At 45.8% G+C, this 142151-nt stretch overlaps 1 protein-coding gene and 1 pseudogene across 3 annotated transcripts; one reads left to right on the forward strand and one right to left on the reverse strand.

Moving 5' to 3' along the window:
• The first annotated feature begins 22041 nt into the window (after positions 1-22041).
• Positions 22042-111268, forward strand: ADIPOR1 (adiponectin receptor 1). 3 transcript variants are annotated; one of them, XM_073616067.1, is made up of 9 exons: positions 22135-22176; positions 31409-31466; positions 49374-49588; positions 76707-76832; positions 87055-87226; positions 87818-88004; positions 94534-94721; positions 110066-110259; positions 110523-111268. In XM_073616067.1, exons 3-9 carry the CDS (start codon positions 49451-49453, stop codon positions 110649-110651), a joined length of 1134 nt encoding a protein of 377 aa, XP_073472168.1. In that variant the 5' UTR covers positions 22135-22176; positions 31409-31466; positions 49374-49450; the 3' UTR covers positions 110652-111268. The 3 variants fall into 3 exon arrangements, with proteins under 3 accessions (XP_073472167.1, XP_073472166.1, XP_073472168.1); XM_073616066.1 differs by lacking the exon at positions 31409-31466 and having other exon boundaries at positions 22042-22168; XM_073616065.1 differs by lacking the exon at positions 31409-31466 and having other exon boundaries at positions 22048-22176.
• LOC141130856 (U2 spliceosomal RNA) lies at positions 93776-93885 on the reverse strand (annotated as a pseudogene).
• Positions 111269-142151: the final 30883 nt, after the last annotated feature.

Genomic DNA, 142151 nt, shown 5'->3' on the forward strand with positions numbered 1-142151 from the left:
CCACATGCCCTCAATATTGGGAGGGTGCTTTGAGGTAGCCCCCCAAAGCACCTTGTCCCCTTGTTGATGGGGAGAAGGGCCTCATCCCCACAACTCTTGGCCGGTGGTTGTGGGGGTCTGTGGGTAGGGGGCTTATCGGAGTCTGGAAGCCCCCTTTAACAAGGTGTACAAATGTACCCCTACCATTTCACAAAAAAAGTGTCAAAAAGTTTAAAAAACACAAGAAACGGTTTTTGACAAGTCCTTTATTAATTTCTTCTTCTTTCGGCTTCTTCTTCCATCTTCTTTCTTCTGGTGTTCTTTCGGTGTTCATCTTCTTCTTCTCCATCTTCTTCTTCCTCCGCTCTTCTCGTCCTGCATCTTCCTCCAGGCTTCTTCTCCGCTCCGTCTGCACGATCCACCTCAGCGGGAGTCTTCAGCCGTGTGACGCTTTGCTTCTTCTGACATTTCTTATATACCACCCGGTGACCCCGCCCTCCTCTGACAACACGGGGAAAGCCACAGGGAAGTCCTGTGAATTCCCCGTGCGTCAGAGGAGGGCGGGGTCACCAGGTGGCATATTTTAACAAAAATTCTTCAGACGGAATTACGGAGTTCAGGCTAGGTATATTAGAGCAATGAGAGGTGGACAAGTCATAAATTAAATGCAGTTTATAAGAAAACTTCCCTTTTACCAAACCAAGAGGTTTGACCCTCCAACTCTGGAAAGGTGGTGAAGGAAAAGGACCAATAACAAAACCCTTATCTAGTTCAGACTGGAGCAGCGTGTCCACTGCCTCCATGTCTGCAGCTGATGACCTCGGATTTGGACTTTCGAACGTGCCTAAAGGCAAAGCAATAAACCCTGTATGGAACCCCCTCATGAAACCCTCCACCAAAAACTGACACAAACTGGGTGATGGATGAGAGGTCAAACATGCCTGTGAATATGCCATGAGCTATGAGTAAGCACTTAGCATAAGTGCGAAACGCGTTAGTGATTGCCTGTACTTTTTTGCCACGGTATCCTGTATACTGTATGATCCTGATTTTATAATAAAGACTTTTAGATAATATCTTCCCGGTGTGCGGCTGTCCGGATTTTCTCATCTACCTTCAGCATGATTTAGCATTAGCCAGCACCTGGGGCTCTTTACTTTCAGAGACAACCATTTGGTTTACACCTGGTTTGGATCTACACCTGTGCGGTGAAAGCTCTCTCGTTACCTGTGAATAGGCCATGTTGATATGGCTTAGTCAACTGTTCTTGCCCCGCCTAAGAGAACAGGCCGACTTAGGGTGAGCCCTGAAACAGCTGGCGCATACGTGCAAAAGACGGCACTGACTATAGTTGCATACGCCATGATTAAAGTTATTACAAATTTGAGATTTCCCCAAAAACTGAATAGGTCAACCTAATTTATCGAATGCAGCAGCATGAGCCGAGGCCAGGAGAACAGGAAGTTACTGAAGTTACCGGTAGAACAGGAAGTTCAGTATTCGGGCACCAGTATGTGGTAGGCGAGAATGACGGCATGTCACACAAACTGGTGACCTCAGCCCAGCAAAATGCCGGCAAAACAGCTCAGTATCAACCCTACTCCAGACTGGGACCACCTGATGTTGAAAAAACATGGCAGCGGCTTTGGCGGAAAACGAACGATGATAATCGTAAAACACTACCCCCCAAACTTCTGTCCCAACTCTACCGCCGCATAAAGGTAATGATCCAGTTCCTCCCTCCTATGGGGCTCACTGAGCAAACAATATCCCTGAACATACTGAAAGCCTAGACAAACTCCAGGATAGAGAGCTCACTGTTGAGCCTGTGATCCCTAGTCTTAACAATCACAGAAATATCACCACAGGCATAAGACTTATTATCAGCCACATCGTGGGTGGCAATCAAGAAAGACGCCAAATTAACGTCCTTGCCTTCTAAAATGTCTTTCCTAATATTCCCGGGAAAAAAATGTGCCGGGGTAACAGAGGGAGCACCAGCGCTTGTACCTGAAGCTAATGGCATAGGGTTTGGTACCATGGGGGTCCCAAAACCTGCTGAAATTCCTGAAATCGCAAGATCCACCGGGGACGGACTTGGGGTGGCTCTCCAAAATCTCAACCCTGGCCCGCAACTCCTAAAATTAATTTGCCAGAGAGCTCAGGGTGGAATGAATCTGCATAATAGACATAGCGACAGTTTGCAGGGTGACCTGCCCAGCACTGGAGCCTGAAGCGCTGGGAAACAACAATCTGAAAAGTTCCACCTTGCGAGCTGAAGCCAGGAATAAAATACCCCTAAGTCGTAACTCCGCCATCAGTCTCGGGACGGTCCAGGACCTCAGAGAGAGCATGCTGTCGTGTTCCGAACCCCTAGCCGGAGAAGGTCGGATGGAGGCAAAGTCTTCAATGTCCACTGCCTGTGGCATGACCTAAATAACCAAACAAACCATCATAAGCAAACATCACACACCAACTGAACCTATACTGTCCCGTAACAACCCTCTTTAACCCCTCCCACTACCTTATTTTCTTCAAAAGAAACATGCCTTCATGAGTCCAAGAAAGTGTACACCATACCAAATATGGAGGCTGAGTAACCTGCGGTGCAACAGGCCAATTAAAAATGTCCACTCAGGCCTGCAGAACCTGAAAGCCGAGTAGTGTAACGAAACATAATGAATGAACAGGTCTAACGTAAGCTGAATGAGAAACGGGTGAGGAGATTTGCCACCGCACAAGTCAATTAGAAACGATCATCTCAACCCGCTGTCACCTATAAACGTGATAGGTAAATACTGCAGTGGCGAAACGTGCCCCAAAGCGTGAGGGCAGAACACGATGAAGTAAGAACAATACATACAGTAAAGCAATCATGACTTACCTTCGACCTTGAATTCCCCTCACTAAACGTACAAGGCCTGCGCCTGGCGACCGATGCCAACCCTGAAATACAACGTATGAGCAGGACTGAAAATGTGTCAGACCCCTGAACAGGGACCGAGCAACCTGAAGCATAGCAGGCAAATTTACGTAACCCAAACCCACCAAAACCCTGAAGACGCATCAGGCAACTGTAACGAGTGGTGAAATGTCATGATGCATGAACGTAACATGAATGTATGAGAAACGGATGAGGAGACTTGCCACTGCACCCCGCAGTGGTATGAACCCTAAGGCCCAGTACATGAAAAAAATTACCACAACCCATGTATGAGCTCTGGCAGACCGATGCCAACCCTGCCAATATAAGATGAACCAACAATCAACTACCTGAGCTGGACTGAAACTGGAAGAATGATACCTCCTGACCCTTGTTGCTAAGCAGGAACAAAAACTACAGGAAAAAAGGAACAAACATACCAAAGCTAACACTTGGAATGACGCATGGCTGTATGAAATTCAGGTAGGAAATGAAACATCATGGCGACAACAATCGTATGACTAACATATAAACATAGTGAGTGACCTCTGAATGGACGAGGGCCAGACAGGATGTAATAAATGACCTGGCCACCGACCTGTGATATGCCTAGGTACTCCTGGCAGGTACCCTCCATTGGGCAACCCCACGTGACGTGGTGGGATACTGCCGTGCCGATGGTGGGAAGGTGGAAGCCGTGCTGCCCCAACATCCCAACTAAAGAAAATGACTGCTCCACCACTGTGGCAGCAAGCCCGGCGCTGATGACCTGGCCAGTGTAACTCATGCTGCCGCAGCAACCCCCCCTCACGTGGCCGTGAACAATGTGAGACTTGACGGCTCTAACGGACATGAGCCCCAACCAATCCTACCATGTCATACCACCCCACCTCAAATCTAACCCCAGCCTCACCCTATGCAACCATCACCAAGGGAAACCTGTGTAAAACAATATAAGCGGAACTTGCGAACCCAGACCGTATATAACTAGACACATAAGACTTACTGAGCACTCTGAACTGAACACAGATTGGTGGAACACATACACACTCCTACCAGTGTTCTAAAGAAAAATATATGACAGACATGTGAGCAATTAACATGAAGAGCTAACCCAAGATAACTGCTGAACATGGCATTACTTGTAAATATAAATACATCAACGAATGAGTGAAAACAAGGAGATGCAGACCGGGTGACCAAAGCCTGACCCCCCTCTTGCCGCCCACCGTCAGTGCTGACAACCCACTCCCCCCTGCCCCAGACCACCCTTCCCCCCCAAGAAAGCATTCCCAACCTGCCTGGTTCAGACAGAGAGTAAAACCTCCAGAACTGAAGTGGCTGAAACCAGACGCTGGGCTGGGCGGAAGGGGTAACCGATGCAACAAAAAGTTTCCATGACGTAACATAAGGCAGACACCAGACCTCCCCCCTGCCCCCCCACCTGTAGCTGTATGCCGACAGCCCCCCCCCCCCAGCCCCTAGAAAGCCCCACCATGAAAAGGAACCCCCAAGATGACACGAGGAGCAGGCCCCCCTATTTGACCCCGCATGTCCGGGCCGAGCAAGCTAAATGGGCAGCCTCTAGTCCGTCCATGTACCCACCTCCCAACCCTACCTGTCACTACGATAGACGAGCAGAGACCCGACTCCTGCTGCAGCCGAGCGCCTTCCTCACGGTGCTGAAAACCGGAAATGACATCAGACGGTCGCCCGGAAATGAAGCGTAAAGTCCAGAAGAGTCATACGAGAGGGAAAGCCGACAGGAGAAAGGAGGAGGAGGGCGTATTTAAGTACCGCCTGACTCCTCCTACAAATTCAGGCTGACCTGCGGCCAGCCTTCCCGTATATATACAGTATCTCACAAAAGTGAGTACACCCCTCACATTTTTGTAAATATTTTATTATATCTTTTCATGTGACAACACTGAAGAAATGACACTTTGCTACAATTAAAGTAGTGAGTGTACAGCTTGTATAACAGTGTAAATTTGCTGTCCCCTCAAAATAACTCAACACACAGCCATTAATTTCTAAACCGCTGGCAACAAAAGTGAGTACACCGCATGACCGCATATAGGACCCTCCCTAAAGGACTTTGCAGTGATAATAAGTTACGAGAACGGGAGGAGACTTACTTGTATAGTATAACTGATCCTGGAATAGGGCAGGGGGCAGAACCTAACCATATGTATATGCTGTCAAGCTTTGCATCAGGAAAGGAAGATTATCGTCAAGTAAGTATAAGATTTTCCTCGGCTCAGCGGGAGATCTCTCTGTTGATCTCCACTGAGCCGGCGGATGACAGGTCCCTCCCTGCTCACTGAGCGGGGAGGGGCTTGTCAAGCGCGGCTGCTGCCTATGGAGGGATCGGATTAATGGAGGGATCGGATTAAAATGGACAGCATGTCCGTTTTCATCAGATCTCACCCGATCCGATCCGCCAGCGACGGATCCGGATGTAGGGCCATCTGTCTGCTTTTAGCGGATCGGACGGGGTCGGATGTCAGCGAACATGTCTCCGCTGACATCCGTCGCTCATTAGGCTAACATGAACCGACAGGCGGACCTAAACGGTCGGATCGTGTGAAAGGGGCCTTATACTTAATTGTACCTCTTTTTTGGACAACTATGGCAAAAAGTTTTGCCAACTTATGTTAACTGTTTTCACATGCTAAAATCACACTGAAGGCATTCCCCTTACTATGATGGTTATTGTGACATACCTTTATCTTAGCTCATACTTTTTTTAAGCTTCGCAACCTGATATTGTTCAAATCTGCCTGGTCTATAATGCCAATTGCACTTTTACCTGACAGTTAGTACGCTGAGTAGTCTATGGCAATGGTTCTCAACCTCAGTTCTCAAGTACCCCCAACAAGCCATGGTTTGGGAATTTCTCTTAGATAAAACAGCTGTCTAATATACCAAGCCATTAACTCTGAATTAAAGCACCTGTGCAAGATAAAGGAAAACCTGCATACATGGCCTGTTGGGGGTACTTGAAAACTGAGGTTGAGAACCACTGGTCTATGGAACTTAACCACATGCCCGCCAGCGCACGATGATATACATCGGCACAATGGCACGGCTGGGCAAATGGGTGTACAGGTACGTCCCCTTTAGATAGCGGCATTGTGGGTGCGCGCACGGCCGCCGCGTACTCCGTGACTGTGCGCACGTGTCCCGTGGACTTGATGTTCGCCACGATTGTGTCACGGAGTGGCAGAATGGGGAGATGCCTATGTAAACAAGGCATTTCCCTGTTCTGCCTAGCAACATAACAGAGATCTACTGCTCGCTGTCATCAGGAGCAGTGATTTCTGTCATGTTCTAGTGAGGCAATCCCCCCCACAGTTAGAATCACTCCCTAGGACACACTTAACCCCTTGATCGCCCCCTAGTCTTTAACCCCTTCCCTGCCAGTATGTCAGGGCTGGGCTCAGCCCTTCCTTCTCAGCTGTCGGCTAATTGCCAGCTCCCATCTCTCTCCACAGTTACCCAGCTGTTGTTGATTCTGCTCGTAAGTCCTGCCTACTTAAAGCTGTCCAGCTCACTTGATCTCTGCCTTTGCCTTGGTCACATCACAAGAAACCATCCTCCTGCGTTCCTGTTTAAAGACTGGCTTTGCTGACATCCCTTCTGGCTCCTTATCCTGCTTGTTGTTCCTCTACTTGGATCCCTGACTTCTGGCCTGGCTGATTACCCGATCTGGTTACTGAACTCTGGCTTGGCTGATTACCCGATCCGGTTACTGGACTCTGGCTATGCTTTGACTATGCTTACTCTATTTACCTTTTTATTTTTATTAATAAACAATTGTGATTTTACTGTACTTCTGTCTCGGTCTGGTTCATGGTTTCTGACAGTAGGCGAAGGCCATGAATTCAGAAGATACAGTCAATCCACTTTTTGGTAATATTTTTTCCAGATTGGATGAGCAAGATCACCGCATGGATCAGTTTGCCATGGCATTACAAACGCTCCTGAGTCTCACGGCTCACCTGGAATCCCCCACTGTGCTTGCTCTGGGACAACCTGAGTTGCAGGCCGTCTCTGCTGCTGCGCCAGTCTCTGTGCAGGCACCTGCCTTGAGTATTACCTCTATAAGTGGTATGTCTGGTTCCGCCCTGCTTCCCCAGCGATTTGGGGGCAATCCAGTTTAATGCAGAGGGTTTCTCAACCAAGTTGAGATATACTTTGAGATGCTGCCCCAAACGTTTCCCACGGACAGAAGCGAAGAAGGGTTCATGATATCTTTGCTTTCTGAGAGAGCCTTGGCCTGGGCTAACCCTCTATGGGAGACACAAAAACCTGTTGTCTTGAGTTATCCTGAGTTTGCGGCCTCCTTTAAAAGGGTATTTGACATTCCCGCACCATCCGCTTCTGCTGCCAAGTGCCTCTGTCCATCAAACAGAGTACGAGAACTGTTGCCAACTACGCCATTGAGTTCGTACTCTGGCAGCAGAGGTTGCTTGAACAATGAGGCCCTCGTGGCTGCTTTTTCTCATGGTCTCTTTCATCAAGGATGAGATAGCAGCTCAAGATATACCCACTGAGCTGGAGAGCTTGATCTTGTTAGCCATTCTCATTGACTCCAGACTCAGAGAAAGACTTTCTTTTAAGGAGCCCTTGCGGAAGCCTCCTGTACGTTTACCTCTGAGCTTTGCAGTCCCACCCTCCCTCACCTCCCATGCCTCCTGGTACCGAGTCGGTCAGTGAAGATGAACCCATGCACTTGGGCTTCACGCGTCTCTCTGCGGATGAGAGAGCCTTTAGGAGGAGGGAGAGATTGTGCCTTTATTGTGGCCAGGCAGGTCAGTTTTTGAAGTCTTGTCCTACCCCTCCTGGGAACATCCGAACCTTGAGGTCCTGTCATGGACAGACCTTAGGTGGCGTTGTGTCATCCCCAGTTATCCAGAAGGATAAGCCCCTGGTTTCGGTCACCCTTTCTTGGGCTAAGTTGTCTATCGAGATACAGGCTCTAATTGACTCTGGGGCTGCAGGCCTGTTCATTGATGCTGCCTTTGTATCAAAGCACTCGATTCCACTGCAGCTGCGTGACACTCCACTTGCCATTGAGGCTCTTGACGGGAGACCTCTACAACCTGCCCATGTGACTCATGAGACGGTTCCGTTGTCCATGGCCGTAGGGGCTCTTCACCATGAGATAGTCCAATTCGAAGTGATTTCCTCTCCTAAGTTTCCGCTGGTTTTTGGTTATCCTTGGTTACAGAGGCACAACTCCTCTTTTGATTGGCTCCGTGCGGAGGTTCTCTCCTGGTCACCACATTGCAGTGAAACATGCTTCCGGAAGGTAGCCAAGGTCCTGTGTACCTCTTCACTCTCCTCCCTGCCAGAGGAGTACTGTGATTTTAGCGATGTCTTTGACAAAGGTCAAGCCGGTAGTTTGCCTCCACACCGGCCGTATGATTGCGCAATTGACCTTCAACCTGGTGCCATACCAACTCGTGGCCGGGTTTTATCGGTCTTGGAGGATAAAGCCATGGAGGAGTATGTTGCAGACACACTTTCTCGGGGTTTCATCCGCAAATCCTCGTCTCCTGCTGGTGCTGGTTTCTTCTTTGTGAAGAAGAAGAGCGGTGAACTGAGACCTTGTATTGATTATAGGGATCTCAGTCGTTTCACGATTAAGAATGCCTACCCGATTCCGTTGATTACAGAGTAATTTGACCGCCTCAAAGGAGCAACGGTTTTCACTAAGCTTGATCTGAGGGGGGCTTACAATCTCATGGGGATTAAGGAGGGCGACGAGTAGAAAACTGCGTTTAATACCAGAACAGGCCATTATGAGTATCTTGTAATGCCTTTTGGCCTTTGTAATGCCCAGGCAGTTTTCCAGGAATTTATTAAGGATGTCCTCCGAGATTTGTTGCAGTTATGTGTGGTGGTTTATCTCGATGATATCCTCATATTTTCCAAGTCCCTGGAGAACCACCACACAGATGTCTGTCGTGTGCTTCAGAAATTAAGAGAGAACAATCTCTTTTGTAAATTGGAGAAGTGAGAGTTCCATCGGGAAAAGGTTAAATTCCTGGCCTATGTCAATATCCACTGCTGGTTTTTCAATGGACCCAGTGAAACTTTCAGCAGTCCTACAGTGGCCTCAACCTGTGGGGTTACGTCCTCTGCAGCGTTTCCTGAGTTTTGCCAACTATTATTGGAAGTTTATTCATAACTTCTCGTCTCTGGTCAAGCCCCTGACCGATATGACCAGAGAGAACGGTAACCCACAGAGTTGGTCTCCGGAGTCCATTAAGGTCTTTGAAAGTCTTAAGGCTGCCTTTGTTTCTGCTCCTGTGTTAGCACATCCTGATCCTACGTTACCTTTTATCCTTGAGGTTGATGCTTCTGAGACTGGTGTTGGCGCCCTTCTGTCTCAACGTCCTACCTCTGAGAGTGTTATGCATCCTTGCGGCTACTTTTCCAAGAAATTGTCACCTGCTGAGTGCAATTATGAGATTGGTGACAGAGAGCTGTTGGCAATCATTTTAGCCCTGAAAGAATCTCCTCGAAGGTACCACTGTGCCGGTTCTCATTCTTACTGACCATAAGAATCTCACATTCTTGTCTGAGGCTAAACGCCTCTCTCCCAGAAAGGCGCGATGGGCTCTTTTCTTGTCAAGTTTCAATTACATTGTCTCATTCTTACCCGGTACTAAGAATGTAAGGGCTGACGCCTTGTCATGACAATTTTCCTCCACTTCCAAGTTGGAGTCGGTTCCGGTTCCTGTGATTCCTCCTGATCGTATTCTGGCTACGGTTCGCACCAGTCTTATTTCTCCTTTGGGTGACAAAATTCTTGCTGCTCAGGTCCATGCTCCTCCTGAGAAACCTTGTGACCGCTGCTTTGTCCCAGAGTGTCTCCGTACTGCTGGACTCCAGACTTACCATTCCCCCAAGGCAGCTGGCCACCCTGGTAAGAATCAACTCGTTTGGGCCATTTCCCAACAATTCTGGTGGCCTAGTCTATGTGCTGATGTAACTGCCTTCGTAGCTGCCTGTTCCATGTGTGCTCAGAGTAAGACTCCACGACACCTTCCAGTGGGCCTCCTACAACCCATACCCAATGGAGAGAGGTCCTGGACCCACCTGTCTATGGATTTCATTGTAGAGTTGCACAACTCCCAAGGCAACACAGTTATCCTTATGGTGGTTGACCGGTTCTCAAAGATGTGTCATTGTATTCCACTTAAGAAGATGCCCACTTCTAAGGAACTGGCTTTCATTTTTGCTCGAGAGATCTTTCGCTTACATGGGCTAACCAAGGTGATTGTCTCAGACAGGGGTAGTCAGTTTGTGTCCCGGTACTGGCGAGCCTTTTGTGCACAGCTGGGAATTCAGCTTGCTTTCTCCTCTGCGTATCACCCGCAGTCTAATGGGGCCGCAGAACGAGCCAATCAGCCCTTGGAGCAATTCCTACGTTGCTATATTTCTGACCATCACAACAACTGGTCAGACCTATTACCATGGGCAGAGTTTGCTCACAACAGTGCCTTGAATTCTGCTTCCTGATTGTCTTTGTTTATGGAGAATTATGGTTTCCAGCCTTCCATGTTGCCTGACTCGTTTGTTCCACAGAATATTCCTGCACTAGAGGAGCATCTCCATGGTCTTCGTTCCACTTGGGCACAAGTCCAGGAGGCTTTGTGTCATGCAAATGATAGGCACAGACTCCATGCTGACCGCAGACGTCTGCCTGCGCCTTCCTACCAGGTTGGGGACAGGGTCTGGCTGCCATCTCGCAACCTCCAACTTCGTGTTCCCTCACTGAAGTTCGCACCTTGGTTTATCGGGCCTTTCCGTGTCCTTCGCAGGATTAACCCAGTGGCTTACGCCTTGGACCTCCCCCCTAGAACGCTCTTGGGTCTCATCCTCGGACGTACATGCCCCTGTCCTCCTCCGTGATTTCCATAGACGTTTTCCCCTCAAGCCCGGTGGTCCTCCAAGGGGGAGGGGTCGTTGAGGAGGGGGTACTATCAGGGCTGGGCTCAGCCCTTCCTTCTCTGAGCTGGCCGCTCAGCTGTTGGCTAATTGCCAGCTCCCATCTCTCTCCACAGTTACCCAGCTGTTGTTGATTCTGCTCGTCAGTCCTGCCTACTTAAAGCCGTCCAGCTCACTTGATCTCTGCCTTCGCCTTGGTCACATCACAAGAAACCATCTCCTGCGTTCCTGTTTAAAGACTGGCTTTGCTGACATTCCTTCTGGCTCCTTATCCTGCTTGCTGTTCCTCTACTTGGATCCCTGACTTCTGGCCTGGCTGATTACCCGATCTGGTTACTGAACTCTGGCTTGGCTGATTACACGATCTGGTTCATTGTTTCTGACATCGCCTTGGTCAACATCACAGAAACTATCTCCTGTGATCCTGTTCAAGACTTGCTTTGATGACATCCCTTCTGGCTCCAGATCCTGCTTGCTGTTCCACTACATTGATCCCTGACTTCTGGCTTGGCTGACTATCTGTTCCAGTTACTGAACTTTGGCTATGTTTTGACTACGTTTGTTCTTTTTACTTTTAATATTAAACAAGAGTGATTTAACTGTACTTCTGTCTGGGCCTGATTTCATGGTTTCTGACAGTAGGCGAAGGCCATGAATTCAGAAGATGCAGTCAATCCACTTGTTGGTAATATTTTTTCCAGATTGGATGAACTGGAACACCACATGGATCAAGTTTGCCATGGCGTTACAAATGCTCCTGAGTCGCACGGCTCACCGGGAATCTCCCACTGTGGCCGCCCCGGTACAACCTATGTTACAGGCTGACCCTGCTGCTGCTCCAGTCACTGTGCAGGCACCCGCCTCGAGTATTACCTCTATAAGAGGTATGTCTGGTTCCGCTCCGCTTCTCCACGTGAAGGGGCCATTCGTTGTTGTCTAGTTGCACGCGAGACAGGAAGTCCGCCTGGACATTCTGGGCTCCGGGAACGAAAACTGCTGAGATATTAGCCAGGTTCTTCTGGGCCCATGACATGATAGGCTCGACTTCTTGGAGCAAGGTGGAGCTCTGAGTCCCCCCTTGTCTCTACAAATAGGAGACCGCTGTGGTGTTGTCCATTCTCAATAGGACTGATTCCCCTTTCAGAAGATGACTGAAAGCCTGAAGGGCACACCAGGCTGCCCGCAGTTCCAGGACATTTAAGTCCGGGTTGTGGAGATGGACATCCCACCTGCCTTGTGCCAGTTCTGACTCGCAAAGAGCTCCCTATCTGGCACCGCTGGCATCTGTCATGTCTGTGACCCATGAGGCGGGGGCGATGGAGTGGCACGTGAGCAGGTTCCTGCGTTGTAGCCACCAGAAGAGGCTATTCCTCCTGTCATTATGCAAATAAGTTGGTTGCTGTCTCCGGAGTCCCATTGATGGAGAAAACTTGTCTGGAAGGGGCGTAGCCTCCAAAGAGACCATTTGACCATAGGGGTCGTAGAGACCATTGTGCCGATGATTTTGAGGCACTGTGAGGCCCTCAGATGTGAGGAGGTTAGAGTTTGTTACACCCTTTCTCGTATGATTGGGATCTTCTCCACTGGCAGAGAAATGGTACTTTCCACAGTGTCGAACTGGGCCCCTAGGTATACCAGGTGCTGTACTGATTCCAGATTGCTTTTTTCTAGGTTTAGCAGCCAACCAAACTTGAGCAGTGTGGTGATGACCTGAGCTCTGTGGATCATCAGCTGCTCCTTGTCTTGAGATAGTAACAGGAGGTCTTCGAGATAGCGGTACAGCCGTATCCCTTTTGTTCGGATGAGGGCCACCACAGCCAGAAGAATTTTCGAGAAGACCCGAGGTGAGGTTGTGAGCCCGAAATGGAGGCAGGTGAACTGTAGATGTCCTTGCCCAACCGTAAACCGGAGGTATTTGCGAAATTCTTGCCCTACAGACACGTGAAAATAGGCATTTTTTAATTCGATTGAGACTAGCCAGTTGCCTGGCTGCACGGCTTGCTGGATGGTAGACAGAGTTTCCATTTTGAATCTTTCATGCTTTATAAACTTGTTTAAGTAGGATAAATCTACAGTGCCTTGCAAAAGTATTCACCCCTTTGGCATTTTTCGTGTTTTGTTGCCTCACAACCTGGAATTAACGTGGATCGTTTGAGGATTTGCATCTTTGCATTTAACTTACAAAATATGCCCACAACTTTGAAGTTGTTTTTTTTTTTATTGTGAAGCAAACAACAAATAGGACAAAATAACAGAAAAGGTCAATGTGCACAACTATTCGCCCCCCTAAAGTTAATACTTTGTAGAGCCTCCTTTTGCGGCTATCACAGCTCCAAGTTGCTTTGGATAAAACTCTATGAGCTTGCCACATCTTACCACTGGGATTTTTGCCCATTCCTCCTTGCAAAACTGCTCCTTCAAGTTGGATGGTTTGTGCTTATGAACAGCAATCTTTAAGTCTGACCACAGATTTTCTATTGGGTTGAGGTCTGGGCTTTGACTAGGCCATTCCAACACATTTACATGTTTCCCCTTAAACCACTCAAGTGTTGCTTTAGCAGTGTGTTTGGGGTCATTGTCCTGCTGGAAGGTGAACCTCCGTCCTAGCCTCAAATCACACACAGAGTGGTACAGGTTTTGCTCAAGAATATTCCTCTATTTAGCACCATCCATCTTTCCTTCAACTCTGACCAGTTTCCCAGTCCCGACTGCTGAAAAAACATCCCCACAGTGTGATGCTGCCACCACCATGTTTCACTGTGGGGATTGTGTTCTTTGGGTGATGTGATGTGTTGGGTTTGCACCAGACATAGCGTTTTCTTTGATGGCCAAAAAGTTCAATTTTAGTCTCATCAGACCAGAGCACCTTCCTCCATTCATTTTGGGAGTCTCCCACATGCCTTTTCGCAAACTCAAAATGTGCCATTTTGTTTTTTGCTGATAGTATTTCTAGCTGATAGCTTTCTTCTGGCCACTTTGCCATAAAGCCCAACTCTATGGAGCGTACGGCTTATTGTCGTCCTATGTACAGATACTCCAGTCTCTGCTGTGGAACTCTGCAGCTCCTCCAGGGTTACCTTAGGTCTTTGTGCTGCCTCTCTGATTAATGCCCTCCTTGCCCGGTCCATGAGTTTTGGTGTGCGGCCGTCTCTTGGCAGGTTTGCTGTTGTGCCATGCTCTTTCCATTTGGTTATGATAGATTTGATGGTGCTCTTGTTGATCATCAAAGATTTGGATATTTTTTTATAATCTAACCCTGACTTGTACTTCTCAACAACATTGTCCCTTACTTGTTTGGAGATTTCCTTGGTCTTCATGGCAGTGTCTGGTTAGTGATGTCTCCTTCTTAGGTGTTGCAGCCTCTTGGGCCTTTCAAAAAGGTGTGTATATGTAATGACAGATCTTGTGATTAGATTGCACACAGGTGGACATCATTTCACTAATTATAACAAAGGGGGTGAATACATACGCACATGCCAATTATCATTTTTTATTTCTGAAAAATAGTTTTATGTATATATTTTTCTAATTTTACTTCACCAACCTAGACTATTGTGTTCTGATCCATCACATATAATTCAGATTAAAAAAACATTGAACTAAAGGCTGTAATGTAACAAAATAGGTAAAAAGTCAAGGAGGTGAATACTTTTGCAATTTTTCCTTAACACTAGGAAGAGAGGGGAGTACACCCCTTTTAATTCTTTGCCTTTCGGGAAAGCCACCACAGCCCCCTGCGTCAACAGCGAATCCACATAGGACAGTAGCACCTGCTTTTGTTCTTCTTACCACGGTAGCAGGGTAGGAATAAACCTGAGGGGAGGGGTAGGACCATATGTAGCCTAAGGAGACCATCCTGATGGTCCAGTAGTCCGAGATTTAGCCGGTTCACATCCACTGGATGCCTGGCTTTTGGCAGACTTTTGGAATGAAGTCTGGCCCCTCCTCCAATTCCTTCTGAAATCCCAGCCAGGCCTGTAGGAGCTGCGTCTTTTCCGCTGAGGCCTCTTCTGGCCAAACAGGCGTTGATCCTTGGGCAAGAAACCTGACTTTCCACCTGTGGCTGGGGCTATGGTGCTATCCAGCCTGTTGCCAAACAATGAAGGCCCTTAAAAAGGGATCCTACACCAGGCTTGCTTGGATGCTGGATCGGCGAACAAAGGGCGCAACCATAAGGCCCGCTTAGCAGTGACTGAGGATAGCATAGTCTGGGCCAAAAGGCGGATCAGATCGATGGAAGCCTCCCCCAGGAAGACCGTTGCTAGCTTCAGTTCTTGGACATCCTTGAAGGACGCAGTGTCCTCTAGAGGAACAGTAACGTGCCTAGCCAGTCGCATCAGAGCCACTTCTACCAGGGGAGCATTTTCCAAGTGCTTCACGTCATCTGCCTTGAAGGGGAAGAGTCTTGACATTTTTTTTGACAAAGAGGTCTTCTTGTCCACTTTACCCCATTCCTCTGTGACATGTCTTTCAGCTCTGACAGGAGTAGAAAATTAGAGCGCTCCTTCCCCAAATGCTTAAAAAGATGTTCTCTGCTTAGCTGGGGGTGTGGAAGGATCCTCCCATTTGAGGGCCTCTTTGATTAATTTAATGAGTGGCGAGACCAGGGCAAAGTCGAAGCCTCCAAGAAACTCATCTCCCTCCACTTCACTGTCTGAAGACCCGGGAGATACCTCATGTAACAGACCTAGCCGGGACAGAGGCTTTTGGAGGGGACTGAATGCCAACCTCTTGCCTACTGATTATGGGCCCTGGTATTTGGGGGAACGGTGCTTGTTGTGAGCTGTATGCCTGGGGACCCCGGAAGTAATGTTACTTTGGATTCAAGTCCATGTCCCCCCCAAAACACAAAACTCTGGGAACCCTGTATATGCCATATTATAAATAGTGACTTCTTCACAATGTTGTGTGTATATATTGTGTGATGTCTCATGCTGTTGTGTACTATTTGCTGTGCTAATTTGGGGTGGGGCTGTATTCCAATGTTCTATTGTGTCTGTCTGCCTTGGATATCACATCATGTGTATCTCTATGGAGGGAGGGGGGATTCCTCCAACAGCTCTCCCTGCTGATAAGACTGTGTACTGATGAGACGTTAAACACACCTGACCTGTGTGTCCATTGTCATTGGACAGTTTAACCCGCCCTGTCCAAGGATGGGGGGGAAGTGTTTTAAAGTAGGATCTGTATAGGATGTTTTTGAATAAAGATTTTTTCCTGCTTGAACCTCAAGACAGAACCTTGTCTCGTATTATTTGTATGGGTTCCTTGTTTGGCTGATTGAAGTGCTCGGTGGCTACCTTTGTGTTTGTGTATGGAATGTCCTAAACGACTTTATCCCCTTTCATACTCGGGGTGTCGTTACAACTCATAAGGCTGGGATAGGCCTGGATCCTCTTGGCCTCATCAGCCAGGGTGCATGATATAGTGGTGGACTGGCTCCAAGTGCAGGTTGTACCCCACTCCTTCACGGACTGCTGCACCACACGCTTCACTAGAGACTCCATTTGTTGATTTTCAGTCTCTTTATCCCCAACCGCCCGGACATAGCATGGGTCACACAAAGATTTGCCTTCCGGGACTCGTGTGTCACATCCCCAGCAGACTCTGCGGTCAGATTGGCTGCCATGGCGGTGGGTACGGTGCCTGGAGGAGGAATGGGAACATCTCCTCTGTTGATGGGTCCTAGACGGGGAGTCACATCTGTACCTGAATGAAGTACGCTGACGTTGCGGCCCGGCAAGGTCTCTGTCGTCCCATACCACGAACTGGCGATCAGACCTAGAAGGGGCGAATAAAAGAAAATGGTAGGGAAACGGGGGCATGTCATTAGGACGCATGTCCATCCATCAGCAGACCTGGCCCTCTCACCCACATGTACCTAGAGGTGGTGACCTGTCCATGGCACCCTGGAGAACGATCAGGCGAAGATCCTGAAGCCTGTAGGAACACTACACCGTCCTGGAAAAAGAAGCAGGAATGTGGCAGCACAAAAGGGATACACTTCTCCTTTAAGAGCCACTGCTCCCCCCCTGCACCACAGTCCTGAGCTGGTGCTTACCTGATGCTGGGTACCCAGGGCCTGGGGAAACTGCCGCACACTGCCCACAGGTAATCCCACAAAGAAAGGGGCTGACAGGGTTTTTAAATTCCTTGCCCTAATGATGTCACTGCCGTGCCCCGTTTGCGCCTGTGCCATGGCAACCCGCCGCCAGGCACCTGCGCAGCCGATGGGGCCTCTGCCGAGCTGCGCATGTGTGAACCAAGCCCCGTGTTTGCCCGTGGTTTTGCGCACGCTTGGAAGCTGGCCGCGGCCACAACCTGGAAGAGAGATGGCGTCCTGGAACGCAGGAGCGCTCCAAGTGCCATAGGAGGCCAGACGAGAGCCAGGAAAGGAGATAGGAAGGGGGGGGGGACGTCACAAGGAACAGACACACAAAAACGCTGCCATGGAGAAATGTTGAAGATCCCAGACCTTGCCAGTCGTCTGCACTGTGCTAGATGTCCTCTCCTGGTAGAGTTGTCACCTCATCCCTTTAAACCCAAACACATATGAATTACACAGGTTCTGAGGCTAAATTAATGCAGATAAAGCAACAAGTGAGTTTAATTACCACCTTAATCAGCCACAGAACTTGTGTAATTAATATGTGTTTGGTTTTAAAGGGATGAGGTGCCAACCCTATCTCCTGGGCATACACAGGCTGCCCCCCACCACTGGGCCTGAAGCGGCTCACTCGCCAATGGCTGGGCCCTGGGCTTTCTCCACCGCATTAATGGTATGCCCGACGCTGGACCGCTTGGGGCTTATTCATCCGGATTGGACGTCAAGGGACAAACGTAAGTGCATGTGTTGTAGGTCCAATGAGGAGGACAAAAAAGGAAAGCAGTCTCTAGCTGTGAGCTCAAACTTATGGGAATGTGGTCCTATAGCATTGGAGAGAAGGCGGGGTTAACCCACACGTAGGCCGCCATGGAGTCTGTCAGGAAAGCTCTAAAGCCCTTTCTAATTACCTAGGTCAAAATATCCCCACCACATCTCCTTTCCCCCTTCCCCCTTCTCCCCTTATTATTTCCCCCCCTCTCCCCCCCCCCCTTTTTTCCCCCTCCCCCCTCTACTCCCCCCTCTCCCTCCTCCTCCTCTCTCACAACCCTCTCCCCTTTCCCCCCCCCCTCCCCCCTTTCCCCTGTCTTCCTCCTGTTAAATTGATCAGTATTCCGAGCAGGTTATCGTGGGATACTGATGGGGGACTATGTTTGTACCTGTGATATGGAATAGTGTGGATACTGGCAAACGCAGATCCATACAGCTACATAAGAATAATATGCGGTTTGTGTTATGTGTTTCCTTCTTCTTCCCCTTCATTTCCATTCATCTTTATCCTTTATTCCTATCCCTCTCCCCATTCTTATATCGTAGGTTTATTATTTGTAAATTAGGTGCTCAATATCACTTTGTTTACAAACTAATGTATGGGAACTTTTTTGCACCATGGTTTGAACACAATGACACCACAAAGCTTCTAATCCACTCCCTGGTCATCTCCCGCCTTGACTACTGCAACTCCCTCCTCATTGGTTTACCTCTAAATAGGCTACCCCCACTTCAGTCCATCATGAACGCTGCGGCCAGGCTCATCCACCACACAAACCGCTCAGCGTCTGCTACACCCCTCTGCCAATCCCTCCATTGGCTGCCACTCAGTCACCGAATTAAATTCAAGATACTAACTATAACTTACAAAGCCATCCACAACCTGGCCCCTAGCTACATCTCTAACCTAGTCACAAAATACCAACCTAATCGTTCTCTTCGCTCCTCCCAAGACCTCCTGCTCTCAAACTCCCTTGTCACCTCATCCCATGCTCGCCTTCAGGACTTCTCCAGAGTCTCCCCCATCCTCTGGAATGCTCTTCCCCAATCCGTCCGATTTTCTCCTACTTTATCCACTTTCAGACGATCCCTGAAAACTCATCTCTTCAGAGAAGCCTATCTGGCCCCCGCCTAACAACTGTACATTTATCTTCTCAATCAGCACATCACCCACAGTTATTACCTCTTGTATCTCTTGACCTTCCCTCTTAGATTGTAAGCTCTAAGGAGCAGGGCCCTCTGATTCCTACTGTATCAAATTGTATTGTATTTGTACTGTCTACCCTCAAGTTGTAAAGCGCTACGTAAACTGTTGGCGCTATATAAATACTGTATAATAATAATAATAATAACACTGGTTGATTCGGTGCTCTTTCAATATCGGAACCCTGGTACTACATTACCTCGGAACATTTTACTCAATTCTTTTCTTCCATTTATTATCCGATATGCCCTCTGACAGAGTAGTTACTCGGAAGCAAAAGTGATAAATGGCCTTTTGGACAAGCAGCACTTAAAGGTTAAATGATAACTCGATCATCACATAGGCTGGGTGTAGCTCCTTTAAACTCTCCTGCTTGGTGGGCGTGTACAAGGGACTGACATCAATAAGAAGGAGCCCTCGCACTCCACCATTATGTCCAGATGAAGCTACACACCTTGTTAATGTGAAACGCGTCAACGTCACTTCCGTTCGGACGTCACGACGCGGCGTCATTCTCCATGGAGGCTGGCGGGCCCATACACTAAGGGATGGAATACGACCAGTAGGTCAAGGCAACTATAAGGGAAGACGTCTGGGTGCATACCTATGGATCTATACCCGTCTGCCAACATAATGCACTTTTTAGTGACAGCACGCTAATGTCACGAATATCAAGTGGGAGCAGAACATAGTGGATGATTTTACGTCCTCCGAAGTGTCTGAGGGTATTTACTGGCGACCCGGAAGTGGTAAAGTATTATAATGTCCCCACTCTCTGTTTATGACTAACATCATAACCGATGCTGCTAGCTGCTGATGCCGATCGTTGATTGGAATATTTTCTTACAAGTGTACACGCCCGCACTACACACGCATCTACAGACTCTGTCACCGCCAACACCTGATTGGTATCCTACTTACTCTGCACTATTAACAGACCATATACGGGAATAATTCCCAGTACAGTCCACATAGGATTATAGTACCCATTTTCTCTTCCCCTCTTACCTCCTCCTTTTCCTACTTGGCTCGAGCCTCCCCAGGGGGTTTATGTCAGCCTAAACAGCTATACTCAGTAATAGCTGGATTATTCATTTTGGCTGGGCAGACATCCATTTCCTTGCGTCCGGACGCTGTTTGTCTATTTTTGCTGCATGTTGTTTTGTCCCCCAGTCTGTGGTTGTACCGATTGACCCCTACAGGCCATTCGGCAATCTGCATTTAGGGTAGTTTAGCAAAAGGTTTATACTCTTTTATCCGTGTGTTATATTTTTTGTACCACTTTAATAAAATTTTGAATAATTACATTTTACGTGTATTGCTTTTCAGTAAGCCCCATCTTTCTCTTGGTCTCCTCTCTGTTGGGACATACAGTTTTTTTGATGTAAGGGGGGCTCCACTGGGGACATCTGATGTAAGGGGGGCACCACTAGGGACACCTGATGTAAGGGGGGGCTCCGCTGGGGACATCTGATGTAAGGGGGGGCACCGCTGGGGACACCTGATGTAAGGGGGGGCTCCACTGGGGACATCTGATGTAGGGGGGGGCACCGCTGGGGACACCTGATGTAAGGGGGGCTCCGCTGGGGACACCTGATGTAAGGGGGGGCTCCACTCGGCACACCTGATGTAAGGGGGGGCTCTGCTGGGGACATCTGATGTAAGGGGGGCACAGCTGGGGACACCTGATGTAAGGGGGGCTCCGCTGGGGACACCTGATGTAAGGGGGGCTCCGCTGGGGACACCTGAAGTAAGGGGGGGCTCCGCTGGGGACACCTAATGTAAGGGGGGCTCCGCTGGCGACACCTGATGTAAGGGGGGCTCTGCTGGGGACATCTAATGTAAGGGGGGATCCGCTGGGGACACCTAATGTAAGGGGGGCTCCGCTGGGGACATCTGATGTAAGGGGGGCTCCACTGGGGACATCCGATGTAAGGGGGGCTCCGCTGGGGGCACCTGATGCAAGGACAGACTCTGCTGGGGGCACCTGATGCAAGGACGGACTCTGCTGGGAAACCTGATGCAAGGACGGACTCTGCTGGGAAACCTGATGCAAGGACGGACTCTGCTGGGGCAACTGATGCAAGGACGGACGGCTGGTGGCAGGCGACGTGGCAGGTGACACGCTCAGGGATCCTCACTATGGTGAGTTGAATAATTTAATTTTATATTACAATGTAATAATAGAAATAATGCACTTCAATCATCCTGACACCATATCAACCATGGTGCCGGGATGATTGAAGTGCTAACACCAGGTGTTTGGAGTATCTTTATCTGCTGATTGTTAAACTTTCTAAAATACACATATTTCCAGTGTTGTGTAGGATCTGGGCGCGCGCCGCATTTTTAGTTCCCCCTGTGCCACGCCCACAAACGAATGCCCCACCCCTAATTATAACAAGACTCCACCTACAGCCAAAAAAGTGTCCCTAAAAATTTTTTTGCAATGTTGGCAACTATGCAACTTTTTGAGATGAAAATGAGGGACACCTATCAGCAAAAGTATGCATGCATAGGACACACCCCTTGCCACACCCCCTTAAAGGAGAATTGTACAAAAAAACAAGATTGGTTAAACTCACAAGTGCTTTTTTTTACCACTAGTATTCCTTTATTTTGGCTTTTGGAATTTACAAATGCAGCAATTTAGAAATCAGATGAAAGGTTTAGTGCTGGAAAACACTTTCTGATAGATAAAAAAAGCATTTTATATACAGCTATATAGATCAGACCAAAATAAAGGAAAAATGAGAAGGAATGAGGGACAGAGGGACATTGCTTCAAATCAGGGACAGTTGGGAGCTATGGAATTGACCATTAACGCACAAACATGCATTAACCTGTGTGCGTTTACACAGCTCGTCAGTAGTAAATGGGAGAGGGGGTGTAAAGCTGTAAGCCTGCCTGGGGCCCTGTTTGGACTTGAGGAAGGCTTTTCTTATAACTATGTAGAGCTACACAGAGCTAATCTTGAATAGGACAATGGCGCTTTATGAATCCATTGCCGTGCTCCATTCACAGTATCAGTCCCCTGTCAGGGCTGAGTAGAGCGATCGGGGCGGGGTTAGAGAGACTCGGCTCCGCCTCCTGTCACAGCTGCCATGTCAGAGCAGCGAGCGAAGCACAGTGGGGTGGGCGGACTCTCCAGTGCTGCACCGGAAGTAGCTGTAACATGTTGTCATTTCCTAGGCAGTGGTTGTTCCGGAGACATTTGCGTTAGGTAAACAGGTCTGTTCTACAGCTATTATTGATTATAAACGGTAACGGTTTTGCGTGTGCGGGGTGAATGACTGTTGGAAGGAGTGATAGTACGGGTGTGAAGGCTGTGCTGAGAAGCAATGTTGTCATTGAGGCAGTGTAGTATGCTGCTGTCTGCAGGTTACCAGAGAGCTGATTATGCACTACACTCCTCTAGATTCTTTGTGTTTGGCTGACTTGTTTTGCATTGATTGGACCTCATTTTATTAATAGCTGCATGTTGTAGCCTGCTGTCAGCATTTGTTATTGTATCAGGGTGTCTGATGACGTATCACCACCATTTTATTATAGCCATGTTTATTTTAGACTTCTTATTTATAAATCGCTTTACAATGTGTCATTGAGAGTGAATTTAGAAATGCATCTAAATCTGCCTCTCCTCCGAAGTGCGATCCGCGTTTTAGAACGTTTTTCAGAAGCAATTGACAGGTAAGGATGAGCTCAGACGTGTTCGCAAACAGCAAGTCCAGAGCCCGCCAGAAAGTCGGCGCTGCACAGCGCTAATCACAAGCTGTGAGACATTTCCTGATCTCTGCAGCCGCGCATCGGGGCAATGTCTCACTGCTTGTGATTAGCGCTGGGCAGTGCCGGCAGCAGTTCACACTGCACTATGCGAATTGCTGGAAGTGTCAGTTTAAAGTTAATGACACCCCCCAAATCAATTTGCATATCGCAAACACCTAATGCTATCCGATTCTGCTGCGGACCAGAAAAAGGGTCCTGTGCAAGTTTGGTTCGAATGTGATATTTGTATGGCTGAAATCACATCGCACAGACATTGCATGTGATTTGCGCTGCAGTGCGATGCAAACCACTTCCGATGTCGGACAGCACAGCAGTGGGCACTGGCCCATAGCCGATATCAGGTGCCGATATTCTGTAAATTTAAAGAGGTTGTAAACCTCCACAAAAAAAAAGAAAAACAAACCCTGCAAGACAAAGACATAATGAGCTAGTATGCATCACGTACTAGCTCATTTTGAAATACTTACTTCAGAACAATGCTATGTTGGCACTCTGAGTGCACGCCGGACATCTTCCACTGGAGTTACTTCTGGGTTTGGGGCTCCAGCGCTGTGATTGGCCAGAGCCACGGTAACATCACTCCCGCGCATGTGTTGCGGGGTGATGGCACGAGTACTGAAGAAATGGCACCAGTGGCCCCTTTCTTCAGTGCACATGCACCGATGACGTCGGCAACATCGCATATACTGAATATCTCCTAAACTGTGCAAGTATAGGAGATATTCAAGGTACCTACAGGTAAGCCTTGCTATAGGCTTGCCTATAGCTAAAAGTGGTGTAACAGGGTTTACAACAAGTTTTTATACGGTCCTTTTTACTTTATTTTTTTATCACTTTTATTGATGTCATAAGAAATGTAAACATCCCTTGTGACAGTAATAGGCAGCACAGGTACTCTTTATGGAGGGATCTGGGGTCTGAAAACGCAGTTCAACCCTGCGTTTTTAACCACTTAAAGACCAAGCCTTTTCTGGAACTTTTTGTTTACAAATCTAAATCCAGTATTTTTTGCGAAAATTACTTATAACCCCCAAACATAATATTTTTTTATTTTTAGCAGAGACCCTAGGTAATAGTGATCGTTGCGAAAACATGTCACAAGGTATTTGCACACCGGTTTTTCTAAATGCAATTTTTTGGGGGAAAAAATACATTTTAATAAAAAAACACAATATATACCCCAATTTGTTTGTATAATGTGAAAGATGATGTTATGCCAAGTAAATAGATACATAACAACATGTCACACTTTAAAATTGCACATGCTCGTGGAATTGTGACAAACTACGGTACTTAAAAAAATCTCATAAAAGGTCAACGCCTTTTATAGGTTACCTGTTTAGATTTACAGAGGAGGACTAGTCCTAGAATTATTGCTCTTGCTCTAAAGTTTGCAACGATACCTCACCTGTGTGAACACCATATACATATGCGACTTTTGTATGTGTTTTTTTATTTTTTGATCACTTTTATTCCTATTGCCAATGAATGTGAACTTTCCTTATAATAGAAATAAGAATGACAAGTCCTCTTTATAGAGAGATCCGGGGTCAAAAAGACCCCAAATCTCTTTACCTTTTACAAGCAAAAGATCAAAAAAAAAAAAAAAGAGACAATCTAGTCTCTCACTGCCTCAGTGACCAGCCGACCACACCATTGGATCATTTCCCGGGTGAGCCAGTGGAAATAGTAAGCCTGGAAAACACCGGAGGGAGGACTTTTGCTGTGTCAATGTCAGAAAGTTTTGGGGCTCGTTTACACCACAATTTTCACATGTAAGTTTACATGCATTTGTTACATTTGTTATTGTTTTTAATGTGTTTGGGCTGTGTATTTTTTTTGTTTGTTTATGGCTTTTACTGAGTTACGTTTACATGAATTTGCAGTGCGTTTATGTGCTTTCCACTATGTTTCCATGCTGTGCTTTTTTTTTTTTTAAACACGAAACGCCAGCCCTATCTAACAGACACCAGCCCACACATGTTTTAGCATGTGGACTGGTGGGAATGAGCCATAAGTAAAACTATTCATCCTGTTAATTCATTTGAGATGTTTTATAGTCATATGCTTGTAAAAACACTTGATTACTACAACAATATTAACAATCTGTTTGTAAGTGATATAAATGAGGATTTGGTTGGTTGAGGTAGGCAATTTTATTCTGATGACACAAAGGTCTGTAATAGGTTGTAACATGGAACATGATTTTGAGTTTCTGGAATATTGGTCAAAGCAGTGACTATTGCAGTTCAGTGTTTTTAATTGTAAAATTATGCACTTTTATAGAATACAATATTGAGTGTACAGTGTTTTGCCAGAAATACAGAAGACAACGATTTTGTTTCTGAATGAACACAGTGAGCGGTCACTCCTGTGTTCATTCACCCGTGAAGCATAGTCAAGTGTTTACTATGCTTCAGTTTGTGAATGAACAGGAAGCTGCTCAGCACAGGGCACTCCCCATTCATTCATTGTCCAGTGCAGCTGAGAATGCAAAGAAACAGACTAAGGACTCTATGTCCTTTGTCCCTTTCTCTGTCTCAAAAAAGAGACATCAGGGTATGTTTAGACCCCCGATATCTCACCAAAGCCCCCCAACAGGGCTGTAAAATATAAATAAATACATTGTCAAAAAATATAAATAAAATTGGAAAAAAATTAAAAAGCATAGTAAGGCCTCATTCACACGGGTCGAGCAACAGTGTATGCCATGCAGGGCCATGTTGCATGGGGATACACAGGTATATCTTGCATCCATTGATGTCAATTGGGATGCAGCAGGTGTTTGGACACAGCCACTGTTCACAGCTTGACGTCCATGTGGATGCAGAAGAGTGCCCTCAAACTTGCACGGCTTGCATTCGGGGCTGTGCACCCACACCTACACAGATGTCAGATTGGGAGCCGCAGCTGTGTCCATGATTCCCAGTTGCCAACAATGGGGACTGCCTGCATGGGGATGCATGGAACACCTGTGCATCCCCATGAGGCTAAACACTGCTTTAGTACCAAAAGCGAACAAGGCTTTAGTAGGAATTTAGCATAATTTTTGTGAGCATTGCTGTGTTTGTATCTGCTAATTATGATTTTAGTGTATTTTTTAGCAAAAACATTGTTTTGATAAACATTTGTGCAAATTATCATGGGGCCTAAAAAATCTTTATCTTCATTTTATTCTACTGGTCCTATGCTTTCAGAAAACGTATGGTTTGGCGGGTCTTTACCAAACTGTGAAATCCTGTAGGTGAAAAAAAAAAGAAAAAACTATTGAAAATTTGAAAAAATGGTCTGGTCACCTTAGTTTAAATGTGGAGTGCAGGGCCTGGCAGCAAAAGGGTTAAACACACTAAGGGCATAAATTAGGTTCAGGAGGGCAGAATTTTGTATATGAAGCTAAGATCATAAACTCCAGTGTTTTCACAGGCAAATTCTGAACTTTGCCCTACTGTATGCAAATCTAACAAAACAATTCTGGAGTAAGAGAGCATTCACACCAATACACAAGATTTTTGTTTATTTTTTGTGCCCTGTTTTAAACGTTTTGTAATGAGATGTTACGTGGCGTCCCCCAAGGAGGAAACCTAGGCTAGACAACAATCCAGTGGTTGAGTTAGAGCACCTGTGCCCTTTGCCATCCAGTAAGGGTGTTAAGAAAGAAGTCTGGCTATCCTGTGGTTCACTGGGGAATCCGACAAATCCAGCTGAGACCAGCCTTGAGAAGGTATCCGGATGGTGGCTCCACTTTTGACCTAGGAAAAATCTGGAGAGACTGTCCACCTCGATATTCTGAGAACCTGGGAGTCATACTTTATGTAGATCCTGAAAATTAGCTTCTGCCAAAACCACAAGTTCCACTTCTCTGAGGAGGGTCCAGCTGTGGGTTTCTTATGATTTTGAATGCGGGAAACCACTGCCCTGTTGTCTATGTGAAGCATGATCGGTCAAAGTCATATATATGGCAATAGGATTGTGAGCACCATCAATGTTGGATGAATTCCAGCACATTGGAAACCTTCCCCTTTGCTGGCAAGCTCCATCTGCCCTTAACTCTAAGATGGTTGTAAATGGCTTCTGTGCTGGCTGCAGTAACAGTGGTCTATGGCAGAGGGCCTAAGGAACGAGATTGAGTGAGGGTTTCTTGGCTTGTCCACCACCAGAAGCTCCTGTGCATCTGGGGGGAAGGTCTTTATGATTTGATTGAGATGTCTTCTCCATTGAGCGAGAAGCTCACTCCTAAACTTCCTGAGGTGCCAGTGGGCCCAGGGCACCCTTGAGATAGCTTTCTGAAGTATCAGTCTGATATTTTCTAAAGAGGGGGAGAGCTGGTATTGAGTATAGAATGGGGCCCCCAAAATAGATGATAGATGGGTAGGTTCTAGCTGGGGATGCACCGAATGTTTTTTTTGGTGCCGAAACCGACACCGAAAATAAATCTTCCTTGATCCCGAAAACCGATACCGAAAGTGACTGTTTTTAAAAATATTTTTTAACAGGAAATGGTCAGCGACTGGGGACATGGTACAGGAGATGGTCAGAGACTGCAGAGATGGTACAGGAGATGGTCAGAGACTGCAGAGATGGTACAGGAGATGGTCAGAGACTGCAGAGATGGTACAGGAGATGGTCAGAGACTGCAGAGATGGTACAGGAGATGGTCAGAGACTGCAGAGATGGTACAGGAGATGGTCAGAGACTGCAGAGATGGTACAGGAGATGGTCAGAGACTGCAGAGATGGTACAGGAGATGGTCAGAGACTGAGGACATGGTACAGGAGATGGTCAGAGACTGAGGACATGGTACAGGACATGGTACAGGAGATGGTCAGAGACTGGGGACATGGTACAGGAGATGGTCAGAGACTGGGGACATGGTACAGGAGATGGTCAGAGACTGGGGACATGGTACAGGAGATGGTCAGAGACTGGGGACATGGTACAGGAGATGGTCAGAGACTGGGGACATGGTACAGGAGATGGTCAGAGACTGGGGACATGGTACAGGAGATGGTCAGAGACTGGGGACATGGTACAGGAGATGGTCAGAGACTGGGGACATGATCCAAGAGATCAATGCAGCCTCACCAGTGCCTGTCAGATGCAGCCAGCGTCCCCAGTAGTGCAGCCAGTGAAGGGAGAGGAGAGCCGCCGCCTGTATGATTACAGCGCCGGGAACATCACAGCTTTCATTTCAATAGCTGTGTGTTCCCTGCTGCGCGCCGTCACATACAGCCCCTCCCCTTGTCTGGGCACTTTGATAGACAGATCACCCGTCCCATCTCTAAGGTTAACAGAGAATGGTCAGAAAAAGAGAAAATATCCAGTGAGCAGGAGCTGTGGGGCCAAAAATGCCTTGTTGATGTCAGAGGTCAAATGAGAATGGGCAGACTGGTTTGAGATGATAGAAAGGCAACAGTAACTCAAATAACCACTCGTTACAACCAAGGTGTTCAGAATACCATCTCTGAATGCACAACACATCGAACCTTTAAGCAGATGGGCTACAGCAGCAGAAGACCACACCAGGTGCAACTCCTGTCATCTAAGAAAAGAAAACTGAAGCTACAATTCGCACAGGCTCACCAAAAGTGGACAGTGGAAGATTTTAAAAACGTTGCCTGGTCTGATGAGTCTCGATTTCAGCTGCGACATTCAGCTGGTAGGTTCAAAACAGCATGGCTCCATCCTGCCCTGTATCAATGGTTCTGGCTGGTGGTGTAATGGTGTGAGGGAAATTTTCTTGGCACATTTTGGGTCCCTTAGTACCAGTTGAGCATCATTTTAAACGCCACAGCTTACCTGAGTGTTATTGCTGACCATGTCAGTTATGACTACAGTGTACCCCTCTTCTGATGTCTACTTCCAGCAGGATAATGCACCATGTCACAAAGCTCAAATCGTCTCAAACTGGTTTCTTTAGCATGACAAGGAGTTCACTGTACTCCGATGGCCTCCACAGTCACCAGATCTCAATTCAATAGAGCACCTTTGGGATGTGGTGGAACGGGAGATTCACATCATGGATGTGAAGCTGATAAATCTGCAGCAACTGCGTGATGCTATTATGTCAATATAGGCCAAAATCTCTGAGGAATGTTTCCAACACCTTGTTGAATCTATGCCATGAAAAATGAAGACTGTTTTGAAGGCAAAAGGGGGTCCAACCCGGTACTAGCAAGGTGTACCTAATAAAGTGGCCGGTGAGTGTATACTGGTCATGTGGGTGGAGATAAGGGTGGAGTGCTATCATTAGTATGCTGCCATGGATAGACACCAGGAATAGCAAGTATTAACGCTTTCTGGTGCATACTGCCAAGCTGTTGTTTTTCCTAGTCCAAGCAAAGTACACTTTAAGTTCACTTTTAGGAACATGTGATACCTGTATTTAGGATGTAGCATGTTCCTAAGCACTAACCCCCCTCCCACTCCCATGGCCGCTGTCACATTTAAAATCAGCAAAGATTTGTGAACTAATAAACTACAAGTCCCGTACCACTGGAAGACAGATTTGTAGTTAAAGGGGTTGTAAAGGTTTTGTGTTTTTTAACCTTTTATGCATCCTATGCATTAAGGTGAAAAAACACCTGGCAGTGACCGGTCCCCCGTTTTACTTACCTGAGCCCTAGAACTTGACCCACGGGGATGCTCTGTCTTTCTGCCCAGGGTTCTCGGCTCTTGATTGGATAGATTAATAGCAGCGCAGCCATTGGCTCCCACTGCTGTCAATCAAATCCAATGACGCGGGGGGGGGGGGGGGGGGGGGGGCGCGGCCGAGTCCTGGATTCGGCCTCTTTTTACATCAAATGCTGGACTCAGGAGCGCACCCACAAGGTAACCCCCTCGGGAGAGCGCTTCTCTTAGGGGGTTATCTCATGAGGGGAGGAGCCGCGAGAGCCACCGAGGGACCCCAGAATAGCAGGTTTGGGGCCACTCTGTGCAAAACAAGCTACACAGTGGAGGTACCGTAAGTATGATATGTTTGTTTTAAAAAAAATAAAATAAAAAATTAACAAACCCTTACAATCACTTTAATGGACTACGAGCCCTTTGATCAGCACGCTCGTAGTCCATTCATTCTTCCCCCAGCTTTCTAACTGAAATACATACAGAGATACTGGCAAAGAGCTGGAGGGAGAGCCTGCAGGACTATTTTTCTAAAATGATTTTTATTATACTGGATTTATATAGCACCAACAGTTTGCGCCGCGCTTTACAACATGAGGACAGACAGTACAGTTACAATTCAATTCCATACAGGAGGGATCAGAGGGCCCTTCTCGTTAGAGCTTACAATTTAAAAGGGAGGGTCAAGTGATACAAAAGATAATAACTGTGGGGGATGAGCTGATGAAGAAAATAAAAGTACATTTGTTAGGTTCAGGTAGGATAGCCTTCTCTGAAATATTTAAAAAAAGTTTTTTATACTTGCCTGCTCTGTGCAAGGGTATAGCACAGAGCGGCCTCTTACCTCCTCTTCTGGAATACCCCGCCAGGGTGCTCTGTCTCTTCTCTGTATACCACCATAGAAAGCCACTTCCTATGGTAATCAATTTTATCTGGTGCCCAATAGCGCCTGCTGCTCTAAACCAAGCCTGTGAGAGAGGGGAGAGAAAATCTGCAAACGTGCACATCGCTGGATTGATGTGAGAAGTGTAAGTATTTAGGGAGAAGGGAGGAAGAACAGCCACTTAGGCCCCTTTCACACTGGGGCGGTTTGCAGGCGTTATTGCGCTAAAAATACCGCCTGCAAACCGCCCCAAAACAGCCTCCGCTGTTTGTTCAGTGTGAAAGCCCGAGGGCTTTCACACTGAAGAGGTGCGCTGGCAGGAGAAGAAAAAATAGCGCTGTTTTACTGCCGACGCCCCCTACCGCCCCAGTGTGAAAGGGGCCTTAAAGTTTTTTTTACCTTAACATAGAATGCATTAAGATTAAGGTAAAAAAAACTTTTAACTTTATATCCATTTTAAATCGCTTCACGGTCCACTAGACTTACTGCAGCTCTTTATCTTACTTGTAGACAAAACACTAGTATTTAAAATGATTGTAATGTCTAGTTTTTTTTCTATAAAAATAACAAACCTGTCATACTTATCTGCTCTGTTGTAGTGGATTTGCACAGAGCAGCCTGGATCCTTCTCTTCTTGGGTGCCTCTTCTATGCTGCTGGCCCCTCCCTCCTGTCGAGTGCCCCCACAGCAAGAAGCTTGCTATTGGGTCACCCGAGCTGAGTCACAGCTACGTGTATCCATTCAGGCACAGGGCCATGGCCCAGCCTTGCCTCCTCTCCTGATTGGCTGACTGACTTTGATTGACAGCAGCGGGAGACAATGGTGCTGCTGCTGTGTCTGATCCAATCAGCAGGGAGAGTCTCGGACAGCTGAAACACACGTGGACATCGCTGGACAGAGCTGGAGCTCTGGTAAGTATTGAGGGGCTGAGGGGGGCTGCTACACACAAAAGGCTTTTTATCTTCATGCATAGAATGCACGAAGATAAAAAAAACTTCTGACTTTACAACCCCTTTAATAACTGCAATAGTCTTCATTTTAATTTTTTGTATATTACGGTCATTTGCTTTATGATCGCTTTAAAAATTATTTAAAATTAATGAAAATTTATAATGAATTGTGTTATTTAAACATATATTGATTGTTCTTACACTTTTTTTTTTTTTTTTTCAGTTCACAAATGTTTTTTCCAACAATTTTTTACAAGAAAACAGGTGGAGCTTAAGGCAAGGTTAGAAAAATGTTGACATACCAGTTACACATAAACCAATATAATAGTTTTCACCGTCTGACCTGAATAAATTGTGAAAATAATATTGAACACATTTTATTTGAGCTGCCTGTTTTATAGGTATAAGTTATGGCTGATGTCCTGTATATGACCTTGAAAAAGTTACATACCTGAACTATTTAAAGCTGAACTCCAGGCAAATGACTAAATGTAGGTATATGAACTGTTTTATTGGCCAGAGGATTTGTAATTTTCCAGCCACTTTTGGGATTCATACACTTCTGTCAGGCAGCACAGCCAGGTTGGTGACACAACTTTATTAGAGTTGAAGAGCCATATGTTATACAATCTTCTTCAGTTTTCCTTTAGATGTAACAAAACCACATAGTGTGAGGTCATACCTAAACACTTTCAATTTGTATGCAATCAGGCAGACCCAATTTTCTAATGTATAGACAGCTTAAAGCGGGGGTCCACCCACACCGCCAAAAAAAAAATTAAAAGCCAGCAGCTACAAATACTGCAGCTGCTGACTTTTAATACATGCCCACTTACCTGTCCCAGGGTCCAGCGATGTCGGCAGCGGACGCCGAGAACCCGCTCGGTTCCCGGCAGCTGCCGCCGCAATCCTAGGTGAGGGAATCAGGAAGTGAAGCGTTGCGGCTTCACTTCCCGGTTCCCTACTGCGTATGCGCGAGTCCCTAGTGGTCCCCGCTCTCTCCTGGGAGCTGTGTGTTCCCAGCAGACAGCGCGGTCGGGACGGGAAGAGGCATAGACTCCCATGGGAGTCTATGCCGGAAGTGGGTGCAAATACCTGTCTTAGACAGGTATCTGCACCCCCCTCCCCCCTGAAAGGTGCCAAATGTGACACCGGAAGGGGGGAGGGTTCCGAAAAGCGGAAGTTCCATTTTTGTGTGGAACTCCGCTTTAACTTCATCCTCCCATTTACCTTTGGTGCTCATTTTCTGGCTCAGCGGATCCAGTGTTGTCTTCTTCTGTCACCCCGCTGTCTTCACACAGGTCCTGTCCCACGCCAGCATCTTCCTTATTATGTCATGGGGAGCTGGCTATCCCTTCCTGCTTCATCAGATGACCTAATGATAACACAGTGCCAGATCTCACGCATGTGCACATAGATCTGGTGTTGTGTCCATTTCCAAGCTGTTCCATGAATGGTTGATTGGGCTGAGCACCAAAAGCTACCTCATTCTTTGCACTGGTGGGTGCTGTTGAATCTCCCACTACCTAAGATTTCACCGTAGAAGGGGTTCACTCTAAGGCACTGAGCACTGGTGTCATCTGCTGGGTGGAGTGTTGTGTGTGTGTGTGTGTGTGTGTGTGTGTGTGTGTGTGCGCGCGCGCGCTCAATGCTCTTTCCTGCCATTCAGCATAGAGGAGGCATCATCCTGCTTTGCAAGATAGACACATAACCTCCAATCTCTGATCTGGCCCGTCTACAGTGCCCTTGATCACTTCATAGGCCATGAGCTGTGTGGATTTTTGAGTATCTGAGACCTTGGTTTGAACCTTGGGCTTAGTTGCATTACCATCATACAGTTGCAAATTGTCTGCATCTAGTTACAGAGGGGAGGATTCTACTGCCTGAATGTGACTGGCTCCCTATGGAGCCGGTTCACATATCTCCGGGGCGGCTGCGGAGCGCGCTGTGCGTCTTTGACTCCGTTTCAGGGCCGAATTCAGGCATAGAATCGGCCCTGATTCATCCCGGGAACAGGGACGCACAGCGCCCTGACGCATGTTGTAGTGTGAACCCAGCCTTAAGGTTCATTTCCCAAGTTTGTGGCTTTTTAAATCACAATTAGTGTCTGTGTATAAATAGTCAATGAGTTTGTTAGCTCTCACATGGATGCACTAAGCAGGCTTGACACTGAGCCATAAGGAGGTAAAAAAGAACAGTCAAAAGACCTGCGTAACAAAGTAATGGAACTGTACAAAGTTAGAAAAGGATATAAAAAGATATCCAAATCCTTGAATATGCCAGTCAGTACTGTTCAACCACTTAAGAAGTGGAATAATTGGGGATCTCTTGATACCAAGCCAAGGTCAGGTAGATCAAGAAAGATTTCAGCCACAACTGCCACAGGAACTGTTCGGGATACAAAGAAAAACCCACAGGTAACCTCAGAAGAAATACAGACTGCCCTGAAAAAAGATGATGTGGTTGTTTTAAAGGAGCACAATACGATGATATTTGAACAAAAAAGAGCTGCATGGTCAAGTTGCCAAAAAGAAGCCTTTACTGTACAAGTTCCACAAAAAAGCCTAGTTACAATATGCCCAACACCACCTTGGCATGCCGCATTGGCTTTTTTGTGGCATTGGTGCAGTAAAGGCTTCGTTCTGGCAGCTCGACCATGCAGCTCTTTTTTGTTCACGTATCGTTGAATTGTGCTCCTTAAAAACAACCACGCCGTCTTTTTTGGAGAGCAGCCTGTATTTCTCCTGAGGTTACCTCTGGGTTTTTCTTTGTATCCTGAGCAATTCTTCCGCCAGTTGTGGCTACAATCTTTCTTGGTCTACCTGACCTTGGCTTAGTATCAAAAGATCCCCTAATTTTCCACTTCTTAATAAGGGATTAAACAGTACTGACTGGCATATTCAAGGATTTGGATATCTCTTTATATCCTTTTCCATCTTTGTAAAGTTTCATTACCTTGTTACATAGGTCTTTTGAATGTTCTTTTCTGCCTGCTTAGTGCATCCATGGGAGAGCTAACAAACAACTATTTATACACAGACACTAATTTATGATTTAAAAAGCCTCAAATGTGGGAAATTAACCTTTTAATTGCCATTTTAACTTGTGTGTGTGCCACCTTCTGTGTTTGTACCAAGGCCAAACCTTCTAGGATATGTAAACTTTTTATCAGGGCCATTTGGGTGATTTCTGTTTATTATGCTTTAAAAAGGATCCAAAAAACTATGTCGTAATAAATGGCTTCATGTGATTGCTATCCTTAAATAAAAGACAGGTTTTTTTTTTGGTATGATCAAGTCATATTTTCAACAATAATACCACATTTTCTGCCAGGGTATGCAAACTTTTGGGCACGACTGTATGTGTATGTATGTGTGTGTGTGTGTGTGTGTATATATATATATATATATTTTCTCATCATTTGAGGTTGGTTACCTCTGCAGTTAACCCTTTGAGCACAAAGAGCTATCACCATTGTGTTTTAATGGAAATGCACCATTCACACTTTCTAACAATTCTGACCTTAAGAAATATCAGTAATGCCGCGTACACATGATCGGAATTTCGGCCCGCAAAAGACCGATGAGAGTTTCTCATCAGAAAATGCGACCGTGTGTATGCTTCATCGGTCTTTTGCTGGCCGAATTCCAGCCAGCAAAAGATTGAGAGCATGCTTAATTTTTCGGTCGGGAAAAGTTCCTATCCGAAAATGCGATCGTCTGTTGCAATTCCGATGTGCAAAATCCCTACACATGCTCGGAAACAATTCGACGCATGCTCGGAAGCATTGAACTTCATTTTCTCGGCTTGTCGTAGTGTTGTATGTCACCGAGTTCTTGACGGTTGTAATTTCAGCGATCTTTTGCATGACCATGTGTATGCAAGGCAAACTTGAGCGGAATCCCGTCGGAAAAGCCATCATATCTTTTTCTGATGAGAAAACCGATTGTGTGTACGCAGCATTACACTTACAGCTCAGTGTCACTCTGTGTGTGGCCGCAGCAGCTTGTGCAGGGGGATTCCTCTTAAGGTAAGAAATCTGCCGAATGCTTTTCTCCCCCCTGAAGGGACCAAAAGTGTTAGGAGGACAGCTGTGGTTGTACCCCCTTGTAACTCCCCCCCCCCCCCCCCCCCTCTGCGGGGGATGCGGAGGTCCCATTTTTTCTGCATCAAAAAGTTGTTTCCCCTGCCTGCTGTGTAAAGGGCTCTGCTCTGCCCCCCCCGTGCTGGGTCTGCGGACCTGAAAAGCTGCCCACGCTTCAGTGCGGGAATATTTTTTCAAATGAAAAGGAGGGGGGTGGGTTTATGAAGGGGGCGGGGCCAAGGTGCGGCGCCGTGCAACGTCCACGAGTACGCACGGAGGCCTAAAGGATCAGCTGGAGCAGTCTCTCCACGGCAGCGAGGAGGAAGCAAGCAGCCTACACTGGGACACAGGAGCGGTGGGGCACGAAGGGTGGCAAGTGGCATTCCTGATACAGGAAGGACTTTTTTCCCAGCACTAGGCTGAACTTAATAGCGGCTTTACTGTCATGACCATGTTCAGCGATTAAGTGCAATTTAATAGTGCCTCTGCTTTTGTGCTTAGGACTATGCGTACCAAAAAAGACAAAGACCAAAAAGGTACCAAAGGTTTCACCCCCGGGCGCTAGGATTTCCAGTCGCATCTCCACACTGTCACCCTCTCCTGAAATACCAATTATGGTGAGCCATTGGAACAAATTGATGGTGCAACTGCTTCTCACATCTCAGCCCCTGTATATGTGACTGAAGATGTCTTTTGCTCCACCCTGCAGGGTCTGGAAGGAAGATTAGCGGCTTTAATCACATCCTCCATTCAAATTGATAGGAAGCGTGCTAGATGCCCCTCCCCCACTTTAGACCCTTTGCAAGGGGAACAGTGGGCACAGGATGAGGTGTTACCCTTAGGCGATAAGGAGGAAAGACAAACCGATGATTCCTCTGTGGTGGAAACAACGGTAGATGAATCTTTTTAAGCCTCACAGTCTGAGAAATTGCTGACACAATGTCTTAGGGAGATGGTTCGTTCTACTTTCATGCTACCCCTAACGGAGTCTGCTGAAAGCTCAGTTTCTTCTTTGGGTTCCTTAAAACCTTCACAGCCTTTGAATGTTTCCTGTTCATGCATTACTAGAACAGCTTATTTATGCTGAATGGGATCACCTGGATTAGCATTTTCTCCCTCCAAAGAGATTTTCAATTCTCTATCCCATGGAGGAGAAATTCACCAAAAAATGGAAGGTACCAGCAGTTGACGCTGCGATTTTCAGTGTGAATAAAAGTCTAACTTGTCCAGTAGACAATGCACAAATGCTTAAGGATCCAACAGATAAAAGGTTGGAATTCCTGTTAAAATCCGCTTTTTCCTTGGCAGGTGCCATTACTCAGCCTGCAAGCGCTGCAATAGGCATCTGTCAATTCCTAAAGGTCCAATTTAGACAGGCCCTTAAAGAGGTTCCTGCACAACAAGCCCGGGAATTGGCCGAACTACCAAAAGCATCATGCTTTGCCATAGATGCCATTAAAGATTCTATTCACCTGGCATCCCGCCTTACGCTTATGCTAGTACATATGCGTAGAATCCTGTGGTTAAAAAATTGGTCAGCTGAAGCACCATGTAAAAAGCTCCTGACTGGATTCCCTTTTCATGGGGATTAGCTTTTCAGGGATGATTTGGACAAATACATCCAAACAATTTCTAGTGGGAAAAATACTCTTTTGCCAGTCAAAAGAAAGTATAAACGCCCCTAATTTAAGCTAGCTCTTTCTCCTGCGCCAGGGGCTTCCGCCTCTAGGCAGTAGCCACGGCCTCTGCCGTCAGTCTCTGGAGGAAAACCTCAGGGTCAGACCCAGGCTCAAAAGAAGTCCTGGGGCCGGAAACCTGCAAAGCAGAATCCTAAAGCCTCATCATGAAGAGGCACCCCACCCTCGCCAGGGTGGGGGGGAGACTTCTGCAGTTTTCAGAAGTCTGGCAAGAGGAAATTCAGGACAGATGGGTCATCTCCACGGTAATTCTGGTGTACAAGCTGGAATTTCGGGACTTTCCTGAGGTCAAACGTTCCCAAAGATCCAGAGAAAAGGTAATCTCTGTTTCAGGCACTAGACTGATTAATGGCTCAGGGGGTGATCATGCAGATCCCCACAGAAGAGCAAGGTTTGGGGTTTGGTTCAAACCTCTTCACAGTACCAAAACCGAATGGAGATGTCAGACCATGGAGATAATTTATGAGGGCATGTTTAGGGGCGGAATTGGGGGCAGGATAGAGGTTGGGGTGGGCAACTAGTGGCGAGTAATGCCCTGTACACACGATCAAACATTGATCGGACATTCCGACAACAAAATCCATCTGATTTTTTCCAACGGATTTTGGGCCAAACTTGTCTTGCATACACACGGTCGCACAAAGTTGTCGGAAAGTCCGATCGTTCTAAACGCGGTGACGTAAAACACGTACGTCAGGACTATAAACGGGGCAGTAGCCAATAGCTTTCGTCTCTTAATTAATTCTGAGCATGCGTGGCACTTTGTGCGTCGGATTTGTGTACACACGATCGGAATTTAAACAATCGGATTTTGTTGTCGGAAAATTTTATATCCTGCTCTCAAACTCTGTGTGTCGGAAATTCCGATGGAAAAAGTCCAATGGAGCCCACACACGATCGGAATTTCCGACAACAAAATCAGATCGCACTTTTTCCATCGGAAAATACGACCATGTGTGCAGGGCATAACACTTAAGGCCTGGCTGGTAGCTAAGGACTTGTAATTTTGAGCCCTGCTGTAGCTGTACTTTTTTTTAGGAAGGACGGAAGGGGGGTTGCTATCTTTTAATCAAAGAATAGTTAGGAATAACTGGAGCTTCTAATTATAACATGTTTTATTGAAAGAATGACAGTTTTAGACAGGGAAAGGGCAAGGAGAGGGAGAAAAGCTCAAAGCTTGAGTGTAAAGCTAGCCATACACTGAGTAAAACTTTGATCAGTGTTTGGGCTCCCTACTTGACAGAAGTTGATTGTTTAATGGTACCGCTGTCAGAATACATTGAGGTTGGTTTACCAACACTGAAGAGTGTAAAATATACACATATACACACACACACACACACACACACGGGAGGGAACAACTAATCGATTATGCAAATAGTTGACAACTATTTGCATAATCGATTAGTTGGCCTGCATACAGAATTCATTATTTGTTTATATATCAAAAAATACAGTGCAGCACACATACAGCTCAATACACTGTCCATACATGTCAGTAAGTGCAGTGCCTCATGGGACATGTAGTCCTGGCCAGGAAGTGAGTGGTTCTAAAGGCAGAAGATTTTTTTTTTTACCTTGCTATTGGGGCACTCTATACTATACTTTGCAGCTGTCTATTAGGGCAGGAGGAGGACCCCAGCAGAGGAGAATCAGGGCTGTTCTGTGCAAACCATTGCACCGAGCAGGTAAGTATAACAGGTTTGTTGTTTAACCACTTTAAGACCAGCCTCGTTTTGGATTTTAGGTGTTTACATGTTTAAAACAGGTTTTTCTGCTAGAAAATTACTTAGAACCCCCAAACATTATATATGGTTTTTCTTCTAACACCCTAGAGAATACAATGGCGGTCATTGCAATACTTTTTTTTGCACCGTATTTGCGCAGCGGTCTTATAAGCGCACTTTTTTTGGAAAAAATTCACTTTTTGAATAAAAAAATAAAACAACAGTAAAGTTATCCCAATTTTTTTTTTATATTGTGAAATATGTTACGCCGAGTAAATTGATACCCAACATGTCATGCTTGAAAATTGCGCCCGCTCGTGGAATGGCGTCAAACTTTTACCCTCAAAAATCTCCATAGGCGACGTTTAAAAAATTCTACAGGTTGCATATTTTGTGCTACAGAGGAGGTCTAGGGCTAGAATTATTGCTCTCGCTCTACCGGTCGCGGCGATACCTCACATGTGTGGTTTGACCACCGTTTTCATATGCGGGCGCTACTCGCGTATGCGTTCGCTTCTGCGCGCGAGCTCGTCAGGACGGGGGGTTTTAAAAAATTTTTTTTTTATTTTTATTATTTATTTTACAATATTTTATTTATTTTTACACTTTTAAAAAAAAAAAAAAATGTGTCACTTTTATTTCTATTACAAGGAATGTAAACATCCCTTGTAATAGAAAAAAGCATGGCAGGACCTCTTAAATATGAGATCTGGGGTCAAAAAGACCTCAGATCTCATATCTACACTAAAATGCAATAAAAAAAAAAAAAAGAAAAAAAAAAAAAAGTCATTTAGAAAAATGACATTTGAAAAAATATGCCTTTAAGAGGCGTGGACGGAAGTGACGTTTTGACGTCGCTTCCGCCCAGCAGTGTCATGGAGACGAGTGAGCGCCATCTTGGCCTCACTCTTCTCTATACACACCATGGCAGAGGACGCGATCGCCTCCGCCGCTACCGACGGCTCCGGTAAGCGGCGGAGGGCACCGGATCGCGGCGGGGGGGGGGGCCCTCTCCCGCCACCGATAAAAGTGATCTCGCGGCGAATCCGCCGCAGGGACCACTTTTATCTGAAAGCCGGCCGCCGCACGAAAACGGGGATACCGGGGTTATGGCAGCTAGCTGCTGCCATAACAACGATATCCCCGTTCAAACTTAGGACGTACATAGTCGTGCGGCGGTCGGGAAGTGGTTAAAAGGGAAAATCACTTTAAAGACTGTGCGCAGGGAAGATCAGCATCTGAACCCAGAGAAGGTGGAGGCTGATAGACTGGAGGTAATATAAGGCATTACAATTACATTTAAAATAAACTTTTACCAGTATTGTGCATTATATTTAAAACTAGAAAAGGTACAATTTCTGGGGAAATTGTGAAAAGTGTTCTTGCCTCTACAACTGGAGTGGGCGGAGTAACTGGGTGGGGTGGAGTGGCTTGAGTAACTGTGAAAAGTGTTAAAAAGCTTAATATTTTAAAAAGTATAAATAGTAGTAAAAAAGTTCCATCATTCGCTGAAAGAGCTGAACATTTTTTTCAAAATGAATTTTTTTTTTCAAAAATGAATTTTTTTTAATCAAAAATGATTTTTTTTTCTTCAAAAATGTTTTTTTTTTTTTCAAAAGTAATTTTTTTTTTCAAAGGTAATTTTTTTTTTTCAAAAATGAATTTTTTTATTTCAAAAATAATTTTTTTTTCGAAATTATTATTTTTTTTTAAGTAATTTTTTTTCAAAAATAATTTTTTTTTTTTCAAAAATATTTTTTTTTTCAAAAATATTTTTTTTTTTTCAAAACTGATTTTTTTTTTTTCAAAAATTATTTTTTTACTTTTTTCAAAATTTTTTTTTTTTTTTCAAAAATATTTTTTTTTTTCAAATATATTTTTTTTTCAAAAATAATTTTTTTTTTACATGGGGCGGTCATAATGTTTTGGCTGATCATGGGGTGGTCATAATGTTTTGGCTGATCATGGGGTTGTCAGCTTTTGTCACTTCCCACTCTAGTTTTGAACATTTCGCCATTCATTCCTATGGGACCAATTTCGCCGCAAAAACGTCATTTCGTGGACCATTCGGCGAAACATTCCACAAAGTAATAACACACCAATCGGGAACAATCCGCTCGTTTCGGTATATTGTCTCTGTAGTGTGAAAACTGTGGGAGGAGTCTACAAGTATTATCAAGTCTAGCAGATGAAGTCACATGCATTTGGAGTGTCTCAGCATCTTGTGTTTACAACCACTGTTTCCTAGCAACGCTCATGCCCTGTTTATGCTTCCCAAATACTGCTTCATCAAAACTGCCCCATCAGAATTACCCCATCAAAACTGCCCCATCATATTCCTCTATTATAAATCAGTACATGGTGTGTCTGTCCCCTCCCCCGGGCTCTGTAATCAGCTGAGATGCTCCAGCTACCTTCCCCCCTGTGTATAACAGAAGCTTTGGTAACCATGGCAACAAAACAAACACTAACAGTACACTCTGATTAATGGCTAAAATTTCCTGAAATGACCTCTAAACAAATGGCCGTATTTTAAAAACTATACATCCTACAGCGAAGATCTTTATATTGTGAGAATCACAAGACCCAGACCTAGATTTTGATACATAGTATGTCTCTGAAATATTAAAATTGAAGGCACGGTCACAGTTTAGAAATTGCCCTTCAAATTTGAAGGGGCTAGAGTGTAGTTTCAATGAATGTCAATGGACGGCGTGAGTTGCAAACAAATGGTCATATTGTGAAAACTATCAGGACTATGGCTTAGCCATGGACATATTTAGTGGCAGCAGGGATAGCTGAACGTTTTGATATAAGATTTGTGTAGGTGGGCTTGAAAATGAGGGAGTGGCGGCAGTTTAGAAATCATGTTCTGATTTTCCAGCTTTTGTCATCTCCCACTCTAGTTTCCCCATTCATTCCTATGGGACCAATTTCGCCGCAAAAACGACGATATTTCGTGAACCATTCGGCGAAACGTTCCACAAAGTAATAGCACACCATTCGGGAACAATCCGCACGTTTCGGTATATTACTTGTCTATGTAGTGTAAAAACTGTGGGAGGAGTTAGGGTGGTAAATTTGGCTATAATAATAAGAATAATATATATGTGAGATAACAGTAAGTGGTCTTGCTATGCAAGAACACTTAATGATCATAATCATAAAAAAAAGAAAGTCTCAGTTTTTAGTATATATTATTACTTTCACTGTTTACAGTATAAATTAACCCCTTATAGTAGCGATTATCTGCTCTTTTTTTACCATGAAAGGGCTAATTTTAGTTTTTTTAACCCCATGATGACAGGTGATACAAAAAAAAAAGCATGCTGCTGCTACTAAACATCTTAAGCCTGGTTCACACCTATGCGTTTTTTGGTGCTTTTTGTAGAAACGCACTACAGTTCATTTAACATGGTTTCCTATGGGATACGTTCACAGCCGCTGCTTATTTGGAAAGGGTTTAAGGACTTTTTTGGTTCACTAGACTTCAATAGAGAAGGTGCAGAAAAGCATGTAGTGCGTTGTTGTCGCGATTTGCGTTTTTTTTATCTGCCCAACAACAAATTGGCAAAAGAAAGCATAAAAAATGCAAAACGCAAATTGCAGCAAAATCGCATGTGCAAAACAAAACGGCACGACAGAAATGGATCAAAAGCAAACTACATAGGTGTGAACCGAGCACGAGAATATTCTGAATGAAAGAATGTCGTTTGAAAATTTCACTTGCATTTAACATTTAGTTTTAAAAAGAATGTAATTTCTGAACAAAAACCATATACACTGTCTGAAAATTCCTTTGACCAAGAAGTTTTCCATTCTGCTCCTTCGAATGTTCCCATCACTGTGGTCGAAAACGACCATTGCTTTGATGCCACTAACGATTAGAAAATCGAGCGAACGTTCTCAAAATGACATTTTCTTTGAAGGAAGACATTGTTTTTGTATGGCCAGGATAAGTGACAGCAGGCGCTGGTAGCTTTCATCAAGCCACCTGCCTATGACAAGGGAGTCTGTCATACATAATATATTACATTACTGTCTGAAAATTGACAACCTGTCTTTTTTTTTTTTTTGTTTTAATTTTTTTTTTCTTTTAACAAAAAATTTGCTCTCTGAGTTTGATAATATTTGATAATATTTACCAGATTCAACCTTTAATAGTATATACAGTATATCTCTTCCGTCTGATCTGATTCTCAGATTCTCAGAGTGGATTAGAGATTTTGCTCCCTAACCATATTGTTGGTTATTTAGATTTACCACTGCATAGAGATATTTAAGAAGAAATTGCTTTTATTTTAATTTTTACATATTAACTAAATTATACACCAGACTTTTTTTAAGGTTATTATCCAATTAGTCGAAACAATAATAGGCCAACTAATCGATTATGAAAATAATCGTTAGTTGCAGCCCTAATACACAGTATTTCACAAAAGTGAGTGCATCCCTCACATTTTTGTAAATATTTTATTCTGTCTTTTCATGTGACAACACTGAAGAAATGACACTTTGCTACAATGTAAAGTAGTGAGTGTACAGCTTGTATAAAAGTGTAAATTTGCTATCCCCTCAAAATAACTAAACACACAGCCATTAATGTCTAAACGGCTGGCAACAAAAGTGAGTACACCCCTAAGTGAAAATATCCAAATTGGACCCAAAGTGTCAATATTTTGTGTGGCCACCATTATTTTCCAGCACTGCCTTAACCCTCTTGGGCATGGAGTTCACCAGAGCTTCACAGGTTGCCACTGGATTCCTCTTCCACTCCTCCATGATGACATCACGGAGCTGGTGGATGTTGGAGACCTTGCGCTCCTCCATCTTCCATTTGAGGATGCCCTACAGATGCTCAATAGGGTTTATTTCTGGAGACATGCTTGGCCAGTCCATCACCTTTCCCCTCAGCTTCTTTAGCAAAGCAGTGGTCTTCTTGGAGGTGGGTTTGGGGTTGTTATCATGTTGGAATACTGCCCTGCAGCCCAGTCTCCGAAGGGAGGGGATTATCCTCTGCTTCAGTATGTCACAGTACATGTTGGCATTCATGGTTCCCTCAATGAACTGTAGCTCCCCAGTGCCGGCAGCACTCATGCAGCCCCAAACCATGACACTCCCACCACCATGCTTGACTATAGGCAAGACACACTTGTCTTTGTACTCCTCACCTGGTTGCCGCCACACATGCTTAAAACCATCTAAACCAAATAAGTTTATCTCGGTCTCATCAGACCACAGGACTTGGTTCCAGTAGGTCCATGTCCTTAGTCTGCTTGTCTTCAGAAAACTGTTTGCAGGCTTTCTTGTGTATCATCCTTAGAAGAGGCTTCCTTCTGGGACAACAGCCATGCAGAACAATTTTATGCAGTGTGCTGGTTATGGTCTGAGCACTGACAGGCTGACCCCCCCCACCCCTTCAAACTCTGCAGCAATGCTGGCAGCACTCATACATCTATTTCCCAAGGACAACCTCTGGATTTGATGCTGAGCACATGCACTCAACTTCTTTGGTCGAGCATGGTGAGGCCTGTTCTGAATGGAACATGAACCTGTCCTGGTAAACCGCTGTATGGTCTTGGCCACCATGCTGCAGCTCAGTTTCAGGGTCTTGGCACTCTTCTTATAGCCTAGACCAGTGATGGCAAACCTTGACACTCCAGATGTTTTGAAACTACATTTCCCGTGATGCTCAACTACACTTCAGAATGCAAGAGCATCATGGGAAATGTAGTTCCAAAAAATCTGGGGTGCCAAGGTTCGCCATCACTGGCCTAGGCCATCTTTATGTAGAGAAACAATTCTTTTTTTCAGATCCTCAGAGAGCTCTTTGCCATTAGGTACCATGTTGAACTTCCAGTGACCAGTATGAGAGAGTAATGCCCCGTACACACGGTCGGACTTTGTTCGGACATTCCGACAACAAAATCCTAGGATTTTTTCCGACGGATGTTGGCTCAAACTTGTCTTGCATACACACGGTCACACAAAGTTGTCGGAAAATACGATCGTTCTGAACGAGGTGACGTAAAACATGTACGTCGGGACTATAAACGGGGCAGTGGCCAATAGCTTTCATCTCTTTATTTATTCTGAGCATGCGTGGCACTTTGTCCGTCGGATTTGTGTACACACAATCGGAATTTCCGACAACGGATTTTGTTGTCGGAAAATTTTATAGCCTGCTCTCAAACTTTGTGTGTCGGAAAATCCGATGGAAAATGTCCGATGGAGCCCACACACGGTCGGAATTTCCGACAACACGCTCCGATCGGACATTTTCCATCGGAAAATCCGACCGTGTGTACGGGGCATTAGAGCGATAACACCAAATTTAACACACCTGCTCCCCATTCACACCTGAGAACTTGTAATGCTAACAAGTCACATGACACCGGGGAGGGAAAATGGCTAATTGGGCCCAATTTTGGACATTTTCACTTAGGGGTGTACTCACTTTTGTTGCCAGCGGTTTAGACATTAGTGGCTGTGTGTTGAGTTATTTTGATTGGACAGCAAATTCACACTGTTATACAAGCTGTACACTCACTATTTTACATTGTAGCAAAATGTAATTTCTTCAGTGTTGTTACATGAAAAGATATAATAAAATATTTATAAAAATGTGAGTGGTGTACTCACTTTTGTAAGATACTGTGTGTATGTATATACATATGTGACAGACCTAGCCGGGACAGAGGCTTTTGGAGGGGACTGAATGCTAGCCTCTTGCCTACCGATTATGGGCCCTGGCATTTGGGGGAATGGTGCTCTTTGTGAGCTGTATGCCTGGGGACCCTTGAGGTGGCGTTACTTTAGATTCAGGTCCATGTCCCCCAAGACACACAGACTCTGGGGACCCTGGATATGCCATATTACAAATGGTGACTGATTCATACTGTTAGGACACATACTGTTAGATGCTAATGTCATCAACTCCAGCCAGCTGCCTGTTGTCTTCTATAATGTAAATGAGTCTAGTGTGGCTTCTCTTTCAGCCATTGTTGTCTGGGCTAATTAACCCCGCAATTGTATGAAGGAGTTCTGTGTTGAGATGTATGATAATGTGTATTGTATAGACGGTGAGCTAGGAGACGTGAAGTCTGTCCTAAAGGTCATGTCTCTGAGTCACCTAGGCTGTCTAAAGGATTAGATAATTAGCTCATGTTAATTAGGTTTCTGGTGAGAGGTTGAATTTTCATCCTGCTGTATATATTTGTGTGAGATCTCAAAATAAAGATTCATTCCTGGTTGACCCTCAGTACAGAGCCTTGTCTCGTACTTGGAGGAGAATTATTCGTATGGGTTTTTTGTTCGGCTGATTGGAGTGTTCGGTAACTGCCTTTGTGTTTGGGAATGGAATGTCCTAAATGGCTTTAACCCCTTTCATACTTGGGGTGTCGTTACAACATACACACACACACACAAAATAAAAAAAAAAAAAAATATATATATATATATATGTATGTGTGTGTGTGTGTGTATCTGTCTAAGCATCAATAATCAATTAAATCAACCGAGCGCAAGCCTTTAATTGTGTTGCCCATAAAATCATTTTAGCATATATGTGTCTATTATGGTATGTCTTTGTCACAAAGATTAGCCTCTTGTTTTTCAGTTTGTGCCTTCGGATATAAATAACTGGTGGTCTTGCCAGTCCCTCTTACTAAGCACAGAAGCAGATCTGTAGTCAGTTTGCATCTAAGTTTTTTCCTGATAAAGAGACAGGCGGGGCATATGTAGGCATGTCATGCATGCGTCTCTGTATTCAGAGTTACAAGCCCCCCCCCCCTCCCCGGTCAGCGTTGCTGCTGCAAGGAGAATGTGACAGTGACTATGAACCATTAGCCAATCACAGCCAAATACCCCCTGTGTATGACATCACTACTGGCCTAAACCATAGCAAGGACTTGCTTCTAGAGTGCAATGAACAGGGAGGGGAGAGTGCTCACAGTTGCATTAGGTGTCACTAACAGCCTAGCCTACCCTTCCCTTCCAACATTTAAACAAAAAATATGTGCGCTATTGTCTTAAACTAAATACATTCCAAATACGCTCGTCTTCTAGAAAATAAATACCTTAAACCATATGCGAAAAAAACGTATGTCTCAAAAAAAACAAAAGCAATATAATCCCAAGTAATTGAGTCTCAAAAAAGTAAAGGGAAAAGTCCACCCTGAAGCAACTTAGTTCTTTATAACCAACACCCACTACTCCAGCTACCACCAAAAACAGCTGCTTACCAGAGGCTAAGACCTCAAATACGCAAGAGGTCTTACAGCACTTTAGGCACTCAACTCCCAATAAGAAAAAAAGGGGGGTTGAATCGCGCTAAAACAGATTGGTGATCATACACATCATCACCAAACCAAATATTTAGAACTAAGTGAAGAGTTCCCCTTTAGTGTATACATAATATACAAAACACATGTCAAATGAATAATCAATCCACAAATAAAATGTTCAAAGTGATAATAAAAAGTCCATGTATAAAAAATAAATCACCCAAGTGATATGAAAGTATCTTAAAAAAGTTCCAAAAAACATAGATTCTTGCTGTGAGAAGAAAAAAGCGTGCTTGCTCCACCACCGTGAAATCAGACTGGCCGCTTACCAGAAACTCATAATCCCCCGTTACAGAGGATCAGAGAAAGCTGTTTGTTAATACTGCTTCGAACCACGACCAATGGATCAGAGACCTTATACTGAGATGGGACATCAAAGACTGCAGGGTCAGGCTAAAGATGTTCACATTGACAGGTACTCAGACATCAGCCCACAGCATTGCAGATACGGTCATAGAAGGAAAAAAAGGCTCCATATAGTGTAAAATCATTGACTTTATTGGATAAGTAAAAAGTTAAACTCACATGTTAGTAGACAATAGTAGGCGTGTAGTGTAGTCTGGAGCGCCGGCCAGAAGCTCACAGACAGCCCGTCCTACTAGAAACAACAGCAGCAATGGGAGGTGACGAGAACACGTCGCTCTGCCCTACGCGGCGTTTCGTGATAGAGTCACATCATCCAGGGGCACGGGCGGCGCGTCTCGTCACTTCCCCTTATAGTACTAAGAGCCTAACCAAGCCTCGCTTTGAGTTCCACTCCATCGGCAGACTTGCAAAAAATTGAAAAATCCCAAGCGCTGATTGGTGCCTCACTGTGAATGCCGAATCATCAGCGAGCCTACCCATGTCAGATAATCCCAAACACTGAGTGGTGTCAGGTGCGCAAGTGTGTGCACAATCACTGGAGAAAGAATTAATCATGAATTGCAATAAACCGCTGGCTGGAAGGGGGTATGAGTTCGGGTATCTGGGAACCATAGAACTCATATGGAGATAGGTACCCCAAAAAAAAGCAAATAAAATGTCAACAAATTACTAAAATTGTCAAGTCAACCAGTGCGATCCGTGTCACAGACCGGACATGAATTGACTTGAGCATAAGGGGACATTATGCTCATGTTAAAAATTGCAAAAAGATATATAAATGAAAATAGAAAATAGAAATAAAATAAACTATAGGTAACAGAGCTGTGTATCCTTACGAACACACAGAAGTCATACCTATATTGTATAAATAAAATAAAGGCAAAAAAGTCTCAAAATAATCCTAAACAAATAGGTCCCATCTAGCAGCATGGTCCGTGTCGCAGACAGGAACCGGCTTATAAAAGACATAAGGAGACATGTCAATGAAAAGCACGGTGGCCACCTAGTGGCTGTATTCAAAATGGCACAGCACTATAGAGCCATGTCAGAAAACTAATCCCAATGGATATATTGAATCAAATGGAACCAATAAACCTAATTGTGACTGTAATAGGACCATAGCCCCACAAATTCGTCTTGAGGAAAATATTGATAGAAAACATTCCAAGAATAGATCCCAAAAGACAAATAAACAATATTTAATAATAATATTGATATTTTTAAATGAATGCTTATTAGTTTTTTATTAAGGAAAAATCGGATGGGCCATAGAAAGATAATAAAGGACGGTATGTTTACCCCGCCACCTCATTAATGGGGCTATGTAGGTGGCCTAGATGGATGGGAAGTCAAAGCATAAGCCTTCAAAAAATTCACCAAGGGCACAGTTTGAACATCGAAATACAATACCATCTCTCAAACGCAGCTCATCCAAGTACCTAGAAATTGGGCTGTATACTTCATGTATATTGGTTAATGGCAAAAAGTTGTATCCCTCCTTAAGAATTATTAATAAACTCAACTCCCAATGGCAAGAATGGCACAGTACACTACACTTCCTATGAACGCTGCTGGGATCTCCAATAGATGGATGGCTCTTACACATATACCGCACAATATCTCTCATATGTAGAGAAGAACAAAAAGAATCCACATAGTAAAGTACATCCCAACTAAATTTATTAAAGAATTGTAGCATATACTCACAAACAGAGAAAAGATGCCAGCGTATTACAGGCACCCGCCAGTCCTCCGTACGTGATGTCACCGCTAAACTCTTTCCTACGCATTTCATCCTAAGAGACATCTTTCGAGGCTCTGCAATAATTTGTGTTCTGGCTATATTTATTAGCTCATCTTTAAGTTTACTGAACAATTATTTGTATCAGCTGCCTGGCCAGTCATTGATCTCTGTTTTGCCTATACATTAAATAAGCAACACTTCTAATTTTTGTTTTTGTATTTTTAGGTTATCAATCTATACATAGAAAGGAAAATAAGTGACAACCAGCAAAGTTCTCCACCACCCCTTCATAAACAGGCCTCATGGCCACTTGCAAATCTTTAGGACAAGAAGGTGGCTTGACCAGCAGCCCCAGAGGTGATGCTGACGATTTGGAGCTGACAGAACTGGGACCACTCCTTGAAACAGGAAGAGAAAGAAATGGGCAGACTCCAGGCTGTGTGAGTAAACAAACTACTTTCTGATATTCTAAAAAACATAAAATATGTAGTAAGTAACAATACTGTAAGGATACCAAGTGCTGATATCCAGCAAAAGCAGGGGTGACCACATCTGTGTAGCTGTACCTGGAGGACTGGACCCAAACTAAGTGCAATAATAAGGTTTACTGATAAAGCAAAAACCATCCAAAACCACAAACCATATACAAGTAATAGTGAAGCACACGTGACCCATGCGTCACAAGTGAAACCTAGTGGAAAAACTAACAAAAAAGCTGACGTACACTATGTACAAAGCAAGTAGAGAGACTGACTAAGGAGCAATCATGTGGAAGATGCAAGAAACAGCAGGTGAGATGGTCAGGAAGGGGACCAGAGCAGTGAACGGGTACGGAGGTAAAGGCAGCAGGATCAGGGTAACGGATTCAAGGCAGCAAGGGTAAAAGTAGCAGGTACAGAAGCAGGATCACTAGTTCAAGAGGAACAGGATGTTTTGCACATAGAGCCTAAGGACTACAGTGCCATAAGCAGGTGCTGTTTTTTTTGACAGTTCCCCCTCTTTATAAAGCAGCAGCTCCAGGACGCTCCAATATGACTTGGGCACAAAAGTAACGGAAAAACTGACAGTCTTTGCTAAGTTATTGGTAAAGTACAAATAAATAGTTCTTGTCCATACAGCTCTTGCAGATTCCCCTCTCCTGTAGTAAAAGGAATTAAGGAGAAGTCTTAACCTCATACATGTCCAATGAGAGGATTTCCCACTGTCTGAGTGCAGAGCCAAGCTGGATGCCTTGCCGCCAAGGTCTGGCAATAGGCTGTGTCCTCTACTAGTGGGATTTAGCGACAGGCTGGTTGCCCTGCCAACCAAATTTGCCACTGCACATGCAACTTCACTTTCCAAGTCCATCAAAGCAATAGGTATCCCAACACTGGGATACCATGGTTCATTTGAAAATTCAGCACAGGGGTCTTTAAACAGCACAGGTACCCCGACACCAGGGTATTAGGAAACTCAGCATCTGGCTAGGTAGCCTGGTCATTAGTAACTGTTCTGCATATTTGAGGAAAGTGGAAAGCTGGCGCTGGACCTGTAGTGTTAGCTCGCTGGTATTGTTATCTTAAAGTATTGATGTTGATGTAAATGATCTGGTTCCCGGGCAGACAGATTCTACACCCTAGAGCGGTGGTCATCAACCCTGTCCTCAGGACCCACCAACAGGCCAGGTTTGCAAGATAACTGAAATACATCACAGGTGATATCATTTGCTGCTCAGTGATTGCAGTATTCTAGTCTGCATCTCCCCAAGGTAATACATAAAACCTGGCCTGTTAGTGGGCCCTGAGGACAGGGTTGATGACCACTGCCCTAAAGTATCTCCAGAGTCTCCGTGGCTTTTAGTGTAATATATCAGAAATTGAAGTGTTTCACCACTGATAAGAGGTCTAGATCTTTTATTTTACTTTTAAAAAAATCAAGTGGAGATTCCAAAAAGTAGCCAACAGGTTTCAGGGGTCCAAGAGCGCCCCCTTCATCAGGGCTAGAAAGAACATAAGAAATTCTCCATGTTAATCTTATAATTCTTGCTCCCCTTTTTATCCAAACTCCTTGAACGTCTGGTCTACAACAGACTGAAGTCACCACCTCGCCAATAATAACCTTCTTGGTCCCCTTCAGTCTGGATTTCACCCTCAACACTCCACAAAAACGTCCCTCATAAAACTAACAAATGATCTACTAACAGCCAAAACCAATGGACACTATTCTGTACTCCTACTCCTGGACCTTTCGGCTGTCTGATACGGTCGACTACCCCACTCCTCAAAAAACTCCACACCTTTTGGTCTCCGTGACTGTACTCTTCGCTGGTTCTCTTCCTACTTATCCAATTCTACTTCCTCCTCTCCTCTTCCTTTCTCTGTTGGGGTCCCCAAGGTTCTGTTCTTGGACCTCTCCTATTCTCGATCCGCACCTCCTCCCTGGGTCAGCTGATTGCCTCACACAGCTTCCAATACTATCTTTACGCCGATGACACCCAAATTCATCTTTCTATCCCTCAGCTCACTCCCTCAGTCTCCTCCCGTATCACTAATTTACTAACAGACATACCAGTCTGGATGCCACACGACTTCCTCAAACTCAATCTATCCAAAACCGTGCGCATAATTATTTCTCCCCCACGTGCCCCTTCCCCTGATTTCTCTGTCAAGATCGATGGCACAACTATCAGCTCATCCCCACATGCCAAGGTTCTAGTTGTAACCCTGAACTCTGATATATCCTTTGGGCCCGATGTTCAATTACTGTCCAAGTCTTGCCTCCTGAACCTCCGCAACCTCTCCAAATACACCCCTTTCTAACCAAGGACCCCATAAAGCTCCTAGTTCAGTCCCTGGTCATCTCTTGCCTCAACTACTGCAATTCCCTTCTCATTGGCTTACCTTTACATAGGCCATCACCTCTTCAGTCTGTTATGAATGCTGTTGCCAGGATCATCTACCTTACAAACCGCTCTGCGACTGCTACTACTCTGTCAATCCCTCCATTGGGTTCCGCTCCCCCAACATTATAAATTCAAAATAGTATACCAAAAACAACTTGCAAAGCCATCCACAATTCAGCCCCCAGCTACATCACTAGCCTGGTCTCAAAATACCAAACTAATTGTTATCTTAGTTGCACCCAAAACCTTCTGCTCTCTAGCTCCCTTGTCACCTCCTCCCATGCTCGTCTCCAGGACTTTTACAGATCCTCTCCCATCCTAAGGAACTCCCTACCCCAATCTGTCCGATTTATCTCCTACTCTGTTTGCTTTTAGAAGATCCCTGAAAACCCTTCTCTTCAGAGAAGCCTACCCCACCCACACCTAACAACTGTATTTTTATTTTCTCCATCAGATCATCCCCCACAGTTATTACCTTTTTGTATCACTTGACCCTCCCTCCTAGATTGTAAGTTCTAACGAGCAGGGCCCTCTGATTCCTTCAGTATGGAATTGTATTGTAACTGTACTGTCTGCCCTCATGTTGTAAAGCGCTGTGCAAACTGCTGGCGCTATATATATCCTGTATAATAATAATAATATCTCCTTCATGGGGTCATATTTAAAACCAGATAGTCAATAGTATTGGGAGTGTCAAAATTATTACACTAAAAATGAAGACAAATATGACAGGAATACTAAACTTTAACATTTCATAAAAAAAGAAAATTAATAATAATCACTTATTAACTTATTATTAATACTTATTATTTCTAATATACTGACCTATAGGAAGGATATGCCGCTCACCAAGCCTACAGACCTCATCTGAGTGCTACCACCCTCTGGGATTGATTTCAGGTGCAGGCTTTGCACAAGTCTATGGAAATGAAGAAATCCTGGACTGCCGCACTCTGAAGAAAGACATCTTTATTTATAAATTGTTAAAATCCAAAAACAGCCACCTCACAGGGACATTGTATAGCAGTAGCTAACACGTTTCACATCAATAGATGCTTACTCATAGCTGAAATAGTATACTGACCTAATAAGAATAATTCTGTAAAATTGAGTAAAAACATTTATGTGCATAACTTGAACCATACATTATACAATCTGATTGTACAATTGTAAAACGATAAAAAAGCAATAATGATACTAGTAATGATGATAAGACTAAATTATAAAATAATTCATACATCATACATTTAAAATATGGACCTAATGTGAAAAAATGTATAGAAATGTGTAAAAAATATCCAGAAAGCTGATATGAGCTACACACTGTACAATCTCTATCTCTGAAGCACACGTGACTTCACCCCCCCCCCCCCACACACACACACCCCCCCCCCCCACACACACACACCCCCCGACTTAAAAAACCTTGTGCCTTATTAGGATAAATCCAAAAGACCCGATCCCTTCCCTTGGTGGTGGATTCAAATAAGTATTTAGAAGATTGGATGAGTAGATGTGATTGCAGTAGAGCGAGGCTGGGGTACTGAGAATCCCAAACACAGAATGGCAGGAGTCGGGCAGAGACTGATTAAGGTACAGATTGGTCTTGAACTGGTATGGATGGCAACAGGCTGAATTGGAATGGCTGGTATAGAGACAAGCTGGTGGTAAGTAGACTTTGGCTTTTTCCTGGGCATTCCCCAGACACTTGTTGGTATAGAGACAAGCAGGGCAGGCACAGCTGGCACATACTGAACAAAATCAGTGGATATAAGTAGGAAGCTGGCACAGGAGCAATTGGCATGAAAACCAACTGGACAGGATCAACAACCACAGGCTGGACTGGAGCAACTGTCACTGGAAGATTCTGAACTGAAGCTGCTGACATGGAGGCAGACTTGCCTAAAGCAACTGGCAGGGGAACGGGCTGGACTGTGGAGCAGCTGGCAGGGGAACGGGCTGGACTGTGGAGCAGCTGGCAGGGGAACGGACTGGACTGTGGAGCAGCTGGCAGGGGAACGGGCTGGACTGTGGAGCAGCTGGCAGGGGAACGGGCTGGACTGTGGAGCAAGCTGGCAGGGGAACGGGCTGGACTGTGGAGCAACCTGGCAGGGGAATGGGCTGGACTGTGGAGCAAGCTGGCAGGGGAACGGGCTGGACTGTGGAGCAGCTGGCAGGGGAACGGGCTGGACTGTGGAGCAGCTGGCAGGGGAACGGGCTGGACTGTGGAGCAGCTGGCAGGGGAACGGGCTGGACTGTGGAGCAGCTGGCAGGGGAACAGGCTGGACTGTGGAGCAGCTGGCAGGGGAACGGGCTGGACTGTGGAGCAGCTGGCAGGGAAATAGCTGGACTGGCTTGGAGGCAGGTTGGTCTGAGGCTTGAAGGCAGGTGGGTTGATAAATGGCTATCAATATTACAGGCACAATGTCAGCTGGTGGCAACACACACTCTTCGGAGGCTGAAAAGAGAAAAAGGTCCAACTGTATGGAGGCTGGAACAGATACAGGATTTGGCTGAACAATGGTTGAGACAGAGTGGACAGAGACAGAATTGTGTGGGTTCGAAAAAAACTTTTGTTTCTTTTTAGGTTTGGACAGTAGTCCTGTGGGTAGGGTTTCGATTAGGTTGCAGGGTTTCGGTTAGGTTGTTCTATTGGCAGGAAAGTTGGAACAGCAGTGAAAATCTGAGAGGGAAAAGTATCAGGACAAGGTGTCTGAGAGGTTACCATGGGTAATAGGGCTGTGGAAAGAGCCTTCAGTGACTGATTACAAGGACTGTACAGCTAGTGCGAGTAGGAACAAGAAGCTATGGAGTAGTATACTGATTTGATATGGTTCTAAGTAGGGTTGCACTGCTACCACTTTTTTAAGTGTTTTAAGAGTCAAAGTACCGATACTTCTTTTTCAAGTACTTGCCGATACTGATACTTTTTTTTTTTTTTTTTTTTGTCATGTGACAGTGGCACTAATATGCAGACTGATAGGTGGCACTGATGAGGCATGGACTGTGTCAGTAGTTTTTTTTTTTTTTTTACAATTTTTATATATATTTTTTTTTAAATGCTTTCTTTCTTGTTCATACATCACGAGACACAGAGCCTTTAATTACTAAGTGGGTTAGATAGTCACCATCAGGTGAATGGACACTGGCAACCCTAATTACAAGGCGAGTTCCTCCCCTATATAACCCCTCCCATATGGAGAGTAGCTCCGTTTTTTTTGCCAGTGTCTAAGGTGGTTGGTCACATTGAAGATGTGCTAAGAAGAGAGCTCTGTTTGATGGTCTCTGTGGGGGGCCTAGGAGCTATAAAAGCGGATCCATACCTCGGGCCAATAAATACGCCTAAGATGGATGGTACCCGGGCCTCGTGAAAGAAGAAACGAGGTTTTACCTGTAATGTCTCTCTTTGAGAACTGGGCTCTGGGATCCAGCACTTTGGGCACAAATTAAAAGCTGCACGAAGAGTTTTCTGGCAGAGTCTTCTACAGGTCGAGGGAAGAGGATCCTGTAAGTAGGAACCCAGAACCCTGAAGGTTGGCACAACATTACCAGCTGTGATGGGTGAAGGTTGGATCTGTCTGTTCTCAGCAGTTTCCTGTGGCGGGGATAAGGTAAGTGAAGACAATCCTAGGTATCTACCTTAAGGATTATCTTCTACGAGTAGTTTTCATGTCTTACCTGGTTTCCGCCACTAGAGGGAGTAACAGACATACCTGGTGTTTACTTGCATGCCTTCCAGGATACAGGATCAGTGAAGCTGGTCTATGAAGCCGCTAACCTCCTCCACTGCAGGCTCCCCACTGAAAGGGGGGATCCCACGTAGCCTTGGGGTCCCACGTAGTCCTCCGGAGGTCTCCTTTCTGCCGCCCAGCCGCTGCCATGATGGTCCTACATGCGCGCTCACTTTTACGGCTCATTCGGTGGGGAAGGAGGGGGGCGTGGTTGCGGGCACCATGCACGGCACATCAGTGCGCAGGCGGCAGTGTTTAAAGCCCAGGACGCCGGAGCCCCTCTAAGTGGTGGGACACAGAGGTATGGGCAGTATGCATCTCAGTGGATTCAGATCCAGACATACCAAAGACACCTACTCGGCATCAGGTTGTGCAGACTAAGCTAATGATTATATTGTAAGACTAAGGCACTACAGTGATTGCATCTATACTAGTACCTCTGCTTTTGCAGCTTAGGACTATGTCTCCCCGTAAGAGGGCTTCAGGAGCAGGTAAAAGAGGCACTAAGAAGTCACCGCCTAGATCTAGGGGTTCTGGACATGCCTGCAAGATACCATCCCCCCCTGAAAGACTGGAGGCAGCCTCACAGGAGTCATTGCCCCTGTCATGCTTTGTAGTCTCTCCCAATGTTGCAGCCCCTGTGTATGTCACTGAAGGCACTATGTAAGCTGCATTGGATGGTTTAGAAGGAAGGATTGCTACTTTAATCACAACTTCCTTAAAGAGTAGCAGAAAACGGCATAGATCACCTGCCTCTGCTGTAGGTTCCTTATCAGATGAGCTATCTGATAATGATGAAGTATCCCTATCCGGGGATGGGGATTAGGAGTAGTCGGACGATTGAGGGGATGAGGAGAAGCTCTCTTCTTCCTCTAAGGCCCTCAAGGTGCAGGTGCAATATTATACTGATTTGGTGCGTGCCACATAGAAATTGCCCTCTGCTGAGGCTGCCATATCCTCTGTTTCCTCCTTGGGATCCCGGAAATCCCCACAGGCTGCGTATACCTTCCCAATTCATCCCTTGCTGGAGAAATTGTTGTATGAGGACTGAGTTCACCCAGATAAGCTATTTTCTCCTCCTAAGAAGTTTTCACTTTTATCCGGTAGAGGAAAAATTCACCAAGAAATGGGGGGTGCCAGCAATTGATGCGGCTGTTTTCTGTGTGAATAAAAGCCTGACCTGCCCTGTGAACAATGCTCGGGGGTTCAAAGATCCAACCGACAAAAAGCTGGAATCTTTATTTAAAGCCTCCTTTTCTATGGCTGGCGCTGTGGTCCAACCTGCAGTCACAGCAGTTGGCGTGTGCAAAGGAACAAATGAAGCAGGTGGTTAACCTCCTCCCCACTAAACAGGTCAAGGTTTATGCAGACCTTCCTAAGGCCTTATGTTTTACAGTTGATGCCATTATGGATTCTGTTCAGTAAGCATCCCGCCTTACTCTCCTGCTGGTACACATGCACAGGTCCCTTTAGCTTAAGCATTGGGCAGCTGAGGCTTCGTGCAAAAGATTTTTGACTGGGTTCCCGTTTCATGGGGAACGCTTGTTTTGGGGATGATTTGGACAAATATATCCAGAGGATTACCGGGGGCAAGATCACTTTGTTGCCGGTTAAGAACAAGAGTAAACATCCCTCGTTTAGACGTTCTCTTTCCCCAGCCCGTGGAGCCTGGGCCTCCCCAGTCCAATACTAGGGGAAAGGTCAAAGGCCAGGCCCAAGGGCAGAAAAAGTCTTGGGGTCCAAGATCTGTTAAGCAGAACCCCAAAGCCTCCTTATGAAGAGCCGCCCCCGCTCGGCCGAGTGGGGGGGAAGGCTGCTGCGGTTTGCAGACGCCTGGCGGGAAGAGGTTCAGGACAAATGGGTAACCTCCACAGTGCCTCTGGGCTACAAGCTGGAGTTTCCGCCATCCCGCTTACTAAGGTCAAGAGTCTCCAGAGATCCAGAAAAAAGGAGGCCCTTGCTTCTGGCCTTAGAACGCCTGTTATCCCAAGGGGTGATTATAGAAGTAGCCCCAGAAGAGCAAGGCTCGGGGTTCTACTCTAACCTCTTTACGGTTCCAAAACCAAACGGGGATGTCGGACCTATTCTAGATCTAAAAGACCAGAATCAGTTCCTAAACATTCTTTCTTTCCGCATGGAGTCAATCCACTCGGTGGTTTCCACCCTTCAGGGAGGAGAATTTCTGGCATCGATAGACATCAAAGATGCATATTTACATGTGCCAATTTTCCGTGCTCACCAAAGGTTTCAAAGGTTTGCAGTGGAGCAGTGCCACTTCCAGTTTGTGGCCCTACCTTTTTCGATCTTGCTACTGCACTTCGGGTGTTTACGAAGGTTCTAGCCCCGCCCCTGGCAAAGCTAAAGGCTCGAGGCATAGCAGTAACAGCTTATCTGGATGATTTGCTACTCGTAGAACAGTCTGTAGCACGCTTAGACTGCAATGTGCTCAGTACAGTGAAGTATTTAGAGTACCTAGGCTGTGTCCCCAATCTAGAAAAATCCTCCTTAAAAATCCTCATCCTTCCAAAGAAAGGGAGGCCGGTGAGGGGCGTAGTAATAAGGTAAATATTCTGAGGATACACTGAGGCCGAAAGGCAACTCCTGCAAAAAACATAACAGTAAAAAGGTTGTATAGTAGGGTATCATATTTGCTTCAAAGTAAAAAGCATTAATTATGTTTAATTAAATGGAAACTCATTTTGTGTGCAAATATTAAATCATACCTTAAGGTTGTTAAGAAGCTCAGCGGCTGATGTTGCTAGTGTGTGGATAGTAACTATAATAGTGACAAAATAAATAAATCACTTATTTCGTTGATTGAGTAACTAGTTTTAAATATTATGTAGAAACATCATAAATGGACTACCTAAATTTATAGAAGGCTGTTGTCCTTATTTAGGAAACAGAGATTAACTAACAATATCAATACAATAATTTTTATTTTTTTACTAAAGCTCAGGGCCTTTTTTTACTCTTTATTATTTAGAAATACATTCTAATAAACTAACTTACTCTGCCCCAAGGCTATAGTGATATGGCAATTATGATAGTGCATTTATGATGTTTCTACATAATATTTAAAACTAGTGATTTATTTATTTATTTTGTCACTATTATAGTTACTATCCACACACTAGCAACATCAGCCGCTGATCTTCATAACAACCTTAAGGTAAAAAAATAAAAATTATTGTATTGATATTGTTAGTTAATCTCTGTTTCCTAAATAAGGACAACAGCCTTCTATAAAATTAGGTAGTCCATTCATGATGTTTCTACATAATATTTAAAACTAGTTACTCAATCAACGAAATAAGTGATTTATTTATTTTGTCACTATTATAGTTACTATCCACACACTAGCAACATCAGCCGCTGAGCTTCATAACAACCTTAAGGTATGATTTAATATTTGCACACAAAATGAGTTTCCATCTAATTAAACATAATTAATGCTTTTTACATTGAAGCAAATATGATACCCTACTATACAACCTTTTTACTGTTATGTTTTTTGCAGGAGTTGCCTTTCGGCCTCGGTGTATCCTCAGAATATGTACCTTATTACTACGCCCCTCACTGGCCTCCCTTTCTTTGGAAGGCTAAGGGAGGATTCATTTCCTCCCTTACTACTATTAGAAAAAATACACACTATCTGAATGAATCCTTACTTCCATCTAAGTATGGATACAAAATAATTTTCCACCGAAAACCACCACTTTCTTTTGGAACCAAGAATATATCTGGTAGACAGACCATGTTGTTGCTGCTGTTTTTAATTAGAATTACATGGAATGCTAAACCAGCAATACATTACAATAATGTAAGTGCAAGAAATATGGAAACCTTATTGAGAATTGTTGTATTTATACATATGCTTAAATACTTATAGTTGCTTTCTCTATATATTTCTTTTTTTAGAATAGAAATGTCTCTAGTTCACACCCACCCCTGAGGAAGGAGGTTCACACACTCCAAACGCGTCGGGTGCAAGAGTACTTTCTAACCTTGTATATTGTTGTAAAAAATGCTTTTGTATGCATTCCAAATAGTAGATGTTACACCATTGTTGTGTTTTTTGAAATTCAATAAACCTTATTTGTATTAATATACTTCTAAATCTTTTATGTGCCTTAAAAGTCCACCATTAGGGGGTTCTTGTTTTTGTCTAGGATTTTACAGGTAAGCTGTTTTAAAAATCCTACTTTTTCTTGGTGGGGGGGGGGGGTGTCAGTGTTTTGTTTTTTGCTTATTATTATTATTACAATTTTAGTTTAAATATTTATTACAATGTTTCCCTGAGGAGCCGGAGGAGCAAAGGGAGGATCGCACAGAGGAGGACACGGGGAACTGGAGGAGCTCATGGCGGAGGACATGGGGGGGAACCGGAGGACGACACGGAGGGGGACTGGACTGGAGCGCAGGGAGAACACAGAGGACAACACAGGGGACAGTCAGGGGTGATCGGTGTGGCGGTGGGGGAGTTACATTCACTGATCTCCCTGTGTGGCTTTCAATAAAGCAGCTGAAAGCAGCGGTTGTGGGGGGGGGGGGGGAGTGAGATAGGAGGAGAAGCAGCAAAGCGGCTGTCAGATGCTTTATTGAAAGCCACACAGGGAGATCGGTGAATCAGTGATTGTAACTCCCCCACGGCTACATCGATCGTGCCTGATTGTCCAGGTATCGGCTCAAGCATCGGAGCATTTGCACGAGTAGAAGTACTCGTGCAAACACTCAGTATCGGCACTGATACTGCTATCGGTGCAGCCCTAGTTCTAAGTAAAGTTTGCTCAGCTGCAGTGGTGTTGTTATGGGTAACAGAGAAGATCTTTGGAATCTGGTGTCTAATTGCAGGAATACATTGGTGTAAGTTGCCAAGTAATGATTGGTGTGGGGGTTAAGCAAAACCTAGCTTGCAGTTTCCTTGTCTGACTAGAGAAATGTATCGCATTGATATATATATATTCCAGCAAAGCCCCCTGAATGCTGAAAAATGTTCAAGAAAGTGGGGTTTATCATCTTTAAAGAAGTACAGGGAAAGCTCGTTTGACTGTACTCCTGTGGATCACAAGAGTACAGTTTGTTCTGCGCTCTGTTTTTCAGCAGGGAGCGGGCTGAGATTCCACTCTCTGCTGAGGTCACAGAGTTGGTCCAAGGCTCCACGTCATCACGACCACGGAATCGGGATCCGCCTAGATCCCTGGACCGACACCCGGCTCCTCCTCTCAGAGAGCCTGAGCTGGCTGCTCCTGCCCCCTCCACAGCTCAGCGCTCCAGTGAGCGAGGAGGGGGGGCAGAGCAGATACTGGCGACTGACAATCACCAGCTCTCTGTTCGGAACTGTGAGAACTGAGTGATCGGCGGTGTTCGATCACTCCGCTCTCTGTGTAGAGGCACCGTTGGGACAGATGCATCATCAGACCGATTCTCTGCATCCACCTAAGTAAGTATGAATAAAAAAAAAAAAACTAAAACACATACTTCTCTTTTAACAGCCACACGTGAGATGCCCTAAAGGGAAGAGAAAAATCATCACCACCATTGGGGTTACCAGACAGAATCATTTCAGGAATGAACGACATTAAAATATTCCAGCAGCTTCTAACTAACTAGTTAAATCCTGCAATATCCAGAGGCATTATTCTCTATTCTCTGATGCTACTGACGCATAATATATTGAGCAAAATTATAAACGCAACACTTTTTTGTGTTTGTGTTTTGTTTTTTATGAGCTGAAAGCAAAGATCTACGACTTTTTCTGTGTACACAAAAGGCCTATTTCTCTCAAATATTGTTCACAAATCTGTCTAAATCTCTGTTAGTGAGCACTTCTCCTTTGCCAAGATAATTCGTCCACTTCACAGGTGTGGCATATCAAGATGCGGATTAGGCAGCATGATTATTGCACAGGTGTGCCTTTGGCTGGCCACAATAAGAGGGCACTTTAAAATGTGCAGTCTTACTGTATATGGGGGGTCCGAAAACCAGTCAGTATCTGGTCTGACCACCATTTGCCTCACACAGTGCAGCACATCTCCTTTGCATAGAATTGATCGGGTTGTTGATTGTGGCCTGTGGAATGTGGGGATCCATTATGAGGGGGAACAGATAGAGAGAGCAGGATCAGCGTAACAGGTTCAAAGCAGCAGTGATTTAGGTTATCATGTACAGAATTAATCAAGATCACTAGTTCAAGGATAACAGGATGTTTGGCAAAACAGGGCAGAATGCTATAAAAAGCTAAATGAGGGGTTAAAATACCCTCCCGACAGCCAGCATCAGGGGCGGACTAATTCCAGGAACCTGCTGGCTGCTGGGAGATGCTCGCTGATGGTTGATGAAACTACACCTTTCAGGTTTGAGGATTGCAGTTCCAGCAAGAGGAGCTTTGGTTGTGCTGGTAGGTACGTATCAGTGTTGTACTTCTGCAACTGTCTGCACAGACTGGCAATTTGTTGCGGAGTGGTGGACAATGGAAAATAATTTTATTGCTACAAATCAATATCTGTAAATAAATAACAGACTTACTAAATACCTTTGCAACTCTACAGCTAGAGAGTACCAAAGCAAAGTGCCACAGATAAGCTTTTGGCAATTTAAATGTTTGCCCACAGACAGGCAATGGTCCCCCCTAAAAACAGCTTCTGCTCATCCACAAATACACTTGGACCCTGGCACTCCACCTTGGACACATTTTCCGACGTGACAAGATACTTTCCTCTTTTTTTAGTAGACAGAAAAGATGTCTTTGATCACTTACTGAGGGCACAGGAGACCTCTAGGTTGTCGGACCCATGGGGTTTATTTTTTTAATTTGCTGGGTGTGTGCAATTGAATCACTTGTTATGTTCATTAACCACGTAAGTACCAGCCTGTAAAATCTGTTCATTGCCAGGCCATTTTTCAGTTTTTAGAGCTGTGATAGTTTGACAATTACTCTGTCATGCAATGATATACCTTATTGAGTTTTATAAAATTATTTTGAAACATCTGTTGGTGGCATTTAACAACTGATTTTTTATTTTTTTATTTTTTACTATAAAAAGAAAAAGTTAAAACATTTTGAAGATCAAAAAAAAAGTTTCCCTTACCTTCTGTTAAAATAAAAATGCCAGAATAGTATGAAAACTCCAAAAATGACCTTTTTCTTTGGAAAGCATACACCCCAAGGTAATCTCGTTTTCTGCCATAATTTTTGGCGGGTAAACACAGATACCTCAGGGGTGCTCAACCTTTTGAAGAACGAGGGCCATCTAAGTGATTCAATAACCAATCGCAGGCCACAATGAACTATGGAATTTCCCATTGTTCTGAGCCCATAATAAGGCTGCTTTCACACTGATGCGCTGCAATTTACCTGCACCACGGGTGCAGCGCAGTACACCTGCGGGTTTCCTGTGGGTTAGCTGCACTGAGCCATAGACTTTACATGTTAGTGCACCAAACCCACAGGTTGTTATAGAAGTCTATGGCTCAGTGCAGCTAATCCGCAGGAAAGCCACAGGTGCACAGCGCTGCACCTGAGGATCCGTATGAAAACAGCCTAATAACACTTTTTTTTTTTCTTAGTGCTAAGTGCTAATATACCAATTGCAGAAGTGCAGTGTATGTTTGATACACTGACCTCTTCCGATTCCGGCTTCTGCTGGCATCACTCTCCAGGCTGCTAGAAAGGTCCCAGGCGAAGTGCACTTGGTATCGCTCCATCTGAGATAGGAGCCGACACTACAGAGGACGTATCGGCTTCTGAGATTCCTGATCCTTCCACCGCCCCCTGCTTCCCCTGCTTCTGGCATCATGAACTCTGATGCTCTGGAATGATAGGCCAGCAACCCGTTGATCGTGATCTCAGCTTGCTGACCCATCAACCCAAATCATGGGTATTCGCTTCCTTTGTTCGAGGTCACCAGCCACATTGGAAGGCTACGGGGCCATAGGTTTAGCACCCCTGAAATACACTATTGTACAGGTAATACACACAGGAAGCAAGAAGTAATGGGGTTAATATACTGGTCACATACAGTAACAGGGTGAAGATAAAGGCGTTAATGTACAGATGGGCAGGATAAGGGAATTGAGGGGTTAATTTACAGATCACATGGAGACTGCATTGTAACTAGTATGTGTATGTAACTAGTATGCTGCTGCTCAATTCATTTTGACCACAGCGATCACATGTTACCTAGCCCTTTAGATCAGCTGGGGACAGTGTCTGTCCAGGCGTCTAATGACATACCTCCGTAGACCCAGTCTGTCTGGATAGCATGGTTACCCATTTGACTTGGCACCATCCATGGGAGTAAAGTGATTCCTAAAGTGATTCTTAAATTCTTAAAGTGATTCCAAAGGCAGAAGGTTACTTACCTGAGCCCCATCTCGATCCAGTAATGTAAATGAGAGCAGAACCTCTCCAGGGTCTCTCCCTCCTCATAGGCTCACACAGCAGCAGGAGCCATTGCTGCTGTCAATCAAGAGAGAGTGGGGCCGAAGCCACACTCTGTGTGTGAATGGACGATGTCCATTCATAGAAGCGCGGCCCTTGAGCCCCCATAGCAAGACGCCTGCTATTTGGGGCACTCGGCAGGGGGGAGGAGCCAGGACCGCAAATGGGGGACCCAAAAAGAAGAAGATCAGGGCTGCTCTGTGCAAAACCATTACACAGAGCAGGTAAGTATAATATGTTTGTTTTATTTTTGTTTGTTTGATTTTTTTTTTTTTTTTTTTTTTAACCACTTAACCTCCAGATTTACCACCCTTCATGATCAGGCCATTTTTGTGCTATACAGCACTGCGTTACTTTGACAATTGGGGGGACATGCAATGCTGAAACTAAATGCGATTTATGTCCTTTTTTTTTTTTTTCCATAAATAGGTTTTTATTTTTATTTGTTATTTTTTTGACGCACTGTCACTGTACTAATGACACTGGCTGGGAAGGGGTTAACATGAGGAGCGATCAAAGGGTTAATTCTGTGCCTAGTCATTGTTTTACTATACCGTGTTAGATGCTTTTACTAGGGTAAGAGACGGAATTTATTCCCTGCTTCGCAGGGACACAAACTCCATCCCTTCCCTCCTGTCATAACAGCGATATACCTTGTTTACATAGACAGATCACAATTCTGTGTCTCTACCTGACGATCGGCAGGTGCCGGAAGACATTGAGTACCCTGCACCTGCCGATCAGCTTTTGCTGTGTGTAATCACAGCGGAAGTGAGCCGGCGCGCATGCATGCTCCCCACCCGAAAGTGTTGGATCTGGTATATATACGTGATCCGGCACACAGGTGCCGCCCTGTAGCAGTGAAACTGCTATAGTGTGGACCTGAAGCAGTTAATTACAACCTTTTAGAATCACTTTGAACTCTTCAATAAACACAGCAGTTGAATCCAACAAAATTTGACCTCAGATAAGTACAATACAGATTTCGTTTTTTCCCATCTTTTAAAGTGTAAGAAGACAATGACTTTCCTAAGCCCTGTCTCTACAAAGCACTAACACTGACTAAGGCCCCTTTCACACTGGGGCGGTAGGGGGCGTCGGCGGTAAAACAGCGCTATTTTTAGCGCTGTTTTACCGCGGTATTCGTCCGCTAGCGGTGCGGTTTTAACCCCCCGCTGGCGGCCGAAAAAGGGTTAAAACCCCTCGTATAGCGCGGCTATAGCCGCGCTGTCCCATTGATTTCAATGGGCAGGAGCGGTGAATACACCGCTCCTTCACTGCTCCAAAGATGCGGCTCGCAGGAGATTTTTTCTTCTCCTGCCAGCGCACCGCTTCAGTGTGAAAGCCCTCGGGCTTTCACACTGAACAAACAGCGGAGGCTGTTTAGGGGCAGTTTGCAGGCGCTATTTTTAGCGCAATAACGCCTGCAAACCGCCCCAGTGTGAAAGGGGCCTAAAGGAACATGGAAAAAATAGGGAGGATCTAGTTAGGATTGAACTAACTAGCATTAAACAGAAATTGGGATCGAAGAAGGAGATGTCAAATTACACAAGCAAACAAGTAGTAGTGGCCCTTCCAGTAGTAACCTGATATAGTGAAATACAATATAAAAAATACATAACACTCCCCTCTTGAAATCTTTTTAGATTTCAGTCTAAGACAATATAAGTCCATGAACATGGGTGTACTGTCCTCCTGGACCTGGAGTACACAAAGAAAAGAGAGAAAAGCATGCAAACCTATATGCATAGATCAAAAACATCAGATAAAATCTGTGGTTATCTTTGACATTGCAGTCTTGATACCTAAAACATTCCTTGAAGGCATCAAGTCACTTCTCCATGGGTAACTGCAGCTTAGGCCAAGCCTTTGGTGCAGAAATGAATTATCAACGTCTTTGGGGTTCTCACTGGGATTCTGTGTGTGAAGGAATGTTACTGTTTTGCAGTTACCATCTATAGTTCCATTGATGACAGGACTAGATTAAGGTTGAAGGTATTTCACTGAGGGCAACTCTTCTGAAATAGTTAGTGATTTAAAGTTGTTAGTTACACAGTCCATGAACTGATGAACATCATGTTATCTTGCAAGTAAATAAGTAAAAAACTGCGCTAAGAAATAACACCATAAACACACATATAAAGCAACAATTTCCTGTGGAATATAGACACAGTTCAAAGCAAATAAAAATATACAGAATCGCGCTAAATAATAAATTATGTAAAAACAGGATAAACTGGTCTAAACCAGAGTGATTCTGTCAAGAAAAGTGATAAAAAAATAGTGAGTCTTGAATATTCCTAGTGATGAGCTTCATCATTCACCACCCTTAAAGTGCTTTCACCAAAAGCTGAAATACTCGCTTACCAGCTTTTGTGGACCCCTCATTACAAGGATTATGTCAGTGAACATGTCCCCATGGGGTGCCACATCCAAACTAATTAGACACAAGAAGGTATCCCCTAAATGGACTTTTAAGGCACTAATGTAGATTAATAGAAAAAGTGTAATTTATTAAATATAGTATATAAAATAAAAACAAAATATATTGGAATGATTACAGTTGCTGTGTACAAAATACAAAATCACCACCAAGATTGCACATGAAATTCTCGTAATTCATCCGACTCGTTTCAGAGTATCAGTGTCTCTTTCTTCAGGGGTGTTATGAGGAGGTCAATCATGAATCTACAATATAGTGGTTGCAAAGAATCAGGGAAATATATATGTATAACAATCAACAATATATCATACATGCATCTTTAAATTGAATGTAGGTTGACAACTTCAGCCCCGGAAGATTTGACTGCTCAATGACAAGGCAATTTTTTGTGATACGGCACTGCGTCGCTTTAACTGACAATTGCGCTGTCGTGCTACGTTGTACCCAAACAAAATCAACGTCCTTTTTCCCACAAATAGAGCTTTCTTTTGGTGGCATTTGATCATCTCTGCGGTTTTTATTTTTTGCGCTATAAACAAAAAAAGACCAACAATTTTGAAAAAAAACACTATTTTGTACTTTTTGCTATAATAAATATCCCCATTTTTTTTTTTTTTTTAAAAAAGCTAATTTTTTCCTCAGTTTAGGCCGATTTGCACTCTACATATTTTTGGTAATTAAAATCGCAATAAGCGTATATTGATTGGTTTGCTATAAAAATGCACTGATTACTGTGTAAATGTCACTGGCAAGAAAGGTGTTAAACACAAGGGGGCGATCAAGGGGTTAAGTGTGTTCCCTCAGTGTGTTCTAACTGTAGAGGGGATGGGCTCACTAGAACATGACAGAGATCACTGCTCTCGATCACTGGGAGCAGTAGATCCCTGTCATGTTGCTAGGCAGAATAGGGAAATGCCTTGTTTACATAGGCATCTCCCCGTTCTGCCTCTCTGTGCCACAATCGCGGGCCACCGGCGGACATCGAGTCTGCGGGACCACTTTGACCGCCGATGACACAGTGATGTACAGTTACGTAGTTTTGCGCACCCGTGCCACTTTGCCGACTTATATCGACGTGAGCTGGTCGGCAAGTGGTTAAAGTGTTACTAAACTCAGTAATATGAAAATAGTTCATCTGCCCACCCACAGTGTCCACAGCTTATAAATCTTCTTTTTACATTAAAATACTGCCACTATATACCCTTTTTGGCTGATCTGTATACCACGGTCATGTAATAACCTGCAGCGTTTGTCCAGAGCTGTGTTTTCAGGTAGGAGGAGATTTCTCTTACAGCCTGTATACATGCCCACATGTGTGATGTCAAAAAAAAATCCCAAGAAATTCTTTAAGTATGTTAACAGTAAAAAAGGGAGGACAGACCATATTGGCCCCATAAAGAATGAGGAAGGACATCTGGTTACAAAGGACCGGGAGATGGCGAAGGTATTGAATATATTCTTTTCCTCAATCTTCACGAGGGAATCGGGGGGCTTCAGTAACCAAAACTGCAGTGTTTATCCTCATGATGCATCACAGGAAGCACCTCCATGGTTAACAGAGGACAGAATTAAAATTAGACTTGGGAAACTTAACATTAATAAATCACGGGGACCAGATGGCTTGCACCGGAGGGTACTTGGGGAACTCAGTCAAGTAATTGCCAGACCATTGTTCCTAATTTTTACTGACAGTCTACTGACAGGAATGGTACCAGCTGATTGGAGAAAAGCCAATGTAGCACCAATATTTAATAAGGGCCCAAAATACATCCCTGGGAATTACAGACCAGTTAGCCTAACATCAATAGTATGTAAACTCTTGGAGGGGATGATAAGGGACTATATACAAGATTTTAGTAATGAGAACGGTATCATTAGCAGTAATCGGCATGGATTCATGAAGAATCATTCTTGCCAAACCAATCTATTAACCTATGAGGAGGTGAGTTGCCATCTAGAAAAAGGAAGGCCAGTAGACATGGCGTATCTGGATTTTTGCAAAAGCATTTGACACAGATCCCCATAAATGTTTACTGTACAAAATAAGGTCCGTTGGCATGGACCAGAGGGTGAGTACATGGATTGAAAACTGGCTACAAGGGCGAGTTCAGAGGGTGGTGATAAATGGGGAGTACTCAGAATGGTCACGGGTGGGTAGTGGAGTCCCCCAGGGTTCTGTGCTGGGACCAATACCCTATTTAATTTGTTCATAAACGACCTGGAGGATGGGGTAAACAGTTCAATCTCTGTATTTGCGGATGATACTAAGCTAAGCAGGGCAATAACTTCTCCGCAGGATGTGGAAACCTTGCAAAAAGATCTGAAAAAATTAATGGGGTGGGCAACTACATGGCAAATGAGGTTCAATGTAGAAAAATGTAAAATAATGCATTTGAGTGGCAAAAATATGAATGCAATCTATACACTGGGGGGAGAACCTCTGGGGGAATCTAGGATGGAAAAGGATCTGGAGGTCCTAGTAGATGATAGGCTCAGCAATGGCATGCAATGCCAAGCTGCTGCTAACAAAGCAAACAGAATATTGGCATGCATTAAAAAGGGGATCAACGGCAGAGATAAAACGATAATTCTCCCGCTCTACAAGACTCTGGTCTGGCCGCACCTAGAGTATGCTGTCCAGTTCTGGGCACCAGTCCTCAGGAAGGATGTACTGGAAATGGAGCGAGTACAAAGAAGGGCAACAAAGCTAATAAAGGGTCTGGAGGGTATTAGTTATGAGGAAAGGTTGCGAGTGCTGAACTTATTCTCTCTGGAGAAGAGACGCTTGAGAGGGGATAGGATTTCAATATACAAATACCATACTGGTGACCCCACAGTTAGGGTTGCCACCTGCCCGGTTTTGACCCAGACAGTCCGGGTTTGGACACCTGTGCCCCGGGTTTCCACCTGCCGGAAACCCGGGCACACATATCAACCGTCCTGTGGCAGCCGGATTTCTGGCTCCGGCCGCAACAAACCTCTAGAGGGGTGCATGATCATCCCGTCCTGTGCCTGCTATCAATGTTCACACACTGCCTAAACATTGGGGCGCTCTGTGTGTCTGAGCCCAGCTTAGCAAAGGGCAGCGGCGGGTGTCCTGTGATTGGCCGAGCAGGCTGCAGGTCATGTGGGGGACAGACCGGACGGCGGACATGAAGGTTTGTGAATGATTCGCCTGGAGCTGTAGCTGCTGGTCACATGTGGATGCAGGGCTGCCTGCACTGTGTCTGTGGATAACCGCGCCTGCCCTGCATGCTCCAGAGTCCTAACTCACGCTGTGTGTCACTGTCTCCTGAGGTCCGTCTCTCTCATCTGCTCTGTCAGCACCCCCCCCCCCACTTCTCTGTCAGACCCCCCTCTTCTCTGTCAGACTCCCTTCTTTGTCAGACCCCCCCCTCTCTCTTTGTCATCTCTCTCCCCCCTCCCCCTCACTACTGCCTCTCTCTCTGACCTCCCCCTTTTTTACCTCCCTCCCCCCACCTCTTTCCCTCCTCAGGGGGTGAGGGCCCCAATCATTTCTAACAGAAGCCCTGTGAGTAAATGCTCCGGCTCCCACACTTCCTGGCTCGAAGTGGCTCTTGGTAAGGCAGTCTAATGGGGGTCTTTCAGGACGGGGGATACTGATGGGGTTCCCTGATCTAATCAAGAGGGGGACCGATATAAGGGAAGGGGAATCTGAGCTAATGGAGGGAGTCTGTGGGGAAGGGGGTTCTGATTGCTGTTGACCACTTAGAGACCCCCCATTATATCAGCACCCCCCCTTACTTAGAGACCTCTATTAGATAAGGGAAACTCTCTTTAGATAAGCACCCCCTTTAGAGACCCACATTATGATATAAGGATCAGTGTGTCCTTATATCACCCCCGTCTTTAGAGACACCCATTATTTCACAGTCCCCTTACATCAACACCCCCCTTAGAGACTGATCTCTAAAGAGAATCTGATATAGGGGACTCTGATCTTAAAAAAAAAAAAAAAAACACCTAAAAAAAAAAATAAATAAATAAAATTTTAAACATGCAGTGCAACCTCCCCCTATAATTATATTAATTCAAATGTGAAAAAATAAATTGTGAATGATGGTGGAAACCCCTAATGACAATCCAAGTATTAATACACTCCAATCTTATTTAAACATACAATATATGCTGTTCAATCTCAACACACATATAATACTGTATGAATAGTGGTGTAAATCCATTCCACAATGTGCTGTGCTAATATCCAATGTATCTAACGCAAAAGGTGTTTATAAATTGGATATTAGCACAACACATTTTGGAATGGATTTAAACTACTATTCATACACTATTAAATATGTGGTATGCTCCACGCTCAGGATGATAACGGGTTGCAGCCCCCCCCCTATTGGGTTCCCAAGGGAACTTACTGTGAGTAGAGGTAAAAAAGTGGGGTGGTTGGCGCTATCCTATTACACAAAGTAAGTATAAATGAAGGTAGTGGGTAAGTGCCCTGTCTGCAAAGAAAAACAGGGAGTGCCTGTCCTATGAGAACTAAGTTATATATGTGTACCTGTCCTGTAAGGACTAAGTGTGTATATGTGTACCCTCCAGTGGTGGATATCAGCGTAATCACGCACAAGTGTAATTAAACAAATAATCAGTGCATGTGGAGCAAAATAAAAGCAGGTAGTATAAGTGATCAAACAAGAATAAACATAGACACATTTATATATATTTTTTATTATGTGTATCAGGTCAAAAACTGAGACCTAAAACATATACGTGTTACACAAATGTAACTAACCAACTGTCCAACCATATAATTAAAAGTAAAATATAATAAAAATAAAAAATGAAAAATCAAAGTGAAAGTCCCAAAAGATGATAATAAAAGTATAATTCCAAAATGGACAATTATATTCCTTCAGGTGACTTCAGTGCTCAGCAAATCAGGTGACTGGTAGTGCTCCCCCCCGTCAGGTCCCCACTCACCAAATATAGTAACCCCTGCAGGGGTGATGGGCATGTGTGGGTAACCGTGGATGAAACTCCTCCTCAGCTCTTAGTGTCCCATCCGTTGGTCTATCGGGCTCCCGCAGCTGGCTCCACAAAGTCAGGCTTTCACGGCTGTCTCCACACAGTCAGGGGTTAAACACATCGGTCACCATTTGCCCAAAGGTCGCTCCACAATTAGGTCCTCTAGGGTTTAATAACATGTGTCAGTATTCCTTAAATATTGCAGAACGTTTGTGATCCCCCGTCACAACGCGGCTAATGTATAAAATCTTCAAACCAGAGATTTCCCTCCAGTACCATTTTCTATATATATATAAATATATATATTTTTTATTATGTGTATGTTTATTCTTGTTTGATCACTTATACTACCTGCTTCTATTTTTCTTCACATGCACTGATTATTTGTTTAACCATCTCAATACGGTGCACTTTCACCTGCTTCCTGCCCAAGCTATTTTTCAGCTTTCAGCGCTGTCACACTTTGAATGACAATTGCGCGGTCATGCAACACTGTACCCAAATGAAATTTTTATTATTATTTCCCCACAAATAGAGCTTTCTTTTGGTGGTATTTGATCACCTCTGCGGTTTTTATTTTTTTGCGCTATAAACAAAAGAAGAGTGACAAGTTTGAAAAAAACAATATTTTTTACTTTTTGCTATAATAAATATCCAATTTTTTTTTTTTTTAAAAACAATTTTTTCCTCAGTTTAGGCCGATATGTATTCTTCTACATATTTTTGGTAAAAAAATAAGCGTATATTGATTGGTTTGCGCAAAAGTAATAACATCTACAAAATAGGGGATAGATTTATAGCATTTTTATAAACTTTTTTTTTTACTAGTAATGGCAGTGATCTGTGATTTTTTTATCATGACTGCGATATTGTGGCAGACATATCGGACACTTTTGACACATTTTTGGGACCATTCACATTTATACAGCGATCCGTGCTATAAAAAAGCACTGATTACTGTATAAATGTCACTGGCAGGGAAGGGGTTAACACTAGGGGGTGATTGAGGGGTTAATTGTGTTTCTAACTGAAGGGGGAAGGGACTCACAAGGGGAGGAGACCGATCGGTGTTGCTCTATACTGAGAACACACATCGGTCTCCTCTCCTCTGACAGGACGTGGATCTGTGTGTTTACATATACAGATCCACGGTCCTGCCGTGTTACCAGGCAATCGCGTGTGCCCGGCGGACATCTGGCAGCTGGCAGGTGGCAAGCGGTTTATTACACTTGTGCGTGATTACACTTATATCCACCACTGGAGGGTACACCTATACACACTTAGTCCTTACAGGACAGGTACACATATATAACATAGTCCTCATAGGACAGGCACTCCCTGTTTTTCTTTGCAGACAGGGCACTTACCCACTACCTTCTTTTATACTTACTTTGTGTAATAGGGTAGTGCCAACCACCCCACTTTTTTACCTCTATTCATACACTATTGTATGTGTGTGGAGATTGAACAATATGTATGTTTAAATAAGATTGGAGTGTATTAATACTTGGATTATCCTTGGGTTGTTTCCACCATCATTCACAATTATTGGGGTTGTGCTTTTTTTAATTTTATTTTTTTGGGTCTCTAAGGGGATTCTGATCTAATGAGTTCCTTTATGGGGGTCCCCTGTATTATGGAGGGCGTAATACTGACCCCTATATTAAGTGGGTGACACTGACCCTGTGTTATGGGGGGGTGATACTGACCCCTGTATTATGACGCCTAGGATTGCCACCTGTCCGGGGTCCACCTGAATAGCTCAGGTTTTGAATCATGTGTCTGGATTTCAGTCTACCGAAAACCCAGACACATTATTCAGACCGGATTGTGGCTTTCCAAGTAACCGAGATAGTCAGACACCATTTTGTTGCCACCTGTTAAAATCGGCCACACCAACTGTTTGCCGCGGCGTGCTAAGCATGCTGCAATATTGCTCTCCCCCAGGTCTTTAAAATGCTATAGAGTATAGCACAAAAAAATTTGCCATGCGCCACATATTCGGGTCTGGCTTGAAGAAAAGGTGGCAACCCTACCCACAATAGGGATAAAACTTTTTTGCAGAAGGGAGTTTAACAAGACTCGTGGCCACTCATTAAAATTAGAAGAAAATAGGTTTAACCTTAAACTACGTAGAGGGTTCTTTACTGTAAGAGCGGCAAGGATGTGGCATTCCCTTCCACAGGCGGTGGTCTCAGCGGGGGGCATTGATAGTTTCACAAAACTATTACATAAGCACCTGACCGACTGCAACATACAGGGATATACAATGTAATACTGACAAATAATCACACACATAGGTTGGACTTGATGGACTTGTGTCTTTTTTCAACCTCATCTACTATGCAACTATGTAAGATCATGTGACCTGGCTAGCTCTGAGAACAAGGAAATGTTCTCTCCAGCATAAAAGACATGACTCAGCATGTGCAGGTTGGCTACCCTGCCTGTGTGTTAGCTGGCCTTCCCCAGATAGACAATGCAGGAGGGGGAGGATCTATGCATACAGGATCAAGGAGCCTTTTTACACAATGCAGAGGATTAACTCCTTAAGTTCCACAGTGAGTATAACAAGTATGCTATTCTGCATATACAGACTGATTTTACTGTTGTGGATTTAGTAACACTTTAAGTCCGTGAAGAAATTGTCCCGTGTACATTGGGAGCTGTGCAACTGTTGCCATTTTGACCACGTGCGTTACCACTTCTATTTCATCATGGACAGCAAGCTAGAACAAATATGAGTTTCTCGCCGGAAACAAAATGGTCTCACTTCCACACCCACCCTACTTGCCAGATTTGACTCCTGCGGACTTCGCCCTCTTCCCGAAGATGAAGATCCAGCTCAATGGTCGTCATTTTGACACCATTGCGGAGATCCAGCGCGAATTGCAGAAGGTGCTTGACACTCTTCGAAAAGAAGACTTCCAGGACACATTCAAGAAGTGGCAGGAATGCTGGGAGTGCTGTATTACTGTGCAAGGAGACTATTTTGAAGGTGATGGTGTATAAAGGTAGATAAAGTACTTTCTTTTAAACTGAGCTAGTCTCTAAACTTTTTGATACCACCTCGTATATAAATATACAGTATATAGTGTGGGTATAGAAAAGAATCGCCCACCTTTTAAAATAATCACATTTTGTTGCTTTGCAGCCTGAAATGAAGACGCACAATTATTATTTTATTCAGCTGTACTGTATTTATTAGTGAAACTTGTAACACCCCAGTGAAAGATATAATACCAACATGTCAGAAAAATGTATATGCAACAGTTCATTCATTGTATATGTGTGACCCCCTACGCCACAATTCCTGAGCATTTAGCTAAGACAATTTGACAAAGGTCTCTATACAGTATTGCTACTAGAGAAGTGGCCAAGCTCAGGTTTTATTTTGTCTTTGTGATACTTTTAGAGCAGTAGAGGCAATCTCTGACTCACATTGCAGTCTTTTAGCACATCTGTCCCTGGTCCTATTTAGCACTCAACAGTAGAGGTCGACCGATATGGGTTTTTCTCTGGCCAATGCCGATATTTAGAAATCGTGGCGGCCGATGGCTGATATATGATGCCGTTTTTTTTTTTTTTTTTTTCTTTTTTCCCCCTTATCTCATAAAATCTAATAGTTAGACCCCTTTCACACTGGGGTGTTTTTCAGGCGCTTTTGAGCTAAAAGTAGCGCCTCTAAAGTGCCTGCAAAACGGCTCCCCTGCAGTCTCAGTGTAAAAGCCCGAGTGCTTTCACACTGAGGCGATGTGTTGGCAGGATGTTAAAAAAAAAAGTCCTACAAGCAGCATCTTTGGAGCTTATACTCCACCACTCCTGCCCATTGAAATGAATAGGTGCATTTAACCCCTTCATCGGCCGATAGCTGCGTTATAAGCGCGCCGCTAAAATGACGGTAAAACGTTGCTAAAACTAGCAGTGTTTTACCCTCAACGCCTGCCCGCTCCAGTGTGAAAGCAGCCCTAAGTAATAAGTTATACAGAAAATTTTACATTTAAACATTTCTTAAACAAAACAAACCTCCAATCAGTTCACTTGTATGTATAATTTAGATTTAAAAAAAAAAAACACTATATCTTGCATTTTAAATACACAAAAACAGGTAATCAAAACTTTTGGACGAAAAAAAAATGGGCTAACTTTACTGTTTTTAGTTTAGTTTTTTTTTAATTCATTAGTGTATTTTTTCCAATAAAATTGCGTTTGAAAGACTGCTGCGCATATACCGTGTGACATAAAATATTGCAACAACCGCTATTTTATTCCCTAGGGTCTCTGCTAAAAAAATATATATATATAATGTTTGGGGGTTCTAAGTGATTTTTACTTGTAAGAAATAAGTGTCATAAAAGATTTAGGGCTCTTTCACACTGACGATCTGTTTGTCCGTTTTTCATCCTTCTGTTTTCGGATGAAAAACGGACATACATGTATTCCTATGGAGCGTCGGATGTCAGCGGTGACATGTCCGCTGACATCCGACCCATTCCGATCCGAAAAGTGTAACGGAGGAAAACCCTACTTTTCCATCCGTTTTCGGATTGGATCGGGTGACGACGGACTCTACGGTCCGTCATCATCCGATCCCCCATAGGGGAGAGCGGCGCTCTGACAGGTCGTCGCTGCACAGTGTGTAGCGATGGACCTGTCATCTTTCTGCTCAGCGGGGATCGGCGGAGCAGGTGTTCACGGGGCGGATCATCACCGCCCCGTGTGAAAGAGCCCTTAGTCTTTAAATGGTTAAACTGAGAACTCCTACACAGGAGTTCAGTCCATTGATAAGTATAAACATTGTATCTCTTTTTGGTTCTTTTCTCAGACTTGGCAGGCTGCCCAGAGAGGATAAACAAGTGCTCCACTGGAAGACTTCAGGCAACTTGCATTGACTTCTATTACAGAAGTCATTTGCAAGTCGCACTGAAGTTTTAAATCTGCCTTTTTTATCAGCACAATCGGCCGATGCCAATTAATTAAAAAATGCCAAATATCGATATATTGGTCGACCTCTATTTAACAGTACAATTTTTAAATGCTCTCCATTGTTTTTCTGCAGGGAAATGAAAGCCAGCAAGCCAAGGGACCACAGGAAGAAGAAGAGGAGGAGGAGGAGGTGAGAGTATTGACTCTTCCTCTACAAGCACACCATGCCATGGAGAAAATGGAGGAATTTGTATACAAGGTGAACAGTCATTTGCTCTTAATTGGTTAGGCTGGGTTCACATATGTGCGGCTTTGGTTTGCAGTCCAGGGACCGGTGCGTTTTTGTTCACTATTTCATGTGCACTTCTGGTGCAGATTTTTGCCTAAATTTGCACCTGAACCAGACCCAAAAAACGCACAGGACCCTTTTTGAAATTGCATTGTGGCCCCCCCCCGGACATGTGTGAACAGGCTCTATTGAGAGCCGGTCACATTCACATGTCATACAAATTTGATGTGTTTTAAAACGAATCCAATTTGCATATGTGTGAGCCCTGCCTCAAATTTTCATTGTATAATTTTCGTTTCTAATATTGTTTTATTTTGAAGAAATAAAAAGTACAAAACAAAAAAAAAAATTGTACTTTTTGCTATAATAAATTTCCCCAACTTTTTTTTTTAAACAGCTAATTTTTTCCTCAGTTTAGGCTGATATGTTTTTTTTCTACATATTTTTGGTAATAAAAATCACAATAAGTGTATATTGATCGGTTTGTGCAAAAGTTATAGCATCTACAAAATAGGGGAAAGATTTATGGCATTTTTATTTTTATTTATTTATTTATTTATTTTACTAGTGATGAGCGATTTTTATCGGGACTGCAAAATTATGGCGGACAAATCGGACACTTTTGGCACATTTTTGGGACCATTGGCATTTATACAGCGATCAGTGCTATAAAAATGCACTTATTACTGTGTAAACGTCACTGGCAGTGAAGGGGTTAACAGTAGAGGGCATTCAAGGGGTTAATTGTGTGTCCTAGAGAGGGATTCTAACTGTGGGGGGATGGGATTGTCTGAGTGAGGAGAGCGATCTGTTGTTCATACTTAGTATGAACAACAGATCGCTCTCCTCACCCCTGACGGCACGCAGATCTGTCTGTGTACATTGACAGATCTCCGTTCTGTCTCTGTGTGGAGCGATCACAGTTGCCCGGTGGTCGCACGCGCATTGCCCCCTAGTGGTCAAAAGGCAAACCAACGTAAGTTAACGTCGTTTCGCCCAGGGGAGCCAACCTGCCACAGTAAAACTGCACCGGCTGGTCGGGAAGGGGTTAAAGAAAAACGGGAGACACTCCTTCATGTTCTCGAAAAACATAGCTGTTTACACATGAAAGCATAGTACAGCAATGATACGGGGCAACTTATTCAAACAGGTAGCCCTATTGACTTTACTGACTGAAAGCAAAATATTGCAAAAGCTCAATGAGCCATCATGAACTAAACTGCAAAATAGAGTTTCAGAGCCAAAAATGAGGGAACCAACAATACAACTAAGCTCACGTACTATACTCCAGGTCATAGTTGCGTAGTCAAGTTGAAAAAAGACACATCCATATAGTTCAACCAAAAAAAAAAAAAAAAAACATTCAATCTCATATACAGGATCCTATACCCACAGTTGATCCAGAGGAAGGCGAAAAACCCAGCATAGCATGATCTATTATGCTCCAGCAGGGAAAAAAATTACTTCCTGATCCCCGAGAGGCAATCGGATATTCCCTGGATCAACTTTCCCTATAAATGTTAGTACCCAGTTATATTATGTACATTTAGGAAAGAATCCAGGCCTTTTTTAAAGCAATCTACTGAGCTGGCCAGAACCACCTCTGGAGGGAGTCTATTCCTCATTTTCACAGCTCTTACTGTGAAGGAACCTTTCCGTATTTGGAGATGAAATCTCTTTTCCTCTAGATGTAAAGAGTGCTCCCTTGTCCTCTGTGATGACATTAAAGTGAATAACTCAACACCAAGGTCACTATACGGACCCCTTATATATATGTTGATCATACCCCCCCCCCCCCCTTTAATCTCTTCTCAAGAGAGAATAAATTCAGTTCCTCTAATCTTTCCTCATAGCTGAGCTCCTCCATGCCTCTTATCAGTTTGGTTGACCTTCTCTGCACTATCTCCAGTTCCCCAATACTCTTTTTGTGACCTGGTGTCCAAAACTGAACTGCATATTCCAGATGAGGTCTTACTAATGATTTGTACGGGAGCAAAAATATATTTCTCCCTTTCATTTCAACCACTGATAGCGGGAGGAAGGCCATGCAACACAATTGGAAGAAGTAGATGTCCTGCCAATGTCACATAAGGACTTCCCAAAGTCCCAAAGTTTTTTTTGTATAATACATTTAATGGGGATGTTGAAGTACCGTATATATAAACTACAACTGGTATCATAAACAATTGGATGCTCTTCAGCACCTGCATGTCACTAATCAGGGTGGCCTTCCTGATGGTTACAACAGAACAAGTGCATTGAGAAAAACCAAGGATGCTTATGGTCTCCACAGGAAGAGCAGGTGGCAGGGTGACCAAGCAGGTGAAAAATTATAAAAAGGGGACAGAGCATTTTCACCCCATAATAGACAGTGTGTGAATAAGAAACTTCATGGCAGGATCACCAGGTATTTTAACAAAAGCTGCAAACAAGACTGTAAATGACTTTTTAAATGATGTTTACATGGTAAAGATTATGTGAGAGTTTAGGGATTGATTTTAGAAACTCCTTGTTTAGTCTGAATACAGTAAGTCCCTTACATATGAACATTCAGCTTACAAACCTTCACAGATGCGAACATGTGTTCGCATGTCCAATCCTGTAAAGCTGGGTACACACTCAGCGGGCTGAACAAAAATAAAACTGACAGATCGCTGTACCAACACAAGCAATGTTGGTGCAGCGATCTCCCATGCTGTGCCTTTTTGTTCTGACAGGGCCTCACCCCACCCCCGCCAGAACAGAGTTATTAGCGTTCGCAGCCTTTGTCTGCAAACACTGATCTTACGAACAAGTTGAACTTCCGAATGAGCTCCCAGAACGGAACTCGTTCATAAGTAGGGGACTTGTACTTTTCCCAATTCTGGTGTGGCTTTTATTGTACTTGTCTGCAGCAGCTAACTGCTTTCCCTTGGAAATAAAGTTCTTAATCTGTCACAAAATTCAACAGAACTTTGTTTCTTTTGTAGTTTATGCTTCATGGCCTAAACGAATCATGTATATGAAAACATTGATTGAAATTAACCAACAACTCTAAAAAGGTGCTGGGAGCATTACTTTAATCTGGCTGTACCCTAAAAATCAAGTTGCCCTGCTTGACATAAAGTGACCCTGTTCAAACAATGCTTGTGTAATAAGTTGCTGTATACTTGCCTCTCTGTCGTGCCCATGTTTTCTTACTCTGCCGAGTTTCTGATTCCTGGCCCCTGCAGGTATATGACTGTTCTGGGTTGTGTTAAATATCCACAGTGGTTCTCTGATCCACAAGTGTTGGATACCTGTAGTAGCTTGGGATCAACATTAAGATGGCCTGCAAATACTCGGGCCTACAGAAAAAATAAGTGTACAGCATGTTCTTAAACAAAGTGGGCCTAGTTAAGGGGTTAGTTCACCTTTACCAAAAAAAATGGTCTATGCAGATAAAGGGTGTCTGTGGAAAAAACAAACTGTGCAGCTATGACTAAGATCGAATACTGCCTGTGCTATAAGGGTAGGCCATTTACGTACAGTACCTCATGTGAAGCCTGAACAGAAAACTCCCAGGATGTTGCTAAGTGAGGCCCAGCTATTACTGTTCACCTCACCAGCGCACGAGTGAGCTCTTTCTCTGATTCAAACCCCCCCAAATGATCTCTCCTCTTATGCAATAGCTCTGAGCTCAGAGTGTGACAACTCATTTCTTTGATGGTGGAGGTGAACAGTAAGGCCTAATGTACACTGGTCATTTTTACAGCTGCTGTTTTTGGCTTCAGATGTTTTTTTTATCTGCAGTCAATAAATTCTCCAACATGGTACCCTATTTGTCCATGCACACATAGGCTGTTATCAGCAGTTTTTGGCAGGGGCATTTTCTAGCTGGAAAAAAAACCTAGTGGGTTTTGAGAGGAGTTTTTCAGCTGTAAAAACGCTTTAACGCTGAAAAAAGCTTAAAAATGCTGAAAAACGCAGCTAAACGTTTATCAGTGTTTTTGAGCCCATAAGCTTTTGTGGGAGAATAATTTTGTTAAAAAATGCTGAAAAACGCTACTGCAAAAACGCTGAAAAACTCATTCTACAGCTACAGCTAACGCTACTGTCCTTTTTTTTTAACGTCCAGTGTGCATGAGGCATAATATTTAGGCCTTGCTTAGCAACGTCCTGGGAGGTTTCAGGTCAGGCATGAGTTACGTAAATGGCCTACATGTACAGCAAGGACATTATTCAACTTTGGTCAGAGCTGCACAGTTTGTCTTTTATCTACAGACACTCCTTATCCGCATAGGCAGTTTTTTGGTAAAGGTGAACTAACCCTTTAAGTTTGCCATCTTAGTGATCGGGTCACTTTAAACTTGGAAGCCGTTGTCTCTTGCTTTAGCAGTACAAGTTTGTTCCAGATTTTGCAGGTTCAGCCACATCCACATTTAAGATTCCAAATAAGTTTGGACAATAGAATTGATTACACTATGACTGTACATGGTGGTCATGATCAATAGATCTTTCTTTCTCAAGTCGTCTTCCAGGACGGCACCCTGAGAGATGACTGGTCCTCCTGACAGGAAACACAATCAAAAAAGAGGTTAAAAACCCCGCCCCTCCCTGCACTCCTCAGTTTTTGATTGTGTTTCCCCACAGCGAAAGTTTGTTTTTTTCTGATAGACCTAAGGCCGTGGGCTGGAAGTCTCCCCCTGGGTGCCAGACTGCAGGTTTTGAGAAGCCTCTGGGTCTGGTAGGGCTTGACCTTCCCGGGGGGTTCCTTTCCCTATTTCTCAGGAGGGCGGTGAAGAGCCCCCCGTGAGAACTGGAGGACCCTGGGCACTGTGAGTCTCCAGAACTCCAGGGACCATGTTCCTGCTTCCCCTCTCCTTACCTGACTGAGTCAGGAGGTGAGTTTGCCGTCCAATCTGTCCTCCCCCTGCGTTATAGAGCGGTCTCGGTATGCAAGGATCTGCTGGGCTCTCCTCGCCGCCTCGGCGCTGGCGACTGTGTGTCCGTCGGTGCCATTTTGCGCGGGATCTTTCCAGGGGGAAATGACGTCACGGCGCTCTGGGCGCTAGAGCGTTCTGGCCCTGCAGGCCTCGACAAGATGGCGGCGGCGTCCGGAACGGCATGAGGAGACAGCCTGCTGCACAAGGACTACAGGTACCAGCTTTTAAAAAGGGGGTAGATTCCTGGCAGCAGAGGCAGCATTGCTGGGCAAGGAGCAGGTGTCCACTACTCGCTTGCCTGAAAATGGAGCAAGAGGAGTCTACAGCCGTTTTGGAGGCCACTGGGGGTGAGTCTACCAGGCTGGAGGGTATAAGGGAGGGGGTGGGACCCCTAGCCTTGCCCTCACAAGGAATCTTTTGGTCAATTATTTTCTTACTGGCTAAACGGCTTCTTTTTTTGCAGAGACTGAAACCCAGAGTGTTGCCAGTAGACCAAAATCCAAAAATCCTTCCCGATCCAAGAGGTGTGGGTACTGCAATGAAAAGTTAGCGGCAGAACACACGAAGCCGTTTTGTTATAAGTGCATACACAAGTTGTCGGGGAAGGAGACTTCAGAAGTTATGAGAGATTTTCTCTCAGTTCAGTCTGAAATGCTGTCTACCCTTAAGGCTTTTCAGGCTAGCCTTAATACTAGGCAGGATAGCAGAGAGGGCTCTTCCTCCCAAGAGAGTGCTTCTACAAATATTAGAAGCGCCATACCACAGAGACCGCCATCTTCTCAGGGTTCTGAGGAGGAGACACAGGAGGGGGAAGACCCCGGTCGTATTCTCCTTGAGGAAGGGAAAGACGCAGAGGATAGCCAGGAGGAAGAGGGACACTCCAGACCAGGCAGACATATCTTCTCTACAGATGATATGGAGGGCCTCCTAGGGGCTATGCTTCGGAGGAGATCCAGGAGCCAGAGGCACAGATTTCTGCACAGGATAGGATGTATCAAGGGTTGTCTAAGGCTCAGTCCAGGGTGTTGCCTATCCACCAGTCTCTGAAAGACATTGTTTTAAGAGAATGGAAGGAGCCAGAAAATAAACTTCAAAAGTTTAAGACCTGGAAACGCAGGTGCCCTTTCAAGGAGGAGGAGGAGGAGAAGTTTTTTAAACTTCCCAAACTTGACGCGTCTTTGGCTCAGGTATCTAAACAATCGGACCTGTCTTTTGAAGATGCAGGTAACATTCGGGACCAAATGGACCGCAGGTCCGAGACCCCTTTACGCAGAGCCTGGGAGGCCAATGTGGCGACATTAAGTCCAGCTTTAGCTTCAGCCTGTATAGCTAGAAATACGAAGATGTGGCTTAATAAGTTGACAGATCATGTGACAAGTACTTCCAAGTCCAGAGATCTTTTGGATTCCCTGGAGGTAATTGGTAAGGCGGTAGCCTTTTTTGCGGATGCTGCAGTTGAGTCCGTGCGGACTTCGGCAAAAACGGCAGCACTTCTTAATTCAGCCAGAAGGGCCATATGGGTTAAGACTTGAGATGAAGACCACACTTCTAAAACAAGGTTGTGTGGCCTACCTATTGAGGGGTCACTCCTATTTGGTGCAGGGTTGGACCAGACCCTCTCCAGATTAACGGAAAAGGGAAAGAAATTTCCTGTGAAGCCAAAAAAGGTTAAAAAATTTTTTCGAGGCCCCCAAGTCAACAACCGGTTTAAGGATCGTAAGGAGGGCAAGAAATGGGGTGTTGGAAAAGCCAAACAGAGAGGAGCTCTCCTTTTCTCCGGCCCAAAGGTCGCAGACAAGGAATCCAAGTGACGCCAGCACCAAGGTAGGGGGGAGGCTGGCACAATTTGTCGCACAGTGGGAGCAGGTAGCCGGGAGTCCTCTGGTCCTTCAATGGATAAGAGAGGGCTACGGGCTAGAATTTGCTTCCAGGCCTCTGCAGTCGTTTCTACTGACTTTCCTACCCAAAGAGAGGCCAAAGGCTATAGGTCTCATAGAGAATGTCGGGCAGTTGGCAAATCAGAGAGTCATTCTCCCAGTACCGACGGATCAGCAAGGACAGGGTTTTTATTCCCACGTCTTTGTAGTTCCCAAACCGTCCGGAAAATTCCAGTTAATCTTGAATCTAAAAAGATTAAACACTTTCCTGCGATACAAGAAGTTTCGCATGGAATCTGTGTACACGGTCAGAAAGCATTTGTTGAGGGAGGTTTTCATGGCCACCATAGACCTGAAGGATGCATATCTGCATATTCCCATTCGGCCAGAACACCAGGCATTCCTGCAGTTTGCTATTCGCTCAGATCAGGGTACCCAGCACGGGCAGTTTCAGGCCCTACCCTTCGGGCTGGGGGCCAGCCCAAGAGTATTTACAAAGATCCTTGCAGAGGTCGTCTCCTACCTGCACCTTCAGGGGATCTCTCTGATCCCTTATCTAGACGATCTGTTGGTCTACAACCTTTCCAGGGAGTCCCTTCTCCTGGGTCTGGACAAGGTAATATCCACCTTGGAGTCCCTGGGATGGTTGATAAGTCACGAAAAGTCCTCCCTGACTCCTTCTCAGACCAAGCTTTACCTGGGCCTGTGGGTGGACTCAGTGGGGCAAAAGCTGATCCTCCCACAGGAGAAAATAGAAGCACTGATTTCTTCAGTGTCTTCAATCCTGCGGCAGGGGGTAGTGCCCCGAAGAGTGATCATGAGGATTCTAGGGCTCATGACTTCATGTATTCCGGCAGTACCTTGGGCCCAGCTCCATTCCAGACCCCTGCAGAACTTCCTGCTATCCTCATGGGATGGAAAGAAGGAATCACTGGATATTCCAGTTTCCATCCCTCAAGAGGTAAGAAAGTCGCTGCTTGGGTGGCTCAACCCTCAAAGGTTGGGTGCAGGTCATCTTTGGTCCCAGTTTCAGCCTGTCAGATTAACGACCGATGCGAGCTCGTGGGGATGGGGGGCCCATCTAGAAGAGCTCCAAGCTCAGGGTGTGTGGGAAAGACTACAGAGAACTGCTTCATCCAATTTCAGGGAATTGCTAGCAGTCAGGGAGGCTCTAAAAGCATTCGAGAGCAGAATCAGGGGGAGAGAGGTTCAGATCCTCTCCGACAATTCCACGACAGTGGCTTTCCTGAACCGTCAGGGGGGTACACGGTCGCTTCCACTGATGAGATTGGCGCAGAAGATTCTGGAATGGGCGGAACAAAGAATACCCTCGATCTCTGCGGTGCACATAAGGGGAGTTTTCAAAATAAAAGCAGATTTCCTCAGTCGGCAGACAGTCCAACAAGGGGAATGGGAATGGAAATTGAATCCCGAAGTATTCTCCCTGGTCTGTCAACAGCTAGGCACACCGGAGATAGACCTCTTTGCCCACAGGGCAAACAGGAGAGTCAAAAGATACTTTTCCCTCTGCAGAGAACAGGGGTCCGAAGGGGTGGACGCATTAGCTCAGGAATGGGATTTCAGTCTAGCCTATGCCTTTCCTCCCCTAGCCCTGATTCCAAGAATCCTTCAAAGACTGAGTCGGGCCAGGGGCAGTTTGATCTTGATTGCCCCCTGGTGGCCCAAGAGGACCTGGTTTCCCACGTTGTGGAACTGGACGGTATCCCCTCCGCTTCAGCTTCCAGAGCGTCAGGATCTTCTGCTTCAGGGCCCTCTTTGCCATCCGAATCCCGGTTTCTTCAGATTAATAGCCTGGCTGTTGAGAGGGAGAGCCTGCGCAACAAGGGGTGTTCAGAGAGAGTGATTGACGCCCTGTTGCTGAGTAGAAAGCCTGTAACGAGACGTATTTATGCTAGGGTCTGGGGGGTCTTCTCCCGTTGGTGTGAAACGAGAGGGGCCCCCCAGAAAGATATTCCAGTAATCTTGGACTTCCTACAGGAGTAGACCGAGGTTTAGCAACCAAGACCCTTAGGGTTCAGGTGGCAGCTTTGTCTAGCTTTCTGGATATTAAATTGGCTCTAGATCCTTTGGTAAAGAGATTTTTGACGGCTAGAGAGAGACTTTCCCCGGTGCAAATGAAGGAATTTCCACCGTGGGATTTATCTTTAGTCTTAGAAGCCCTGACCAGGGCACCTTTTGAGCCGTTGGCTCAATCTTCAGTTAGGTTAATTTCTTTTAAGACTGCCTTCCTTCTGGCTGTTACCACAGCCAGAAGGGTGGGCGACTTGCATGCTCTTTCTATGAAGGAGCCTTTTTTTCGCCTATTTGAGGACAGAGTCATTCTCAGGCAGGACCCTTTATACCTTCCTAAGGTGGCTTCGCGCTTCCATAGGTCGCAGGAGATTATCTTACCATCCTTCTGTCTCAATCCACAGAATGAGAAGGAGAGGGCCTTTCATACTTTAGATGTCAGGAGATGTCTGTTGCTTTACCTGCAAAGAGTAAGAGAGTTCAGAAAATCTCAGCATCTGTTGGTCAGTTTTTGTGGCGCTCGAAGAGGCGAACAGGCCTCTAGAATGACTATTGCTAGATGGATTAGACAGGCTATTAACATAGCTTACGAGCAATCAGATCAGTCAGTCCCAACTAATCTTAAGGCTCACTCTACACGGTCTCTGGCAACCTCTTGGGCAGAAAGGGCCGGAGCATCGGTAGATCAAATTTGTAAAGCAGTAACTTGGTCAAGTCAGAACATGTTCCTGAAACATTACAGAGTGGAACTTCTGTCACCCCAGGACCTGGCCTTCGGCAGAAAGGTCCTGCAAGCTGTTGTCCCGCCCTAAGGTAGGCCTGAGCTACTTGCTCTTCTCTCAGGGTGCCGTCCTGGAAGACGACTTGAGAAAATGACCAGTTACACTTACCGGTAACGGTGTTTCTGGGAAGTCTTCCAGGACGGCAGGCCTACTTCCCACCCGGTTTGTATTATTATATAGTGGTACATTGGAGGTGTTTTTGTTTCACTTTCATGCACTGGTGTGGGTCAATACTTTTGCACAACTGAGGAGTGCAGGGAGGGGCGGGGTTTTTAACCTCTTTTTTGATTGTGTTTCCCGTCAGGAGGACCAGTCATCTCTCAGGGTGCCATCCTGGAAGACTTCCCAGAAACACCTTTACCGGTAAGTGTAACTGGTCATTTTCCTGCTTATTCTGTACACAACAAATTACATTTATTCGGGGGAGCTGTTTGCCCAGTTTACACCATGATTATACATGGTTGTCATGATCAATAGATTTTCTTTCCTGCTTATTCTGTACCCAACCAAATTACATTTATTCGGGGGAGCTGTTTGCACAGTGCGCACAATCCAGATATTTGCATTATCATTTGCACTTTATTCCTTTGATTTAAAGGTGTGGGAAGGGCGGTGGAGAGTCATTCCATATGATATACTTCCTGATTGGCTTAAAGACAATGACTATCTTCTTCATGGACACCGTCCCCCAATGCCATCATTCCGTGCCTGCTTCAGGAGTATTTTCCGAATACACACTGAGACTGGAAACATTTGGACCCATTTATTAGGTAAGTGATCCAAAATGTTTGGGAGGTATAAAGGCAAAACTTCTGTTTTTTGGGGGGGGGGGGGGGGGTTGGACAAAGTTGAGATGGATTATAGAACACCTGTTTGTTTTTATCACAGTCTGTGCTCCCATTAGGGAGATTCCCCCTTTCAATTTTTCCTGTTTACTGTTCTCAGGGAAAGGAAAAGAAAATCCCAAATTTTGGGTTGTCCCCAGAAAAGTAATAGAGGGGAAATCTTACATTGGGGACACTAGTTCTGGTGACCTGGGGGTCCCCAAGGGATTCCCTCTCACTTCGTGTTGTGGCTATGGGACAGGAAGTAAAGTGAAATCTCCCCAATGGGATACAGATGGCAAAAAATTAACAGTCGGGGTTATAACCCTCCCCTTCACTATTCAAAATGGGGAAAAAAGTTTTGCCTGTAGTTCCACTTTAATGATCATTGTAAAGGAACAAGTTGCTAAATTGGGTTAATTAGTACATGTTATCAAGAAACCCAATCCTCTGCCCCAGTTTTTTTTTTGACAAATAACTTTTCCTTTTATTGGTTTTCCATACATGACATACTTGCTTTTTTTTCTAACAATGCAGGTTTTGTGCTGTTCCTTTTCCTGGGGGTCCTGACTATGCTTAGACCAAACATGTACTTCATGGCTCCACTCCAAGAGAAAGTGGTCTTTGGAATGTTTTTTCTCGGAGCTGTCTTGTGTCTGAGTTTCTCATGGCTTTTTCACACAGTGTATTGCCATTCAGAAAAAGTATCCCGCACATTTTCAAAGTGAGTATGTGATAATTCTAATGTGAGAGTAAAAAAGTGTGCTTTGATAATCATTTGTGAAAATTAACCTATTCCTTACTCAAGCCATAAAGATACTGGTGGAAACCTTTTTTGTGTAATGGTTTTCAGATATGAAATTGGATCACTGCAAAGCTCATAGTAATGCCTTCCAAACCAAGCTTGTGAAATGCCAACTTTTGATGATGGCTGCTACAACACTTATTGCGGCAGTTATGTAAATCTGCTCTATTCTTCTATATTTTATGTACACATAAACAAATTGTAGCAGGTACCTTGTTGCTTTCAGAAATTCAAATATCTGGTTTACAAAAATGTATTACTTTAAAAACGACCCTATGAACTAGGATGGAATGCTTACTCCTTCAGGACTGTGACTTCAAATGTATGTATTTATTTATTACAGACATGTATATATTAGTGACATTGTATGCAGGACTGTACATTCTCATCACTCCCTGCCCTCAGGGAGTTTAAAATCTAAGGTCCCTGTCTCAAATTCATACCTAAACTCATACTTTAGGGGCAGATTAGACAGACAGGAACCAATTAACCTACCAGAATGTCTTTGGAGTGTGAAAGGAAATTGGAGAACCCAGAGATAACCCACACAAGCACAGGGAGAACCTGAAAACACCAGATGGTGTGCTGGCTGGGATTGTTGCAAGGCAGGTGTGCTATCTGAAAATATATTAATTTTTTGAGTAAAATATAAAGAGAAACACTCCTATGGCCACATCCGTATGATTAATTTGTCAAGAGAAAAAGAAAAGGGGGTTCGGCAAGGAGCCCCTGGTCAGACTTTAGAGGCACAGCAAACCTGAGAGAACGTAGTCAAAATAACAATATAATAAACTTTATTAAATATAAATGTATACCTAACAGGGACACCGACAAAAAATGATAAAAATCATCTATATAAGAATATACATGATGTGAGCCCCAATGCGTCTACGCGTTTCGTAAAAAACTTCTTCAGGACACATTCAGGTTTCAGTTAATACAAGACAAGGTCTCACTTATAAGGAGGCTTTCATGGGTTCAAATTTTCACTATAGATCCCGGGATTTTGTCAACAAAAGTAGGTGACCATCAACTGTTCCCATATACGTACAACCTCAAGGTTCATTCCCAGCAGAGCAAGAACCAAAAAGTCGCCAGTAAGCCGCAGGGATCTCACGGAGCACTGTTCAATCCATCATCTGAAAATGGAAAGAGTATGGCGCAACTGCAAACCTACAAAGACATGGCCGTCCACCTAAACTGACAGGCTTAGATGTGCAAAGCTGGTAGAGACATACCCAAAAAGACTTCCAGCTGTAATTACAGCGAAAGGTGGTTCATATTGACTCAGGGTCTAAATACAAAAGCATGCTACACTTTTCTGATATTTATTTGTAAAAATATGTTGAAAACCATTTATCATTTTCCTTCCATGTCACAATTATGTGCCACTTTGTGTTGGTCTATCACATAAAATCCCAATAAATACATTTACGTTTTTGACAAGATGTGGAAAATTTCAAGGTGTAGGAGTCCCTTTTTAAGGCACTGTATGCTGACCTCCCATCTGTAGCTGTCTCCCACCGGCTCTAAGCCCAAGAAATGAGCAATCACATGACCACTAATAGCTCAGTTCTTGTTCCAACTGTCAGTCACCACTCTCCTCTGTGCCCCCCAGTGCTCGCTGGATGCAGCTCACTCAGGTTCTCAGTGGCGCATTGGGAGGCTGAGCCAGCTGCCGGTCATGCATCTGGGTGGATCCCAACATTATTGTTGGGATTGTCTAGAGCCTGGAGTGGCTCTGTGACATTAGCCGACAGCAGAAATTAGCCCACTGTCAGCTGATTCTGGAATGCACAAGTAAAAAAGCTTTGGCGATACTTCTTTTAAACCCTCAGCATATTTTAGTTTAAAGCAGTACTAAACGTCTGATTATATATTTTTTTTATTACCTGGGCCCCTTGCAGCTTTATGCCACTATGTGCTAGTATGCACTGCGTACTGACACATTATGACAGACTTACCTGTCAAAGGAAGACCTCCAGCCCTGCGCTCTCAGTGCTTAAGGGCTTACATCTTCACCCAGTCCTTCCAGGTACGCTCCGTTCAGCCACTTTAACATCTCTATTCTACATGCGCATGGGAATCACATTGTTGTGGCACAGAGGGGTGCCGTAATGTGCTCTAAGCTGCTCACGTGCAGCTCAGTTTACATTGCCACTGACAGGCAGGAGGAAACATTTATGCCAGAAGAGATCAATGGGGTCTGTTTTGTCATAACGTTCTGCCTGTTCTTTTTTTATTTATTTTTTTTTTTAGTTAAATTCCACTTCCCCAGTAAACTATTTGTTAAAATTCTTAAGCTAGCACTTGAAGCTTATGACTTTCAATGCTGTTGGTTCCTGCTCTCTGTGCTGCTTTCCTGAATGTTTGGTCTTCGTAAGAAAGAGTTAAAGCGGAGTTCCAACCTGGGTAAAAAAAAATTAACTTTTAATATAAGGACACTTATCTGTCCAGGGAGCCTGCAATGTTGGCGCCGGCATCCTTACTAAGGAAAACAGGAAGTGAAGCCTTGCGAATGCGCAAGTCGCACTGCACTTTCTGAATGATCCTGCTGTCTTCTGGGACCTGTGTGTTTCCCAGAAGGCAGCAGGGGGAGGAGGGGCCAGGAGTTTTGTAGATCGCCGCACTATGGTGCTGTGATCTTACGTGGAAGATACCTGGTTATGACAAGTTAACGCCCCCCCCCCCCCCCAGGAGGGGGCGAACAAGCAGAGCTTCTACTTTTGTTGGAACTCCGCTTTAACAATGGACAGTGTAGTCTCCAGCCAGTCTGTTAGCTTGGGAAAGGGAAAGGAATGGAGGAGTAGGACCAGGGAGTGCCTTTTACATCCTAGGCTATGGGGCTGTGTGTTTCTATTGATGCAGACAGTGTAGGAAGAAAAAACTGTAGTCTCTTCATGCAAGAGTGGCTCCATGGAATGCTGCAAAAGAAAGGAGCCACCCTAAATCGAGAAACCTAGGACAGTGGTCATGGCACCAACCTAAACGAACACATAGGCATGGATAAAAACCTCATTAAGCTGCATACTGATTGCATCAGCTGCTGAAAGTGCTTAAAAGCTGAGGGTTTACTTTAAAGTATTTACATATTTTAACATACAGTAAAAAAGCTTTAAAACAAGTCATCACTGACTTGTCTAGCTGCTTGTAATGTGAAGTAATTTGTTTTAATATCACAATTTTGAGTGTGTCCAGGCATTTATGGTCCTAGAACTTCTGTGGCAATGCCTGTAAACATGCCTTCTCCTCCCCTTGCCCAGCCCAGAAAACAAACTCCTGAAGCTTGACGCATAAGCAAATGCGCCTGAAACAAAACCTCAGAATCACCAGAAATACACTCTGCTCAGTTGTGAATGCATTTACTGTTTTTATTAGAACGTAGCAATCTTCCAAGATCCTCTCCTGCTGGTATGCATTAGGTGGCGTGACAGTGGTGCTGATCGCGGCACATCACACTTTTTTTATTTTATTTTTTTTAAATTCGCTATATTTATTTGTAACAAAGTGTTATTTCAATAAGCTCTTTTGGTAACAGCGTGGTGGGTTGCATTGCACTGCACTGTAAAAAGTACTGCATGCTATACCTTTTTTTTGCCATGCCCTACTACAATGTGGTGGTGTAAACTGGCCTAGTAAGAGACTAGATATTTTGCCTGGTCTTACAGTGGAACTGCGCTGGAATAGCCACCTGGAGCAGTCCTTCTGTACCTGGTGTGATTGGGCCCTTACTTGAGTCTGTTGAAATGTAAAGATACATTTCTCCACAATGTCTATAACTAGAGATGTGAATGAGTGCTTGTTGTAAAGTGCTTTTACTGCTTGTTTTTTAAAATATGTAAATATTTTAGTGTGCATAACCTGGCCAATAGGTTCACTTTAATTTTACTTATAAAACTGTAATACAGGGGCCTCTATAATCAGCTTTCAAAGCATGCAGAACTTTTCTACTTTTGGAGGCATTTGTCTGTAGCAGAGGAAACCAGTTCTTTAACTGGTGAATCAGACCATACACAAACAGATTTCTTTTGTTTATGTGTATGTGTGTGCTGAATGAAAGTAACTGAATAGATTGTTCCATCTTTGCTAAACAGCACGGGTGGATAAACCTCCACTGCCGGCTATTGTATTTTGGTAGCCAGTGGCTGTCAGATTACCTTAACTGTGATTGCAGCGGATTGGTTGCAGTCACTGTTGGGCTGACATGTTTGCCTGCCTCCTTCGATCTTTAGACCAGGGTATGTAGAGCCGGGTGATGCCTGTAGGCGCACCCATGGATCAAATTCCACCCAATTCAGTAAAAAACAGTGGAAAACAATTTTTTTATTTTAAGTATTTAGAAATAAATCTGGCCAACATTACTGTAGGAAAGAGGAGGATGGTATGAGCTTCTCATATGTATCATAGTCCTGTAGTATAACCCAATAGCCCCCAACATCTCTTTCCTCAAAGGTCCTTCATTAAAGTGTATGTAAACCTTAAAGAAGAACTCTCACTAAAATTTGTAAACTTTTATTTAAGCCCAAGTGATTGGTGGTCCTGTTGCACAGCAAAATGTTTTTATTCTGTTAATGCTCGCTGCTTTTTTTTTTTTTTAAATGCCTATAGTGTGTGAAACACACTCAAAAACTTCACCCGGTGCCAAAAAAATGTGCACACACATAAAGAATGAAACACAAAACACAAAAAAGTGCAACGGGTGCACAAGCCCTCTAAAATCAGAGGACCTTGCCCTGAATCCCCCATGGGAATTAGGCTCCTGACGGGGACAAGGGTACTTGCACTTGGTCCATCTGGCTGAAACCAGACGGACCCCTCTCTCTGGAGGGACTGCCGAAACAGACCCTCCCAAGTACTCAGTGGGGCTCCCCTGAAGGGAGACCCCATGAGAGAGGGCGAATCAAGTCAAAAGGCCATGTCCACACCCTCCCAAGACTTTTAGGGCAGGCCTGAGGACCTGCAACCCTACTCATCACACAGTGCAACAAACCGTGTACATAACAAAAAAAAAAATACAAACACGTAACACACAAAGGAAAAGTAAAAAGAAAGTGGGGGAGAAGGAAGTGTAGAGGAGAGTGAAAAAGTGACCATTGTGCAATACAATAGCCAGGCCATCTGGCCAGGAATAAAAAATTCCTCCGGTCCCAGCCAAAAGGCCCGGCCCAGGAGGCAGGTGCAAAAAAGCGTATAATGGTGCAGTGACCATGGTGCCGTAAATCAAAGTGAGCCTCACTCAGTGATTTTCAGGCACCCCTGGAATGCCACTTCAGGGCTACGTACACCATAGGCTTTCGTGACCAACCCTGGCCAACGACCCAGACACAGCAGCCCCCACACCAGGCAGAAATGCCTGAAGTTCTGGAAGCTTGGGGAGAGCCCGAACCTCAACAAGCTCAACCCTCGCTCCCATCACTCCTACCTAATTACATTCGGAAAGTACTAACTGCTCCACCCCAGTGCTATAGGCTATAGTGCTATATATAGTGCTATAGGCGAGCAAGCGTTCCCTTCCAAACCCCAATCTAGGCCAGAAGGCCAGGGACCCGACCCTCTGGATCAGACCCAGATGCAGCACCCATTCTCACCAGGGGTACCCTTCCAGACGGCTCGGACTCGGCCCCGCTGAAGTCTCGGTGGGCATCCAGACACCGGCACTGCCGAACCGTCTTTCCAGGTCCAATTACACCATTGGATCTGCATGTGCCCTCCCTACACTCGGAAGTTGCACAGCGCCTCCTCTGGAAACTGAAAAGAACAGATACTACAATTGATCTTAGCCAAAAGGCTTAGAAGCAGCCCCCCTAACACTTACCTGAGGTCCCTCTCTGTCCAGCGATGTCCACGAGTGTCTCAGCCATCTGAAATTCTCCCTCCTGATTTGGCTGAGACACAGCGGCGCCATTGGCTGCCGCTGCTGTCAAAGTCAGCTAGCCAATCAGGAGAGAGAGGGGTTGGTACTCTGTGAATGGACACAGGGAGCTGTGACTCAGCTCGGGTGCCCCCATAGCAAGCTACTTCCTGTGGAGGCACTGAACAGGAGAGAGGGGCCAGGATCACAGAAGAGGGACCCGAGAAGAGGAGGATCTGGGCTGCTCTGTGCAAATCCACTGCAACAGAGGAGGTAAGTATAACATGTTTGTTATTTTTATTGGGGAAAAAAAATGTGATTTTACAATCACTTTAACTAAAAATGCACTACAAAAAGCTTACTTTGCAGTGGTACACCATGGTTGTGCTTTACTCCTTGTCACATTGCAAGTCAGCCAACCCACTAAAAACACACGAGTTCCCTGTGCGGCAGGTATTCTACCTGTATGTGATACGATAACAAACTTGTGAAGAGATTAGCATGTAAAATGACTGCTAAGTAAACACTGCAATGTGTTACCGCTGTGTGTTTCAGCCAGATACAGTTATAGAAACAGAGTCATTTTGTGTTTTCCAGGCTCGATTACTCGGGGATTGCACTGTTAATCATGGGAAGCTTTGTGCCCTGGCTGTACTACTCATTCTATTGCTCCCCTCAGCCACGGCTCATATATTTGTCCATCGTCTGCGTGCTAGGAATCACAGCAATTGTTGTAGCACAATGGGACCGCTTTTCTACGCCAAAGCATAGACCGACACGTGCAGGTAAACATTTACTGCCTGTTTTGTTTTCTGCCATTTTTAATTTTTATTACAAATGTATTTATTCCTGGCAAGCAACTTGGAGTATACCTATAAATTTTATTCTGATCTCTTTCACAAAGATTAGCTTATATTGTTGGTTGTATGGCAATTTTAAATGTAGTGAAACCTTCTGTTGGTGAGTCATGTTACATTTTTTACTTTATCATGGAGGCAAAGAAAAATAACATACAGATTTAAAAATGCTGTATTTAATAAATACATACAGTAAAACCTTGGATTGCAAGCATAATTTGTTCCAGAAACATGTTTGTAATCCAAAGCACTTGTATATCAAATCAAATTCTCCCATAAGAAATAATGGAAACTCATATGATTCGTTCCACAACCATTTCTTCATAGGTCCTTCAGTTTATAGTCCATATAAAAAGATTATAGCAATATGACCAGGTTGTGTAACCATAAAATATCCATCCACAAATGGAAGCCTCCACAAGGGGATTAGAAGCAAAATCCAGCAGGAGCTACAGATTATAAAAGAGAAGAAAGGCGCCTCTAAGTGTAGCAATATGTTGCTAAAGGTTGTACCTTCATTAAATGTAACCATTTCTTTATCGTACATCATGGGACACAGAGTCTTAAGTAATAGCTTAATGGGTTATAGGCCATCTTCAGGTGATAGACACTGGTATACCCAATCCAAGAAGTTCACTCCCTATATAACTCTATATTTATTTATTTTATTTATTTCAGGTACTTGTATAGCGCCGTCAATTTACGCAGCGATTTACATATACATTGTACATTCACATCAGTCCCTACCCTCAAGGAGCTTACAATCGAAGGTCCCTAACTTACATTCATACATACTAGGGACAATTTAGACAGAATCCAATTAACCTACCAGCATGTCTTTGGAGTGTGGGAGGAAACCGGAGTACCCGGAGGAAACCCACGCATGCACAGGGAGAACATGCAAACTCCAGGCAGGTAGTGTCGTGGTTGGCATTCAAACCAGCGACCCTTTTTACTGCTAGGTGAGAGTGCTACCCACTACACCACTGTGCCGCCCTAACCTCTCCTTCTTCCAGGAGCACATCAGTTCTTTTGCCAGTGTCTAAGGTGTTGGTCATGAGTGAAGATGTGCTCTGAGGAGCTCCAGGAGGGATCCATTCTGGATTTAAATAGCCTCCATAGACCAGATCCATCCAAAGTGCCACTGAGGCCAAAGTGGATGGTACCTGGGCCTCAGATCCAAAGCACAAGGTTTTGCCTGTAACGCCTCTCTTTGTAGGGCTGGACCCCGGGACCCAGGGCTTTGGTCATGCTACATTACCTAAGGCTTTCCTGGTGGGGTGCTTTTACAGGTCCAAGGGAGTGGAATCTCGATATTAAGGGACCCGATCCTTGAAGGTTTGCTAAATGCAGCCTGCTGTGATGGGTGAAGGTTGGATTGTCTGTTAATTCAGCAAATCCTGCGGCAGGGAAAAGGTAAGGGAAGAAACTTAGGAACTAAAAAGTTCACCTATGCTTTCTTCTTTAAGGGAAAAAAATGTTGTCATGCCTTAATTCTTAAAACTGTAAAACTCTGTGTGGCACTAGGCTGAACTTAATAGCGGCTTTACTGTCATGACTATGTTCAGCGATTAAGTGCAATTTAATAGTGCCTGTGCTTAGGACTATGCCTACTAAAAAAGACACCACAAAGACCAAAAAGGTACCAAAGGTTTCACCCCCAGGCGCTAGGATCTCGAGTCTCATCTCCACGCTGTCATCTTTGCCTGAATTACCAATTATGGCAAGCCAGGGTGAGCCATTGGAAGAAATTGTTGGTGCAGCTGCTTCTCACATCTCAGCTCCTGTATACGCTAGTATGGGTAGACTCCTGTGGTTAAAAATTGGTCAGCCAGAGCACCATGTAAAAACCTCCTAACTGGGTTCCCTTTTCGTGGGGAGCGGCTATTTGGGGAAGATTTGGCTCTGAATGCCTGGACGTCCAGGTTACGGGATTGTCCTATCAGGATCCAATCCGACAATGCCACAGCTGTGGCCTATATCAATCACCAAGTGGGCACCAAGAGTCCCTCAGCGCAGAGAGAGGTAAACCATATTTTAACTTGGGCAGAAAGGAATGTTCCGTGCCTATCGGCAGTCTTCATTCCGGGAGTAGAGAATTGGCAGGCGGACTACTTGTCACCAGAAGTTATTCCCAGGGGGATAGTCTCTTCACCCTGACATTTTTGGGCTGTTTGCCACAAATGGGTGACTCCGGACGTAGCTCTTTTAGCGTCCAGATTCAACATGAAGTTGGTCAACATTGTGGCCAGAAAAAGGGATCCACTCGCATGCGGAACAGTTGCGTTGGTGACCCCGTGGGATCAGTTCTCATTGATCTATGCATTCCCCCCTATTCAGTTACTGCCATGACGACTTTGCAGGATCAAGCTGGAAAGAAAGCCAGTAATTCTGGTAGCACCAGCTAGGCCCAGAAGGTCATGGTATGCAGAAATCGTAAAGCTGGCAGTGGAGGGTCCATGGTCCCTCCCACTACGGCCAGATCTGCTCTCACAGGGACCGATATTCCATCCAAATGGAAATTTAACAGCTTGGCTATTGAAACCCACGTTCTGAAGAAACGTGGGCTTTCCGGGTCAGTTATCTCTACCCTGATTAATGCAAGAAAGCCAGCTTCCAGAACTATATATTATAGGGTCTGGAGGGCTTATGTTTCCTGGTGTGAATCCAAGGGTTGGCACCCTCGGAGATATATCATAGGCAGAATTCTTGCCTTTCTACAGTTAGGGGTATAAATGAAATTGGCCTTGAGTACTATTAAAGGCCAGCTTTATCAGTCTGATTTCAAAGACCACTTGCTTCACATTCTTTATTCCGGGGTGTTATGCAAGGGGTGATGCGGCTTAATCCGCCAGTCAAACCTCCTTGAACCCTTGGGACTAGAACTTATTTTTTTCTGTGTTACAAAAACAGCCATTTGAACCGATACAACGTATTCCCTTAGTCCCTCTGACAAGGAAGTTGGTATTTTTGGTCGCTATATCCTCAGCCAGGAGGGTTTCGGAATTGGCTGCTCTTTCTTGTAAAGAGCCATATTTGATTATTCATGACGACAGAGTGGTGTTACGCCGTCGTCCAGACTTTTTGCCAAAAGTGGTTTCAGGTTTTGAACCAAGATATTGTTCTGCCGTCATTTTTTCCAAAACCATGTTCCAGGGAAAAAAAGTCACTACATTGTCTTGATGTGGTGAGAGCAGTGAAAATCTATTTAAAGACAACTGCTCAGATTCATAAGACTGATGTCTTATTTATTCTGCCAGAGGGTCCTAAGACAGGACAGGCAGCGTTGAAATCCACTGTCACTAAGTGGATTTGGCAAGTTATAATTCAAACTTCTAATTTAAGGGGTAAGATTCCCCCTTTTCAAGTTAAGGCGCACTCTACCAGGGCGGTTAGTGCTTCTTGGGCAGTGCGTCACCAGGCCTCCATGGCTCAGATCTGTAAGGCCGCAACTTGGTCTTCAGTGCATACATTATTCACAAAATTTTATCAAGTGGATGTAAGGAGGTATGAGGATATCACCTTTGGGCGCAGTGTGCTGCAAGCAGCAATATAGGTTGTCAAATCTGGGGGTACCCTCCGGGTTGTGTCTCCCTCCCCTCAAGTAGCATTGCTATGGGATGTCCCATTAAGTTATTACTTAAGGCTCTGTGTCCCATGATGTACGATAAAGAAAATAGGATTTTTATAACAGCTTACCTGTAAAATCCTTTTCTTGGAGTACATCATGGGACACAGAGGTCCCTCCCCTCTTTTGGGATTTAGGTATATTGCTTTTCTACAAAAACTGATGTGCTCCTGGAAGGAGGAGGGGTTATATAGGGAGTAAACTTCATGGATTTTGTATACCAGTGTCCATCACCTGAAGGTGACCTATAACCCATTAAGTTATTACTTAAGGCTCTGTGTCCCATGGTTAGGTTTTACTTCCTCTATTTTCCCCTGCAAAGTAAAAGCATAATGGGCTAGTATGCATCGCATACTATTAAAGAAATGGATTCTGGACAGCCGCACTCCGATAAAAGCCTTTATTGTAATGAATACTCAATGTTCTTGTGACAACAGAAGCAGGATAAACAACTGACGCGTTTCACAAAATCATTGTTCCTTAGTCTCGCATACTAGCCCATTATGTGGCACTTACCTGCAAATGAAGCCCGCAATGTTCCCGCCCCTCTTCCTTCCAAGGCCGCGGACTCCGATTTTGTGACTGGCCAGAGTCACGTGACGTCACTCCCGCGCATGCGCGTGGGAGCCGTCAGCCACGGCACTTGCAAGTGAAGAAACCGCGCATGCGCCGATGACCTCATCGGCACTGTGTACAGTAAATATCTCCTAAACGGTAAATGTTTAAGAGATATTTCCACTACCTATAGGTAAGCCTTATTCTATGCTTACCTATAGGTAAAAGTGACACACTGGGCATTAAAAATCGCCATATTTAAGGGCATTTGACTTTCCGCCTCTAAATGCCCCTCCATGTTGTCCTATATGCACACATAGGTATTTACAGGGAGCCAGAGCAGAACACCTCACATGCCTAAATGCATGTAAACACATCTAAACGCATGCTAATGTCTGCCTGTCAAGCACTTGAATGTTCATTAATTTTAATGGCCAGAATAAATTAATATTCTGGCCAATTAAATAAATGCACTTGATGCGCCTAACACATTTGCAAAAACATGGCTTTAGGCACATTTTGACATTGCTTTTCTCCTGCTAGGAGAAAGGTGTTTGGAAGAGCAGGGCAAACACCCAATGTGCATGAGGCCCATATCAATCAGTATCATGAACCCTACCTACACTTTTGGAAATTCCTAGACATAAAACTGATCACCATAAACATTCAAACATTATGTAAAAAATACCACACTGGCACAAGATATGAAACTGTGTTCAGGTACAGAAAATCCATATTGTGTGCAATTTTTTATTTACCCTAAAATGAATGGACATTAGAAACGTTATGAATTCAACAGAAAAAAATAAAAAACTAGCTCTTTAGATCCATATACATGACAACTTTGTATGAAAAATCTGAATGTGTCTTCAGACTACGGTTGAATGGGTATGGATAGGTTAAAGTGGACATAATGCTGTCCATACATGTTACAATATGATTGTATCATCTCTGTACAGTCTCCCTATAGATTTTACAACTAATTCCAATGACCTACCTAAATAATCCAACTAACACGTGTGGCCAGCTTTAATAAAGATTATAGTTGTCAAAACTTTGTAAAGAAAACACATGTTGGTTTATATCAGCAAAGCTGCGTGGTATTTGGTGCCACGTCCCCAATCAATTATAACAATAACAGAAACAGGGAAAATACCAAGACTTTGTAGGCACCCAAAGTAAATACCACATTTTCTAAAAAGTTACAAAACCTTTATTAACCTCATAGGATTAAAAGTTGCCCAAAGGGCTACATAAACCGAGAAAAAAAGTACATACAGTATCTCACAAAAGTAAGTAAACCCCTCACGTTTTTGTAATTATTTTATTATATCTTTTCATGTGACAACACTGAAGAATTGACACTTTGCTACAATGTAAAGCAGTGAGTGTACAACTTGTATAACAGTGTAAATTTGCTGCCCCCTCAAAAAACTCAACACACAGCCATTAATGTCTAAACCGCTGGCAACAAAAGCGAGTAAACATAACATAAAGATGGCCTAGGCTATAAGAAGATTGCCAAGACCCTGAAACTGAGCTGCAGCACGGTGGCCAAGACCATACATAGGTTGAACAGGACTGGTTGTTCCACTCAGAACAGGCCTCCCCATGGTCGACCAAAGAAGTTGAGTGCACGGGCTCAGTGTCATATCCAGAGGTTGTCTTTGGGAAATAGAGATATTAGTGCTGCCAGGAAGCCTCTTCTAAAGATGATGCACAAGAACGCCCGCAAGCAGTTTGCTCAAGACAAGCAGACCAAGGACATGGATTACTGGAACCATGTCCTATGGTCTGATGAGACCAAGATAAACTTATTTAGTTCAGATGGCGTCAACCAGGTGAGCAGTATAAAGACACGTGTGTCTTGCCTACAGTTAAGCATGGTGGTGGGAGTTTCATTGTCTGGGGCTGCATGAGTGAGCTACAGTTCATTGAGGGAACCATGAATGTCAACATGTACAGTGACCTACTGAAGCAGAGCATGATCCCCTCCCTTCAGAGACTGGGCCAACATGACCCCAAACACACCTCCCAAATGACCACTGCCTTGAAAAAGAAGCTGAGGGTAAAGGTGATGGACTGGCCAAGTGTGTCTCCAGACCTAAACTCTATTGAGCATCTGTGGGGCATCCTCAAACAGAAGGTGGAGAAGCGCAGTATCTCTAACATCCACCAGCTCCGTGACGTCATCATAAAGGAGTGGAAGAGGACTTCAGTGGCAACCTGTGAAGCTCTGGTGAACTCCATGCCCAAGAGGCTTAAGGCAATGCTGGAAAATAATGGTGGCCACACAAAATATTGACACTTTGGGCCCAATTTGGACATTTTCACTTAGGGCTGTACTCACTTTTGTTGCCAGCGGTTTAGACATTAATGGCTGTGTGTTGAGTTATTTTGAGGGGATAGCAAATTTACACTGTTATACAAGCTGTACACTCACTACATCACATTGTAGCAAAGTGTAATTTCTTCATTGTTGTCACATGAAAAGATATAATAAAATATTTACAAAAACGTGAGGGGTGTACTCACTTTTGTGAGATACTGTATATAAAGATAAAGTCACATAAAATGGTTGTGGACCATCGCTTAAACCATATCCATGATACTCCAGAGGCAGTGCCAGTACATCATAAACAAGACGCGTTTCAAATTTTCAATACCATTAGCGTTTATTAAAATGGAAGTAAACCCTGGTGAGTTTTACTTCCTCTTTATTTTCCTGCAAAGGTAAAGCATAATGGGCTACTATGCATCGTATAGTAGCCCATTATGTGTCCCTTACCTGACACCGAAGCCCTCGCTGTCGCCGTTGTCCCCACGAGCAGGATGCTTCCATCTTCGCCCCTCTTCCTTCTGGGGCCGCAAACTCCGGCTCTGTGACTGGCCAGAGTCAGGAGCCACCAGTCACGGCATGATCCCTTTTAGAAAGGGCACGATGTGCCCTTTCTAAAGGGTGCATGCGCTGATGACATCGGCGCATGCACCGTAGTCATCAGCGATCGTCTTTTTAGTAAATATCTCCTAAACCTTGACGGTTTTAAGCACCTACAGGTAATCCTTAATATAGGCTTACCTGTAGGTAAAAGTGGTTGTACAAGGGTGTACAACCACTTTAAACAGTTGTACATCAAAGAACATGAGATAGGTAGATTGTCTTCAATCAAATAACCTCCAGCGACATACCCAAGACTAGCAATAGGCTGCGCAATGAAATTTGTCCCAACGTCTGGGCTTCCACAGCAAAGAATGGAGTGTAAACGTTCCAAGAATGGTTAATCAATGGGATTTCACTGGATGGAAGGGGGTCCCAAAAAGCCAAAGCAGTCACGAATACTATCGCCAAGAGTAATGGAGGTCTCATTTTCTTTGATGTACAACTGTTTAATAAACGGTTAGTGATTCCAACCCCCTGAGGAAGACGTATGCTATTTAATATAAAGTTGAAACACATCTGTGTTTATTATGTAAACCTGGCCTTTCCTCTGGAGAATCATAGATATGTTTTCTTTTTTTTTTTTTTTTTTTTTTTTTTTTTTTTTGTTTGTATAATCTTTTTTTAGAACAAAATGACATGTCATAGCAAACCTTTCCATATAAACAAAGTCATAAGCCAAGAAGGACATGTATCAAATGCAAGGTGCAGACAATCAAACTCCTAGATAAATAAAATAAAGGAAGAACAATAGTAGTTGTTTGACTAGGTGATATTGGGGCTTTCCCCTTTGGGGAGTAAGGGAAGCCTTGATGGTAACAACTCCAACTAGCATAGTCAATATAGATATATAGAGGAGCCTTGGCTTGATATCCGAGTGGCTAGTGCTAAGCCAGCAAATGCTGCTGGAAACTCTAAAGTGACTACAGAGTCACCCAACCGACCTGAGTGCAGGGGGAGGGAGGCAGAAATGGCCTCCAGCTAACCTCCCTCAGCACACCACCAATACATGGGCCACTCCGAGGCAGATATTAGACACTGAAGGGGAGATGTCTGACAGCGCCTCTCTCTAGAGAGGAGGCCTCCCCTGCAGCAACAAAGCACTAGGGCCACATGTCTAGCTACTGCATTATTGTGCAGTACAGTAACCAAACTCCGCAAAACAAGAAACATATGCATTGTTTAAAAGAAGAAAAAAAAGAGAGAGGGAAAAGGAGAAGACCGGAACATACCTTAAATCTCGCAGTAAATATTCATGCCCACACCAAGCCCATCATCCTATGGTGGAAAAAATTACTTATAGAAATGGAGGGAGTCACATCATGACAGAATGAATCTCTGCTCCTTATTGTCCTGACTGAATATGAGTTCTAAGGGATGGTTCTGCCAACTCCAGCAAGGCCAGATCTAAACTATAAGACATTTGCCCTGGATATAGTCTATCCAAGGTGACCAAATGCTTATAAAGCGATCACGGGTGCCTCTGCAAGTCACTATCCAGTCTTACGCTTCCCTTATTTTATTCACCCTGCGAATCCACCACTCCCGGGTAGGAATTTGTGTTTGTTTCCAATAAATTGGAAGCGCATTTAATAAATGGGGCAATGTGCTTTTCTTGTAATGGCTAATTGGGATTTGAGGGATATGCAGGGTGAAGTAAATCGGGTTAGAGGGATATCCAATCCTAAGATATCCTTTATTTGGGACTTGATGTCAACCCAAAAGGGCCTGATTACAGGACACTCCCATTACACATGTAGTAGCATACTTCGGTTTCCACAGCCTCGCTAGCATTACTCAGGTGTGGAAGGGTAAATACGCGCCAGATCAGCTGGCACCCGATACCAGCGTGATGAAATCTTATCATTTTGTTTCTTGTATTTTAGAATCAATAGTGCTAGAGTGAGCAAGCTGGTATAGGTGAGCCAACTGAGTCATGGTAAATTCAAACCCCAAGTCCCTCTGCCAAACCCATATATATGTGGGCTTAGATTCAAAGCTAGTAGAACCGAACAGTTGATATAGTTCTGAGACCATATGTGGTTTCGGATCTTCATCTACAAAAAGGCGTTCAAAAGGTGTGAGAGAGGAAATATCTCTGATAGAGTGGCTATGGACCTCAAAAAAGTGATGAAGTTGCCTATACCTACAGAAAGCCATCCAGGAACCTCTATGTTTAGCTTGCAATGTTTCAAAATTCAGCAGCTTACCATTCCTCATGAGCTTGCCACAGCTGGCATTACCATCATCCCACCCAGGGCCCAAGAAAGGCCATTTGTTCTCCGGGAGGAAACCACAGGAACCCACCCAGCAGAGCCAGTGGGGACACAGGCGGAGCCAAAATCAAGATCGGATAATCTGATCCCAAACTGTAAAAGCTAAGGTCGTCAATTGGGAGGTGGTATCGGACAACCACGGGCCGTATGATAAATTTCTGCCTGCCATGTATTTCTCCAGGGAGTCCCAAAAGTTTAGAATGTGTATGAAATCGCCAGTTGAGGATCCTCTGAAGAACAATAGCCGTGTAATATCGCTGTATGTCTGGGATTCCCAATCCACCTGCATGTTTTGGGCACCTCAGCACACTCAAAGCGACTTTTGGTTTCCACGTGTTCAACACAAACTCAGACAGCATGCTAGACAATTTGGTAAAGAAGCCTCTGGGTAGGGTCACCAGTAACATCTGCAGGTAGAAGAGTATTCTCGGCAGAATGTTCATTTTTATGATATTCACATATTTGTCCCTACCAAGTGAAAGCAGTCTTAGTCCATTGTGATAGATCCCTTTTAACCACGGCAAGTAACGGTGGGTAATTGGCAGCATACAGGGTGTCAAAGCGATCCGTGAGCTGGATGCCCAAGTATCGAAAGGAGGACTTGGCCCAAATAAAAGGGAAGGCAGCCTGAATGCTGTTTGCCAAGGAGGGAGCCAATTGAATAGGTAGAATCTTTGACTTTGTAAAATTAATTATAAAATTCAAAAGCGATCCAAAATGGTTAAGTTCTCGCATTAGGTTTGGTAATGAGATCAGGGGGTCCGTAAGATGAAATAATACGTCATCTGCATACGCTGACAATTAATGTTCAATATTACCGACCTTCAGACCCTTAATATCAGTACTTGCTCGCACAGTGTGTAATAGGGGGCTCAAGTACCAAGGCAAAAAGGAGGGAATAGAGAGGGCACCCCTGCCTCGTGCCATTTCTGGTGAAGAACCGGTAGGAGAGTACCCCATTCACCTTTGACCTGTCCACTGGGGGCGGAATACAGAGCCATAATCCATGTCAACATATGTGGTCCTAACCCCTGGGCCTCTAGCACCGGTCGCAAGTATGGCCAATCAGCGTGGTCAAACACTTTTTCTGCATCCATTGATCAGATTATATAGGGCCGAGGATATCGACAGTTACGGCCCGTGAATAAGTTGGATTGCTGTAAAAGAATTGTCCCTATCTTCATGACCGGTAATGAAACCTGTTTGGTCTGGGTGAATGATATGGGGCATTAGATATTTCAGCCTGTTCGCTAAAATCTTGGCCAGAATTTTAATATCCACATTAAGGAGGAATATGGGGCAATAGCTTTGGGGAACAGTAGGGTCTTTGCCTTCCTTCGGGAGTACTGAGATGTGAGCCAACAGTGCATCTGGGTGAATAGTAGTGCCCCCTGCTATGGAGTTAAAATAACTGCACATAGAGTCCGACAAGGGGGGGGGATAAAACCTTATAATATGCCTTGGTGAACCCATCTGGGCTAGGGGCTTTTCCCATTAGGCAAGGACTTCACTACTCAATCTCAGCAGGCGTGATAGGCGACTTCAAAGTGTCAGGGAGGGGGATTCCCGAAGTATTCCTGAATGGCCGTCGACCTAGACCACACGGACATTAGGGGGCAAACCGAAGTCTAAATTATATAATTCAGCGTGGTAATCCCAGAACCCCGAGACAATTTAAGAGGACTGGACCATGATTTCTCCAGAGGAGGAGTGAAGCTTTTGTATATATGCCTGGGCACGTTTCTTTCGGCGAGCTCTTGCAAGCATTCGGCCACATTTATTGCCATGCTCATAATATTTATGAGACAAATATCTAAACTGCTTATGGGCTTGGTGATCTAGCAAGCACAAGAATAGCTCTCTTAGTTCAGTCAGTCTCGTCAGTGCCTCAGGATCCCTACAATGCTTAAGGCAAAGCTCTGCTTGTTGAAGGGCATCCAGTACCCTTTAAAAGTCCGCTTGACGCACTTTCTTTAGCTTAGAGCCTAAGGAGATCAGCTCCCCCTCACCACTGCCTTATGGCCCTCCCAGATGATTCCTTCACTAAGGCCATCGGTGGTATTCTCTTTGAAATAATGGGTTTAGATATCCGCAACCACCGCAGTATCGTCCAACAGATTTTCATTTAAACTCCATGTTCAGGCCCTATGGGTGCCAGGTGGCAGGGTTAAAGTAACTTTGATAGGAGCATGATCTGAGATAATGATGTTACCAATGGACGCCGACTGCAGAAGTTCAAGGGTAGGGCGGTCTACATAAAGGAGATCTATGCAGGTATACACATCATGGATTTTAGAATAGTAGCTGAAATCCATTCCCGAAGGGTGAAGCACCTCCATCTATCCATCACAAGGTGGGTCTGATGGGTCTTGCGAAAATGTTTGAGGAAAGTATAAGAGTGGGAGGGTCACTTATGGGACGTATCAAGTGAAGGGTCGGGACTAAGGCCCCTTGCACACGATCGGACCGTTCAGGTCTGCCTGTCAGTTTTGACGGCGGACCTGAACGGGCGCTCCATGTTAGCCTATGGAGCGAGTGATGTCAGCGGAGACATGTCCGCTGACATCCGACCCCGTCCGATCTGCTAAAAGCAGACGGATGGCCCTACGTCCAGATCCGTCGCTCGCGGATCGGGTGAGATCTGACGAAAACGGACATGCTGTCCGTTTTCATCCGATCCCTCCATAGGCAGCAGCGGCGCCTGACAAGCCCCTCCCCACTCAGTGAGCAGAGAGGGACCTGTCATCCGCCGGCTCAGCGGAGATCAACTGACTGTGTGAATGAGGCGTAACATTGAAGTCGCCCCCTAGGATCAGGAAACCCTCCTTAAATTCCTGCCAATTGCTCTAGGGCTGTGTCAATTAAGGTAAGGTATTGGCAGCATAAATCGTGGCAAATGTATCGTTTCCCAGCAATGGTACCTTTCGGGAAAACATACCGATCCTGGGGATCCACCCTATTCCCAGTGGGCTGGAAGGGACAGGATTTATGGATCGCAATAGCCGCGCCCCTAGACTGGGATACCGGAGAGGTGCTCAGGAACCACTGAATGTATGGGTGAGTGGGTAGCTTGGGTACCGAATGTATCTCCTGCAGTAATATCACCTGTACCCCTGACCTTTTTTAGTTCCCACCACAGCTTCCTACACTTGCCTGGTGAACAGAGACCCCGAACATTGTAGGAAATTACCTTAAGAGTAGCCATAAGAGATCCAGAGGATGGGTAAGTCGCTAAATGCGCCAGCAAGTTTGGTGTGGGCGATGAAGCGAGAAATTGTTCCTGGGAGAAGAGGGAAAGAGAAAAGGAAGGAGGAAAAAAAAAGGACAAACATGGAAAATTATCAGAAGAGACATAAAAAACATTGCAGAATGGTAATAACCAAACAACTATTCTAAACATCTGTAGGTTAGACTCAGGACAGCGCTCCACTAGGGAGAGGGCCCCAAGCCACAACCCATAACCCATGGTCCCAATAAGGCCTACGTGGGGAACTTGTGCCAACATAAGAGGGAAGATAAGGAGGCTCCGTCCCCATCCACTGCATCTATCCAGATACTATATCCGGAGGAGGGGGAGAGATCATTACAGAGTGCCGGAAGGCTACAGTCTAGGGCCAGTACAGCAAGTCTGGGCACCTGTAACAGAATCGCAGACAGCATCAACAAGTAACAAAGTCAAGCTGGGGCCGCATACGCCATAGATAGCCATGGACTCCACCAGGGCCAGTTGCAGCAACACTCTGGTATCATGAGACCAGATATGGACCCAACAAGGAGGTATACATAAGTTTGCAGGGTCACCCTGTGACACAGGGTAGGAACTGTGGAAACCTGCCCCATCGGTCTCTGGGGGTGGACGGGCCTGGAGAAGAACCAGAAGTGGGGCGTTGCCGACCTCTTTTGCGACTTCTGCCTTTAGCTGGCAGCCAAGGTTGAGGGAGCTGAAAAGTGGGGAAATCTGACGATCCTCTCCAGTCCGGGAAGTCAACTGAATCCAACTCAAGAGTGGATGCAAAATGTGGAAAATCATCTTTGGTGCGAAGTGTGACTGGTCTGCCCTCTTCAGTCACCTGTAGATAGAAGGGAAAGCCCCTGGACAACCGCAAGTAGGGGGCGAAGCACCCTGGGCTGCATAAGTGTATGCCTGAAAAAAATCCTTATAGAAGAATAAGTGTGCTCCATCAAAATCAAAAGAAGGCTTGTCACGCATTTTCTATATAATGCGATCTTTAAGCGTATATTTATGTAGTTTGTAAATGATATTTCTAGGATTGTTCACAACCTGGAAAGGGGGTCTAAGTGCCCTATGGGCGCGATCATTCTCATTGGGAGCTGTAGCTGGTAGCTCCAGTATTTCCCTAAAGTGTGGATAATGTCCCTTGGAGCCGTGGCTTCTGGCAGGCCACGAATTTGGATATTTGCCCGCCGGCTGCGGTTCTCCATATCATCCAACTGACACAGTAAGATTTCAATTTGCTGATCCTGTGTGATGCATTTAGTCTGGCGCATAGAAATGGTGGGGAGTGCTTCCCTTACTTGCAAAGCCGGCGCCGGTACTCAAAGCCGATGGACGAATCAACTTGTGGTGCCGATATCGTGGGATCCCTGGACAGGTGAGTGTCCTTATATTAAAAGCTAGCAGCTACAGTGTTTGTAGCTGCTGACTTTTAATTTTTGTTTTTTTTACAGGCTGGAACTCTGCTTTAAAGAGCTTGTAAACCTTCCTGGTATGTTTATACCTATAGGTAGGCCTAGAAAAAAGACACAAGTCCATCAAGTCCAATCTGTGTGTGTGCTTTTATGTCAATATTACATTGTATATTCCTGTTATGGTTGTTTAGGTGCCTATCTAATAGTTTTTTTAAATTATCTATGCTCCCTGCTGAAACCACTGCTTGTGGAAGAGAATTCCACATCCTTTCTGATCTTACAGTAAAGAACCCTCTACACAGTTTAAGGTTAAACCGCTTCTCTTCTAATTTTAGTGAATGGCCACGTGTCTTTTTTTAAATTCTCTTTTGCAGAAAAAGTTTTATCCCTATTGTGGGGTCACCAGTATGGTATTTGTACATTTGAAGTCATATCCCCTCTCAAGCATCTCATCTCCAGAGAGAATAAGTTCAGTGCTCGTAATCTTTCATCATAACTAAGGTGCTCCAGTCTCTTTATTAGCTTTCTTGCCTTCTCTGGACTCTCTCCATTTCCAGTACATCCTTCCTGAGGACTGGTGCCCAGAACTGGACACCATACTCCAGGTGCGGCCAGACCAGAGTCTTGTAGAGTGGGGGAATTATTGTTTTATCTCTGGAGTTAATCCCTATTTTAGTGCATGCCAATATTCTCTTGGCTTTGCTTGCAGCAGCTTGGCATTGCATGCCATTGTTGAGCCTATCATCTACTAGGACCCCCAGGTCCTTTTCTATCCTAGATTCCCCCAGAGCTTCTCTGTGCGGTGTTTAGGAGATATTTACTGTATACTGCGCCGATGATGTCATCGGCGCATGCACTCTGAAGGAACGGCTGCCCTTGCCATTTCTTCAGAAGTGTGTGCCGTGGCTGGCAGCTCCCGTGTGCATGTATGGGAGTGACGTCGTGCGGCTTCGACCAGTCACAGAGCATGGAGTCTCTGATAATTACTTGGGTTTCTAAAATGTCCCAGGATTTTCCCTGTTTCCTTTAATGTTATCTGTGTTAAAACTGCTAATACAGCATACATAATATTTAGAGCCTTTTTTAACAGTAGAAATTTGAGTGGTGTTGTCTGTGAAGGCTTATAGTATTTTGCCCTATCAGCATGTTTTTGTAAAAAAAAAATTGTCTAGATTCTTATATGTATTTCTAAATTCTGGAGGTCTTTTATGTTTTGTTATTTTAGGTGTGTTTCTTGGTCTTGGTCTGAGTGGCATTGTTCCAACCCTCCATTTCACCATTGCAGAAGGTTTTGTTAAAGCAACTACAGTGGGTCAGATGGGCTGGTTCTTCTTAATGGCTGTAATGTACATAACAGGAGCTGGGCTGTATGCAGCGAGGATTCCTGAACGTTTCTTTCCTGGCAAATTTGATATATGGGTAAGTGTTGTATGCTGTTCTGAATATGGTTCATTGCTGTTGTGTTATGAAAAATAGTGAATCTAGCATTCTGAGACAGAGTCTAGAGCATTAATTAATTTACATAGGTTGCCAATTGGAAAGTGTTTGTGGCCCCAGGACAGATGTTTTAGATCCAATACCTGGGTAAACTCGATAAGTGCTAAGAATCTAATCAAAGATAAGTGCTTATTAGTGTTTTTCTGCAGTGTGCCCTAACTCATCTTTCCTTATTTCTCTTTCAGTTCCAGTCTCATCAAATCTTCCATGTTCTAGTCGTGGCAGCAGCTTTTATCCATTTCTATGGAGTATCCAACTTGCAAGAATTCCGTTATGGACTGGAGGGCGGTTGCACAGATGATTCCCTCCTGTAGTGTTTGGAATGAAATTAGACTGTGCATTGGGACATGTACAAGGGTGTGTTTAGAGGACATTTAAACTGGTTTATTACTCATCTATATTTAGACAATGCAAAAGACCTCAGTTACAAGGCAATGGTCACTGTTACCTCCTCGTTTGGAATACCAGAGTCCAGCAAGTATAAGACATACACAAGGAGCTAAGATGTATTTTTGACCATAACCTTTAATTGCCTTATATCTTAAAGAAGAAGGGGCACTAGCTGTTTTAATTTGTTTTATATTAAGGTCTCTTCTATTAGGTCACATCTTCCCACCATCTGGGTCTTTTATACATCTGGAATCAGTTAGAAATGGAACATACTAAGTCATCACATTCTACAGGATTTCTTATTTCATTGTACTAATGACAGTACTGTACAGTATGTGCAAAGCATTAGTGGACCCAGGAATACTGGGCCCCTATTGCCTTCAGATTACGACTTCATGGTGGGATATTAAATATTCACACCTATGGTATTACATAAATACAAATGTTCATGTATATTTACTCATGTCAAAACTTGTTACCTTGGTAAAGGCTAAATGAGAAGTTAAGAAATAAAGTTTAACATTGTGAAAAGGAAATATAATTGCATTTCGATATTTGTTTCAGAGGTGTATTTAATGTGTTCAAATACCTTGGTTATGGGCTCGTTCACACCTGAGAGATTTTCTGCTTGTAGCTCTAAAACACTCAGCAAACCTAATCCCATTCATATCAATGGCCCCTGTTCACATCTGAGCATTCTGTCGCCTGAAGCAAAATGCCTGCATCTCAAAAAAGTACACGAGCTTCTTCTTTGGCAGATTACAAGCGCTTTTTGGGACCATAGACTTCAAAAAAACGCCTGACTTGAGCGGTTTAAAAGCGTTTTCTGCTCAAATAGCAGCTCTCCACCCCTAATTTCCTCTCCCTCTTCTCCCCCTAGTGCTTTCTATTGGCTAAACGAAAATGCCTGCAGCTGTAAAACATTGTAATACACTTCTTAAACGCTTTAAAAAAAAATCTTTTAAAAAGCTGCAAAAAAGCTTAAAAAAAAAAAAAAAAACGCCAGTAAATCAATACACTCAGGTGTGAATGGAGCCTTAGAGGGGTTCTGGGGCTGTTCTCATGATCCTGCTATACCTACCCAATGAGTTATTGCGCTGAAACAAGAGTGCAGGACAGTAGTTTTGATTTTCCTATATGCTTGTCCTAGAGCAGTAATTTACTGAATCTGGATCAGGATGTCGTGATGGAACCCGCACCTCATTCAACGATGTATGTGCGTTTATATGCATTTATAGGACATTTCTAAATGCATGAAATGATTTTAAATGATTCATTTCACACCATGTTTAGGTGCATTCAGTTTAGCTGTATTTAGAGAAAATAAAACTCTGTGCATCCAGTGGCAGATTAGATACTCGGAACATGTCTAAACACATATAAATGCAAGTACATTTAAAGGCAGGAGAACTTGATCTGGGGTGAATAAAGTTTGTTTATTCTTCCCCCAACCATTTCTCCTGTGTTAAAATAAATCAAATGCAGATCAGTGTGAACGTGACCATATTGTTATATTCACAGGTTCATTTTACGTTGACTTATTTGTTGGCTGCACAAGCAAATTTTGTGCAAAGCATTGCTGTGTACCCTCTGGCTTGGTGATCTGTTGGCACATACCTCTCAGGCTTGCAAATAAATCCTAGATCTTGGTAATTACTGCACATGTTACACACATGAACATTCTGGGTGAGGTTGAGTAAACTCCTTAATGTAGATGTCTTTAGTTGTGGACACTATGATGCACCTCTGTACAAACGCTGTAGCTTAGTAGAAAACGTAGCTTGAATAAACTTTTTCCATGCAGTAAAAACATAATTTAATTGATTATAATGGGAAATTCTAATGTCAACATCATTTCAGTCACTGTTGTAGTGTTTGCCAGAAAGTAGTTCATTGGACGACACAGCGTTTAGAAGGTTTGACACTGATTAAAAAGTTTCTCCTTCTATGCTATACTTTTCTAGAACAAGGAGTTAAAACCTCAGTTGCAAGTTAGTGTTCTAGAGCTGGCTTTGGCAATCTTTTGAGCACAGTGTGCCGAAAAATGTTTTCAAAGAAATTGAGCGTGCCGATTTTATAACAAAAAAATGTCAACTTCACACTCTTAATCATGAAAAGGATTTTTTTTTATAAAGTAAATACTGTAAACTACTTTAGTAATGAGAAATTAACATCCTACACTCTCACGCCTCAGATCAGCCCCAATTCATGCACCTTCACACCTCAGATCACTGCCCTTCTGCTCATCTTCCCCACCACTGTAACCCCCTGCACATCTGTACCACCCTGATTTTCTGTCCCACCACTGTAAACCACTGCTCACCTGCCCCACCAATGTTCCCCCTTTCTCATCTGCCCCACTGCTGTACCTCCCTGCACATCTGCTCCATCGCAGTACCCCCATGCTCTTCTGTCTCACCGCTGAACGATCTTCTCATCTGTCCTAACACTGAACTTATCTGCTTATCTGCCCCATCAGTGTAACACTCTTTCTCATCTGCCCCACCACTGTACCTCCTGCACATCTGTCCCACCACTGTACCCCCTGCTCTTCTGCCCCATCACTGTAACCCCCTGCTCATCTGTCCCACCAATGTACCTCCTTTCTCCTCTGCCCCAACATGGAACACCCTGCTCACCTTTCCCAGCACTGTAGCCCCCTTCTCATCTGACCCACCACTGTAACCCCCTGCACATCTGCCCCACCACTGTAACCCCCTGCACATCTGTCCTACCACTGTACCACCCTGCTCTTCTGTCCCACCACTGTACCACCCTGCTCTTCGGTCCCACCACTGTAACCCCCTGCTCATCTGCCCCACCAATGTACTTCCTTTCTCCTCTGCCCCACCAATGTACTTCCTTTCTCCTCTGCCCCAAAACTGAACCCCCTTGCTCACGTTTCCCGACACTGTAACACCCTTGTCATCTGGCCCAACACTGAACCCCCCTGCTCATCTACCCCACCAATGTCCCCCCTTTCTCATCTGTCCCACCGCTGTATCTCCCTGCACATCTGCTTCACCGCTGAACCATCTTCTCATCTGTCCCACCGCTGTAACCCCCTGCTCATGTGTTCCACCGATGTATCTCCTTTCTCCTCTGCACCCCTCTGTACATCTGCCCCACCTCTGTACCCCCCTGCTCCTCTGCCTCACCGCTGTAACCCCCTGCTCATCTGTCCAACCAATGTACCTCCTTTCTCCTCTGCCCCAACACTGAACCCCCCTTCTCATCTGGCCCAACACTGAACCCCCCCACCTGCTCATCTTTCCCACCACTGTAACCCCCTGCTCATCTGCCCCACCAGTGCACCCCCCTGGCTTTTCTGTCCCACTGCTGAACCCCCTTCTCATCCCTCCCACCACTGTACACTCCTGCACATCTGCCCCACCACTGTACCCCCTTGCTCTTCTGTCCCACCACTGTAACTCCCCTGCTCATCTTCCCCATCAATGTGTACCCCCTTTTCTCATCTGCCCCACCACTGTATCTCCCTGCACATCTGCTCCACCGCCATATCCCCATGCTCTTCTGTCTCACTACTGAATCGCATTCTCATCTGTCCTGACACTGAACCCGTCTTATCTGCCCCACCACTGTAACCTGCTTTCTCATCTTCCCCACCAATGTACCTCTTGCACAACTGTCTCACCTCTGTACTCTGCTCTTCTGCCCCACCTCTGTAACCCCCTGCTCATCTGTCCCACCAATACACCTCCTTTCACATCTACCCCACTGCTCTACCCCCCTGCTTTTCTGTCCCACCACTGAACCCCCTTCTCATCTGCCCCAACACTAAACCCCTGTGCTCATCTGGCCCAACACTGAACCCCCCTGCTCATTTGGCCCAACACTGAACCCCCCTGCTCATTTGGCCCAACACTGAACCCCCCTGCTCATTTGGCCCAACACTGAACCCCCCTGCTCATTTGGCCCAACACTGAACCCCCCTGCTCATTTGGCCCAACACTGAACCCCCCTGCTCATTTGGCCCAACACTGAACCCCCCTGCTCATTTGGCCCAACACTGAACCCCCCTGCTCATTTGGCCCAACACTGAACCCCCCTGCTCATCTGGCCCAACACTGAACCCCCCTGCTCATTTGGCCCAACACTGTACCCCCCTGCTCATTTGGCCCAACACTGTACCCCCCTGCTCTTCTGTGCCACTGCTGAACCCCCTTCTCATCTCTTCCATCACTGTACCTCCCTGCACATCTGCCCCTTCACTGTACCCTCCTGCTCATCTATCCCACCTCTGAACTCTTCCTGCTCATTTTCCCCACCGCTGTACCCTCCTACTCATCTGCTTCACCGCTGTACCCTTTTCTCATCTATGATATGCGTGATTTGCAGAGTGGTGGAAGGAAGAGGAGATGAGACACATCTACCTGTCTTTGCACACTCATCCTGCTGATCCTCTCGCATCCAGCCCACATGCTTGTATGTGATGTCACATACAAGCATCTGGAATGGATGCGCAATGATGAGCTCAGGTCAGGGGCATTTTCTGAAAGCAGTGGGCCCATGTGCAGGATCATAAGTGGGGCCCCAGGCAGCTGAGAAAAAGTGCTGCGCTCTGCGCCACAGGAAAAGTTGGGTGTGATTTTCATTGTGCTGGATACTGCCGGGGTTCAGTAGTAAGTGATGCAAAGGTTCAGGAATAATTTCAACAAAGTTCCCAGAAGCTCAACAGTAATTCCACAAACTCATCTGATTGTGGTTTTCTCAATCACAGTGAAATCCCTTCTTTCTGAGATTGGTAGTGGCAACCAAGTGAGTCATCTTCCTCCAGATGATGGGCGGGGCTAGCAAGACTGTGATTGGCTTTAGCAGTGACTAATGACAGTCCTCCTCCTGGAAACAGGGACTGCCCTCCTAGCAGAACTGCAGCTACAGCAAAGTTAGTGAACCAAACAACGTTTCCCATCTTTTACAATATTTGGGGGCACAATACCTCCCCCTCAGTGCAGGTGCTGTGTGGGGAAATCTGAAACTGGAATGCATCAGTGTCTCATTGACACTTCCCTGTGCTGCTCTGCTGATGGGGAGGGTGTTGTGTCGCTTGCCGGCAAAAGAGGCTTTGTGTGCCGCTTGTGGCACCAGTGCCAGGGGTTGCCTACCCCTGTTCTAGAGGTTCGATGTGGCAGACTGTTTTGTGCATTGTAAAGAGACTTCTAAAGAAGATTTTTAACAATATAGCCTACTGGTTATTTTCCAGCGATGAAGACTGTAGTTGCTCTTTCTGTGCTAGTTAAAGGGCCTCCCTTCACAGTTTTGCATAATACTACCAAACCTGGAGATTCACTGTAAGAATACAACTGCTAGCAACTGGCTGCCAGGAGCCCTTGTCTTTTTTTTGGACTTCTTTGCCTCTAAGGCCTCATGTACACTGCTGCTGGTAAACGGATGTTCAGAGGCAGTTGGATGTTTTTTTCAGCTGCCCCTGAACTCATCCAATGTTATCTTATGTGTACATGTACACAGGTTCATTTAATGTAGTTTTTAGGCAGTTGAGTTTAGAGGCCTTTTTTGGAAAGCAAGAAAATGAGTTCAGACGCTGAGTTTAGAGGCGCCAGCCGCGTTTAGCCGCGTTTCATTTACAGGCATTTTGCATTTTTGGCTATTTTGGAAAAAAAAATTTTTTTTTAAAACGTGGCTAAACACGTTGTAAACCCGGCAAAACGGACATTTTAAATGTGGGTTACTATCTGTTAAGTTAAATTGTTCAGGAGAGGTTGTAAAAACGTCCCGTGTGCATTAAGCCTAAGACACTTGCTGCCTGGTGAAGCATGTACCTTTTCGTATATGGACTCTGTAACTGTCCAATTTTGTTTGATTCATTGTGTACCTTCCTTCATGCAAGTTCCATAGCCTTGCAAGGATTTCTCTGTTATTGTTCCCAGCTGCTTTACTATGAACCTTATTTCTTGATAGTATAGAAGTTTGTAAACTAACTTTGTGAAGATCCCACACATGTACTAGTGTGACGTATATTTGCTGTCCCCTTTGGGTAGGTACTGCTGTGTCACACATTTCACAGATCCTGCTGGAAGTTTTAGGAGGCAGAGTCATTTCTGCAATCACAGCTTGCAGGCAGAAAGGTACCATGGGATATGTAGCGCTTTGAAATGGAAAGTAAACAACAGAGAAGCTGCAAAACCTATAGGGAATCCAGGAAGGAGATATCTCAATTGTGCAGTGGGCGCAGGCAACATATTCATACACCAAGAGATATAGTGCCTTCAGGTGACTGGACAATGGCAAGCTTTTGAGGACACGCCTTCCTGGGGCAACTCCCCTATAATCCTACCCCACCCCATGACTCCTTACTAGGGTCTGAATGTGATGAACCTCTTCTGCTTCACAGAGAAATCAGCTTCACTAGTTTATTATTTTCTTTGAATCTTACAGTCCACACTTCATTGTCTTCTAATGCCTACACAGAAACCATGTAACTGGATCACTGAAACCTTGGTAAAATCTTGACCGCTGTACTCAAACCCACGCTGTGGGGATGGCCTGTAATCTTGCTTCTGGTGCTGAATCCTGCATGGTCGTTCACCCTAGCACCTGGCGCTAAGTCGACCGCAAGGTGCTATACAGGTCCAGGGCTCTGGTCCATCGCTATGGAACCTAATCCCGGACGACCTCTTTGGGGGGTATGATGGGCAAAGTGTGGGCTTTACATACAGCCCAGCATCAGGTAGGGCAGGGTCACCCTGTATCTCTGACAGTTACTGTAAAAACGTGCTAAATTTTTAAGCTCTCAGAGCTCAGTCTTGGGTGGATGACCAGGTGTTACATCACACCACTGGTAGACCACTTGAATGCCACTTCCATCCAGAGCCCCTATAAAGTACTCTTCCACCCTTTTGCCAAGAAGATTCATTACAGGACTGTCTACATCTGGATTACTACGTACACTAGAGCTGCACGATTCTGGGAAAAATGAGAATCACGTTTTTTTTGCTTAGAGAATAAAGATCTCAATTCTCTCAATCCCACATTCAGGGGCGGATCCAGGGGGGGGGGGCAACGGGGCAATTGCCCCCTCCGAGAAATGCAGGTGACTGAGAGCAGGGTGTGTGAGAGAGCCGCCGGGCGGCTCCGTGACTGAGAGAGCCGCCGGGCGGCTCCGTGACTGAGGGAGCCGCCGGGCGGCTCCGTGACTGAGGGAGCCGCCGGGCGGCTCGGTGACTGAGGGAGCCGCCGGGCGGCTCGGTGACTGAGGGAGCCGCCGGGCGGCTCGGTGACTGAGGGAGCCGCCGGGCGGCTCGGTGACTGAGGGAGCCGCCGGGCGGCTCGGTGACTGAGGGAGCCGCCGGGCGGCTCGGTGACTGAGGGAGCCGCCGGGCGGCTCGGTGACTGAGGGAGCCGCCGGGCGGCTCGGTGACTGAGGGAGCCGCCGGGCGGCTCGGTGACTGAGAGAGCCGCCGGGCGGCTCGGTGACAGAGAGCCGCTGGGCGGCTCGGTGACTGAGAGAGCCGCTGGGCGGCTCGGTGACTGAGGGAGCCGCTGGGCGGCTCGGTGACTGGGGGAGCTGCTGGGCGGCTCCGTGACTGAGAGAGCCGCTGGGCGGCTCCGTGACTAAGAGAGCCGCTGGGCGGCTCCGTGACTGAAGGAGCCGCTGGGCGGCTCGGTGAATGAGGGAGTAAGTGAGGGAGCCGCCGGGCGGCTCCATAGGCGAGGGAGAGCCGCCGCTCAATGTGTTTGTGGGCGGGCTGCTGCCTGCTGACCAATCAGGGAGCCGGTGGGCGGGGGAGCAGAGAGATGACATCATCTCTCGGCGCCCGCCCTGCATCCCTGCAGTTCAACTTCCCCCCCTCCATGCAGGCAGCTGCGGCAGCAGAGAGATTACAACATCTCTCTGCTGCCTGTCTCTGGGACACAAGAGACCACCTTAGCAGGTGGCAAGTGACAGGCGACGTGGCAAGTGACAATCCGCAACATGTGGCAGGCGACATGGCAAGTGACAATCCGCAACGTGGCAAGTGAAAATCTGCATCTGGTGACAGGCGACGTGGCAAGTGACAATCCGCAACGTGGCAGGCGACGTGGCAAGTGACAATCTGCATCTGGTGACAGGCGACGTGGCAAGTGACAATCTGCATCAGGTGACGTGGCAAGTGACACACTCGGGGCTCCCACTGATTCTGCATTATGGTGAGTTAAACTATTTAATTTTTTATAACAATGTAATTATGGTAATAATGCGCTTCAATCATCCTGACACCATAACAACCATGGTGCCGTGATGATTGAAGCGCCAACACCAGCCATTTCCCCAATAAATGTACCCCAAAAAAATATATTTTCTGGCAGTGCCCCTCCCGAGACTAGACTCTGGATCCGCCCCTGCCCACATTCCCATACAATCCTTACTCCATCTAATGCCAGAAATCTCACTCTCGCCTTGGATCCTTAAAGGCATAAATTACATACAAGACATACTACAAGACAAACACATCAAATCATTTCCTCAACTACAAACCACATACGCCATATCCGCATCCGAATACTTCACCTATCTCCGTATACGTCACTGCCTGAAAACTATACCACTCCCCAGCTACAATATACACCCCAAGACTTGGGAATACCTCACCAACCCCGACGCAAAAATTAAAGGGATCTCATACTTTTATAATAACCTACACCAAAAACGTACCTTTACCAAACTGCCACCTCACCACACCTGGGAAAAAGACCTTGCCACAAATTTTACAGACACACAATGGCAACAAGCCCTCAAGACTATTTACAAATCCACCAAATGCACAGCCCTATGGGAACTTACACAGAAGATTACACTAAGATGGTATCTGACCCCTGCCCGCATAACATCTTTTAACCCTCAAATCCCTAATACTTGCTGGAGATGTAAATCTTCCACAAGCGACCTACTACACGTCTTCTGGTCGTGCACCAAACTACGCAAATACTGGGAAGACAACTTCCACTTAATCTCGACCATCACCCAAATCACGACCCCCCCCAACACCGGCCCTAGCGATCCTCAACCTCACTATTGAGGACTTTCCTCACCCCCTCCAATTCACAACCACCCACATCCTCATGGCAGCCAGACTCAATATAACCAGACACTGGAAATCTGACACACATCTGACGCTTACTCAAGTCACAGACTTGGTATCACTACACTACAGTTACGAGACCATCACAGCCACACTATCTGGGCAAGCCACAAAAATAAGCAAAGCATGGCAACCTTGGACCGACTGGACTAGAAACTGCGCACCCCGCGCACAAACGAACAGATCTTCTGACCCTCCTTCTTGACCGAGCAATACCTATCACTCATTAAGAATGTTATGTTACCTTTATAACTGAAAAATTTTCACTGATTGGAACTTTCGTGTCTATCACAAAAGGGTCCGCTTCGCTCCTGTGCCACTAAAGGTCCCACATGGGGTGACACACTAGTGAAGTGGACCGAATACGTCCTTTCAGAGTTTCCTTTCTGTTAGCATAATACGAAATGACACGATGACTACTTATATACTTATATACATGTTTCTACTAGATCCCTGTCTGTGGACAGAAGTTCATATCTATGATTGTTATACAGACGTCGTTGCACGACGTACAATGTTTAATTGTACAATGTACTCTTTAAAAATCTAATAAAAATATGGAATTAAAAAAAGAAGGGGAACTGGTTGCAGAAATGCAAAGGTATTTTCTGGCCAATGCAGACAATCTTGGATACTGCGCCTTGTGAGTCTTCCACCAGACTAATGGATCATTTTCACTGTCAGTTGTTGCTATGTGTGTGAGGCTGGATCTGGTGGTGGCCCTTAATTTCTTTGTGCTGCTTTAAAAGAAAGACTAAGGTCTTTCGAGTCTTCTTTGCAGGACTGCTACTAGTAGTAGCTGTTGTAGGGAGACTTTCCTTAACTGCTAACTTTGACATTTCATCTTTTAGTCTGCTCCAAACAGCAGTTTGGTTATCCTCATTGACGTAAGTCATCTTAAACCTGGGATCAAGGGTTGTGGCTGTATCTAGGAGGTCTTGTGTTCTTTGGTCATTATATTTTTCCTCCAGATACCCCATGATCTTTGATTTCATTGTCCGAATAAGATCAGAGTCCTCTTCCTTAACAGCCAAAACAGAAGACTGAAATAGGTGGAGAGCAGGTTTCACAGAAGAGACACTGACATACTGCTCTCCTGAAATAGCATCTGTGAAGTCTGCCAGTGGGGTGAGAGTCTTGTCCACAGCCTCTAGGTCTTGTCATGTTGACAAGAGGTGTCTAGTGTTGCGGTCAGAAGAGAGGACATGGTTGATGGCAGCTTGCTGCTCAAGTATCCTTCTCACCATAGCCTGCCTAGATCCCCACCTTGTCGGACACTCTGTCTTGAGCTTGTGGTCTGGTAAACAGAGTTTTTTTCGTGCCGCAGAAAGCTCCCTCTTCCTCCTCCAACTGTAGCTGAAACACCCAACAAGCTTTTTGCACAAACCCATAGCACGCTCAATTCGTGGGTCCTTCATTGCATTCTCTATTGCGAGATGAAGCCTATGGCCAAAACACTGCAGTCGTGTCCAGTGATTTATGGATATGGCCTTTACTATGTTGGTTCCATTGTCTGTAGTTATGCACAAGATTTTCCTCCTCCAATTTCCAGTTTATGAGAGCATCCTTTAATCCCTGCACCAAAGCTTCACCAGTGTGGTCCTCAGGGAAAAACGCAGTTTGTAGGCACCGACTTTTCATCTCAAAATTATCAGTAATGAAATGGATCGTTAAGCTCATGTATGGTTCCATTGCTCTGCTGGACCATAAATCTGAAGTTGCTGCAAAATTCCAGTTTATGAGAGCATCCTTTAATCCCTGCACCAAAGCTTCACCAGTGTGGTCCTCAGGGAAAAACGCAGTTTGTAGGCACCGACTTTTCATCTCAAAATTATCAGTAATGAAATGGATCGTTAAGCTCATGTATGGTTCCATTGCTCTGCTGCACCATAAATCTGAAGTTGCTGCAAAATTAAGTACACTGCGCAATTCTGTTTCAACAGTTTCATGACATTTGTTGTACAGAGCAGGGATTCCAACGTGTGAAAAATAATTAGGAGAGGGCATGCAATAGCGCTTATCAAGGGTACGAATGAGTTTTTTAAATCCGTCTTTTTCAACAGTGGTCATGGGAGCCATATCTTTAGCCAGGTGAAATGTGATTGCGTCCGTTATTTCTTTGCACCTGGGAGAGGTTGTTGGGTACGGTGTTGCATTGAATAGTGTTGATTTAATTGATGTTTGTTTTGTCTGGTTGCAGGTACTTTGTGATTGATCGCCGATTTTTTTAAAAAAAAATTTTCTGTATCGCATCATACAGTTGTACGTGGTTACGTTTCAGGTGATTAAACAGATTGGAGGTGTTAGCCTTTGGTGCAGAAACAATGGCTAAACATTGCTTGCAGAATATGGTTTTCTGAGTATCATTATCTGGCTTGAAACCGAAATAAGCCCACACTTCGGAATAAGATTCTTTATTCGGTACAAAAACAAGGTCCGTGTTTTTATCAGACTGACTTGCGCATTGCTCTGCCTCTGTGGCCTCTGCGGCCTCTGCCTCACTCATTATTCTACTCTTCTAGCTCTCTCTCCTAGTATTCAACTGGGTGCGGTGGACACATGTACCTAAAAAGAAAACAAAACAAGAGCGCACCCTGTCACCCACCTTTGTGTAAAAACACTTGCAGCTAATGCACTGTCATTTAAAAGGCAAAAAAACAAAGCGTGTGTTTTTATAAGTCAGCCAATAAACCTGGCGGCGTGATTTTTTTTTTTTTTTTTTTGTGGAAAAACAAAATTTTCATGAATAAAAAAAACAAAACAGTAAAAAGTTAGCCCATTTTTTTGTATGATGTTACACCGTTGCCGAGTAAATAGATACCTCACATGTCACACTTTAATATTGCGACACTCATGGTATAGCGACAAACTTTGGTACTTCAAAACCTCCATAGGCGACGCTGTGAGGTGACGGGTTACATTTTTTTTACAGGGTACCTGTTTAGAGTTACAGAGGATGTCTTGGAGGGTTGCTGTAGACTGGTTGCCATGGACTGGTTGCTATGGACTAGTTGCTATGGGAGGGTTACTATGTCATTTGAAAAAAATATTCTCATTTAAAAAAAAAAAGTTTTTTCTCATTTTGATAAATAATTTTTTTTATTGTTTTAAAAAGGGTTGCTATGGACTGGTTGTTGTGGACTGGTTACCTTGGAGGGTTGCTATGGATTGTTGCTATGAATGGTTGCTATGGAAGGTTGCTATGGACTGGTGTCAAGCCGCTGCAGTGGCCAGGATGTGCGTACAACCCCAGTACTCCTTTCCAGACTCGGGGTATGTAGCACACTCAATCCTGGACCAAAAAATAGGAGGATGACAAGTGTCAAGCTGCAGCAGTGGCCAGGCCGTGCGTAAAACCCCAGTACTCCTTTCCAGACTTAGAGTATGTAGCATACTCAATCCTGGACTAAAAAAAAAGGAGGATGACAAGTGTCAAGCCACTGCGGTGGCCAAGCCATGCGTACAACCCCAGTACTCCTTTCCAGACTCAGGGTATGTAGCACACTCAATCTTGGACTAAAAAAAAGGATGACAAGTGTCAAGCCGCTGCAGTGGCCAGGCCATATGTACAACACCAGTACTCCTTTCCAGACTTAGGGTTTGTAGCACACTCAATCCTGGACTAAGGAAAAAAAGGATGACAATTGTCAAAGCGCTGCAGTGGCCAGGCCATGCGTACAACCCCAGTACTCCTTTCCAGACTTAGGGTATGTAGCACACTCAATCCTGGACCAAAAAAAAGGATGACAAGTGTCAAGCCGCTGCGGTGGCCAGGTCATGCGTACAACCCCAGTACTCCTTTCCAGACTAATGCCACGTACACACGATCAGAATTTCGGACCACAAAAGACAGATGAGAGTTTTTCATCGGAAAATGCGACCGTGTGTATGCTCCATCGGTTTTTTGCTGGCGGAATTCCAGCCAGCAAAAGATTGAGAGCATGCTCTCAATTTTTCAGTCGAGAAAAGTTCCTACCTGAAAATGCGATCATCTGTGGCAATTCCGACGCGCAAAATTCCTACGCATGCTCTGAAACAATTCAAGGCATGCTCTGGAACATTGAACTTCATTTTCTCGGCTCGTCGTAGTGTTGTATGTCACCGCGTTCTTGGCGGTCGTAATTTCAGCAAACTTTTGCGTGACCGTGTGTATGCAAGGCAAACTTGAGCGGAGTCCCGTCGGAAAAAGCCATCATATCTTTTTCCGATGCGAAAACCGATCGTGTGTAGGCGGCATTAGGGTATGTAGCACACTCAATCCTGGACCAAAAAAAAGGAGGATAACAAGTGTCAAGCCACTGTCGTGGCCAGGCCATGCATACAACCCCAGTGCTCCTTTCCAGACTTAGGGTGTGTAGCACACTCTATCCTGGACCAAAAAAAAAAAAAGAAGGATGACAAGTGTCAATCAAGCCTCTGCGGTGGTCAGGCATACAGCTGTAATATTATGATTATATATTATTATCACTTTAACCAGTTCCCGAACAGCTCACGCACATTTACTACAGCACAATGGCACCGCTGCATGAAATCCCGTACATATACAGGGTTACCCTTGATCGCCCTCTAGTGTTAACCCCTTCCCTCCTAGTGACATTTACACAGTAATTAGTGCATATTTCTAGCACTAATCGCTGTATAAATGTCACTGGTCCCAAAAAAGTGTCCGATCTGTCCATCGCAATGTGGCAGTACCGCTAAAAATCGCAGATCACCGCCATTACTAGTAAAAAAATTAATAAATAATAAAAATGTCAGAAATTTCTCCCATAGTTTGTAGACGCAATAACTTGCGCAAACCAATTAATATACACTTATCGCAATTTTTTTTTTACCAAAAATATGTAGCAGTATAACAATATTGGCCTAAATTGATGAAGAAATTTGTTTTTTAAAAGCCTTTATTATAGCAAAAAAATATTGTTTCTTTTTTTAAAATTGTTGCTTTTTTTGTTTATAGCGCAAAAAATAAAAACCGCAGATGTGATCAAAATACCACCAAAAGAAAGCTCTATTTGTGGGGAAAGGACGACGCAAATTTTGTTTGGGTGCAACGTCGCACGACCGCGCAATTGTCAGTTAAAGAGACGCAGTGCCAAATTGTAAAAAGTGCTCTGGTCAGGAAGGGGGTAAAATCTTCCGCGGCTGAAGTGGTTAATGTAAAGAATTGTTTTGGAAATAAAAAAAGAATTGCAGACACTCACGTTTAGGTAGAGTAAGGCAGGAAGCTCCTTGTATATGATAATATGAGGGCTGTAGAAGGGACTATAGTGGCAGATGAATGTTTTTGGATACCTACCCGGGACTGGGCTTTGTACACAGACAGCCCTCGGTATTCCCCTCTAGATGAGATGTGATTTATCCTATGAATGTTGTGCTGAAGAAGTCGGCATGATATCTGATGTGGATGGGCGATCCAGGTAAATACGTCCGCACTCTTCTCCCTGCGCAGTCCATCTGCGCTCAGCCAGCCTGTGCTGAGAACAGAGGCGGCTCTAGGCTTTGTGAGGCCTTAGGCAAAACCTAGACATGAGGCCCCACTCATGCCCATAATGGAAAAAATTATTCAAGAGATAAAAATTAACTGTATAAAATTTGCATATATTAAGAGCCTTAAATCCTATGAACTATGAATTCACAGTTTCTAGATTTTTCTCTATAACAAAAGTCAAAAAACATATTTCTCCATTTACATGAAGGTCAGGGTAATATAACCCAGCTGGCAAGGAGTTCCCCATTACATTAGAGTCTGCAGGATTCCCCCTTACAGTGGAAATTTCATGCAAAGGGGAATGCTGTGGATCATGATGTGAAGGGGAATGCTGCAGACTTTGGTGTAAAGGGGATCTCTGATGTAAGGGGGGCTCTGATGACCAGAGATCATCTTATATCAAAGTGCACAGCATTCCCCTTTACAGAGTTCCCACTTACATCAGGGTCTGCAACATTGCCCTTTACATCAGGGTCCGCAGAGTTCCAAATTCCTTTTAAAACAGGAACTCTGATGTGGGGAGAACTCTGGTGACCACAGACCACCTTGCGCAGAGTGACTGCACTAATGTAAAGAGGGTTACTGATTTAAGGAGGAACCTTTATATCAGTGCCCCCTTACCTTACTGTATTTATTCCCCTCCCCCACCTTCCCAGACTGGCCTTGCAGTGCTGTCACTGTCAGACGGTCTTCTTCTGGCTCCAGCTTGGTGGCTAGGGTTTCATTTTTCCCCCATGACCCCTTCCTGGCAGTGCTCCAGCTCTTGACTACTCTGTAGGCTTCCCCTCAGAGACTGCAGATATAATACAGGGGATGGTCAGACTGTGCGGACATACAGAAGAAGGTAAGACTGTGCGGACATACAGGGGATGGTCAGAGACTGTGCAGACATACAGGAGATGGTCAGACTGTGCGGGCATACAGGAGATGGTCAGACTGCGGACATACAGGATATGGTCAGAGTGTGCGGACATACAGGAGATGGTCAGGGACTGTACGGACATACAGGAGATGGTCAGAGACTGCGGACATACAGGAGATGGTCGGGGACTGTGCGGACATACAGAAGATGGTCAGAGTGTGCAGACATACAGGAGATTGTCAGAGACTGTGCGGACATACAAGAGATGGTCAGGGACTGTGCGGACATACAGGAGATGATCAGACTGTGCGGACATACAGAAGATGGTCAGGCACTGTGCGGACATACAGGAGATGGTCAGACTGTGCGGACATACAGGATATGGTCAGGGACTGTGCGGACATACAGGAGATGGTCAGGGACTGTGCGGACATACAGGAGATGGTCAGGGACTGTGCGGACATACAGGAGATGGTCAGAGACTGTGCGGACATACAGGAGATGGTCAGAGACTGTGCGGACATACAGGAGATGGTCAGAGACTGTGCGGACATACAGGAGATGGTCAGAGACTGTGCGGACATACAGGAGATGGTCAGACTGTGCGGACATACAGGATATGGTCAAAGACTGTGCGGACATACAGGAGATGGTCAGGGACTGTGCGGACATACAGGAGATGGTCAGACTGTGCGGCCATACAGAAGATGGTCAGACTGTGCGGACATACAGGATATGGCCAGACTGTGCGGACATACAGAAGATGGTCAGACTGTACGGACATACAGGATATGGTCAGAGTGTGCGGACATACAGGAGATGGTCAGACTGTGCGGACATACAGGAGATGGTCAGACTGTGCGGACATACAGGAGATGGTCAGACTGTGCGGACATACAGGAGATGGTCAGGGACTGTGCAGACATACAGGAGATGGTCAGGGACTGTGCGGACATACAGGAGATGGTCAGGGACTGTGCGGACATACAGGAGATGATCAGACTGTGCGGACATACAGATGATGGTCAGACTGTGCGGACATACAGGATATGGTCAGAGTGTGCGGACATACAGGAGATGGTCAGGGACTGTGCGGACATACAGGAGATGGTCAGACTGTGCGGACATAGAGGATATGGTCAGACTGTGCGGACATACAGAAGATGGTCAGACTGTGCGAACATACAGGATATGGTCAGAGTGTGCGGACATACAGCAGATGGTCAGACTGTGCGGACATACAGGAGATGGTCAGGGACTGTGCGGACATAAAGGAGATGGTCAGGGACTGTGCGGACATAAAGGAGATGGTCAGGGACTGTGCGGACATACAGGAAATGGTCAGAGACTGTGCGGACATACAGGAGATGGTCAGACTGTGCGGACATACAGGAGATGGTCAGACTGTGCGGACATACAGGAGATGGTCAGACTGTGCGGACATACAGGAGATGGTCAGGGACTGTGCGGACATACAGGAGATGGTCAGGGACTGTGCGGACATACAGGAGATGGTCAGGGACTGTGCGAACATACAGGAGATGGTCAGGGACTGTGCAGACATACAGGAGATGGTCAGGGACTGTGCAGACATACAGGAGATGGTCAGGGACTGTGCAGACATACAGGAGATGGTCAGGGACTGTGCAGACATACAGGAGATGGTCAGGGACTGTGCGGACATACAGGAGATGGTCAGGGACTGTGCAGACATACAGGAGATGGTCAGGGACTGTGCGGACATACAGGAGATGGTCAGGGACTGTGCGGACATACAGGAGATGGTCAGGGACTGTGCGGACATACAGGAGATGATCAGACTGTGCGGACATACAGGAGATGATCAGAGTGTGCGGACATACAGGAGATGGTCAGGGACTGTGCGGACATACAGGAGATGATCAGACTGTGCGGACATACAGGAGATGGTCAGACTGTGCGGCCATACAGAAGATGGTCAGATTGTGCGGACATACAGGATATGGCCAGACTGTGCGGACATACAGAAGATGGTCAGACTGTGCGGACATACAGGATATGGTCAGAGTGTGCGGACATACAGAAGATGGTCAGACTGTGCGGACATACAGGATATGGTCAGAGTGTGCGGACATACAGAAGATGGTCAGGGACTGTGCGGACATACAGGAGATGGTCAGACTGTGCGGACATACAGGAGATGGTCAGACTGTGCAGACATACAGGAGATGGTCAGAGACTGTGCGGACATACAGGAGATGGTCAGGGACTGTGCGGACATACAGGAGATGGTCAGGGACTGTGCGGACATACAGGAGATGGTCAGGGACTGTGCGGACATACAGGAGATGGTCAGGGACTGTGCGGACATACAGGAGATGGTCAGGGACTGTGCGGACATACAGGAGATGATCAGACTGTGCGGACATACAGGAGATGGTCAGGGACTGTGCGGACATACAGGAGATGGTCAGGGACTGTGCGGACATACAGGAGATGGTCAGGGACTGTGCGGACATACAGGAGATGATCAGACTGTGCGGACATACAGGAGATGATCAGAGTGTGCGGACATACAGGAGATGGTCAGGGACTGTGCGGACATACAGGAGATGATCAGACTGTGCGGACATACAGGAGATGGTCAGACTGTGCGGCCATACAGAAGATGGTCAGATTGTGCGGACATACAGGATATGGCCAGACTGTGCGGACATACAGAAGATGGTCAGACTGTGCGGACATACAGGATATGGTCAGAGTGTGCGGACATACAGAAGATGGTCAGACTGTGCGGACATACAGGATATGGTCAGAGTGTGCGGACATACAGAAGATGGTCAGGGACTGTGCGGACATACAGGAGATGGTCAGACTGTGCGGACATACAGGAGATGGTCAGGGACTGTGCGGACATACAGGAGATGATCAGACTGTGCGGACATACAGATGATGGTCAGACTGTGCGGACATACAGGATATGGTCAGAGTGTGCGGACATACAGGAGATGGTCAGAGACTGTGCGGACATACAGGAGATGGTCAGACTGTGCGGACATACAGGAGATGGTCAGGGACTGTGCGGACATACAGGAGATGGTCAGACTGTGCGGACATACAGGAGATGGTCAGGGACTGTGCGGATATACAGGAGATGGTCAGACTGTGGGGACATACAGGAGATGGTCAGACTGTGCGAACATACAGAAGATGGTCAGACTGTGCGGACATACAGGATATGGTCAGAGTGTGCGGACATACAGGAGATGGTCAGGGACTGTGCGGACATACAGACGATGGTCAGACTGTGTGGACATACAGGAGATGGTCAGGGACTGTGCGGACATACAGGAGATGGTCAGGGACTGTGCAGACATACAGGAGATGGTCAGGGACTGTGCGGACATACAGGAGATGGTCAGGGACTGTGCGGACATACAGGAGATGATCAGAGTGTGCGGACATACAGGAGATGATCAGAGTGTGCGGACATACAGGAGATGGTCAGGGACTGTGCGGACATACAGGAGATGATCAGACTGTGCGGACATACAGGAGATGGTCAGACTGTGCGGACATACAGGAGATGGTCAGGGACTGTGCGGACATACAGGATATGGTCAGAGTGTGCGGACATACAGGAGATGGTCAGGGACTGTGCGGACATACAGGAGATGGTCAGACTGTGCGGACATACAGAAGATGGTCAGGGACTGTGCGGACATACAGGAGATGGTCAGACTGTGCCGACATACAGGAGATGGTCAGGGACTGTGCCGACATACAGGAGATGGTCAGGGACTGTGCCGACATACAGGAGATGGTCAGGGACTGTGCCGACATACAGGAGATGGTCAGGGACTGTGCCGACATACAGGAGATGGTCAGGGACTGTGCCGACATACAGGAGATGGTCAGGGACTGTGCCGACATACAGGAGATGGTCAGGGACTGTGCCGACATACAGGAGATGGTCAGGGACTGTGCCGACATACAGGAGATGGTCAGGGACTGTGCCGACATACAGGAGATGGTCAGGGACTGTGCCGACATACAGGAGATGGTCAGGGACTGTGCCGACATACAGGAGATGGTCAGGGACTGTGCAGACATACAGGAGATGGTCAGGGACTGTGCGGACATACAGGAGATGGTCAGGGACTGTGCGGACATACAGGAGATGATCAGAGTGTGCGGACATACAGGAGATGATCAGAGTGTGCGGACATACAGGAGATGGTCAGGGACTGTGCGGACATACAGGAGATGATCAGACTGTGCGGACATACAGGAGATGGTCAGACTGTGCGGACATACAGGAGATGGTCAGGGACTGTGCGGACATACAGGATATGGTCAGAGTGTGCGGACATACAGGAGATGGTCAGGGACTGTGCGGACATACAGGAGATGGTCAGACTGTGCGGACATACAGAAGATGGTCAGGGACTGTGCGGACATACAGGAGATGGTCAGACTGTGCCGACATACAGGAGATGGTCAGGGACTGTGCCGACATACAGGAGATGGTCAGGGACTGTGCCGACATACAGGAGATGGTCAGGGACTGTGCCGACATACAGGAGATGGTCAGGGACTGTGCCGACATACAGGAGATGGTCAGGGACTGTGCCGACATACAGGAGATGGTCAGGGACTGTGCCGACATACAGGAGATGGTCAGGGACTGTGCCGACATACAAGAGATGGTCAGGGACTGTGCCGACATACAGGAGATGGTCAGGGACTGTGCCGACATACAGGAGATGGTCAGGGACTGTGCCGACATACAGGAGATGGTCAGGGACTGTGCCGACATACAGGAGATGGTCAGGGACTGTGCCGACATACAGGAGATGGTCAGGGACTGTGCCGACATACAGGAGATGATCAGAGTGTGCGGACATACAGGAGATGGTCAGGGACTGTGCCGACATACAGGAGATGGTCAGGGACTGTGCGGACATACAGGAGATGGTCAGGGACTGTGCGGACATACAGGAGATGGTCAGAGTGTGCGGACATACAGGAGATGGTCAGAGTGTGCGGACATACAGGAGATGGTCAGACTGTGTGGACATACAGGAGATGGTCAGACTGTGTGGACATACAGAAGATGGTCAGACTGTGTGGACATACAGGAGATGGTCAGACTGTGTGGACATACAGGAGATGGTCAGACTGTGCGGACATACAGGAGATGGTCAGGGACTGTGCGGATATACAGGAGATGGTCAGACTGTGGGGACATACAGGAGATGGTCAGACTGTGCGAACATACAGAAGATGGTCAGACTGTGCGGACATACAGGATATGGTCAGAGTGTGCGGACATACAGGAGATGGTCAGGGACTGTGCGGACATACAGACGATGGTCAGACTGTGTGGACATACAGGAGATGGTCAGGGACTGTGCGGACATACAGGAGATGGTCAGGGACTGTGCAGACATACAGGAGATGGTCAGGGACTGTGCGGACATACAGGAGATGGTCAGGGACTGTGCGGACATACAGGAGATGATCAGAGTGTGCGGACATACAGGAGATGATCAGAGTGTGCGGACATACAGGAGATGGTCAGGGACTGTGCGGACATACAGGAGATGATCAGACTGTGCGGACATACAGGAGATGGTCAGACTGTGCGGACATACAGGAGATGGTCAGGGACTGTGCGGACATACAGGATATGGTCAGAGTGTGCGGACATACAGGAGATGGTCAGGGACTGTGCGGACATACAGGAGATGGTCAGACTGTGCGGACATACAGAAGATGGTCAGGGACTGTGCGGACATACAGGAGATGGTCAGACTGTGCCGACATACAGGAGATGGTCAGGGACTGTGCCGACATACAGGAGATGGTCAGGGACTGTGCCGACATACAGGAGATGGTCAGGGACTGTGCCGACATACAGGAGATGGTCAGGGACTGTGCCGACATACAGGAGATGGTCAGGGACTGTGCCGACATACAGGAGATGGTCAGGGACTGTGCCGACATACAGGAGATGGTCAGGGACTGTGCCGACATACAGGAGATGGTCAGGGACTGTGCCGACATACAGGAGATGGTCAGGGACTGTGCCGACATACAGGAGATGGTCAGGGACTGTGCCGACATACAGGAGATGGTCAGGGACTGTGCAGACATACAGGAGATGGTCAGGGACTGTGCAGACATACAGGAGATGGTCAGGGACTGTGCGGACATACAGGAGATGGTCAGGGACTGTGCGGACATACAGGAGATGATCAGAGTGTGCGGACATACAGGAGATGATCAGAGTGTGCGGACATACAGGAGATGGTCAGGGACTGTGCGGACATACAGGAGATGATCAGACTGTGCGGACATACAGGAGATGGTCAGACTGTGCGGACATACAGGAGATGGTCAGGGACTGTGCGGACATACAGGATATGGTCAGAGTGTGCGGACATACAGGAGATGGTCAGGGACTGTGCGGACATACAGGAGATGGTCAGACTGTGCGGACATACAGAAGATGGTCAGGGACTGTGCGGACATACAGGAGATGGTCAGACTGTGCCGACATACAGGAGATGGTCAGGGACTGTGCCGACATACAGGAGATGGTCAGGGACTGTGCCGACATACAGGAGATGGTCAGGGACTGTGCCGACATACAGGAGATGGTCAGGGACTGTGCCGACATACAGGAGATGGTCAGGGACTGTGCCGACATACAGGAGATGGTCAGGGACTGTGCCGACATACAGGAGATGGTCAGGGACTGTGCCGACATACAGGAGATGGTCAGGGACTGTGCCGACATACAGGAGATGGTCAGGGACTGTGCCGACATACAGGAGATGGTCAGGGACTGTGCCGACATACAGGAGATGGTCAGGGACTGTGCCGACATACAGGAGATGATCAGAGTGTGCGGACATACAGGAGATGGTCAGGGACTGTGCCGACATACAGGAGATGATCAGAGTGTGCGGACATACAGGAGATGGTCAGGGACTGTGCGGACATACAGGAGATGGTCAGGGACTGTGCGGACATACAGGAGATGGTCAGAGTGTGCGGACATACAGGAGATGGTCAGAGTGTGCGGACATACAGGAGATGGTCAGACTGTGTGGACATACAGGAGATGGTCAGACTGTGTGGACATACAGGAGATGGTCAGACTGTGTGGACATACAGGAGATGGTCAGACTGTGTGGACATACAGGAGATGGTCAGACTGTGCGGACATACAGGAGATGGTCAGGGACTGTGCGGACATACAGGAGATGGTCAGACTGTGCGGACATACAGGAGATGGTCAGACTGTGCGGACATACAGGAGATGGTCAGGGACTGTGCGGACATACAGGAGATGGTCAGACTGTGCGAACATACAGAAGATGGTCAGACTGTGCGGACATACAGGAGATGGTCAGACTGTGCGGACATACAGGAGATGGTCAGACTGTGCGGACATACAGGAGATGGTCAGGGACTGTGCGGACATACAGGATATGGTCAGAGTGTGCGGACATACAGGATATGGTCAGAGTGTGCGGACATACAGGAGATGGTCAGGGACTGTGCGGACATACAGAAGATGGTCAGACTGTGCGGACATACAGGATATGGTCAGACTGTGCGGACATACAGAAGATGGTCAGGGACTGTGCGGACATACAGGAGATGGTCAGACTGTGCCGACATACAGGAGATGGTCAGGGACTGTGCCGACATACAGGAGATGGTCAGGGACTGTGCCGACATACAGGAGATGGTCAGGGACTGTGCCGACATACAGGAGATGGTCAGGGACTGTGCCGACATACAGGAGATGGTCAGGGACTGTGCCGACATACAGGAGATGGTCAGGGACTGTGCCGACATACAGCAGATGGTCAGGGACTGTGCCGACATACAGCAGATGGTCAGGGACTGTGCCGACATACAGGAGATGGTCAGGGACTGTGCCGACATACAGGAGATGGTCAGGGACTGTGCCGACATACAGGAGATGGTCAGGGACTGTGCCGACATACAGGAGATGGTCAGGGACTGTGCCGACATACAGGAGATGGTCAGGGACTGTGCCGACATACAGGAGATGGTCAGGGACTGTGCCGACATACAGGAGATGGTCAGGGACTGTGCCGACATACAGGAGATGGTCAGGGACTGTGCCGACATACAGGAGATGGTCAGGGACTGTGCCGACATACAGGAGATGATCAGAGTGTGCGGACATACAGGAGATGGTCAGGGACTGTGCCGACATACAGGAGATGGTCAGGGACTGTGCGGACATACAGGAGATGGTCAGAGTGTGCGGACATACAGGAGATGGTCAGGGACTGTGCGGACATACAGGAGATGATCAGACTGTGCGGACATACAGGATATGGTCAGAGTGTGCGGACATACAGGAGATGGTCAGGGACTGTGCGGACATACAGGAGATGGTCAGGGACTGTGCGGACATACAGGAGATGGTCAGACTGTGCAGACATACAGGATATGGTCAGAGTGTGCGGACATACAGGAGATGGTCAGACTGTGCGGACATACAGGAGATGGTCAGGGACTGTGCGGATATACAGGAGATGGTCAGACTGTGGGGACATACAGGAGATGGTCAGACTATGCGAACATACAGAAGATGGTCAGACTGTGCGGACATACAGGAGATGGTCAGGGACTGTGCGGACATACAGGAGATGGTCAGGGACTGTGCGGACATACAGAAGATGGTCAGGGACTGTGCGGACATACAGAAGATGGTCAGGGACTGTGCGGACATACAGAAGATGGTCAGGGACTGTGCGGACATACAGGAGATGGTCAGGGACTGTGCGGACATACAGGAGATGGTCAGGGACTGTGCGGACATACAGGAGATGGTCAGGGACTGTGCGGACATACAGGAGATGGTCAGGGACTGTGCGGACATACAGGAGATGGTCAGGGACTGTGCGGACATACAGGAGATGATCAGACTGTGCGGACATACAGGAGATGATCAGAGTGTGCGGACATACAGGAGATGATCAGACTGTGCGGACATACAGGAGATGATCAGACTGTGCGGACATACAGGAGATGGTCAGGGACTGTGCGGACATACAGGAGATGATCAGACTGTGCGGACATACAGGAGATGATCAGACTGTGCGGACATACAGGAGATGGTCAGACTGTGCGGACATACAGGAGATGGTCAGGGATTGTGCGGACATACAGGATATGGTCAGAGTGTGCGGACATACAGGAGATGGTCAGGGACTGTGCGGACATACAGGAGATGATCAGACTGTGCGGACATACAGGATATGGTCAGAGTGTGCGGACATACAGGAGATGGTCAGGGACTGTGCGGACATACAGGAGATGATCAGAGTGTGCGGACATACAGGATATGGTCAGAGTGTGCGGACATACAGGAGATGGTCAGACTGTGCAGACATACAGGATATGGTCAGAGTGTGCAGACATACAGGATATGGTCAGAGTGTGCGGACATACAGGAGATGGTCAGACTGTGCGGACATACAGGAGATGGTCAGGGACTGTGCGGATATACAGGAGATGGTCAGACTGTGGGGACATACAGGAGATGGTCAGACTGTGCGGACATACAGAAGATGGTCAGACTGTGCGGACATACAGAAGATGGTCAGACTGTGCGGACATACAGAAGATGGTCAGGGACTGTGCGGACATACAGAAGATGGTCAGGGACTGTGCGGACATACAGAAGATGGTCAGGGACTGTGCGGACATACAGGAGATGGTCAGGGACTGTGCGGACATACAGGAGATGGTCAGACTGTGCGGACATACAGGAGATGGTCAGGGACTGTGCGGACATACAGGAGATGGTCAGGGACTGTGCGGACATACAGGAGATGGTCAGACTGTGCGGACATACAGGAGATGGTCAGGGACTGTGCGGACATACAGGAGATGGTCAGGGACTGTGCGGACATACAGGAGATGGTCAGGGACTGTGCGGACATACAGAAGATGGTCAGGGACTGTGCGGACATACAAGAGATGGTCAGGGACTGTGCGGACATACAGGAGATGGTCAGGGACTGTGCGGACATACAGGAGATGGTCAGACTGTGCGGACATACAGGAGATGGTCAGGGACTGTGCGGACATACAGGAGATGGTCAGGGACTGTGCGGACATACAGGAGATGGTCAGGGACTGTGCGGACATACAAGAGATGGTCAGGGACTGTGCGGACATACAGGAGATGGTCAGGGACTGTGCGGACATACAGGAGATGGTCAGGGACTGTGCGGACATACAGGAGATGGTCAGGGACTGTGCGGACATACAGGAGATGGTCAGGGACTGTGCGGACATACAGGAGATGGTCAGGGACTGTGCGGACATACAGGAGATGGTCAGACTGTGCGGCCATACAGAAGATGGTCAGACTGTGCGGACATACAGGATATGGCCAGACTGTGCGGACATACAGAAGATGGTCAGACTGTACGGACATACAGGATATGGTCAGAGTGTGCGGACATACAGGAGATGGTCAGACTGTGCGGACATACAGGAGATGGTCAGACTGTGCGGACATACAGGAGATGGTCAGACTGTGCGGACATACAGGAGATGGTCAGGGACTGTGCAGACATACAGGAGATGGTCAGGGACTGTGCGGACATACAGGAGATGGTCAGGGACTGTGCGGACATACAGGAGATGATCAGACTGTGCGGACATACAGATGATGGTCAGACTGTGCGGACATACAGGATATGGTCAGAGTGTGCGGACATACAGGAGATGGTCAGGGACTGTGCGGACATACAGGAGATGGTCAGACTGTGCGGACATAGAGGATATGGTCAGACTGTGCGGACATACAGAAGATGGTCAGACTGTGCGAACATACAGGATATGGTCAGAGTGTGCGGACATACAGCAGATGGTCAGACTGTGCGGACATACAGGAGATGGTCAGGGACTGTGCGGACATAAAGGAGATGGTCAGGGACTGTGCGGACATAAAGGAGATGGTCAGGGACTGTGCGGACATACAGGAAATGGTCAGAGACTGTGCGGACATACAGGAGATGGTCAGACTGTGCGGACATACAGGAGATGGTCAGACTGTGCGGACATACAGGAGATGGTCAGACTGTGCGGACATACAGGAGATGGTCAGGGACTGTGCGGACATACAGGAGATGGTCAGGGACTGTGCGGACATACAGGAGATGGTCAGGGACTGTGCGAACATACAGGAGATGGTCAGGGACTGTGCAGACATACAGGAGATGGTCAGGGACTGTGCAGACATACAGGAGATGGTCAGGGACTGTGCAGACATACAGGAGATGGTCAGGGACTGTGCGGACATACAGGAGATGGTCAGGGACTGTGCAGACATACAGGAGATGGTCAGGGACTGTGCGGACATACAGGAGATGGTCAGGGACTGTGCGGACATACAGGAGATGGTCAGGGACTGTGCGGACATACAGGAGATGATCAGACTGTGCGGACATACAGGAGATGGTCAGAGTGTGCGGACATACAGGAGATGGTCAGGGACTGTGCGGACATACAGGAGATGATCAGACTGTGCGGACATACAGGAGATGGTCAGACTGTGCGGACATACAGAAGATGGTCAGATTGTGCGGACATACAGGATATGGCCAGACTGTGCGGACATACAGAAGATGGTCAGACTGTGCGGACATACAGGATATGGTCAGAGTGTGCGGACATACAGAAGATGGTCAGACTGTGCGGACATACAGGATATGGTCAGAGTGTGCGGACATACAGAAGATGGTCAGGGACTGTGCGGACATACAGGAGATGGTCAGACTGTGCGGACATACAGGAGATGGTCAGACTGTGCAGACATACAGGATATGGTCAGAGTGTGCGGACATACAGGAGATGGTCAGAGACTGTGCGGACATACAGGAGATGGTCAGACTGTGCGGACATACAGGAGATGGTCAGGGACTGTGCGGATATACAGGAGATGGTCAGACTGCTGGGACATACAGGAGATGGTCAGACTGTGGGGACATACAGGAGATGGTCAGACTGTGCGAACATACAGAAGATGGTCAGACTGTGCGGACATACAGGATATGGTCAGAGTGTGCGGACATACAGGAGATGGTCAGGGACTGTGCGGACATACAGACGATGGTCAGACTGTGTGGACATACAGGAGATGGTCAGACTGTGCGGACATACAGAAGATGGTCAGGGACTGTGCGGACATACAGGAGATGGTCAGACTGTGCGGACATACAGGAGATGGTCAGGGACTGTGCGGATATACAGGAGATGGTCAGACTGTGGGGACATACAGGAGATGGTCAGACTGTGCGAACATACAGAAGATGGTCAGACTGTGCGGACATACAGGATATGGTCAGAGTGTGCGGACATACAGGAGATGGTCAGGGACTGTGCGGACATACAGACGATGGTCAGACTGTGTGGACATACAGGAGATGGTCAGACTGTGCGGACATACAGAAGATGGTCAGGGACTGTGCAGACATACAGGAGATGGTCAGGGACTGTGCGGACATACAGGATATGGTCAGAGTGTGCGGACATACAGAAGATGGTCAGGGACTGTGCGGACATACAGGAGATGGTCAGACTGTGCGGACATACAGGAGATGGTCAGACTGTGCAGACATACAGGATATGGTCAGAGTGTGCGGACATACAGGAGATGGTCAGAGACTGTGCGGACATACAGGAGATGGTCAGACTGTGCGGACATACAGGAGATGGTCAGGGACTGTGCGGACATACAGGAGATGGTCAGACTGTGCGGACATACAGGAGATGGTCAGGGACTGTGCGGATATACAGGAGATGGTCAGACTGTGGGGACATACAGGAGATGGTCAGACTGTGCGAACATACAGAAGATGGTCAGACTGTGCGGACATACAGGATATGGTCAGAGTGTGCGGACATACAGGAGATGGTCAGGGACTGTGCGGACATACAGACGATGGTCAGACTGTGTGGACATACAGGAGATGGTCAGACTGTGCGGACATACAGAAGATGGTCAGGGACTGTGCGGACATACAGGAGATGGTCAGACTGTGCGGACATACAGGAGATGGTCAGGGACTGTGCGGATATACAGGAGATGGTCAGACTGTGGGGACATACAGGAGATGGTCAGACTGTGCGAACATACAGAAGATGGTCAGACTGTGCGGACATACAGGATATGGTCAGAGTGTGCGGACATACAGGAGATGGTCAGGGACTGTGCGGACATACAGACGATGGTCAGACTGTGTGGACATACAGGAGATGGTCAGACTGTGCGGACATACAGAAGATGGTCAGGGACTGTGCAGACATACAGGAGATGGTCAGGGACTGTGCGGACATACAGGAGATGGTCAGGGACTGTGCGGACATACAGGAGATGGTCAGGGACTGTGCAGACATACAGGAGATGGTCAGGGACTGTGCGGACATACAGGAGATGGTCAGGGACTGTGCGGACATACAGAAGATGGTCAGACTGTGTGGACATACAGGAGATGGTCAGACTGTGTGGACATACAGGAGATGGTCAGACTGTGCGGACATACAGGAGATGGTCAGGGACTGTGCGGACATACAGGAGATGGTCAGACTGTGCGGACATACAGGAGATGGTCAGACTGTGCGGACATACAGGAGATGGTCAGGGACTGTGCGGACATACAGGAGATGGTCAGACTGTGCGAACATACAGAAGATGGTCAGACTGTGCGGACATACAGGAGATGGTCAGACTGTGCGGACATACAGGAGATGGTCAGACTGTGCGGACATACAGGAGATGGTCAGGGACTGTGCGGACATACAGGATATGGTCAGAGTGTGCGGACATACAGGATATGGTCAGAGTGTGCGGACATACAGGAGATGGTCAGGGACTGTGCGGACATACAGAAGATGGTCAGACTGTGCGGACATACAGGATATGGTCAGACTGTGCGGACATACAGAAGATGGTCAGGGACTGTGCGGACATACAGGAGATGGTCAGACTGTGCCGACATACAGGAGATGGTCAGGGACTGTGCCGACATACAGGAGATGGTCAGGGACTGTGCCGACATACAGGAGATGGTCAGGGACTGTGCCGACATACAGGAGATGGTCAGGGACTGTGCCGACATACAGGAGATGGTCAGGGACTGTGCCGACATACAGGAGATGGTCAGGGACTGTGCCGACATACAGGAGATGGTCAGGGACTGTGCCGACATACAGGAGATGGTCAGGGACTGTGCCGACATACAGGAGATGGTCAGGGACTGTGCCGACATACAGGAGATGGTCAGGGACTGTGCCGACATACAGGAGATGGTCAGGGACTGTGCCGACATACAGGAGATGGTCAGGGACTGTGCCGACATACAGGAGATGGTCAGGGACTGTGCCGACATACAGGAGATGGTCAGGGACTGTGCCGACATACAGGAGATGGTCAGGGACTGTGCCGACATACAGGAGATGGTCAGGGACTGTGCCGACATACAGGAGATGATCAGAGTGTGCGGACATACAGGAGATGGTCAGGGACTGTGCCGACATACAGGAGATGGTCAGGGACTGTGCGGACATACAGGAGATGGTCAGAGTGTGCGGACATACAGGAGATGGTCAGGGACTGTGCGGACATACAGGAGATGATCAGACTGTGCGGACATACAGGATATGGTCAGAGTGTGCGGACATACAGGAGATGGTCAGGGACTGTGCGGACATACAGGAGATGGTCAGGGACTGTGCGGACATACAGGAGATGGTCAGACTGTGCAGACATACAGGATATGGTCAGAGTGTGCGGACATACAGGAGATGGTCAGACTGTGCGGACATACAGGAGATGGTCAGGGACTGTGCGGATATACAGGAGATGGTCAGACTGTGGGGACATACAGGAGATGGTCAGACTATGCGAACATACAGAAGATGGTCAGACTGTGCGGACATACAGGAGATGGTCAGGGACTGTGCGGACATACAGGAGATGGTCAGGGACTGTGCGGACATACAGAAGATGGTCAGGGACTGTGCGGACATACAGAAGATGGTCAGGGACTGTGCGGACATACAGGAGATGGTCAGGGACTGTGCGGACATACAGGAGATGGTCAGGGACTGTGCGGACATACAGGAGATGGTCAGGGACTGTGCGGACATACAGGAGATGGTCAGGGACTGTGCGGACATACAGGAGATGGTCAGGGACTGTGCGGACATACAGGAGATGATCAGACTGTGCGGACATACAGGATATGGTCAGAGTGTGCGGACATACAGGAGATGGTCAGGGACTGTGCGGACATACAGGAGATGATCAGAGTGTGCGGACATACAGGATATGGTCAGAGTGTGCGGACATACAGGAGATGGTCAGACTGTGCGGACATACAGGAGATGGTCAGGGACTGTGCGGATATACAGGAGATGGTCAGACTGTGGGGACATACAGGAGATGGTCAGACTGTGCGGACATACAGAAGATGGTCAGACTGTGCGGACATACAGAAGATGGTCAGACTGTGCGGACATACAGAAGATGGTCAGGGACTGTGCGGACATACAGAAGATGGTCAGGGACTGTGCGGACATACAGAAGATGGTCAGGGACTGTGCGGACATACAGGAGATGGTCAGGGACTGTGCGGACATACAGAAGATGGTCAGGGACTGTGCGGACATACAGGAGATGGTCAGGGACTGTGCGGACATACAGGAGATGGTCAGACTGTGCGGACATACAGGAGATGGTCAGGGACTGTGCGGACATACAGGAGATGGTCAGGGACTGTGCGGACATACAGGAGATGGTCAGGGACTGTGCGGACATACAGAAGATGGTCAGGGACTGTGCGGACATACAGAAGATGGTCAGGGACTGTGCGGACATACAGAAGATGGTCAGGGACTGTGCGGACATACAGAAGATGGT

Source organism: Aquarana catesbeiana, linkage group LG02 (assembly GCF_042186555.1).
Source record: "Aquarana catesbeiana isolate 2022-GZ linkage group LG02, ASM4218655v1, whole genome shotgun sequence".
Taxonomy (NCBI): Eukaryota; Metazoa; Chordata; class Amphibia; order Anura; family Ranidae; genus Aquarana; species Aquarana catesbeiana.

Excerpts from the sequence above, each read along its gene's own strand:
- ADIPOR1 (XM_073616066.1), top strand. The coding sequence starts at position 49,451 with ATGGCCACTTGCAAATCTTTAGGACAAGAAGGTGGCTTGACCAGCAGC. Across the intron at positions 49,589-76,706 it reads ATGGGCAGACTCCAGGCTGT|GGAAATGAAAGCCAGCAAGC; the intron begins GTGAGTAAACAA and ends GTTTTTCTGCAG. Across the intron at positions 87,227-87,817 it reads CATTTGGACCCATTTATTAG|GTTTTGTGCTGTTCCTTTTC; the intron begins GTAAGTGATCCA and ends CTAACAATGCAG.